The sequence below is a fragment of the Gopherus evgoodei genome, chromosome 3 (assembly GCF_007399415.2).
Source record: "Gopherus evgoodei ecotype Sinaloan lineage chromosome 3, rGopEvg1_v1.p, whole genome shotgun sequence".
NCBI classification, from domain to species: Eukaryota; Metazoa; Chordata; order Testudines; family Testudinidae; genus Gopherus; species Gopherus evgoodei.
The window spans coordinates 169,158,756-169,302,934 of NC_044324.1; the positions used below are offsets into that span (position 1 = coordinate 169,158,756).

The 144,179-nt window shown below is 44.1% G+C and overlaps 1 protein-coding gene across 1 annotated transcript; it reads right to left on the reverse strand.

The window, feature by feature from the left end:
• Nucleotides 1–10,634: 10,634 nt before the first annotated feature.
• Nucleotides 10,635–92,592, reverse strand: XDH (xanthine dehydrogenase). The gene is made up of 36 exons (XM_030557368.1): nt 92,516–92,592; nt 73,706–73,763; nt 70,118–70,214; nt 69,012–69,120; nt 66,748–66,874; nt 65,501–65,562; nt 64,326–64,451; nt 63,506–63,592; nt 62,581–62,722; nt 61,605–61,697; nt 59,532–59,683; nt 57,600–57,693; nt 55,409–55,518; nt 50,062–50,246; nt 48,922–49,096; nt 48,139–48,228; nt 47,193–47,362; nt 43,627–43,750; nt 43,010–43,129; nt 39,651–39,747; nt 37,475–37,599; nt 35,673–35,806; nt 33,999–34,086; nt 33,150–33,236; nt 29,935–30,126; nt 29,266–29,411; nt 25,542–25,623; nt 24,300–24,395; nt 22,327–22,455; nt 20,305–20,379; nt 19,097–19,149; nt 17,598–17,712; nt 16,820–16,885; nt 15,233–15,421; nt 14,028–14,195; nt 10,635–11,249 (listed from the first exon to the last, which is right to left on the reverse strand). The coding sequence occupies exons 1-36, from the start codon at nt 92,567–92,569 to the stop codon at nt 11,199–11,201; spliced, it is 4,068 nt and encodes a 1,355-aa protein (XP_030413228.1). The 5' UTR covers nt 92,570–92,592; the 3' UTR covers nt 10,635–11,198.
• Nucleotides 92,593–144,179: the final 51,587 nt, after the last annotated feature.

A 144,179-nucleotide genomic window follows, 5' to 3' on the forward strand; every position in this document is an offset into this window, starting at 1 on the left:
GTAGCCTACAGGATAGCACACTGGGCTGGGACTCAGGAGACCTGGGCTCTATTGCTGACTCTGACACTGACCTGCTGAGTGACCTTGGGCACATCACTTCACTACTCTGTGCCTCTGTTTCCCCATCTGTAAAATGGGGATAAATATAGTGACCTCCCTTGTAAAGCGCTTTGAGCTCTATGGAGGAAATGTGCTTGATATTATTATTTCCCCTTCATTTGATTCCAGGCATCATCCTCTCCAACAGCATTGAGAAAATAGTTTGTTTCTGTTACCTTCAGGACTGGATCACTCTCTTGGCACCGCCATACTGGCTGGACTGTACACTGAAGGTTTGATTCCTTATCATGGTTTTGCAACCAGATGCAAAGTTCCATGCCTGTCCTCCACTAGAAAGCGACCAAAGGAACCCATGCTGCTGCTGCTTGGGTAATCTAGTACCTTTGAGGTCCAAACCCAGGCGCTATTCAAACTGTGTTTCTGTGGGCAATGGTTATAAAATTAGCCCACTACTTCTCTGCATCCCCTGCTGAAAGTTCACCTGTGACTCTGACCTCTTTAGTGCTGTCCTCTGTTGAATTTGTCAGTGCACATGCCGGGGGGTATGCACAGTGGCAGTACTGTATGGGCAGGAATGCTCAGTCCTTGTCTTAGAAATGAGGCCCTGACACTGAGGGGTGCTCACTGCCTGGCTTCCTCTGTAACACCAGCATACTGTCACAAAAGAATGTTGCCAATGACATTTCTCAGCAACTGCCCAAGATTCCCATCTGAACCCCATGAGCTCATTGAGACCCAGCTGGCTCCTACACCCACAGCCATTACTACAAACTCATCTAACCTAAACATTTATTTATATTGCAGCAGGAAAGGGGCTGTGTTATAAATAACCACATTCTATTCTCTGTTCTCCAGCAGGCACTCAGAAGAATCTGCAATGATTTCTCATGTCTAAAGCCCCCTCTGGTGGAAATAGAGAGCTTAACTGCCTGTAGAAATTACAAGGAAACATACAAGATAGGGAAGGTTAGGTGCAGATTCTGTGCAGCTGGCATTAATGTTCACCATTCCTTCACAGGAGACCAGAGTAAGCAAAATGCCCTCTGGGTTTCAGCTTCATATTTCTACGAGGTTCTTGTGTAGCAAAACACTTTTACACACAAAAATATCCCTCCCATAGACTTGCTACCATGCTGCTAGTTCCATAACAGCCACACAACCCGGCATACCAATCACTACATTGGACATTTTGCTATCAGTCTCGAGTTCCCTCCCTCCCTTCCCTGGCTAATAGAAAGTAGCCCCTTTTTTCTGCCTTTAAGTACCATGGACTCATTGGGTACAGAGCCTAACTAAGCTAAACTGCAACCAATTCCTTCCCGTGGAAGAGTGCCTCCCTGAGCTGAAAACTTGTCAGCATGGCTGGGTCTCTCCCAGGAGGCAACATGGCTGCAGGGCTATATGCCATGGATGGAAGCCCCTGGCAAGGAGCACATCTCTGCATGAAGAGAAGGTTAAAAAATACTGATTTTTTACAGCCTTTGTTAACATAAAGATTCATCAGGTACCATCAAATTGGGCCGGAGCTAATCATAGGACTGGAAGGGACCTCGAAAGGACATCTAGTCCAGTACCCTGCACTCATAGCAGGACTACTAAGTATTATCTAGACCATCTCTGTCAGGTGTTTGTATAACCTCCCTAGGCAATTTCCAGTGACAGAGATTCCACAACCTCCCTAGGCAATTTATTCCAGTGCCTAATCACCCTGACAGTAGGAAGTTTTTCTTAATGTCTGACCTAAAGCTCACTTGCTGCAATTTAAGCCCATTGCTTCTTATCCTATCCTCAGAGGGTAAGGAGAACCCTGTGGACTCCTGGTTGAGCACTGCCACCCTAGATGCCACAGTAGGACAAATAATGATAACATCGCAAGGTGAAAAACAAAACAAAAGCTACTGAGCAGAGTGCCTCAGAATGATCCCATGGGGGGACCAGACAGGGCTACCCCCTGCCTGATTTCCCTTAGGAATTACGAGGTCATTTCCTTGGTTTGATGGCACTATATCTGCTTGTATACTATTATTTGTATTACCAGAGTGCTTAGGAGCCCTAGTCAGAGACCAGGCCCCCACTGTGCTAGGCGATGTACAAAAAGACAGTTCAGGGGGCAAAGAGTTTACAGTCTACATAGAAGACAAGAGACAGCAGCCGGCTAAAGATAGACACAGGTAGAAGACTCCACTGTGTAACCTTTCTGTGGGAATTGTTTTCCCCCAGAGGTTTCTCTGACACTGGGGACGGCTAACCGTGAGCTGCGCTGTTGGACAAACAGTACTTTAACCCTGCTCCTGAGTAAACACACAGAGAAATGTTCTCTTGCCTTTATGTCGGGCCCATGCCTGCTCTTGGCTGTCGTTGTCCGCTCCTGGTGGGGCGGCTCAGAAATGCCCAAGATGCGGTTCCTCCTCCGCCTGCTCACCTTGGCTCTGCTCTGCTGCCTTTCCCTCTTGTGGTGGGTGCATTTTCTCAGGAGTCTCCCTCCCCAGCGAAGAGGTAATGTTTGCCTGTTCACAGTGATGCAGGACAAGTCAGAAAAGCTTTGAACATTATTTTCTATTGTCCTTTAAACACCCCAATCTGCCCAGTTTGGAGATGACTGAAATTTGTTACCAGCCGGCAGCTCTTTTATGGCTTTTGTGAAATGAACTGGTGGTTTCCTGTCCAGTTCTTAGTGGACAAATGTCTGCATCATGAAAGACACCCCCCACAACTGGCATTATTGGCCCCTTGTCATCAGCAGAGATGCCTGGGACTGACTAGGCCACAAAGAATGAACTACCCCCTTCCAGCTCTGTACCTCAGGAGCCTGATTCTTTGCTGCACTCCTCCTTGTACAGTCATTTATATCAGTACATGGTGAGAGCAGTGTGGGGATTAAACACTAGCATTCCTTGTGATCACATTGAAAATCCACTTTGCACTGGGGTAGATGACTGCACACAGTGGAGGAGGATGGAGGATCAGGCTCCATAGTTTCCAGTTAGATGGAAGAATATTGGTGGGACAATGTGGGAGGGTGGGGAAAAGGTTGCACTCCTTCTGTACTTCATACCTCTTCAGTGGATGAAGAGATGAATTCTTTCTTCCAGATTTGTCAGTCCAGCACCAAATTCGGCAGACACCATCCGTTTGAAATGTAGTCAGTCAAAAGAAGTTACAAATAATTCCAGACACCAATTGTGTCCCTGAATCCCTTGCTCTCTATCTTTCCAATGGGTCTTTCCTAGTTTTAAAGTGTTTTCACTTCCCTGTTGCTGTATGAAAGATCCACCCAAACAACATTGGAATTAGCAAACTATCCAACTACCCAGGTGAAACTGACTATCCCCTAAGAGCTGCCATAAGTGTGCATATAGGAACAACTAATAAAATAGAGACTAAGTCTTTTTCTCTAGTCTCTTTTAGCTAGAATAGACATATGAGGAGGGCTACTGGTTTTGGGGGGCGGTTATTAGTGTCATTGTTCAGGCTTTATTTTTAGCAATTTTTGAGTTGTATGTAGGTGTCCAAAAATCAGGGGGGATTGAGGCTTTCTCTTTGTATATACTGTAATGAGTAATGTATATCGTAGACATTATGTGTAGTACATACTGTAATGAGTAATTTCTTTGTAATGTTCCCTAGCGTGCTTTAATATAGTATTGTTGCTGTTTCAAACAGCACTATGTCAAATTGGAGTCGGAAACCTTTAGTGCACAACAGCAGAGTCTACATGAGCCAAATAATACACAATGTGTTCATGTGCTGTAGAAATTACACCTCCGAGGTTCATATTATTGCTCTGTGTAGAGAAACCCTTAGATAAAAGTAACCATTTCTGCTGTTTTTCCAGTGTTTATTGGATAAACACCATTTTCTTCCTTCCTTTCTTTTTTTAAATTAGATGTGTTTTATCAATGCTTATCAGTTAAAACTGAAAATCAGAAGCCTGCCATATGAGTTACCTGTAACAATAGTAAGGAAAACATACCTAGCACTCCAGCATTAGTGTGAGTTTTAAGCTGATGGAGTCCCCTTCATTTTAGAAATCAAATTAGAAAAAGTAAGGAGTGAAATTAAATTTTGCCAAATTAACAGCAATCATCACTAAAAAGGACTGGGCAGTTGCTTTTTTAAAAAAAATGATTGCAATAATATTTTCAAAGGTGCCTAAGTGACTTAGGAGCTTAAGTCATTTGAGGGGGAATTTAGGAGCCTCTTTTTTTTTTTTTTAAATGACAAGCTCCTAAGCCACTTTTGGAAATGTTACCTCTAGTCTTTAATTAATATCTCATGATTTAACATACCTTTGATAGCTCCTGAGTCCATAATGTGTTCTGATATTAATAATCAACTCAAAAGAGTTTATCATGGGGTATGTTCTAACTCACAAATCAACTTACCATTCCTATGGTTTTTATAATGTGTCTTACTCTTTTTGCTAGTTATTAAACCCATCTCAACTAAAACCTGGAATCCTTACACAGGCAAAACTTCTTTAGGCCAAATCCAGATTGTTATTCATGTTGACACTTAAGATAAAATCTTTCTTAGCTTAAGGCTTGCCTCGGAGCAGGAGTCCCATGATGCTTTGCAGTTAAGCTAAAGATGTCTAATGAAGTATAGAATTTTCTTCTTCAAGCTTACGTCTACCCAACTCTGTAAGCGTCTACATTAAAATGTCTCTTCCGCCAATGTAAGTCGCCCACTACACCAACTTTATAACTCTACCTCCGTGAGCGGCGTGGCGCTTAAGTCAATGTGGTTAGGTCGATTCAGTGTCCACGGAGACATTGTGTTGCTTACATTGCCTGTCCCACACCATAGTGTAGAATCCTGCAGCACTGGTATGGGTGGAGAATGTTGCCCTAGGTTTCCTTATGTAGCTGTCTTGTGGGAATAATGCTCAGTATCCAAATGCTGTTTTGCAGGTGATCTGGAAGCAGACATGAAGGATGATTTACCTTTGACATTGGACACCCTCCTCCATGTTCAACAGCTCAGGAAAAAGACACTGAGGTCCTTCTGCAGCAAAACTGCTAAAGTCACCAAGCTTCCAGCCAGCCAGCAACAAGCAGCCAAGGTGCTTTCAAGGATTGCGGTGAGCACCAAGCTGGATTTCCTGTATTGCCAAGTGCCAGCAATTGGGCTGGAAATCTGGGAATGGCTTTTGGAGGTGCTAGAGGAGAAAGCAGATGTGACACTGGAGATGCCAGTTCGCCAGCCCCAGCAGCATGGTCTACAGAAGCGACTCAGTGAGTACAACTTGACAGCAATGGAGGCTATGCTGAGATCCTACACCAAAGTGCTGTTCGTCAGGGACCCTTTCCAGAGACTCATCTCGGCTTACATGCAGAGACAGGCAGATGGCCTAACTTTCAAAGAATTCATCCAGAGCATTTTAAACAGGGGACCCCAGAATGCCAGCCTGGAGTGGAAGCCACTGGTCAGCCTGTGCCGGCCATGCCTCATCCAGTATGACTACGTGATGATGTTTGGCTTCCTCAACAGGGAAGTGTGTCACCTAATGCGTCGCATGGGGCTGCCAATGGACTTCCACCTGCCCGAGTTCACAGACTCGCAGATCCGGAGCACTTATAGCTGGCTATCAGAGCAGTTACTCAGCGAGCTGTCACTCAAAGAAAGGCAGCAGCTGGTCCACTTCTATCGCCGGGACTTTGCTGCCTTCCAGTTTTCTAGCAGTTTGCTTTGGGACCTCCCCAGTACTGAAGGGAGCAAGTAATTAGGAGAACAATTACAGCGAGTAGCCATCCAATGACAGTCCTCAAATATGTTAAGGACTATTATAAAGAAGGTGATGATCAATTGTTCTCCCTGTCCACTGAAGGTAGGACAAGAAGTGATGGGCTTAGTCTGCAGGGAAGGAGATTTAAGTTAAATATTAGGAAAAACTTTCTAACAATAAAGGTAGTTAATGTCTGGAACAGGCTTCCAAAGGAGGGTGTGGAACCCCCAACATTGGAAGTTTTTAAAAACAGGTTGGACAAACACCTGTGAGGGATGGTCTAGGTTTACTTGGTCCTACCTTAGCGTAGGCAGCTGGACCTAATGACCTCTCGAGGTCCCTTCCAGTTCTATATTTCTATGATTCTGTTATTCTAAAAGCAAATGCTTCACAATTCAAGCTAATCACTAGCAGGAATCAGGAAAAACCCTCCCTCCATGATACATTGCAGTACAGTTGTCCAAGTGCACCACGCAGGGCCGCATCTTCCAAAGATGAGTCTAGTACAGACCACTGTCAAAGACAGGATACTGAACTAGACTGATCATTGCCCTGTTTTTAAATACTGCAGTGACAGAGGCTCTAGAAATGCATAGGACAGATTGTGATGGAGTAGGGGCTATCTGTGTGGGGGATGGGAGAGCCGGGGATTACTTTAGGTGAGGGACAAGTGCTCAGCCTGTAACCTGAGCCAGGGAGCAGGGAGGAGTGTCAACACCTTTGTCCGGGAAGGTGGACAAAAGAAGCAGCCGACTGGAGGGAGTGGAGTTCAGTTTTGGTTTTGGGCTGGGTGATTGGAATTCAGGGAATCCTGTGCTGGGATCCAAGCACCCTGAACCCCCAGATGGACTCGATTGAGGGGTCCTGGTTGTGCCTCCAAGCTCTGCTGTAACCTGCATTCCTGTTGTCCAATAAACTTCTGTTTTACTGGCTGGGTGAGAGTCAATGTGAGTCCCAGGAAGAGGTGTGCAGGACCGGACTCCCCCACACTCCGTGACACAGATAGATAGGTGTATTTTGATGTAGCACTTCCTATGATTCTTGAGGACTTTTTCCATGAGAAAGCCCATTGAGGACAAGACAACTTTAAGAAAAAACAGTATTTCACGGAGCAGGTTTGCTTAGAGACCACAACAAAGCACAGGCAGTCGCATCTCCATCAACATCATTCCTTCAGCAATCTTCTGTGCCCCAGCAGAGCCCTGAATACCCCCCCCCCCCCGCCCGTTTCATTTCCCAGATTCTACCCACCTTTGGGATTGGAAGCGTCTCCCTTTACAGCCTGTAATCATATCCCCACCATACACACATGCCCCAACAAGAAGGGAGTCTGCAAAATAAGCAAAACAACTTGTTCTAGAAAAAATAGAGGCAACATCTGAACTGTGAGGCCCTCTGTGGGGAAAATGCTGACCATGTTTCCATTCCTGACATGTCCTGAAGAAGGCCTTGCACTAACCATAGCTTTGCTCTATCTGTTCTACCATTACCAGTTTCCATTTTCATGGGCTCATATCCCTGCTGCTGCATTGGCCAACAGAGCAGACTGGCCCAGAGAGACATGCTCCTTCAGGTGGCACAGTGGTTGCTGTCCCTAGGAACTCTGGGAAGCATTGTGCGTCCTTTCATGGTTCTGGGCTTAATGGGCAAAAATCTCAGTGAGTAGGATCTGTAAGCGCTCACCATTTCACTTTGCTAGGTTACAGATATGTTGTACAGATGAACTACAGTTATTGATATATTACTGTATATTCTATCTTGTCTCAGCCAACTTGACATAACATGTTGAGATGAATAAAGCATCAGCGCTTACCTTAATAAATGCTTTTCATAACAACACAGCTAAGTGGCTACTATAAACCTCTCTCTGCATAATGTGCACTTCCTGATTGAACATGAAAAGCAAGGGCTCTTAGGGAGAGGCTTTAAAAGAGTGTGACCTCTCTCCAAGAGTACTGGAGTGCAGGCTACCATATTGTGCTAGAGCTACATGGATATTTATGCTCATTATTGGCTCTGAGACGAAGAACTCGTAACAAGTGTGTGGCTGCCCATATGAAAACATGATCAACTGCTAAACTGCAGCAATGCAGCGCGGGGAACTTTTTCTGCTTGTGAGGTACTGAGTGCCCTCAACTGCTTCTGAGGTCAATGGGACATTATGTAGTTTAATTAATAAACACATCAACCACTGAGCTTTTGAAATGGACAATGCTATTGAAGCACAAAACAGTGAGGCAATGTTGCCTAATGGATAGGGCACAGGCCTGGTACTCAGGAGACCTGATTGCTATTCCTAGCTCTGCCACTGACCTGCTGGATGATTGTGCTTCAGTTTCTCATCTGTGAAATGGGGATAATCATACTGACTCCTTTGTAGACTGCTTTGAGCTCTATTGTTGAAAAGTGCTATATATGAGCTTGGTATTACTAAAATGTCATTACAAATCTATTAAAATGTCCATTATTAATGCACTATCTTCTAGAATAACATTTATAAATACTTATTTTGCAATAATATCCAGTTAATGCAGAATTTCATACACATTCATGTGACAAAGGTACCGACAACAACAGTGCTAATTAAATGAATACATGCAGTGTTGTTGTGGCTGGGTATAAATGCAAATATTTGTAATAAAAAATGACATTGTAAAGTGAGCACTGCACACTTTGTATTTTGTGTTGTAACAGAAATCAATGTATTTGAAAAAGTAGAAAAACATCCAAAAATATTTAATACATTTCAATTGGAATACTGTTGTTTAACAGTGTGATTAATCACGCTTAATTTTTTCTAATTGTTATTAATTTTTTTGAGTTAATCATGAGATAATGGCAATTAATCAACAGCCCTAGTAAATTTCCTTTTTTTCAGACAGGCTATATGACAGTCTGTGACATACCAGGGTACAGTCCAGACTAATGTGTGGCTGTGTCACCCCTGCCTTGGAACTTTGGGTGCCTTACAATGCCTTGCTGACATAGCTCCCACTTGGGCCACTCGTAAACAGCCTTCCAGCATGAAAGCCACACCCTGAATATCTCTGTGCAACTACAGCCTGGCAGCCGCACTTGGATTACACTCTGGTTCTTGCCAGCCTGGGTTATATTGTGGGGTGACCCCAACACACCCTCAGTCTTAGATTTCCCCCCAGAAATGTATGTCTTGTACTGACCAGCCCTCTCCTGCAAGTTACATTAAGTCTGTTATTTCTTTAAAAGGAATAATATGTCACTCTTTATTTCAAACAGTTATTTAGACATTTCAATTTAAACACACTGGATCAGATAAAACAATGAAAGAAGTTTATTAACTATAAAGAAAGATATTTTAAGTGAATACAAAATTTTAAGTGCGACATAAAAGTCAGAAATGGTTACAAGAAAAATAAAGATAAAATGCAACTCATGCCTAACTTAACAAACTATATTAAATTCAAAGCAAAGTTTTCTCACCACATGCCTTCAACAGTCTTACTTGCCAAACCACTAAGGTCAGGACCCCTCTTCCCACAGTTCAACCAATGTTTCCTTTGTTGCTTTGGGTTCAGTGAATGTGATGGCCAAGAAGAGAGATTGGAGTTTTTATAGTTTTTATAGTTTCAGTCCTTCTCTGGAAAAACATTTCCAGCTGGGTACCAGAAGACAAAAAGTCTATGTGGAAGGATGTTCTTGCTGCTTTTTTCTCATCTATTTAAGCTTCCTTTGTTTCTCCTTCCTGCTTACTGTTTATTGATTAAATGCAAATTAAGTAGAGTACACATTCCTTTGTTTAAGACTGGCCTGTTTGCCAGTCTCAGTTTGGAACATGTGTTAATAATACTATACAGTGAAATCTTATAGCTTCACACACAATGTCGCCATACTTATTTTATCAGGATGATACTGATCAGCAAATTATGAGTTTTCAAATAATACTTTCAAGGCATATTTTGTACAAAAATTATTACAATTGGAAGTAGCATGTGAACATGGGGGCATATTCTGTCACTCAGCCATAACGTTTTGAGCTGAATTTTAGATATAAATATTTTTAAATGTCTAGCCTAGAAACTTGGTAAACTGCGTGCAAGCAAACAATACGTGTTTTGCTATACATAAATGTAAATGTATATACCTAAGAACAAAGAATGTAGGATATAGTTACAGAATGGGCAATTCTATTCTGGGAAGCAGTGACCCTGAAAAAGATTTGGGGGTCATGGTGGATAATCAGCTAAACACAGGCTCCCAACATGGCGTTGTGGCCAAAAAAGCTAATGGCATCCTGGGATTCATAAACAGGGAAATCTCGTGTAGGAGTAGAGAGGTTATTTTACCTCTCTATTTGGCACTGGTGTGACTGCTACTAGAATATGATGTCCAGTTCTGGCACCCACAGTTCAAAAAGATTGCTGATAAATTGGAAATGGTTCAGAGACGAGCCACAGGAATGATTAGAAAACATGCCTTATAGTGATAAGCTCAATGAACTCAATTTATTTAGCTTAACAAAGAGAAGTTAAGGGTGACTTGATTACAGTCTGTAAGTACCTACATTGGGAACAAACATTTAGTAATGGGCTCTGCGATCTAGCAGAGAAAGGTAAAATACAATCCAATGGCTGGAAATTAAAGCTAGACAAATTCACACTGGAAATAAGGCATAAATTCTTGACAGAAAGGATAATTAACCATTGGACCGAACAATTTACCAAGGATCATGGTGGATTTTCCATCACTGACAATTTTTAAATCAAGATGGGATGTTTTTCTAAAAGCTCTGCTCTAGAAATCATTTTGGGAAAGTTCTCTGGCCTGTGTTATACAGGAAGTCAGATTAGATGATCACAATGGTTTTTTCTGGCTTTGGAATCTATGAATCAATCAGTGCAGCCATTTAAATGTCATAAAACAGAGGCCAAATTCCAACCAGCTGTAAGTGGGCAACACTCCATTTAAGTCAAGGAAGTAATATCTGCTTACGCCAGCTCCGATCAGTGACTTCAAAGTGCAAATAGGAAAAAAGGCCATTTTGACTGGATTTAGCACATCCAAGTCCTCCCCAGTTTTACATATCTCAGAGTTTTATAATCATACTTAACAAAAATAAATGCTTTTACAAACAAGCTTGTCGTAATCATTTCTCTGATTCTTGCAACAAACTTAAATCCTTGTAAGGTTTTTCAATTACACAGACAGCAAAGCCATCAGTTTACTCTTCATTTACATTTCCATCCCAGCAATAACCTGCCATCAATACCCTTTCCTCATGAAATTGATGATTCAACAATTAGATTATAGAGCTTCATGAATCAATGGATGAGACGCATGAATATAGATTTGTTTTCTGCTACAGAGTTTTTCTTTTTGGTCCCCTGGGGTAAAACCATCTTCACGAACAGACCTTATTCCTTAAACTTCCCATTTATACCCTCACGGACCATGGCTTAAAGGTCTCGGATTTGGCAGATGGACACTGTAAAAAATGAATACAAAAAGTTAAATTGACTGATGGCAGCAACAAATTGGAGGCATACACTGAATTCTTAATGTAGGCAGACTGACCAAATTGTTACCATTTGTGGAAGGTGGGCTTCATACTGTTGAATATCTAAGCTTAGAATCCCCATCAGACAGAGTACAGCAGGGGTACCCAATGCGGGTGCCCATGGGTGCCATCTAAATGTGCCCACGTCCTGGTTGGCAGTCTAGCATCGGTAGCATTTTGGCAGCGACACCTCTGGATGATGCCGCTTGGCACTGACAAGAGGCATCGCCACCAAAATGCCGCCGAAATTCAGCGGCATTTCAGCAGATGCTCGATCGCTGCCACGGTCCTTCATCTGGTGCCCGCCAATGAAAAGGTTGGAGTCCACTGAAATACAGGATCTGTACCACATATAACTAGCAATGAGAGAACTGCAACAGTTCTGGTTCAGAGGCCGGATGACAAATATGCTGGGCATAATCCTGATATCCTGACACAGAGCTGGATGCTGCTCATCTCATCCACAAGACAAGTAGTAAGGCATGAACAAGGCAAGAAGGATCTGGCCCATAGTGTTTGCCCTTAACTACAATGGGGTTTATATTTGAGTAATGACCAATGCCCCAGTCTTGCAACTGACTGCACGTGGACAGATGCCTGCACAAAACCCCATTAAAGTCAATGGGACTCCACTGAGATGCAAGGGTCCACCTGCACACACTCCTACTGACTGTAATGGAGCATTGCAAGGAAGCAGGGTCAATGCAGGATCAGGGCCCGTATGAAGACTTCAAGATAGGCCCACAGATGATCAGAAGACTGGAGAGGTCATAATATTCAGTGATGGTGATCAAAGCAGAAAGCACAAAGGCAGGCCTTAGCGGTACTCCTCCATTCTAGTATGGAGACCAACAATGTTAACGATAGACTTGCTAGATGCACTAATGTTTGGGAGGCTCTCAGAAATAAGGGTGAGGAGTACCATGGAGATGCCAATGAATCATTTAATCTATGCCTTTGTATTACAGTAAGCTGGAGTCCCTAGGAGTTGCCCTATTCACATTGGTTAGTAGAGCCTGGGAGCAAGCTGAAGTTGAGACACTGTTGCAATTTGTTCTAGCCTGAGCCCCTGTTTTATTAATTAGATTGGAGAGAGAGCTGTGCAGAGAGCTGGCTTCTAAATTTGTTAGAATGCTGTTTTGAGCTCTGTTACTCTGAGAAAACTTTCTCTCTGTTTAATAAAAGCAGTGTAGTCTTCTGAGAAGGAAATCCAAATGGCTGCTTTAGGATTCTTCAGTACACAGTAAGAATTTCCTCTCAACCCTATAATGCAGATAAATAGAAGGAAGAGTTTATGGGAGCCTTTCCCCCACTCTCCAGGTTCAGCACATGCAATATGGTCTAATAACAAGATTATTCAGTTAGAGAGACCAGATGGGTGAGGTCATATCTTTTATTGGACCAGCTTCTGTTGGTGAGTGAGACAGGCTTGCGAGCCACACAGAGCTCTTCTTCAGGTCTGGGAAAGGTAATCCCAGCACCACAGCAAAATGAAAGATGGAAAAGATCATTCAGCATAAGTAGTTAGCACACATTGTAAAAGGGACCATTCAAAGCAGAGTGGCCCATTAACACCTCTGCAGTTATAGGACAAAAAGGGGTTAGTGGGTTACAGATCGTTGTAATAAACCATAAATCCAGTGTCTCTGTTCAGTTCATGATTAGAGTAGTTACTCACTAAGAGAAGTCGGTCCAATAAAAGAAATTACCTGACCCACATTGGCTCTCTAATATCCTGGGACCCACACGGCTACAACTACACTGCATACAAGATTCTTCAGTACCCACTGTATCTTGTGCTCAGTATTGAGCTGTTACTTAATAGGGAATCCAAACCCTCATATGAAAGATTGTATATATACATTATACACACACACACTCTTTAAAATTGTACCGATGCTGTTATCATTCCTTTAAATTAAAAACGAAAATATTTCTAAAAATCTGTTTTTCATTGTTTATGCTACATATTTTTCACACTTCACTCAGTATAGATGGTGTGCAGTGTAGTTGTAGCTGTGTTGGTCCCAGAAGATTGGAGAGCAAGGTAGATGAGGTAATATCTTTTATTAAACCAATTTATGTTGGTGAGAGAAACAAGCTTTCAAGCCACATAGGGCTGAGGAAGAGCTGTGTGTCTCTCAAAAGCTTGTCTCTCTCACCAACAGAAACTGGCCCAATAAAAGGTATTACCCCATCCACCTTGGCTTTCAGTATAGGCTGGTCAGTTTCATTTCCTGCTTAAATCCAGGGTCAATACTGAGTCCTGTGATGTAGGGGTTGGGTTTACAGCATAGCAGAAAAATGTATAAATTAAGGAGATAAAACCTGCATTCATTGACAAGGTTTCCATCCATACTAAATTTTGCAATGTCTGTTCCCTGCCATGAAATTTTATTCTGTGGGTGAGCGGTATCCTGAATTAGGCGGATAATGTCCATTTAACATACTGAAGTCACAATACCACATTGTATGGAGGTCCTTCTTGTAATGGAAGCTCTCCATAAGCAGCTGATGTTTGGATTTGCATCTCTCTTTCAATAGCATCAGACCATTGGACACAATAGAAAGCTACTATCGCTATTAAATGTCTGAATCTGATCACGTGATCTGCCCCACAGTGACTCATCTACAACCTGAGATGGGATAGTGTTGTTGAATCGGATCATGGAACATTATGAAACCGAGAAAGCCTAAATACTGTACCAATTTGGTGAACATGTCGACACAGGCATTGCGGATCCTCTCTGGGGTGGCAGGGCTGTCTAGTCTGAATGGTCCTGTCAGGCCAGATTCTGCCCTTGCAGCAAAGATGGCATCTTTAATGGCATAAAACACAGAGGCAGACAGGAACAGGGGAGGCTCACCAACAGCCTGGACAGATAGAACACATGAGAGAATCAGACTGACCCCAAACAGACTCATCGTAGTCTGGATTATGGGTCTATTGGAGGGAGAGGAGGAGCTAGCAGAGGTCATTAGCTGTTCAGCTTACTCTTGACTTCCTTCCTCCTTTCCTGCTAACAGCATGAGTACATGATCATGATTAACATTAATAGACAAAAAATAGCCTTACTGATTTGCAAGCACGTTTCCCTGGGGCCAGGGAGAAGGAGATGAGTGAGGAGACAGACAAGGTATTAACAAATATTTAGATAATGATGTTCTGGGGTCTCTTTGTGTGCCCCATTGAACTGACAGTAAACTGGACACTCGTTGAACCTGTGCTAGGGTCATATGTCAAGCTGCATACCGCTCAGTCCTAACAATATGACCAGCTAAAGAGAACAAAGATGATCTGCGATGGCAACAGCTGAAGAAAATTTACAATAAATTATTAACCCCTTATGGCGAGGGACCCTGCAACCCTGAAGGAAAAACAGCACTCTGCAACCAATGGGAAAAAAAGATAATGGAACTATAACAAATCTGTGGGAATGACACTTTTGTAAATCTGTAGCTTGACAGTGGTTTCTGTGCTGCGTACCACAATTGCTCAGAGCTTTCAGAACAACAGGAGGAATAGAACTCAGCACACCTGTGCCGAAAGCACAGGCTACTTGAGCTAAAGAAGAATCTTTATTAGTGTTAGCAGTATAGGGTCTAGGACACAGGTGAGCAGTTCAGATTCTCTCCAGTATAGGGCAGTGGTGATAATGTATTAGCCATTTCATCATTATATCTTTTAATATGGGTATTATCATTCATATTAACAATTACTGGTAGAAGGAATGCAAACAAATTGATTATAAGATGAACAGCTAATCAAAACGCTGTGATCTCTTCAAAGCCGAATACACCATTAACCTCCTCATTACTGTAAATGTGGTCTCTTTGCACAACACTGTTATCAAGTACAGCTTCCACGGAAATAAGGATTAGTAGAGGGCGTGTGGATGCCAGGAGGATACCTTGGATGAATAAATTGCTTTGCTGTTTGGACAGTCCCGGAGAAGAGAGACATAGAACTCTGTTGGGATATCTCCAAATGCTGGGATCTTGTACATTCCAGGCCCTCGGGTATACAAATCTCCTTCAGGGGAATAGCGCAACTCCTCCAGGGTAAAGAGCCCAAGGCCTTGGATAAATGCTCCCTCTACCTACAAAAGAAAGGAAGACTAGGTCACATTCTTCTTTGGGCTCTTTCGCACAAAAAAGCAATGATCAGTCCAAATGGGACTGTCCTGGCAAAATTCCCATATGGATAATTACATTCTGTGTCCTAACATTTCACTTGCATTTGCAAAATGAGGAGGTGCTAGGCAGCTGCAGGGGCCTGGCTGAGAGCTCTGGGAGCCCTCACCACCCATGGGGGCTTGATGCTCCAGGGTTCCCCCCTCGCCCCCAGTTCTGAGCTGAGAGGTACCCCCACCACCAGATGCTGGGAGCTGCGGGGTTCCCCTCACCCGCAGCTGCATGGAGCCTCCAGCACCCATGGCAGCAACGAGCTATGGGGGTCTCTTGCCTCCTGCGACAGCCAGGAGCTGCATGGTGCCCCCTGCTACCTGTGGAGGCCAGAAACTCCAGGATCTCCCACCACCTGGGATCTCTGGGGGTTCCCTGCTGGCAGCTGGGGGCTGCAGGGTATGCCATTGCCCATGGCAGCTGGGAGCTGCAGGATACCCACGCCACCTCAGAGCTTGGGAACCCCGCTGCCTTGGGTGGTGGGGATACCTTGCAGCTCCTGGCTGCCCCAGGCAGTGATGGGACTCTGAAGCTCTGAAGTCATAGTGGCCTTCAGAAGTCATGGATTCCTTGGCTTCCATGATCTCCATGATAAAATTGTAGCCTTACTCAGTACTGCTAGTTACTGAAAAGTGTTACTGTGGGCTTGTTACTGTACAGAAGACAGAGGAAAACTCAGTCCCTGCTCAGGGAGCTCACAAGCTAAACTATTAATTCAGGTTTTAATACAGCTCCCAACACCTCTTGGGTATCTGAGCATGTTGGGCACTGATCCTGCAATCCTTACTGATGTAAGTACTCTTTACTCACACAAAACACTCCCATTGATTTTAACTAGACTACACACTGGGGTAAAAACTGCAGGATTGGGGCTTAAATTAGCCATCATACATTGCAGACACAAAACATGCCAGATGAGGATCCAATCTTCATGCAGTGCAAATCTTCTCTTCCCCCCAAACCCAATATGTTCGCTTTCTCTAAATTCATTCCTCACTTGGGCTGAGGTGTAGAAAAAAACATCAGTGTGGTGATAACTGAAGGCCACATAGGAGTCTTAATAAACAATACCAAACAAGAGGATATTTCCCCCCTCCCCCAACAACCCTGTGTCTATTCCTGCTCCAATTTTGGTGGTCAGTTATTTCTCATCAGCCAGCCCAATATGCTTCTCTGTTTATACCTGCAGGGCTATGTTTGCAAAGTTATGGCCCGTAGAGAGAAGAACAGGAGAGGTGATCTAGAAATGGCCCAGAGCAGCATAATTTCCTGACCAAACAAAATGAGGTTGAATCGGTGACAGTAACACTTACCTGTCCTATATCTATGGCTGGGTTCAGGCTGGTGCCAACATCCATTACTATGTCCGTGCGAAGGTTCTGAAAGTTACCGGAAGTAAAGAATAAATAAGCACAGAGAATAACTGATCCTTGAGCCACTGTGACTTTACACTTTTTAGTTAAGATATCCAACACTATCCACATTTTGGCCAGCATTTCTGTTTTCACACATATATGTGTATGGTATATAAAGACTTCTCACTCCCCATGGGTCATACGTTAAACAAAGCTGATTGTTGTCTTTAAACTTAATATTGAGCCTGAAACCAAATTCAGCCCTGGGGTAACTCAGATGAAGGCAATCAATTTTTCTCAGAGATTTGTTTGACCCATTATCCAGGATGCCAGTGATCAGTGCTTTGTATCTGAACACAACAAATGAAATCGATGTCATGTTCAGCCAAGCATTTTTTAATAAAAATTTCCCAGTCCTACTTTTCATGAGTAACTCAATTCTCTAATCTTTTACTGCTGCTTTGGGCTTACATTGTGCTGGCACCTTTGATTTAACAACCTCAAATGGCTCTGCAAGGCTTGTAATACACTTGTGAGGTAGATAATTCTTACTACATTATACCAGCTTTACATACGGTTACACTGAGGAACAGAAAAGTTAAGAAATTTGCTCTGGGCCACAGTGAGTCAATGGCATAGCTGGAAATAGCCTAACTCCCAGTCTTTGATCTAACCACTAGGCCATGTTTTCGTCACTTTAACTACAGAGGGTTTTTTAATCATCTACCCCACTCACCTTATGGTCACCTGTCAGGCAGTCTATCTCAACCTCGGAGCAAGCAACCCCATAAGAGAAGTAATTGAAAGGATTTCCTTCATTTTTCTCATAGTCATACCAAATGTCAGGAGTTCTTAACAGAAAGAAAACAAAACATTTCTGATTGCATGAACAGCCAAAATAAATAAGTTATCACCAAACCATTTTGGTCTTCATAAAATTGTATTTTCTTATACTTCATCCATTGTCCCTCTGTGTAGACTAGATATGCAGAAAGTAAAAAAAACAAGGAAATCCGAGGCTATCCTGCACTTCATAAACATAGTAAGACTCCGTGAAGGATTTTTATCAATCAGTTGTTTCTCTGGAACAAACATTTATAATGCTCACATACAGTTTCAATCCCAAGAGTCCAATATTAAATACTTTATGCAAGGCATAAATCTGTGCATGTCCCAGAACCAGTTAAATTCTGTGCTGACGTGAAATGGAGCCAAAGAATAAGACTGAGTTGTGGAGCGATTCATTTTTCTGAAGTAGTTCACAGCAAATCCTGTGTTATGCAGCTGTGACTGTTTATGTAAATACTAGTGTTTTGTCAAACACCAAGGAAGCCACTTGGCTCAGAGACAAATGCATTTCAAAGATGAAATAGAAACTGGCTCACATCATACATTTCAGTCCCATGTATCTATTGTCAATATCAAGTTTAATGTTTTGTGATGAGTCCTATGCCTTTTATAATGATGGGGTTGGGTTTGCCTCTGACATTAAGGCTGATTGATGGGAGAAATGTTTCATTTTAGAGCTACATAAGAACCAGCATAAAAAAGAAAAACCGTGTTTTTAAAATATGAGAATGAAATTGAAAACAATGGAAACAGCTCATGCACTGAAGGCCAGGATGTGGCTTTATTTAATTGACTTCCTCATCTAGTACCATTCTGAAAGCAACAATGATCCTTTTGGAGGTTTTCCTAAGGGGCAGATTGTGACCCCTTCTCAACTGGGCATGGAAAATCTAAAAGGCAATGAAAATCAGTATTCTTCTAATCTTAAGGGAAGGCACAAAGCTGTGAGCTAATTGCCTTGCAGACCCCTGGGTCAGATTCACTTATATCTCTTTAAATCTGAACTAACTCCACTGAAGTCAACAGAGTTACTTCAGGTTTATAATAATGAAAATGAGATCTGAACGTGGCCCCACACTTGTCTCAGAGCTATGCTCCACCAATGACTTATCTTCCCTAGCTCAGGAGCATGCTTGAGAGTAGAGGTGTGGCTGATGGATGGGCTGCTACAAGCATCCCTCAGCTGACTCTCACCATGTAGGCCAGGAGGACGTGCAACTGCTGAGAAGCCGACTGCAGCCTTCACCGGCCGTAATAGCTGCAGAACAGCTTCATGGCCTGAGAGGAGAGTAATTATCCACACAGTGATCATAATGGAATGCTCCTGCACATAGACTATGTGACTAGGCAAAAGTATTACTGCACTACCCCAGCTTTAATACTCACCTATAAAATCCTGTGGCTGACAGGCTAACACAGTTAACATAGGCTGCTCCCACCTGACAAAGAAAGCAGGTTTTTTAAAAGTTAGTATTATTAAACTAATTCTTGTACAATAACCTTCTGAGAATGCATTCTGAGGAAGCCTGTGGCCCACATACTCAATAGGGCAGTGTTTCCCAAACTTGGGACACCGTTTGTGTGGGGAAAGCCCCTGGCGGGCCGAGCCGGTTTGTTTACCTGCCGCATTCACAGGTTTGGCCGATCGCGGCTCCCACTGGCTGTGGTTCGCCGCTCCAGGCCAGTGAGAGCTGCTGGAAGCAGCGGGCAGTACATCCCTCAGCCCACGCCACTTCCACAGCTCCCGTTGGCCTGAAGCAGTGAACCGCGGCCACTGGAAGCCACGATCAGCCAAACCTGCGAACGCGGCAGGTAAAGAAACCAGCCCAGCTTGGTAGGGGCTTTGCCTACACAAGCAGCGTCCCAAGTTTGGGAAACACTTTAATAGGGGATGACAGTCACAGTAGAGCAGAGTGAAGAATTGATTTTTTGGGAGCCAAACATCCTCCAATTTCTTGATTTTTTTCATCTTTCTTGAAAGGTCTGCACAATGGTAAAAATATCCCTAAGCACAGGAGACTTGGAACTTGGAATCTGGCTGGGCGATTAACACATGGAGGTATTTCAACTTCAGTAATCCTTGACAATACAACACAAGATGTGCCCATTCTTTAGATGTTGGAGAAAGGAAACTATTGTCCCCTCTGAGGATGGCTGAAAAGTGTCCTGGAAGTTTCTTACAGAGAAGTCTTATTTTTTTCACAGAATCACTTTGCTGTGAGCAGAGATTTCATTCTCATCAGGACTGCAATATGACCATTGAGATACAATGGAACCATTTTGGATTTTTCTCTTAACTTCATTAGAGATCAGACTTCAGTACGCCCAAATTAGCAATAAGCAGGTTCCTGTGTGAAAAATCTTCCTTGTAAAACCACAAGTGGAAGCTAGATGTCACACTTTTGGAGTTTACCCCTCTCAAGCATCCTTTTCCTCACAAGCTAAGTTGCTGCTACACTATCTATCCTAGAGCCTCCTGGAACCTTTCCTACAGGATGAGCAGGGATGGCAGATGTGTCTACATGCTTGATTTACCAACAAAATAATTCTCCGAACAGCCCACATCTAATTGATACCAGGTATAAACAACTTACCCAGTCCTTCCAGGAGCCTTTGGGGTTTGAATGTTTGAATGGCTCTAGCCTTTCTAAAATAGTCTGACACGCTTTCTAAAAAAGAAAACAAAATAAAGAACAACACTTTTTAAAGTAGTGTAGTGAGGCTGTGTGGCTTCCTGCCACCCCAGAGTGGGACGAGCCCATCTGGAGACCGGAGTGGGCGGAGCTAGGGAGCTTGGACCCCACCCCTCAGAGGGTCAGACTGAGACCCAGACGTATAAAGGCTCGCCCTCAGAGCTCACTAGGGAGCCAGCCACTGGGCAGACCAGACATCTCCAGCCTAGCCCACGACTGGGAAACCCCCGCGGCCCAAGGTTCATGCCAGGACTGGCCTGACTTGCCCAGCGCTCGCTACCTAAAGGAGTTGCTGGACCTGCCCTGCACCCGTTAGCTGGAGAAGTTGCTGGGCCGGCTGCTCGCCCACTACCCCAAGGAACCCATGGTGCTGGACCCCTCGGAGGACAACACCCTGACCCAGATACTACCCCAGGGGGAGTCTGGAAGTAGCCTGGGGGCAGCTGACTGTAGTCTGGCTGCAGCACTGCCGGAGCCCACGTCAGTGTGTTGTGGCCAGGATTCCACTGACTCAGCAGTGGGTCTTCTGCTGCTGCTAGGACCCCGGGCTGGGACGCAGTGGAGTGGGTGGGCCTGCGTCCCCCCTGCCACCCACCTCGCGGGTGGAGTCTCCCCCTCTCCCTAGCTTTGGAGGCTTGGGCCTACTGTTATTGCTCAGCCCTGCCTGAGGGCCTGAGCTCCTGACTCCGTATTGCCCCACCCTGACCTAGGGCCTGGGCTTGATACTATTTGTACTGTTACTGCTCAGCCCTGCCTGAGGGCCTGAGCCACTGACTCACTGTTGCACCGCCCTGACCCAGGGCCTGGGCTTACAGTGCTTATTCCAGGTACCGCAAGGGCCACCAGGAAAGACTCCCGCGGCCAGACTAATTCCCCAAACCTCAGCAGTGTGCAGTGAGCCGGGGTGGCTCCCCTCCACCCAGAGAGGGTCAAGCCCCGGCCAGCACCTCTACAAGTAGGCCTTGAAAATGTGAGCTTATTACACAATTGTTCGCAGTTACCCTCTGCCTAAATCAATGTTGTCCTTAGGACACTGAGGTATCATTAAATGGACAAGGTTCAGTAACTGGGAGAGCTGATCATAAAGGCATAGTTTGACTGGGAAATAAAAAGATTCTAAAGCTGATTGGTTATGTTTATGATAAAGGGAGATCCCAGTGATGGCACGTGGCCTGGCCAATTCTAAGGGTGGGGAAGCAGGGCGACTGTCCGGGGCACCAGCTTGCAGTGGGCACTGTACTGCAGTGGCCTGCCATTTTGGCTCAGCTCTGATTGGCTGGCCATGGTGATTTTGTTTTGTTTTTTGGCTCAGCCACTGTGGGCAGGGTGCCAAAAATGTTTTCCATCCTGGCAGGCGAAATGGCTAAGGCCACTCCTGGTATAGGGTCTTGTGAGTCATGACACACACTATTGGATGGATTCTAGTTTATAAAGAAAACTTTGCCTATTTTAATCCCATCTGGCCACTTGAAAATATCTAGCAAAGTGAGTTTGTAGCAACATGGAAATAATTCACCATGCGTTCGTGCAATTCCCTATCCCATGCAACATTCCTGAGGATTTGATGCCAACTGTAGTCCCCAACCCACCTGCATGTTAACAGTGTACTATGCTTGCAGTTGACACCACAGACATTACTAGGAAGCTATTTATTTAAATGGATGCCTTTCTTCAATTTACTAATTGGCAATGGACTGAACATGAGAGTTTCATAAAAACCTTGAAATAAATATGGTCATTCATTATCTGCTGCATCCTAATAATTGTGGCCATCACAAGGAATTATGAGGTATTGCGTGTTTAATATTTCCTTTTCAAGGACATTGGGCATCCCTTTTCTTTTTAAAGAAACATGTAGACAGCATATTTTTCTGTTCTGGAGCCCTCGCCTAGAGAGAGGTTTGAGTTACTCAGTTGCCTTACAAGGACAGCCATCCCATTGATGTCTGCGCTGACAGAAGCAGCTGTTGCAGAGGTATTTGGAACGGTGTTAGTGCTGGTCTCACTGATGTGAATGCTGGTGGTCGGGATTCTCAGAGTTTTGCTGGCAACCTGCAGAGCAACAAAAAATGACTGTCTCGTGTACATATTTGTGAGGCATGCCATTCCCTATCCACAATATCTATGCTGCAACCTTCTCTTCTCTCTCATCCCAAATTTCACCTATTTTGGTTGTTTCGTTGCTGGAGTTAGCTCCAGGGTTGTCACGGTCAAGCCTGAGAATTTGTGTGTTTGTCAAATGTCCTTACAACCATTTCATTATTCAGACATGTTTTCTCTCCAGCCCAAGATTCAACAACTGTAGAAGATAGAGAGGAAAAAGTCCCAGTACATCACCCAGTCCATCTTCTTGCCAATGCAAGAAGTTTCATCGCATCTAGCTTTAAGTGCCCCCAAACAATGAGGGGCATATGCTACCTGTACATATAAAATATGGAGCAATATATGCAGAAAGTGCCCTTTAATTGCTATAGCATTTATTGCAGTTACTGTTTCTGTAACTTTCCAGAATTTAAGTCCACCCTGGGTATGGGCACTCCTGAGCTTTTACTGCAATTTTCCATTGGTACTGCAAATTTCAAACTCAAAAACATTACAATCTACTTGGCACTCTGTTTAAATGAGCCATTGTGCAAAAGCTTCTGGTTAGCAGAAGATGATGCTTGCTGCAATACTGTCCTGCATGAATAGGTCACGATGACTTCCAGATAACTGGCTTTATATATGTCATGTAGTGTCACAGACCAGGTTATGGGAAATCATAGTGAGAAGGAGCGATGGAAGAGCCCAGAAGTTTGGGGTAAAAGATTTCTAAACATCTCTTTCTTAGACGTGAAATAAAACCTTAACATGCTCTACGAGTCTTAGGGTGAAATCTTGGTTCCTCAGAAGTCCGTGAGAGTTTTGCCATTGACTTCAATGGAGAGAGGATTTCACCCACAGAATTCTAGAACCCATTAAGTTCTAAAATGTTCTGAATTATGGGTTTCAGATTCCCCCATCTCTAGCAAAGCCTTTTAAAGATAATTAAGTCAGATCCTAATTTTGCATATCCCAATGTAAATCTAGAGCAGGGATCAGCAACCTTTGGCATGCGGCCCATCAGGGAAAGCTGCTGGTGGGCTGAGACAGTTTGTTCACCTCCGGTGTCCACAGGTTCAGCTGGTCACAGCTCCCACTGGCGGTGAGTTGCCATTCCAGGCCAATGGGGGCTGTGGGAAGCAGTTGCCAGCAAATCCCTGGACGCACACCACTTTCCACAGTCCCCATTGGCCAGGAACAGTAACCCGTGGCCAGTAGGAGCTGCGATCGGCTGAACCTGCGGATGCTGCAGGTAAACAAACCATACCGGTCTGCCTGTGGCTTTGCCTGACAGGCCGCGTGCCAAAGGTTACCAATCCCTGATCTAGAGTAACTCCATCAACATCAGTGGAATTCCTCCAAATTCACACTGCCGTAAAATCAACATCTCTCTTCATTAAAAGTTTAGCAAGATATGTCAGAATACAAAAGACAAAAAGAAATATTAGTTTAAATATCATGTGAAAATTACAGTTTTATAGGATCAAAAGGAAAAGATGTAGCTTCTGGCAATAAAGAGTACAGCTTTATTCATACTGCATAGTCTGCACAGCTACATTAAACTGAACATATTAGTGTAAACCAATGTGTATAGATAATGCAGATTATAATCTTCACTTCCCATTACAACACCATTTTAGAAATCTAGCACTGGTGCTGATGCAATGAGGGTGATTATTAGAGTTTAGGTCCCTATGTAAACCTACAAGCCATTACAGCAGCTCCCTTCTGCCTGTTGAAAGAATATTAGGGAAGTGAGATTGGAATTTGTTTTAAAAGAGGTCTCATGGTAATGTGTCTAAACTCATCATTACCTGGATCATCTTGGTGTGAAGTCCTTGACCCATCTCAGTCCCACCATGTGTAAGCAGTACTGAACCATCTGTATACACATGTACCAGAGCCCCAGCCTGTAACAGGAATTATTAAAAAGATAAAGAGTCACCATAAATGAGCTAGTAAATTACCTGGCAGATTTCAGTTCCAGGGCACACAAATAAAAGCAGACTTTGGGACTAGACTAAAGAGGCAAATCTGGTGTAAAAGCTATCAGAGTCAAACTCAGGGGGATCATGCTCCTCTTTGGTATAATCCTCTGAGGCCAACGGTGTTCAGACTCACAATGAATTTGGCCCACAATCATCAGTATAACTAGGTTCAAATTACAGAATCAAAAAATCAGCCGCAGTTTTCAGCTATGGGAGCTGGATGAGCCAAAATGAACCTGCTGTTAGTTACTTGTGAAACAGAGGAGCACCCTCTCATCCAAACCTGACAGCATCACCCAAAACCCAGCTAGCCCAAGATGTGTATGGACAATAACGATTACTGAATTTCAACAAAGCCAGCATGCTTAACACTGCTATTATTTTTTAAGAGATTGGGGTGGGGGGTGAGCATGAAACAGGCTGTGCCGTAGGGTCTTCTGGACATTTTTAAACCAGTAACTGTGGCATATAATGTCTGCATTGGTTTTGAAAGAGTCATGTCATTTATCCAGTGGGGACTTTCAGAGAAGGATACAGGAGAACCTGGACTGGTGAGCATAACATCTAGTTAATCTCCTGCAAATTAATGAGACTTGCGGACCTGATTCAAAAAGGAAAGAGTGAAGCTGATCCCAAACTTCGTAGGAATAATGGCTATTCCCCTCTTCTTCCAGCTATGGGAGCTGGATGAGCCAAAATGAACCTGCTGTTAGTTACTTGTGAAACAGAGGAGCACCCTCTCATCCAAACCTGACAGCATCACCCAAAACCCAGCTAGCCCAAGATGTGTATGGACAATAACGATTACTGAATTTCAACAAAGCCAGCATGCTTAACACTGCTATTATTTTTTAAGAGATTGGGGTGGGGGGTGAGCATGAAACAGGCTGTGCCGTAGGGTCTTCTGGACGTATTTAAACCAGTAACTGTGGCATATAATGTCTGCATTGGTTTTGAAAGAGTCATGTCATTTATCCAGTGGGGACTTTCAGAGAAGGATACAGGAGAACCTGGACTGGTGAGCATAACATCTAGTTAATCTCCTGCAAATTAATGAGACTTGCGGACCTGATTCAAAAAGGAAAGAGTGAAGCTGATCCCAAACTTCGTAGGAATAATGGCTATTCCCCTCTTCTTCCAGCGATTTTGTCTGAAAGAACAAAGCACCATTAGTACCCTTCAGCTCTCTTCTGTCAGGCTTTCATCCTAAATAGGACATTGTGCTTTCCTCTAATTCAGTAAAGACAAATACAATCTACTACAGTTAGGAAGGAAAAAAATCAAATGCACAACTACAAAATGGGAAATAATTAGTAAGGCAACAGTACTGCTGAAAAAACTCTGGGGGTTATAGTGGGTCAAAAATTTAATATGAGTCACCAACGTGATGCAACTGGGAAAAAGGCTGATATTCTGGGCTATATTAACAGGATGGTTGTACGATGGGTTGCCAGGCATCTGGTTTTGGACTAGAACACTCGGTAAAAAGGGATTCTGGCAGCTCAAGTCAGCACCACTGACCGGCCCATTAAAAGTCTGGTCAGCAATGCAGAAGGGCTAAGGCAGGCTTCCTGACTGCCCTGGTTCTGCGCAGCTGCTGGAAGTGGCCTGCATGTCCCTGCGGCCCCTAGACGGAGGGGTAATCAGGGAAGCTCTGCACGCTGCCTCCACTCCCAGCGCTGGCTCCGCAGCTCCCACTGGCCGGGAACCATGGCCAATGGGAGCTGCAGGGGTGGCACTTGTGGGTGCAGGCAGCGTGCAGAGCCTCCTGGCCCCTCAGCCTAGGGGCTGCAGGGACATGCCGGCCGCTTCTGGGAGCCGCATGGAGCCAAAGCAGGCAGGGAGCCTGCCTTAGCCCTGCTGTGCAGCCGACTGGGAGCTGCCTGAGGTAAGAACTGCCTGGCAGGAGCCTGTGCCCTGAACGCCCTCCCACACCCCAACCCCTTGCCCCAGCCCTGCATCCTCTCCTGCACCCTATCTTCCTCCCAGAGCCCGCACCCTTGCCCCAGCCCTGAGCCCTGTCCTGCACCCCAAACCCCTCATCCACAGCCCCACCACAGAGCCTGCACCCCCAGACAGAGACCTCACCCCCTCCTGCACCCCAACATCCTGCTCCAGCCCAGGGCCCCCTCCTGCACCCTGAACCCCTCATTTCTGGCCCCACCCCAGAGACCACACCCCCAGCAGGAGCCCTCACCCCCTCCCACACCCCAACCCCCTGCCCCAGCCCAGTGAAAATGAGTGAGGGTGGGGGAGAGCAAGTGACAGCGGGAGGGAGGATGGACTGAATGGGGGTGTGGCCTCTGAGAAGGGGCAGGGCAGGGCCTCGAGAAGGGACAGGATAGGGTGTTTTGTTTTGTGTGATTAGAAAGTTGGCAACCCTAGTCGTATGCAAGTCACAGGAGCTTATTGTCCCATTCTAGGCAACACTGGTAAGGCCTCATCCTCGAGTATTATGTCCAGTTTGGAGACTGCCCTTTAAGAAAGATGTGGGCAAATTGGAGAGAGTTCAGGAGAGCTACAAAAATAATAAGAGATTTCAAAAATGTGACCTGTGAGGAAAGGCTGAAAGAATTGGGCATGTTTAGCTTAAAGATGAGAAGGCTGAGGGGGGATCTCATAACAGTCTTCAAATATGTAAAAGGCTGGTGATAAAGAGAACAGTGACCAGTTGCTCTCCATGTTCACCAAGGGTGGGACAAAAAACAATCTGCTTAATTTGCAGTGAGGGAGACTTAGTTTAGATCAACAGATCTCAAACTATGGGGCAGGCCTCCTAAGGGAGGCACAGGAATGTGTCAAGGGAGGTACGAGCTGTGTGCTTTTTTTTTTCAAAAAGAGCTCTGGCTGTCAGCCCCGGGTGGCTGGGGCTCATGCAGAAGGGCCATGCACACCCGGTAGGTGGGGATAAAGGGGACAGCCAGAGCGCCACCCCCTGGATTGGAGCTCTCCTTCCCACCCCTCAATCCATCACCAGGAGGAAGTCCAGGCTTGGGATCAGGCTCTCTTCCCCCTCACCAGGAGGCAGCAGGTCTCCAGCTGTCAGCCCCAGGGTGGCAGCGGCAGTGCAGAAGTAAGGATGGCAATGGGGCGCTAAGTCTGCTGTGAAAAGTGGTGATAAATATCACTTTTCACACTGCTTCCTTTGCTTCTGCGCGGCTGCACCCTTACCTTTAAGTCTGCTGTGAGAGTGATATTGACAAATCCATATTGCCACCCTTACTTATGTACCACTGCTGGCATGCCACAGCCTTCGGAGCTGAGCACCCAGCCAGCAGCCGCTGCTCACTACTTTGCCTTTAGAGCTGGGTTGCTGTATATGTCCTTGGCGGGGGCAGGGCACATAAACGACTACAGACACAAAGAAGGGAGGCCTGATCAACTAAGATTGAGAACCATTGGTTTAGATATTAGGAAAAGCTTTCTAAGTCTAAGGCTAGTTAAGTACTGGAATAGGTTACCCAGGGAGGTTGTGAAATCCTCGTCATGGGAGGTTTTTAAGAACAGGTTAGACAAACATCTGTCAGAGATACCCTACATATATTGAATCCAGCCTCAGTGCAGGGTGATGGGCTAGATGACCTCTCAAGGTCTGCTGTGACAATTGGTCTATAACTTTAGCTTGCTTATACATTTACCATGGAAAGCAGGTCAAGTTATTTTCAAGAAGGAATGTTACAAACAGAGGCAAAAGAACCAGACAGAGACTAAATTAGTCCAAACAAAAAGCCACATTGATATAATCCAAGGGCTGTTGAAATTATGCTTGTTAAAACACAAATGATGTGGAGCCATAAGTTAATGAACCGAAATTAGTGTGTCAAATATTAGGCCTAATGGGTGGACAAAATAATAAGGGGGATGGACTATTCCACCCATTACACCCTTTATGGGTCCTTAAAGGACAGGACTTTGGGAGGAAAAGAAAATACAAAAAGAACAGACGAAGAGGAAGATCTATTGGAAGCTACTGAGGTGAATTTCACCATCCTATCTGCCACCCCCACTATCTCCTTTGCCATCCTAATCCTGAGGGATGTCCTGACCAGATCAGGCCAGAGAGAGAGAGCCAAATAACATTGGCACCTCTACCGGCACCATCTGAATCCCAACCACCAACTGGGATGAAATAGGATCGGGCTTTAACAGCAGCATCAACAACCACCACTTCAGCTCATCTCATCTACCTTCTCTTTTCCCCAAAAGGATCATTACCGTCTCTGATACCATCTAAGAGACTGTCAGACAATCCTAACCACTCCCTCCAGCTAAAAGGAAAGGGGACAAGGGATGTTGTTAAAATCAATGCCTTATTTAATACTTTACATTTTACATGTCTTAACTGCTTCTCCTTCTTTTCTGTATCTTTAATACAGGGTTAGTACAAGATTTTTAATGGTGTGCTCTCCATGGTACTAAGCAGCCTCATGTCTTTATATTCCAAACCCCTAACTTTGTTTAACACTGTTTAATGTTGGACACTGGCATGGTTACATTAACGCCTGTGGCCCATTCATTTAATCTAACTGAATATAACAGGTTCATTGCAGCCCTACCTTTCTAGGATACTAATGTAAAGCATTAGGCCAAATTAATCCCTGGTGCAAGTCAATAGGATGACCTTGACCCACTATAGTACTAAGGGTCCTTCTCACAATGGGACTGAAGAGACTTCAAGAAAAGAAAAGGGGGGGAAAAGTCACACCTTTACCACATGACTTTGATTCTAAATTACCCAGGTTACTGATTGGACTTTAGTGCCTGTTATCTCGGCAGAGAGTAAAACACCTACCTATTGAATTCATCAATGATTTTTCTTCTGTGGTAATACTCTGAGTTCACTAGACACTCTTCCCAACATCTCCGCAAAGTGAACTCTTCAAGTTTTTGGTTAAAATGGGTCAGGTCTCCTTCATTGTAAAGATTCAGCTTTCGCACCTTCCCAAAGAAAGAAACATTGATAGGGCTCATTATGAATAATGAAATCAGTGCTTTAGTCCAAGTCTTTTTATTGAATAATATCAAGAACAAATTGGACTTTAATTGTTCCTCCTCCTTTTCTGGCTCCACTGAAAAATATGTTGAAAGTCCATGATTCGTTCATGAGAAAACCTGGTGACAAGAATTTAGAGTGGGATTTTCAAGGAAGCCTAAGTGATATAGGAACTCAAATTCCTTTTGGTGGGATTTGGGTTCCTAATTGCCTTAGGTCCCTTTGAAAATCTGAGCCTTAAAGCTGGAGTTACAGAATGAGACACAACTGAAATGACAAAGGAAATTCAGTGAGGCAGAAGATAATGATCCAGATTGCAATTTGGCCTATTGACTTCAATGGGCACATAACTGGCACCCATAACAAAAACAAATAGAGATTTCCTGTGCTTAATATCTAGTTGTAGTTGTGTGTCAAATTCCCAAGACTTAGCTAAAATGCTGCACTACAGTTTCAATTGATTTGTACCTGCTCTGCTGGCACACCACACGTCAGGATAACGTCACTCATCCAGCACTCAGTGACCATCATTCCCTGGGGACCTCCAAAGCCACGAAATGCTGTGTTGGAGGGCAAGTTAGTCTTGCAAACTGTACCCACACCTTTGACGTTGGGAATGTTGTAAGAGTTATCCAGGTGAAACAAAGCTCTGTCCATAACCTAATGAAAAACAAATACAAAACGGGGGGTGGCGGTGAGAGAGAATCACTTAACGTAAATCCCATGTCAGATTTTACACGTCTTGCTAAAGCAGTGATATGATTCAATAAGGCAGCAAGGGCTAATTTACAAAAGGAGGACTGCTTTCTGTGTGAGCCCTGGGATGCAAATCACCCCAAAGGAAGGCAGTGCAGGAAGCAAGGCCAGGCTCCAACCTGGACTGCACGGGCACATGGAGTTGCCACACCTCAGAAGGAGGAGCTTGCTGCAGCTTCCCAAAGGATAGCGCAGTGTGTACACAAACACTGTGCTCTATGGAGCTCTAGGAGGTATTGTGACTCCTGGAGCAAAGTCCTTCTGAAAACTCCTCCTGGGATGGTGCTGCCCCACATTGGCCCCTAATCTGGACTGCAGCTAAATGCCACAATCCAGCCCTTAAAGAGGCACTATTTGTGAGCCTGACTTTGCTACCCTTACGCAGGTTGAGTAGTATGTTACTGAGCAAGTAGCCCTGCTGGCTTCAGTGTGAATAAGGGAAGCAGAATCTGGGCCCATGAGGATGAGGACAACTGCATGAGTAAGGATGGTCATGTAGTGTTTGCAGGATCAGGTCCCTTCCCTTCCTTTCTGTCTTGTACAGCACCAAGCACACTGCCAGCACTAGGGTGAGGTTTTCAAAAGCACTCAACATAGGTGCAACTCAGCTCCCACTCAAGTCCGAGGGAGTTTTACCATTGACTTCAACAGGGATTGGTCCTGCTTTTGGGGATTGGTCCTGCTTTGAGCAGGAGGTTGGACTAGATGACCTCCTGAGGTCCCTTCCAACCCTGATATTCTATGAACAGAGTGAGGCCAATGCTGAGCACTTTTAAAAATCCCATCCTATTTTAATAATGTGAAAGCTGGCTGACCCGCCTTAATAGATTACAAGCGGCCGGGAGAGAGGGGGGTGAGTACTGGTCATGGACACAGTAGCCTGAATTTTTGCACTATCTCTTTTCCTCTGCCTCAAAGCAGGAAAATCCTGCGCCAAACCAGTCAGTACTACCCAGATAATGGGAGCATGAGATTTTACACTTACCAATCAAGTATTAACACGCAAGGGTCTTTATCTGAATGTGTATAAAAGGTTTGTGAAATTTGTGTAAGACAGAGTCTTTTGTACCAATGTACAGGCTCTCCTTTTTCTGCAGAATAAAGCATTTTTCCTTATCCCTGTCAGGCTGTTAATTGGCTCTGAGCTAGGCAGACCCGATATTTCGGTAACAATCACAAAAGACCCTTAATGGGCTATGAGCTAATCTCTGCGTGAAGGGTCAAAATCCATGTGCTGTTATGTAAAAACCTAATACAGGCTGTGTCAGCTCTTTTTACAGGCCCAAAGTCCACAGTTTGGTCAAGAGGCCAGAGGCCCAGTAAACAGTGAACAATATTAGCTAAGAAAAGCAGAGCAAACAAAAGACAACCTTGCTTTTTATTAACATAAACTTGGTCTGCAAATGCCAGATGGGGAGCAATAATTGGTACTTTTATCTGAAGCTGCAAACAGGCCAAAGGAATGAAAGGAGCCCAATATGTTTGTGTCCACTCCTCTGGCAAGAGGAGGTGGTTACTCTCCCCACACATCAACCTTGAGTTTACGTTGGAAGAGGTTCAAACATGTCAGTATGAGATATGATATCCTCCCTCCTGCTTCCCACAGATAGCAGTGCCTGCCTTTAGAAGCTCAAATGAGCAACATGGAATAACAGTTTCTATTGCCATATACTTTTTAAATATCTTTTTGTTTTAACCCCTAGGCATGTACCTGTCGGACAATCAGAAGAACTACCTCATTCCTATGGAACTCAAATCAGAATTCAACATATATATTTTATATTAAAGAAAAACACCTGCGTACTAATTGTATGTTACTTGTTAACCTGAAACCATGGGCGGAGACATTATGTAATCTTTGACTATTGGCTACTGTACTTACCTTGTCTTGCTGCTAGACCTATCCAGGGGCTCGGGACAACCCACCCCCTTACTTCCCTCTGCCCATGGAAAATCCATATAATCCTTTATAATCAATTGTTTGGTAGTGTCTCTGAGCCTAATAAGCAAACTGACACTCCGCCAGCGCTGTGTGTAATAAACCCACGTGCTTGATTCTACACAGTGTCCATTTTGTTCTTTCACTGTGCTCCCATACAGCATGCCCACCCAGCTCACGATGAGTGCAATGGGAGCGACACTGATGTAATCCAGGGCAAAATGGGTCCCACATACAAAATGCAGGTCACTCGAAGAACCTGACTCCAAAATTGTGTTTAAAATTGTCGAAAAGCTACTGTAGCCCTAAAATTCCATTATTGTACATTTTTACATTTCGTATCATCTAATGCGTTTAAACTACGTGTATAGAACAAGTGAATCGGTTCTTTTGCAATATGTTGTTTTACTATTTGTAATAATTGAACAGATAAAATCATGTCCAAATGTTATTCCATGGTTGCAGAGTGCTCTGAAAATATAAAGCACCATATAAACACTAAGTAGTACTATCAATATCAAATAAAGACATGCATGGTCATTTATTTCATTATATAGTAACTATGACTTTAGGAACTACATTGTTATACTGATAATACAGTATCCATATTGCACTGTGCAACAAATCTACTGCCCCCACCATTTGAGTTCATCTGTCTTATAAAGTAAACTTTCCTGAAGTCTCTTGCACAGTTGAATTCTTACAGCCATAGTGAGGATTGTGTACCATGTGTTATGACAGTCTCTGCTGGAGCTGGCTCAGACAGCAGTTATTGGTACTGCAGAATGGGCACATTCTGTCTTCAGTTACAATGGAGAACAAAATGAGTGAGTGTTGCTGGGGACAGCTGAAAATGAATGCAACTCTGAAACAAAATGTGGCAGGACTCAGTCTCTAACATGTAGAAACACCGAGACAAGCTTCTTTCCCAACATTTCTGTCAGGTCAGTTTCTCTAGTTAACAGCCAGGACATTTTTTCCTACTTACCGCCAAAGAAAGATCTTCAGAGTTGCCCCCATTGCTGTAGTATGACACCTCCAAACTATTGATCTTACCATTCTTCATGAAGCCGACCTGTGTAAAAACAGTCCCTTCAGATTTATCCTCACTAGTTGCTTCAGACCGTACAACCCTTCCTACTGACATCTTGACAAGAAGATCTCACTCCTCAGGTAAAGAAGACAAAATGTCATAGCAACAACTTTGTTCCAAAAGAAAAACCAAACCCTGAATGGCCCTCATGTTGATAAAAGGTGGCAGCTTGTCAGGCCTGGTGGGTGATGTCTTCTGCTTGGTCACAGAACAACTACATCATAGACAGTACCAGTGGAGGCTTCTCTCACAAGGGGTCCCATCAATGAGCCTCAACCTTCCCCCAGAAGAAACACCTCTTGAGTGAGTGTCATTCATTCATGGTGGCCAAACACTCTTTTTTTCTCCCAAAAGAAAAAAGTCATATATAAAGAGAAGCTCGGTGGGGTTTTGAGAAGACATGAGGTAACAGAACTTTACATCAGTGAACACTAACAAATTCATGGCCAGCTAAAGAGTGTTACATTTGTCGATATGCCACATGTTGTGGTTGCAGTGGAGATAGAACTTAGATACTTCTGCTCCAAAAAGCTCAGATGCTTCCTTCTTGAGCTAAAGGAGAATCTCAGTTAGGTGTCAGCAGCGTAGGGAATACGACCCAGGTGAGCCTCTCTGACTCTATCCAGTACATGTCAGTGACATACACACTAGCTAGTTCATTACAATACCTCCCTACTTAATTACTCTCATTAATGTGACATTATCTAGATAGCAGACGTATATTTCTTCACAATATCTGTGTACCTTATAGTGTCCCAAAAAGGAGTGTCTCCCACCAGTAATCAGCATATCCTCATCTCGATCCAGCATGCATCGTACGGGGTGACCAGTCCTGTTAAAGGATACATTGATCATGCTGAGATCATGTTGAGTCTGAAACTTGCTACCTTCTTGGCACAAGGAATGACTTCTCTCTTTTTGTAAGATTTTTCATTACAACTAAGCTGCAGATTGGCAGTGGCTGCATGAGCTAGGAAACAAATCACCTGGATTATTATCTTTCCTCTCAAGCAATTAGCAGTATTGATGGGCAGGAGAGGCTAAGATCTTTCTTCTTATAAAGTGGGATTTGGTGTTTTATATTCTTGCAATAGTGCCTAGATACCAGAGGGAATTAGAAACATGGGTACTAATCATTAAGTAATTCATCATTAATTAACATCCTCTAGCCATCTTAATTATGTAATGGTGCTAAGAGCAACTAGCCTTCTGTTTGACAGCCTGGCTTTAGCCTAGCTTTAGTTGTTTAGTTATTTAAGCGAGTTTACATTTCATCCCTTAGGAGGAAGAGTTGTTCTTCCTTTCTAATGAGCCTTCTGCCTTTCCTCTGCTTTTTCTGAGGTTTCAGAGCAGAAATGTCCAGGGATATGGAATACTTTATGTGGCTTACAGAGGAAGAACAAATAAATTGTTTTACTGATTCCTCAGAAAAGGCAAGAGATGTTTCTCTACCACAGCAACTAACCCCAGTGGACTCCATCAAAGTCACTGCCGCAGCACAGTCTCCAAGCAGTATCCTCGGCAGAATGCATCCCAGCTTTATGACGGGTTGCACACGCATCTCTCACTTCAAGGTACATATTCAGTTACAAAAATGGAAACTGGACAATGAGAGATGGGCCCCCATCAAAGCCCCAGAAACAAAAACCTTAAATTTTGAGTTTGTTTGAAATCCTGATCCAAATTTTACAAATGACCATGCTCTTTATGATGGTCTGAACCAAAACCCCAGATCCAAACACCCCTGAATTTGGGGGCAATTGACATTCAGGTTCAGTATTCTGTAGATTGGGCCCTTCTCTAGGTACAATCAAAAGGTCAGAGGGTACACAGAAAGAGCAGGCAGAGAGACACCAGTGGTGGTGTGGGGATACTAATAACAGCAAGAATTAGGATGGGGAACTGGTTGCCATATCCCTGTCGGTACACATTGTAGCTGAGGTGAGGTTTGTGCTGGGTTCTGAAAGCGGCTGGGAAATCAGTGAAGTGAAAGAAAGGGACCAAGCATTTCAGATATAGTAGCTATATGGAAACACAGAAGGATCAACAATGTGGCTTTATTTCCTTCAGGTTCCCTCAGTTGATATTAGAGATGGCTGTCATCCTGCTACTCTGCCCATCCTAGTCACATGTATTAACAAATCATTCAAGGGCTGCATCTGCTTGAAAGCCATTTAAACTCCCCTTTCCAGCTGAGGATCCCATCAGTGACCAACCCTAGGGATTCTCAACCCTGTTAAAAGCCTTTGGGAGTAAGAAGCTGAGAAAGATTCTGTCCAGGAAGCAAGTGTTTCAGTACCAGTCCTGAATCAAAAGCACTCTGACCTTCCTCATCTTGTTAAAAAGGACAATGGTATGCGACTCCTGGGTCTATGCAGTAGGTGATAAAGGAGCCCACCTCTCAACAGCAAAACTTACTTGAATGCAGCCACAGCTACTGCTGTTGACAAAAGAGTACTTCTGGACTCCTTGCCTCCAAAACCTCCTCCCATTCTCTTCACTCGAACTAAAATTCGATTCGCCGGGACCCCTAATGCACTGGCAACACACTCCTAAAGGGAAAAGGAAAGAGGTTAGTCATGCAGGCAGCAGTGAGGGCACTGGGAGCTAGAAATGAAAACAGCGTCTGTCTTAACTTTCTCTCTCTCCTATGTCTATAGCATCAGCACAGACACTGTGGTCATGGGGGGAGGATCATACGAGGAGACTGATGGATAGATAGATAAGACAAAGCCTCCAGACAAGTTTGTGCATTATCTTCACCTGCAGCAAAGGCTACCTGACCCTGGCTCTGTGTTTTTCAGGCAGGAAGCTTGTAATAAAGGAGCTGGAATCTAAAGTCATCTGCTCGCTAGGTTCCTTACCTATCAATACAGTCTTTTATCAACTTAAGAAGGAACAGAAGATTTGCCATGCTGGATCAGACCAGCAAGTCCACCTAGCCCAGTATCCTGTCTCCAACAGTGGCCAGAACCAAAAGCTTCTGAGGAAAGGGTAAGACCCCTGCAGAAGGCAGATGTGGGATAATCTACCCCGCACATAGACACCTGGATGAGACCTAATAGTTTGAGATAGGCCCAAGATCTGAAGCATGAGGTTTAATATCCATTCCAAAAGTTTTACCGTAATTAATAACAAGTATGGATATTCCCAATAGCCATGTAAAAGTCCAGTCTCTTTTTGGAGTGATTGTAGAGCTCACTGGAGGTACATTATTTGCCATCCGTTTTCAAGGCTTTAATTTATCCACAAGCATACAAAAGCACAGGCAGAGCTCCCCCACATTTCCCTGCTTGGTGTGAAGTAGGGTGACCAGATGTCCCAATTTTATAGGGACAGTCCCGATATTTGGGACTTTGTCTTATATAGGTGCCTATTACTCCTCATCTCCAGTCTCGATTTTTCACACCTGCTGTCTGGTCATCCTATTCTGAAGGGATTACCCCTACAGAGGAAAGGGTCATTCCAGTTAATTGGGTTTTATACTACCCCTGTCTCTGTAGTGCAATTCAGCCTCTGTGCCCATTCAACCCTCAGCCTCTCTGCTGAGATAGCCAACAACTAATGCAGGGATGGGCAAACTTTTTGGCCTGAGCTCCACGTCGGGGTATGGTGAGCCATGAATGCTCACGAAATTGGGGGTAGGGATGTGGGAGGGGGCAGAGGCTCCAGCTGGGAGTGCGGGGCAGGGCTGGAGATGAGGAGTTTGGGGATACAGGAGGGGGCTCCAGGCTGGGACCAACAGTTTCAGAGGGCGGGAGGAGGATCAGGGATGGGGCAGGGCGTGCAGGGAGGGCTCAGGGGTGCAGGCTCCGGGCAGCACTTACCGCAAGCAGCTCCCGGAAGTATGTCTCCCCTCCGGCTCCAAAACACAGCAAACCCATGACCGTGCTCCCCATCGGGAGCTGAGAGCCAGATCAAAAGGTCTGATGGGCCAGTTGTGGCCCACGGGCCATAGTTTGCCCATCCCTGGATGAGTGCAAGCTAAAATGGAAGGGTTTTTTGCAACATGAACACTTGCCACCAGGAACTGGATTGCAATTGATGACCTAAATGTAAAAGACTTTATAGCCTAGTCCCATCTCTCTGAGTCAGCTTTCTATTTTCACACAAGAGAAATCTAGCATCTGTTGCAGATGAATAGTTTATCCCAGTCTAATAGGAGTGATCTCCACCGCACCAAATTCACCATGGACAGCTGGGTGAATAAAAGAAGTTACCTGTGTCGTGGTAGGATTCTGGGTGGACACAAACAGTTCCATCTCTCCATCTTCACCTTTAGGCACGGCAATGGCGCAGTTAGTCTCCAGATAAAAGTGTTCCTGCCCACCAATGTACATTTCCCCTACAGAACCAAGGAAAAGGTGTGAAGAAACATGTAGGTCTGTGATGCTACAGGGCTGTTTGCAGCTCTGTCCTCTTTCTGGTCTCTCTGAGTGGACCCCCTCAGGTGATAGGCCTCATGTCTTTATCTGTTTTGGGGTGAAATGTCACAAGTCTCACACTATTGGACCAGGACCTGGGTACAACAACCCATCTATGACAGCTTATTACCCTGCAGATTCAACCGGATACCTGTGTTTCTTTCCTTCGGGAGCCAGTGACCAGTGATATATAGTGACCAAACAGCCTTCTTAAAACCAAATTTTTTATTTAGCAGTAGGAACAAAGCATTAGAGAAATGGAATTTTAAGAAAACAATCAAGTCTACACACCTGGCTATCTTATCTAAGGTCCTACTATCCTATAATGGTTACCCCAGGCAGACACCGCACAGCGGGTTCCTGTGTCTGATTCTCCCTTCACCTTTGGGAGAATGTCCTTTTCAATCCCTGCCAGAGTTCTTTGTTCTCCTGTGTTTGGCAAGCCATGGCTATTCCAGGTCAAGCTAGTTCCAGTGGCTGGCTGGAGGCTGAGGCAGGCGTTTCAGCTAACACTTCTGGCACTGTCCCTGAACAGCTCTTAAGTGTTTGCTGATAAGTGGCTATTCTTCTCCTTCCTGCCTATATTCCAAAGAGGCCCCTTTTGAGTTAAATCAAGATATTCATACAGACCCCAATAACTAGGTGTGATGGGGTGTCCACCCCACACATGACTTGAGGGAGTTAAGGTGGCCAGATGGGTCAATTAACCCCTCTGGCTGCACCTGGAGGAGGAGTCAGGGAGCAGGGATTGATTAAATGAGGCTCAGTTGGACAGGAACAGTAGGGGTCTGTATAAAGCCCAGGAGCTGAGAGAAGAATGGTGCTGCAGGGAAGTAGTCTGCAGTCACTCCCTGGGAGAAGGCAGGTGTGCATAGGGCCAGAGATAGGTAGCCTACAGTTCCTCCCTGGGAGCAAGGAGTTTGGGCTGCCAAACCCAGAGAAGGAGGAGAGCCAGAAAGATAGGAGAGGCTTAGGGGAAAGGCAGCAAGGTATAGGATATCAGCAGCCAAGCTCTGCCCTGAGAGGGCCCCAGAGCTGGAACCTGGAGTAGAAGACAGGCCCGGTTCCCCTGTCAGTCACTGAGGAAGTGGCACACACCAGGTGGTGGAGAGTGGACTGCCTGGGCCAGTTTGCCTTGAAAGACTTTGATACACCAGAAGGGGAGGATCAAAGTGACCTGACCGGAAGGCCAAGTCATTTACGGGAAGCTGCAGCTCCTGGAATTAGAGGGGCCACAAGATGAGAGAAGAAGATGGGTGAAAAGACCGCCAGAGGAGGGTGCAGCACCTGGATGGAGCTAATCCCCAGAGCAGCCAGGAGGAGGTGCCCTAGTGGTGAGTGCACCCTGCAACACTAGGTCATATATAATATTAATAATTTACTACAGGACAGCTCTGTATTTGTCACAAGACCTAAAGCCAAAAGTCATTGGGGAAAACTTTCAAAAGGGACTATGCCCCCATTTTCAAAAGGGATTTAGGCACTTAGAAGCCTAAACCCATTGATTTTTAAGGAGACACAAGCTTCTGAGGCCTTATCTACATGGAGAAACAGAATGAAATAAACTGTTCCGGTACAGCTCTTTGTTTGAGCACTCTGTTTCTGAATAAAAGTTGCTAAGTGGAGTCATTAATTAGCCTATAGTTAAGTGACTTTTATTCCAGAATAGTGTTCACACAGGGATCTATTCCAGTCAATTTCTCCATGTGGATGAAGCCAATGTGTCTAAGTCACTTTAGAAAATTTGATATAGAAGCTTTTGAAAGTTTTACCCATTGTCTATTTACACAGTTAATGAAACCCAGTTTTACCCATTGTCTATTTAATGTGCCCAGTCCAACAAACTTTATTTACATGATAAATCTTACTCATTCAATTGCTTCTCTTGATTTCAATGGGATTTCTCACGTGAAGGTTGCAGGATAAGGATCTGTATCTGTTCGAAAAATAGAGTGGATATCTTTGTGCTCACCTTCCACAACACAATCGGATTCTTCAAATCCTTTCTGGACATTTCCTTTCTCAATCTTCTTTGGAGACTGATAAAAGGATTGTTTCTCAATAGCTTCCTGAGAAAACATAGTTACAAATTAAGGTTTCCTGGAAAGATAGTAGCTCAACATATTTCAACCAGAGTGGCATCAGTACTTTTCTCTGATTCACGAGAAAGTATGTGGGACAAAGCCAAGAAAACCTGCTTGAGACTAATTACGTTTTTAATTGTAAAGGCCTGTTGATATCTGAGTTAGGGCTAGTCGAAAATTTTCCATCTAAATTGTCTTTGAAAGAAAATTGGGGTTTCAACAAAATATTGTGAAGTGTCTGCTTTCTGTGAAAAATTTTTTTTTTTTAGTGTTTTGGCCAAAAATAGGAGTTGTCATTTGCTCATCATGTTCCCATTATTCTCTGTGGGCTGAGATCCCCGGCTGGACTACATTTCGTATAATGCACCACAGACAGGGAACCTGTGATGCATATCTTCCCCTCAGCAAGAGAGGGAGACAGTGATGTATTATGATATAGTCCCATGAGGGATCCCAACTCCTGAAAAGAATAGGGCCACAAGAAGCAAACTCCCATTTTCAGCCTAAATATTGTTTGTTTTTATCCCAGTGGAAAATTTTCACCAACATGAAAATGCTTTCATTTTTGACAAAAATTTCCATTAGGAACAAAAATTTGTTTAGACCAGCTGTAATCTGGGCCCTTCCATGATCTAACATTTTTATACTAAAGGTCACATCAATTATTTGATAGCCTCCAAAAATGAACAGTTTTCAAATACAGTTTGTGAATTCATAAAACTTCCTCATAAAATACTCCAAAAACATGAAGAGCTCCATTCAAGCTCTGTCAATGAAAGATATGTATATATCTATCCACTTTATACCTGTACAGTCAGATAAACTCATTTCATGTTACAAGTCACATGAACATGCAGCACTGACCATTACAAAATTCACTAGAATCCCATGGTAACTTTAAATCCTTAGAATACTTATAAGTCTAATAAATATTGTTTCTCTTATCCAGGAGTGATTTATGATTCAATATTGCCATTTGCTTGTATCATCAGAAACACATGCAATGGTCACGAATTGTATATACACAGAGTTCTGCTTTGGAAATTAGATGACTGATTGTATTTTCATGGGTTTGTTCTCAATGTGTTAATGGATATGTATAAAGTAAGTTTCAGGGAGCATTTCCCTAAGTTCATTAGTCTTAGAAAAGAGGCAAAATGTTCTGCAAAGTCTCACTTAGAGTTAATACAGTAATGTTGTTAGAGGGCTCAATTTTCCTCTCACACCACTGCAAATTAGGAGTAACCCCAGTGAAGTCTCACCAGGTGAGCCATCTGAACCAGGCCCAGAACATTGAAAATGAGCCAAATTCTGTGCTGATATACACCTGGTGCACACCCATTGACTTCACACTGACTGCACTATTTCACAGAACTCGAACCATTGCCTTCACAACATGGTATGTATTGGAGCATTCCTAGAATTCTCCAGGAGCTGGCTGAGGAGATATCTGAGCCATTAGCGATTATCTTGGAAAGCTCATGGAAGACAGGAGAGACTCCAGAGGACTAGAAAAGGGCAAATATAGTGCCCATCTATAAAAAGGGGAATAAGGGAAACCTGGGGAATTACAGACCAGTCAGCTTAATTTCTGTACCCGGAAAGATAATGGAGAAGATAATTAAGCAATCAATTTGCAAACACCTAGAAGAGAATAAGGTGATAAATAGCAGTCAGCGTGGATTTGTCAAGAGCAGGGTAACAAGCCTTGTGGATGTGGGGGGAGCAGTAGATGTGGTAGGTCTTGACTTTACTAAGGCTTTTGATACTGTCTCACATGATGGCCTCATAAACAAACTAGGGAAATACAAAATGGGTGATAACTGGCTGGAAGACCATTTCCAGAGAGAAGTTATCAGTAGCTGATAGTCAAGGGGGGAAGATAGCTCAATGGTTTGAGCATTGGCCTGCTAAACCCTGGGTTGTGAGTTCAGTCCTTGAAGGGACAATTTAGGGATCTAGGGAGAAAAAAAAGTTGGGGATTGGTCCTACTTTGAGCAGGAGGTTAGACTAGATGACCTCCTGAGGTCCCTTCCAACCCTGATATTCTATGATCCTAAGCTGGAAGGACACAACAAGTAGGGTCCTGCAGGGCTCAGGTCTGGTTCTGTTCAATATCTTCATCAATGATTTAGATAATGGCATAGAGAGCACACTTATAAAGTTTGTGGATGATCCCAAGCTGGGAGGAGTTGCAAGTGCTTTTGATGATACGATTAAAATTCAAAATGATCTGGACAAACTGGAGAAATGGTCTGAAGTAAAAAGGATTAAATTCAACAAAGACAAATGCAAAGTACTCCACTTAGGAAGGAACAATCAGTTGCACACACATACAAAATAGGAAATGACTGACTAGGAAGGAGTACTATGGAAAGGGATCTGCGGGTCATAGTGGATCACAAGCTACACGTGAGTCAATAGTGCAACTCTCCTGCAAAAGAAAGCAAACCATCATTCTGGGATGTATTAGCAGGAGTGTTGTAAGCAAGACACAAGTAGTAATTCTTCCACTTTACCCTGTGCTCATAAGGCCTTAACTGTCCAGTTCTGGGTGCCACATTTCAGGAAAGATGTAGACAAAATAGAGAAAGTCCAGAGAAGAGCAACAAAATTATTAAAGGCCTGGAAAACATGACCTATGAGGAAAGATTGAAAAAAACCTGGGTTTGTTTAGTCTGGAGAAGAGACAACTGAGAGAGACATAACAGTTTTCAAGTACATAAAAGGCTGCTACAAGGAAAAGGTAGGAAAATTGTTCTTGTTAATCTTTGAGGATAGGACAAGAAGCAATGTGTTTAAATTGCAGCAAGAGAGGTTTAAGCTGGACATTAGGAAAAACTTCCTAACGGTCAGGGTAGTTAAGCACGGGAATAAATTGCCTAGGAAGGTTGTGGAATCTCCATCATTGGAGATTTTTAAGAGCAGGTTAGACAAACAGCTGTCAGGAATGCTCTAGATAATACTTAGTTCTGCCATGAGTGCAGGGAGATGGACTAGATGACCTCTTGAGGCCCCTTCCAGTCCTATGATTCCATTCCCAAACAATATAATATCAGAGATTTATTTTGTTTTATTTAGGCTCTTCTACCACACCCATCAGGATAGAGCTATGTCACAAATGCTAAAAACATGAGTGACTTCATATACAACAACCCAATTAGCCAAATTCAGGAAAACAGGACTGAAGCAGGTATTACAGGGTCTTAGACTGACTAACCCTATGATCAAATCTGTGCCATCCTACCTGAATGGTGACAATAGGTGTGAGGGCTTCATATTCGATCTTTACAGCTTTAGCAGCTCTTCGGGAATGTTCATGTGTGTCTGCAACCACTCCACCAATGATATGGCCAATACAAGTGACCTATGCATAAAAAGAGATTCCAATACTCACCATAATAAATCACTGAAAGGCTCACATTGATTTCTTTTTGTGCAACATATTTTTTGAGCAAATAATTAAAACCAGCTTCAAGTATAGTGAGAAATATTCTGATTTTATCTACCCTGGTGTAAATCCAGCTTCATGATTTGTTGCCACCAACCTGGGGCTTAAGAGTCACCCAGACAAGAGGAAGTCGGTAAATACTCATATCCCACTGCATGAAAACATGGCACCTTCTATCATTGGTAACAGGATTGGGTGAGTTTGTTGCAGCTGTCTGCAGTTTAAAGAACATTCAGGGGCAGAAACCCTGGCCCCACCAAAGTTAACAGCAAAACTGCCATTGACATCAACAGAGTCAAGATTTCACTCCACATATTGCAGAGAACTTCCCCAGATGTAGTTAACCCCACTATCTCCTAGCCTTTTATATTCCATACAGACAACTTTTTTTAAAAGGATAAGAAACTACATACTGTGTTATCTGCAAAAACAGGTTCATCACGAGCAATCCCAGTGACATTACTCCCAGGAATATCTGTAGCAGAGACGAAACACATAAAACCGGGGACACTCTGGGCTTCAGTTGTATCTATAGAACTGAAGAAGTGAGGAACACAAACAGCAGAGAATTACTATTTTTCTTGTACATGGCACTATAAATTTGCATGGCAAAGATTCTACAGGGCCTGATTTTCTGCCCTGACTCGTTTGCCCTCTGTTCAGTCATTCACAGGTGTGCAGGGCAGGTGTAGAGTGATGCCAGATCAGAATGGTAACACTTTGTACTGCTTTAGCACAGGTGTAAATGGCTACAAAAGGGGCAGGGCAGTGAAGAATCATGCCAATGAAATCCAGGAGTCGGGATGGTCGAACACTCTGGAAGGCTAACTGTCTGGTTGTCGTCAACATTAAGAAATTAGTAGTTCATAAAGGAATATATTTAGATCCTTCTACAATATGCTACTCTGAGAGATAAGCATCTCACTCACATGAATTGTTAACCAATAAGAGAATGCATAAACAAAATATCTTAGTTAATTAGATAAATAGATATACAGAGAGAGAGCTCTTTGTATTGGGTTGCTTGGGGCCATTTTTCAGCTCGCTTGTAAACCATTTACACTTGCCTGTAAGTGTGATTACAATTTAAAATCATGTAAACAGTCTGAAAAAATGGTTGTTTCAGCAACCACTGACAATGACATTTAGCTAAAACTTTTTTTCTGTAGAATTCTGTTTTCAGCTACTGCCAATCAAAGGTGCTTCAGTCATCAATGAACTCTTAGTACACCAACATTTTCCAGACAAATGCATGCTAAGGAGGATGAAAATATCTATTATTATGGTTAATACAGGAAATAACTATTAAATACTCATGTGGTGGTTTTAATATACTGATTTCAAAGTGCTTTCTAAAAGGTATGTACGCACTATTATCTCTGTTTACGGAGGGGAACTGAAGCACAGAGATGTGGAGTGACTTGCCTAAGTTTACACAAGGAACAGAATCCAGGTTGCTTGACTTCCAGTCTGACTCCCAACCACTGCATTAATCTACTTTTCCAGACAATACTGTAATACACATCTTTCAGATAAAACATAACACTGTTTCAGCCTTCTGATCATTGTGGTTCTTAAAAATCTCATGGATCTTTTTGCAAGAGATGGTTTGTGGTTTGATGTGATGGCCTACTAGCCAGTTATATTTTGCCTAACTAAATTCCCCTCCCAGCTGCTATGTCACACTCCAGGTCTGACTAATAGTGCCAGGACTGATCTCTGTATATAGTTTATGAAACCTGGGATTCCTCTGGGACAAAAGGTGCAACATAAACACAATAAACAGGTCTATTTATCAACACTGGGATGCACCCCTCTCTGAGGAGAAACAGGGCCGGTTGTCTGGACGATGCTTGGGTCCTAAGTGTTCATTTATGATTGATGTGCATTTGAATGGATATGAAAGAAAAGGAAAATCCAAAGACAAAAGATTTCATTAAATGTCTTCATTGGTCACCAATAAGGTATTTAGCCAAACATTTGTCTTCAGAAGCTGTATACAGACGTACCATTAAATGTTTGGAAGTGATGGATGGAACAATGACCAAAAAACTCATTGAACAGTTGATTTTTATATAAAGCTTTTCATAAAAACATATTACAAGAGACATTAGAGCTCACTCTGCAGCATTTTGTGATGTCAACGTGTAATTGCCTGGATTATCAATGGAACCATTTGACATAGAAAGGGCTGTGGTTTGTTTGCCCTGACTGAATGATGTATTGTCTTCGGCAAAATAGCTGCAGTATTATCACAGTCTGTTGGTTTAGGTTTTTAAAACTCTCACGCAAATTGAGCCCTAAAGTGGTAGTTTGTGAAAAGCAGTAGCTCATCAGGATGCATAAAAAGAACATCTTACATTGTAAACTGGAGAGTCTGAACAATCACACATGAACTCTCACACAATCAGGAGCTGAAGGCCATTCCATATTTCACTGACCAGTTCATTTTCCTCTATTCAAATATGACCCACAAATGATCTCCAAGCCAGTAATATACAGGCACACACGCACACTTTTGCTAAATGATTATTGCTTGAGACACAGTGGGTTAAATCCTATCCCTGTTGAAGTAAATGGGAGTTCACCCAGTGAATCTATAGGCTGATATGCTTTCCTCCAGATCTGAGTAACTATTCTCCCGGCTCCTCTACAACTTGGAATGACTTTACTGTTTGCAACACATATACAATATGCACAAATAGAGTAGGCAAGGCATCCACCAGAAAATACTGTACACTGTAGGGAAGGATCCAGATTTCTTCAAGGAGGATAAATAAGATGGTCTTCTCCATCTCTAAAGGCCACATCTACGCAATAAGTACAACTGTGTTTTGTAATCAGTTCACAAAATTCTTTGCCCAAGTTACAACATCAGTGATTGAGTTATCACCACACAGGAACTTATTTCCCAACCAGTGGGTCAACCAAGTTTGTGCAGCCATGATTACCACACTGCCTGACATGTATTAGTGCATTCTGGGGAAAATCTGGGGAGCTATCCCATAGTGCCTGAGGAAGGGAAAGAATGCCAAAAGGAAATTCACACAGCAGCAAGTGGGGCAATGCACTCCATGGTGTCCTAGCCCATAGAGAATTAGGAGAAAGAAGAACCAACTAACTCAGTTACACAAAGAGTTAGGGGGTCCAGTCAACACTGCAAAACAAATGTTCTGTCATCATGTGCCAGGCTAAGACACAGGCAGCTGATCATGTGTCAGTGTTGCCATAGTTACAACCCATGCATTAGCCATGCTGTGTCTGGACAAAACATGTCTAGAGCCAACTGTCTTTCTAATTAGTAAGGATGTGTATAATTTGTATAGTGTACAAAGAGCTTTATTCCTATCATTAGAAACTCATTCATCCATTCAATTATCATTCCACTGAGGCATGAGCCTGTCCAGATCAGGTGTGCAGCGTTATGTATTTAAGGTAAAAGATTGAAGAACAGGACAGGGGCACAAAGGAATGCAATCCAGCATTACCAAATGAGTGCTGATGTGCAGCAACCAGTTGCTCCTGCCTAAAAGGTCAGCATGTAGCTAAGCAGGTCCCAACTGAGCATGGAGAATGGTATTTAAATCCATGTACCCTCAGACACACCCATTCAGTGCCCGTCCCTCTCCCCATTTTTACCCTGCACTCTTGAGAATAAAAAAGTGCAAGCGCAAAGGACATGAGACTTCCTTCTGCTTAGTGCAGAGGGCTTTGCCTAGAACTAAACTCACATCCATGCTGGAGCACGGCACTAATTTCACACTCACTGCTGGACACAATGCGTGCATGACCAGGAATGTTTTTTTTCTTTTTTTTAATATTTTCTTCAGGGCACAAACAGCTGCAACTTCCAATGCTAGACAGTTCAACTGCAGCTAATGATACTCAGTTAGCTAGAACTTCCTCGGAGAACATCCTCCAGCCCAACAGGAATGCTGGGTACACAATACAAACACCAGTGCACAAAAAGGGCACTCACATAATTTTGGCATGGGCTTTTGTGCTGGTGACCAGTGTTAAGTAGCGTTCGTTTTCATAGCAAGGTATGTCATCACAATAGACAGCCTCTCCACATGCCTGTTTGGCTGCTGAAAGGTGCACCATGGGCCGTCCCACCATATCTTCCACAGACTGTCCTGCTGGCACTTCCTGTAACAAAACACACACTAGGTATCCTTGCTCCTACCATAGGATACCCAGATGTTGAGGTTGGGGGCAGGCATCTCCTATGACAGTGATGGGGGAAGTAGGAAGTAGTTGGAGTGGGGAAGGGGAAAGTAAATATGGGTGAGTGAGTATGAGAGTGAAAGAGGTCGATGTTGTGGTTGAGAAAGAGATGGGGCAGGGAAATTTGGCTTAAAGACAACTCTAAGCTAAGGAGAAGAGAAGGGTTTGAAGTGTTCTTTGACATGACCCAACAGCTTGAAGGGAGGGCTAGCATGGGACAGTGCAAATTTAAAAGCATCTTCCCCTCTCTTCTGAGCAGAACTGGCCATGAGTGGAGGGTTAATGTTAGCAGGCAGGGGGTGTTTATGGATTATGAAGACAGAGGTAGAAGGGAGCCAGCCCAAGAGGTTTGGGCTGGCACAGTTTTGGGCTGGCACAGTTTTGAATTGAATTTGGAACTGGATGGGTAGCCAGTGAATTTGACAAGGACGGGGGGAACGATGGAGCTGAATGGAAAGAGCTCTCTAGCTGCAGCCTACTGGGAGTCATACACTTAGACAATCAGGTGTCTGGGAAACTAAGGGAGAGAACATCATAGTACTCCAGTAAGGAAGTGCTTAAAGCCTCAATAAAGATCTCAGCTGTGACAGAATCCAGGCAAGGACAAATTCTGGCCATGTTCAGGAGGTGAAATAGAATAGGGGGAGTCTGGAATCACAGAGGAGGCAAGCCTGGACCGTGTGCATATAGCTACTTACTTGGAAGAGTTGGACATTGGCAACAGGATCTTTATGAAACACCTCAGTGGCACTCATGTATTTGGAGGGGACCAACTCATCAAGGTTATTCTGCCAAAGACATGTTAAAAAATGACCATCCCTTTTATCTGTTTTCTGTTTCCCTTTTCTCATGTCTCCCAGGTAGTCTCTGGTCTCTTCCTCTTTTTCATCTAACTTTCATCCCAGACGGTGCAATTTCACATCTAACATGGGATGTAAACCCATCAGTTCAGTGGTGTAATGTGTCCCCTTTACAGGATGGTCCACATTAAGAAGTTAGACAACAGCTACTTTAGCTTAGGCAGTAGAGGCTCATGCTCTTAGCAGAGAAGGTCCAGGGTTCAATCCCCAGTAGGCTCATCCATCTTTGTACAATGCAAGAGGCAATGTTGTCACAGGCCCCTACTGATAGCAACAACCCTGATAACAGTGTGGAGAGAGCAGAAACCTAGGAGCCCACTTGCCTGCTACAGAGCACAGCCCACTGTAGGAGAAGTGAGGGTGGTTGAGCTAGTGGATCTGCTAGGCAGATGCTCTGATCTTTACCGTACACAGAAGAAGCAGCTGCTATTACAACACAGAGCGGCTTGACAGAATGGATTCCTTCTGCACCCTCTCCCCAGCACAGGGGCTGTGCATTGAAAACAGCACTTCTCACTATGTGCTGAGAATCTGCCCACTCTGTCTGGGTTCAGTTCCACCATGCAGTCTTTTATTTAACCCTTTCTATTCCAGCCCCAGCAAGGGGAGAGCAGCACTCACATTCCCATTGGGTGGCTTGTTTAATTTCTGAAGCACTATCAGATAAAATTTAAAGAAGAAACTGAGCGTAAGCGTGCGTCGGAACTCCACCATCCCACCGGGAGCTGAAGGAGACAGGTTCATCTCATCTGCCAACAGGCGGCAGGCTTCCTGCAGCAGATTTTCATTCCACTCTCTGCACAGGAACAAATAAATAAATAACAATAATATAGAGCACTTCCCTAGCACTCTACATTGTCAAAACATTTGCCGGACATTCACTAACTAATCCTTCCAACACCTCAGCATGAAATCTCACAATGACAAATCTCTGTCTCATTTCTCATGCCTTACCCTAGCAGAACTCCCACTGATTTAATTAAAATTAAGAGATGATGCAACTATGCACTGCTCTGCAACTGCATAATTGAGACCATTTCTCCATAGTACCTGCTCTGCTTCTGCTCTCTAAAACACTTCCCTGGTAGCCACCATAGCAATGGTACAATCAACAACATTCCAACAGATTGTTTTTCCATCAGAAGATGCTGATTTGATGAAATTGAAAAGTTCCTCCCGGGGAATGTAATGATTTCATCAGTATTTAGGAATTACAAAATGTTTCATTTCAACTTTGTTTTGATTATATATGATATAAAAGTCCAAATAATAAATTGAAAAGGGAATTTTTGGAATATTTTGTTTCTCTAAAAATTCTGAAATTTCTGCTTTTCATCATGATTCAGGACTAAATAAAATTTGAAAATCTCAGAATTTCTCACAGGACAAGAATTCTACTTTTTGACCAGCTCAGTCAGTGTATTCAAACAAACAGTGGCAGATCTAAAACATGGCTATGGCTTAATGAAATAGCATAAGTGACAGATTCCACAGTTCTTTGAGGGTGCCTTAGTCCTTGCAAGGAGTACTGGAAATCACATGAGATCATGAAGAGGCCTGGGTAAGGTCAGACAAACCCCCAGATCTATGCAGGGTTTTATCCAAACTTCTCACCCTTCTGTCCCTTGTTTTTCACTACCTCTTACACATACCGTTAAGTGAGGTTTCAGAAAATTTGGTCTCCTACTATAAAAAGAACCCTTTAAAATGAACACTGTTGCACTAAGAGGTGCTAAAAAGATCAGATTAGGATTCTCCTACCTGCTGATAAGATCCCGGCAAGTTTTTTCTGCCAGTACGGTTGTGGGAGCCATTCCTCCATAGGTCAGCTTAATCTCCTGGACTCGGTTGCTACCTTCTTGAAACAAGACTCTCATTCCACAGGTCACTATAGCAATGTCATCCTCCCGACGGGAAGCCTGCTTGAAGGCTGAGAAATACTCATCCTAGAGGAAGAGAAAGAATTTGTTTTCAACTTGGGTCACAAGCAGGCCAGCAGAATGTGGACAGCCTAGTAATCTATCCCTGTGACCAGAATACCCAAGAGAATCCCAGATGGAGAGCTGACTTTGCATTCTGAATGAGGAATTATGCTTCAGACAAGACCATTTTTCACATGATTCAAAGCTGGGTGCTGGCCAGCTAAGAAAGATCCGGTCCATCAGCTGTTATAAAGTCACTCACTTTGCCTGGGAAGGTTTGAAAACTGTTAGGGAATATTCTTTTGATACTTATCCTCTCTCTCCTCTAGCCTTGGAAAAAAAATTAATGACTATGGATTTTCACACGCCAGCTATATGAGTAACTGATTTTTTTGGTTCACTGGCCAAATCAAAACATTATTTTTAAAAAAATGTTTTAATTTTTTGGCAAACCAATAAGTTGAAAAAATTGTGTGTGTCTGGAAAAAATGTTTCATGCAAAATTAAACATTTCATTTTGTTTTTGAGAATTTTTACCTTTTAAAAACATGAAATAAAAGTAAAGTGGATTTCTAAATGAAAAGCCATTTCTATCCAAAACAATCAAACCACTTCAACAGCAAACGTCAAAATGAAATGCTTTGATTTTTTTGTGAAATTTTTCATTTTTTTTTTGAGCGAAACAATTTGGCAAATTCAATATGAATTCATTAAATGTTTGGGTCACCACCTCTGCCTTTTTTTTTTTTTGGAGAAAAAAGCTTCAGAGGAAAAATTTCACCCAGCTCTATTTCCCTCTCTCAACAATTCCATCTTTTTCTCATGTTAATTAAATACAGGCCTGATTTAAAAAAAATTAGATCCAAATAACCTCAGACCTAGGGAGTCCTTGAAATTTTAACTCAAATACAGAACTAAATTTCACAGCTGGCTCCCAGCTCTAAAGTGGGTCAGACTAAGAGCATGGATCCAAACACCTCTTAACTTGTTTGTTCAGTTTGTTCTCTGCCAGGGCTTTATCCAGTCTCCAGCAATGGGGCTTCCATCATTCCTTTTACTATTTAAAAAAATCTCAGGCAGTTCTCTTCAGCAGATCCTAGTATCTGGCATGGACTCCCTGTACTGCTCCAACTTATTGCCTCTTCGCCTCATTCCAAAATATTCCTCTTCTTTTCTCCCTTGCTTTCATCTCTTAATTTCTGCCTACTCCTTATACCTAACTGCTCAAAGTTTTTCACCCTGAAAGCCAAATTTTGAGCCAGGCTCCATTTATTAATTAATTCATTAATTAACAAGAACTGCAGGTGGATCAAAGTGTGCACTCAAAAGCCAACATGCATGTGTGTAAAACAGGCAATTACCGAATTGCTGAGCTAAACACAGATTAAGGGAAATCAGCTAAACATCTGGGGCCAGAATCTAAGGCTATGTCTACACTACCACTTATGTTGGCAAATGTTATATCGCTCAGGGGTGTGAATATTCCACACTCGAGTGACATACATTACATTGGCATATAGGCTAGTGTGCACAGCACCATGTAGCGGGAAAGCGTCTACCGCTGCTTGTTGCGGGTGGATTAATTATGCCGAGGGGAGAGCCACTCCAGGAGAGATCTTACAGAGGCACAGCTGCATCAGTACAGCTGTGCCACTGTAAGCTCTCTAGTGTATACATACCTTAGTGTAAATCAGTATAGCTCCAGGGGCACAAGGGAACCCAATCCTGCTTGACTGGGACTGCTGATGTGTGGCTACAACTTACTCCTATCTAAAAGGTCAGCATGCAGCTAAACTTGTCCAAACTGCACACAGAGGTGGCATTTGATGGAATAAGGGAGTTGGTGGGCAAGGGGCTTGCAACTTTGTTCTGCCCAGTGCAGAGGACTTTGCCGAGTACTTGACTCACACCTATGCTGGAGCATAACAGCTGCCTCACATTTGTGCTGTGTACCAGGAGTGCACTAGCAGGAACCTTTTCTTTTTCAGAATATTTTCTTTAGAGCACAAATAGCTGCAACATACAAAGCACACCAGTTCACCTGCAACTAATGATGCTCAATGTGCACAAATAATGCCAGCTTCAACTAGCTGATAGGGAAGGTCTTAGTTCATATTGGACCTAGTCTTTCCCTGCCATGCAGGGTATGAGAAAGTCCCACTGAAATTACTGGTATCCTGTGGTAAGCAAAGAATCAGTCCCTTTATGTCACTCTTTTCAGTGGTTTGCTGTAAAGAGTGTTCAGTGACGGTATGTATGCAAGACACTGAGCAGCAGAAAGTTCTGGTCAGTTAATTATTCCCTGGCAGCAGCAGCCAGAAGTGATCCCTCTATTGTTCGTAATGAGTGCACTCTCTCAAGGGCCTGGTTTTGTGCATTGCGAACTCATTACTTGAAGTGCACAGCTGAAGCTTTCATTTCACATCCTGCATGCATCTTTCCACACATGGCCCTAATTAGTGGGCAGCCAGCAGCTAATATGAGAGCAGCATGTATTGGTGCCCTCCTTGCCAGCACATCTCAGCGCACTTGGCTTGTTACACTACTTAACTATCAGAAAAGAGGTAATGCAGCCTCTGCCCTCACTTTACATTTCAATGAGCTTTCCAGTAATGAAATGACAGTGAGAGGTTGACACTCAGCAAATCTCCTGCAGACTCCATATCTGAGGCTATGTCTTCACTGCCCAAAAGGTGCGATTTTTACAGTGAGATAACTAACACAAGCTAAACAAGGCACCTGCAGCTTGCCCCACCGTGTACCTACGCAAGGTCAACACTATGTTCCCCCAACACACTGCTGACCTTGGCTAGCTATACTATGGTAAAACTACCATGCCTTGTCTCCACTAGGATTTTACAGTGGGTTAGCTAACTTGCATTCGTTATTTGGCAGTAAAAACCCACATCTTTTTGACTCCAAGCAGTGAAGACAAAGAGAGAAGAGGTTTTCCCAGTAGCAGCAGGAGTTACAGATGTAAATCAAATGACCCTTTTCTTTCCCCTCCCCCACGTGTCAGATTGCAGCATCCCCATCTTACATCACATTAACAATGCCAGGTCAATGGACAAAGTGTAATAGCCAATGTTCACATTTTCAGAGACATCAGTGCCACGTCAGCTTCTTTCCCCATCCCACCCACCCCCTCTCCCTCCCATCAATCATCACAAAAGAGGGAGGTCAGTGGAGATGTCCAATAATAACATTACAATTAGAGGACGCTAATTTGAGAAATGAAGGAGGGGCTGGTTGTCACCCTTTGAATTTTCTCCTGCTGGGAAACCAATTTACATCATGAAGCTGAAGATATAGAGCAAAAATCAAGATGAAAAGATCCCAAAATGCAGGTATACAAACTAGAGGGATCAGCATTCACCAATGAAATGCCATCTCCATAGGATAAAACAACAGTATAACAAAACTACAGCAACACTGAACAACAGTGAAGATTGCTGAACACGGGGCTTGAAATCTCTATTTTGTTACACCAACTTTACACGGGTGTGACACCAGTGAAATCAACAGAATTACACCAGTATAAAACTGGTGTAGCATGATGGAAAATTAGATTGTGTTAGCACTGTGTTAAAATTTAGGTTCTGAGGAGGCCAATTGTATGATTCAGTATTGATAATGCTATATAGAGCCTTTTACTTCTGTGTGACTTGTTAAAATTCAAAACAAGCCAGTAGTGAACAGATCTGATCATTGTTCAGTCTAAAGTGAGTTTCATGGCCTCAGTCCAGGTCCCAGCAGAACAAAGTCCACATCGCAAAAACCACCATCCTGACCAGCCCCTCTGTTTACAGTCTCAGCAAATAGCCCAAGGACTGTATGGATAACAGAGATTGCACAACCTTCTTATCCTGAAAGACTAACTTTTCAGCACAGAGTCAAGAAACATCGGTCCATAGATTCCATGGCCAGAAAGGACCATGGTGATCATCTAGTCTGACCTCCTGTATAGCATAGGCCATAGAACTTCCCCAAAACAATTCCTACAGCTTTTAGAAAAGCATTCAATCTTGATTTTAAAATTGTCAGTGATGGAGAATCCACGACAATCCTTGGTAAACTGTTCCAATGGTTAATTACTTTAGAACTGCATGAGGAAGTTTGCAGTTCCACCAGCTTCACTGTGATCCATAGGGAACTTGAATCTGCAGGAATGTTAAACTAGCACCTTCGGACAGATCTAAACTCACCTGGGGGGAAAAAGAGCCCCAAAACACTCAGGTGAAATGTTCTACCGATCTGATTACTTCCTGTGCTAGTTAAAGGCCTGCATTTGGTAGGCTCCTCTCTCTGTTTTCACTTATGTATAGCTGTGCATTTCTCCACAATGCCTGCTTCCCATGTCAGCCCTACTCTTGTGAGGAATGGCTCACAACTTCATTGGTCAACCGATCGATGCTCTGGTACTTTACCTCTCGAGCTGTCATCCTGCTCCTTATGGAGATGGAACTGAACCACAACACCCCATCACAGTGCAAGCAGAATTGTTTTTGACAATTAACTAGCAGTGAAGAGTCCAAAAAACAGCTGTAATGGGGAATGGCTGAGGATAACAAGGCCAGTTTGGGACTTTCTTGGGGAAATATCTTGTTAGACTAGCCAAAACACTGGTAGAAAAGCCTTTCAGCTTCTCCCACTCACAGCTTTACCCACCTCCTATAAAATCACCCAGAAGGATGTTGAGATGTTCATAACACTTAAAATGTATTTTTTTAAATTATATTGTCAGATAGCTTCAGAGAAAAATATTATCAACTATTGCAGTTAAAAATATTCCATTAATTTCCATTGGCTTGTTTTTATCTTCTGTGGAACCACCCACATTTCTTGATAGCCTAAAAGGTTAAGTACATGGAGAAGGTCTGTATGTGTCTGGTGGACAGACACTAGAAGAGACCTAAATAACGTCTGGAGTTCCTCATCTGGTGGCGTATTACCATAGTCAAAATGAATACAAAACACTTGTGATCCAGAGAGGAGCAGCCATTCTAAAAATGACCTTCCTTCTAGCTGACCCTATAGGGGGCTAATTAAGCACATCTCTGCTGGAAGTCCATCTTCAAGGAAAGGTTAGTTTAGATTAGAAGCATTAGACATTTTGGGTCCTCTATAGGGGAACACCAGATCAGCTTTATACAGCCATTAGACTATTGTTAATTCCAGCATCTCACCTTCCTAGAGTAAGGCATCTCAATGGAAAGCAATATCTCCTTAGGCTTTAGTACTGTCTTTCTGTAACCAGTGAAGAACTTTTCATCCATTCTTATAGTCCTTCTGCCCTCTGTAGAACAAGGAAAGGAAAAATAAACATGATTGGGCAAGTGTATCAGGCAAAAATCTCCCATTTCATCGAGGCAAAGAATTATTGTCAGGCATGTAGAGAGGACCTTGCAGTTATATAAACTAAATTTGATCTGATCTCTGTTATTTTTCCTCTTAATTTCTAACTCTTTTTAGCCAAATCCTAAACTATTTCCTCAAGTTCAGCTCAGTCCTTACACAGGCACAACTCCCACTGACTTCCATGGGAGTTTTGCCTGCATAAGGACCAAGTTAAACAGGAAATAAAGATTTGAGGACGTGTCCCTTTGATCATAATTCATTCCAAACACCCAAGTGAATCAGTTTCCAACATCCCAATTAGGGATGTGTGAATAAATAATTTTTCAGTTTGCTGGCAATTCCAAAACATTGGAAAAAAAATCATCTTCCAGAACACAATTTTTTTCAAAATCTTCAGCAAGTCAAAAAGTAAATAATACTAATTAATCATTTTGTTTCAAGTGCAAGCATTTTTTGACTTTTAAATTTTTCAAAAAATTAAAATGGAAGAAAATTTTGACTTTTTTGGAATTTTTTTTTAAGAAGGGAGATTTTGGCTAAAACAATTTGACAAAACTAACACAAATTCCTAATGTTGTTGTAGCTGTGTTGGTCCCAGGATATCAGACCTGAAGAAGAGCTCTGTCTCTTTCACCAACAGAAGTTAGTACAATAAAAGATATTACCTTACCCATCTTGTCACACAAGTTCCCAACACATTACAATGTTAGTGAATCTTTATTCTTTTCCCCAAAACAGTTTTGTTTGAAAAATTTCAGCCAGCACTTATCCCAATGTGCCTTTTTCACCATTCACAAGGGAACATTACAAATCAGCACTTTTTCTTAATTCCCAAAAGGATCCTATTTAATCTAACCCCTTCAATGTCTTCTGAATAGCAAATACCATATATGATCTTTAACATATTTAGTACGATAGTATGAGTCAACAGTGTAGCACTGTTGCAAAAAAATAAAACATCATTCTGGGATGTATTTGCAAGAGTGTTGTAAGCAAGACCCGAGAAGTAATTCTTCCACTCTACTCTGCGCTGATTAGGCCTCAACTGGAGTATTGTGTCCAGTTCTGGGAACAACATTTCAGAAAGAAGTGGACAAATTGAAGAAAGTCCAGAGAAGAGCAACAAAAGTGATTAAATGTCTAGAAAACATGACCTGTGAGGGAAGATTGAAAAAATTGGGTTTGTTTAATCTGGAAAAGAGAACACTGAGAGGGGACATGATAACAGTTTTCAAGTACATAAAAGGTTGTTACAAGGAGAAGGGAGAAAAATTGTTCTTGTTAATCTCTGAGGATACGACAAGAAGCAATGGTCTTAAATTGCAGCAAGCGCAGATTAGGCTGGACATTCAGGAAAACTTCCTGTCAGGGTGGTTAAGCACTGGAATAAATTGTCCAAGGAGGTTGTGGAATCTCCATCACTGGAGATTTTTAAGGGGAGGTTAGCCAAACACCTGTCAGGGATGGTCTAAATAATACTTAGTCCTGCCATGAGTGCACGGGACTGGACTAGATGAACTCTTGAGGTCCTTTCCAGTCCTATGATTCTATGAAAAGTCAGGCAACAACTCTGATCTCAAAGACCCACAGGGATCATAGAGTCATAGAATCGCAGGACTGGAAGGGACCTTGAGAGGTCATCTAATCCAGTCCCCTGCCCAGTCCATGGAACTATGAGAAACATGGACTTCACTCCCACAGTCAACATAATCCCTTTACTTCTTCCTCAGGAATGGACGTTTTCAGTTAATTTTCTGTGTGTGGCAGGGGAGGAGGAAGGGGTGTTAGTCAGATTCCTTTGAACATCTGCCATAACAAAGGCAAAAGGGATTCTTTATTGAGACTGTTGAACTTGTGCTTCTCCCTGGCTCTTTAACACCCAGAAAAACTAAAACAGATCCCTAATGTAACATGCAGGGTTTTTTATCCTATGTTCTGGCCTGAACTAAGCAGTCATAGGAAAGGACTACTGATTACTCTGCATCCCAGACTGTCATTTAAAACTTTGAATAAACTTACCATTTGACACCAAAGTCAATTTGCTGCCACATGCCATAAAGACTGGATTGAGATCGGAAATTGGACTAGCAGTCATTATATTTCCCCCAAGAGCCTGAAATAAAGTAAACCGAACACATGGATTAGAAGACAGCTGGGAAGGTATGTTTAGTGCTACTTCACTATCACTGATTCACATGTAACCCTAGAGCTTGTCTAGATTCAGATTTTATTTGCTACCGTGACAATTTTAGGGCTTTAATTTGGTTCCACTGATGAACACACAAAAGCCACAGAGCCAGGATCAATCCTAAGGCATTTGACTGAAATGGTTTTCAAGGATGGTCCTTACCTGTACATAAAAAATGCCTCATGCTCTAATCATTCATGATAATGGTTCCAAAATGTAAACATTGGAGCCATGATGAAGGGCCTGATCCTGCAAGGTGCAGAGCACCTCCTGAGAAATGCTCAATGGCTTAGTTCTCATTGGCTGTACTGGGAATTGAGGACACTTATAACCTTGCAGCATAAGGCCTCATGTCAGGTTTTTCAGCCCGCTTTAAAAGTGATTTTCTTATTTAACCGGTCTCTGAGCCTCAAAAAACATAGCCCTAGATAACTTGCAAAGCACAGAGGAGATATCTAGTAGGATCATTAGATGCTCTCATTCTCGGTTAGCCCTAAAAGCAGGGCTTGAACTGGGCTTTGCAGAGTTCAGGGAAGATGCACCGTCTAAGCGTCAAGGCAGTATCAGCTTCCACACTCATCACTGAGCAGGATGACCATGTTAGAGCCTCACTGAGGTATGATAGGCCTTTCCAACCCACCTCTGCCCATCTCTCATCTTCCTTACAGAGTCAAAACACTGTGGGCATCGGTAGACTCAAACCAGGAAAAAGCCACGTCAGGTCTGCTTTTCAGCCCCCAAAGAGCACCTGCACCCAGGTACGGCCAGTGTCATTCAAACAGCCCTGTCGTAACACCATTCCAGATAAGCCCCTATTGAGGGCTGTCTTCTGAAGCTGTAACAGAGACTGTAGAAGACGGAGTCTCTTTTGCTTACAGAAGAATTATGAGGTCAATGCTCTGAGGCTTCCTGGTCAGGCTTTTGTTTTAATGACCCTTTGCAGTTTTGAATCCACCCTAAATGTTTCTTTGTTAAATGTCTCCTCATTTCCAGGCTGCTCTAGAGTTTTCCCATTTGTCTGGTAATAGTAATGAATGCAGCAGATTCCTTCTGCTTTTCCTTGGTGAGCTGCCCATGTCATATAGCAGTGGCGCTCAACCTTTCCAGACTACTCTACCCCTTTCAGGTGTCTGATTTGTCTTGCGTACCCCCAAGTTTCACCTCACTTCAAAAGTACTTGCTTACAAAATCAGACAAAAAATATGAAAGAGTCACAGCGCACTATTACTGAAACATTGCTAACGTTTTGATATTACCATATAATTATCAAATAAATCGATTGGAATGTAAATACTGTACTTATGTTTCAGTGTATTTTATAAAGAGCAGTATAAATAAATCATTGTGTGTATGAAATTTTAGTCTGTACTGACTCCACTAGAGCTTTTTATGCAGCCTGTTATAAAACTAGGCAAATATCTATATGAGTTGATGTACCCCATGGAAGACTTTTGAGTACCCCAGGGGTACGTGTACCCCTTGTTGAGAACCACTGTCATATAGCAAACTAAGACAACACAAGGCAAAATAGTCTATAGCCTACACAGGCTTACAGTAGAATTTTATTGGAAAAGAATCCACAAGCAAGGGACATCATGTCTTTCAAATAGGGGCACAATATCTTTCAGATGTCCTAGCATAATAAGAGAAGCACTAGGCATGTGATACCGTCAGGGTCAATTATTCAATCTGAATAATTTCCTCATTTAAGTTTCCTGCCCCTCCCTCCAGCATTAGCTCACTAGCTTTCCTGAGTCACTTACTGCAACGTTTTTGATCTGTGGGCCTGCAAACCACCGCAGCTGTTCTAGTACAGCCTGGAACAATTCCGTTTTGTAGGAAGGAAGCTCAGCCACAGCTTTTTTCAGCACCACTTCTACACAGCTCAGGGTGCAGGCAGCACCAAAGGTAATACCTACAAGAGAGAACAACAGAATTTTTACCAACAGCCAAGGTGTATGTTTCCCAGGAAGATAGTTACACCGGGGCACTTGCAGAGGATGGTGCATGAGGCAATGCATTTTTCCCATAAAAATTTTTTTTCATTCATTCACTAATACCATTTTCCGGTTGAAATTTTTCAACCACTTCTGACCGAACATGCACTAAACCACACAGTTCACCAACAACAGGCACACGCACAAACTGCACCCACCAGTTAGGAACCACCCACAACTATACCAACCACCACTCTTATGCCAGCACTTACTAGGAGACTAAACACATGTGGGAATTGCTCATGAGCTACAGAACCTTTCACTCATAGTTTGTCAGTGTGACATACAAGTTGTTCCTATCTAACGGGAGCTCCTATCTGAGATGAGTCTGATGCTTTTAAATTCCAACTCTCACATAATAAACTAAACACTAAGCCTTATATGAGTTGCTAGGCTCAACAAAGAGGTGAAGAACTGCACTGGACCATGGATACTGAATTACTTCTAGGGTATGTCTACACTGCAACCTAAGCCCATGCCTGAGCCTGGACTCAAGCCTAATCCCCTTGTGACTACACTGCAAAAGTACTAACTCAGGGCTTGGACCCAGGTCTCAGGACCCTGCAGGGCTGGAGGATCCATGCTCAAGTTATGTCGGGACCCAGGGTCCAAACCCTATTGCCCCGCTTGACTAGGATCCTGGAAGTCAGCCAGGAGTATCCCACAATTCCATGGGACAACTTCCTTACTCTTCTTTATCCCAAAAATCTGCCATCCACTCTATTGGAAATGGAAGCCACCCCGCCTTTGCAAGTGGCCGCCGCTAAGGTCAGCATTAACCTATTCTGTTCTGATCACCAATCTGCAAGCACATGATCAGAGAGCCTCCTGGGTTTGCAAAGGAGCACAGATTGATCATGCCTTTTGCAAAGCGAGCTGCTTCCTGCTAATGTGCAGGGTGGGCAATAAAGTTTTCCCACAGTGCACCAAGGTCATAGAGCTAGAGCAGCCATATTTGGGAGTTAGGGGAAGGAGAGGGTGTGGTAGGGACTCTGGGGTATGGTTATTTTGACTTGGGTCTGCACCCTGCAGGGCGGATGCCAGAGCCCTAGATTTGAGCTTGGGTTAGAAAAGTCTTAAGATAGGGTTAATATACAACATAGATGCTCCAGTCCAAGGTTCCCTAACATGGGTCATCTGATTCAAGTCCCACTAACCCTGTGCTTAAATTTCAGCATAGACATATCCCTAGAGGTTGAGTCATACCGGCAGGGCAAAGTGTATAGGAAGTTTGCCCTGCTTCTGCCAGCCAGATAAGCTCAGGACTTCATTCATATGGGCTACCAAACCACTGCCTTATAAGCACAATTTTTTAAAACGAAAGATTATGGTCATTTGCAAATTATTTGCTAATATGCAAATTACCCCATTAATTTGCATAAACCATCTCACATGGAACTGCTATGAAATTTCTAATATTTTTTTCCAGTAATGACCATTTCTGGCCCTTACTACTATGTGTTTCCAGATCTTTACAACATCTGGGCACTGTGAAACCTTCGTATTGAAATTTAACTCAGATCTGACTTCCCCCTCATCTACTCCCAGTAAAGGGGAAACCATTCAATTAGTTAATCTCAGAATAATGATGAGCAGCCAATGCGTGCTTCCCTTACTCATGTAACTTGTCCTATTGATTTCAGTGGGACTCCTAGCATGAATAAGCTGAACTGATCTGGCCTCAGAAAAGGTGATGGGAATAAAAGAAAGGGGCCCTTCATCCTAATCAAAGCAGTTCTACTAGTTTCTCTGTTTTTGGGGTGGTGTCCCCAGCCCCTCCCTTGTACCTTTCCCAAAGACCACATTGACTGTGTAGCCTTATGAATACTCATTACCTACCCTCCTTTGTGTGCTGAACAAAGGTCATTTCAGGGATCCAAGCTGGTGCTATTATCACTGGATACAGCATGTTCTTTAACCTCATCTCAATACCTCAAAGAAAAACAAGACTCCCTGAGTTAGACACTTCTCAGGGAAAAGGCAGCATTATTGTGTAACAAAGATCAGTGAACTCCAGTAACCACATCCTATTCCGGTTATGTAACGGCTTAAAGAGTTCCCGAAGAAGGGCCACATTTATCACTGGCCAATGGTGGCATTTGTGTAATGACATTTCAGGGCTAGAACCCATGAGATGTCTCTTCAATCTGCAATATCCACCAACCTCTTCCCCTGTGAAGGAGCACCCGCACTGCATGTGGACATTACTGACTCATTGCTACCATCGTGTTAGGCTGAACAGCACTTAACCGGGAAAATCGGATTAGATAGCAGGAGGGGAATTGTTCATGAAATCAGACTGGCTTTGCAAATCTCTCTCTCCCTCTCCACCCGCTGCCAAAAAAAAAAAAAAGGTTGAGAGCACTGCAAACCCTCACTCCTAAGAGGTTTGCCAAGTCCCTGGACAACTTCAGACAAACAGGCAGAAAGTTTCAGGACTGGATTCACCCAAGTACATTTTCAGTGTCTCTCTTCCCTTCCTGCAAAAATCAGAGCAATCTGTTGTGTATCTGTGTGCCTCTTCTTGTCAACAACCCATTAATAACTGGCACCAAGTTAGAACGAAAGGCCCACCAATCTGAATTAGCACTTATTTAGCTTGCTCCCACAAACAGAACACAAGGATGTTCATGAGACTGATCCATGTGGGAAGAAGTAAAATCCTCCCCGACATGCCCTCCAGAAACCACTCCCACAGGGGTTTAACTCGGGCTGCTTTAAGGAAGTCCAAACTGGTTTTGCATTGTGCTTGGGAAAACCCTTCTGTAGATAACTTTAGCAACTGCTCAAACTGAGCCTCAGCTCTTCCTCTTACCAACTTCTGTGTTCCCTACAACAAGCTTAGCATCAGGGTACTGGGCCTTGAGTGCCAGCAGCTCCTTGAGTGTCGTGGGCCGTATCCACATCACACGCTCGCCTTTGAAGCACAGCTTTTCCTGGGGTTTGTCTTTCTGTGTCTGAGAAAATAAAATGGGACAGACTCAGATCGTGAAATGCTTTCATCAAGAATCCCTGCCCCGGCTTTGTTTTTGCCAATTCTCCTTATCGCGTGACTGCTGCTTATTAGGAAGAGGAAACTAGATAGGAGTCAGCCCAAATTGCTGCCCTCCAGTAACACGGGAACTTCTTACAAATGAAACAGAGGGAGCTGATGTTGGCATAAACAAACTCATGAAGGGAGCACCAGCGTACTGGCTAATGTTAGGTTGGGTCAGGGGGAGCTGCCAGCAGCCGTAGAACTAACAATTGAGTTTTAAGGGTGATTTGTTAAATGTATAGGAGGTGGAGAACACACCCACCTGGTGGACCCAACCCTGGGCTATGATGGTGCAATCAGTGTGCAGGGCATCTGCTGGTAGAAAGTCTGCCCAGCGTGGGATTGCAGGGACACAAGCCTTCATAATTGTTCCTTCATAGGGAGGTTGGGGATGATCAGAGAGGAAGCCAGAGCAGCTCTGAAAGTGAGTAGTGCCGACTGGAAATGGCCTGGCCTGGGCAGCTGGGGGATGCACTGATTCAGCTTATCCTGTGTATCCCATGGAAAGCCTCTGCTGGCAGGGCTCTTATGTGAAAGACTGGAATGCTAATGCCTGCTCTGGGTCAGCAAATGTGTCTTATTTTATTGGTGCCTGTCGTTTACACCGTAAGCTCCTTGGGGCAAGAGCCACATGGGTCACTCAACCCCCGTGTGAGAGAAACAGACCAATGAGCTGCATTCACTGCTGCATGAATGCACCTACCAGCAACTCTGGAGGGAAGATAGGCTCCTGGGTGGGATCCAAAGGCTGGAACTCAGCTGGGTTGAACAAGATGGAGGACACCATTGCCTGTTAAACAAAGCAAAGTGCTGTTAGAGAAATTTTTTTTCTCAAAACAAGAGGACTTAACTACGTCTACTTGTAACTGTGGTTCATATTTCCTTTCTGATACAATGCTTTTCATTATTTTATTAAATGATGAACAGTATAACTAATAGAGTGGAATTACACAGATGAATTAAACAATGGCCCAGAACTTGAACTCCCCACTTATATTTATTTGTCTTTAGCAGGAGTTTGCCTGGCTAAACACACAGGGTTTTATTCCAGTCTCACTTATAGCAAAGTTAGACTGGGGTAATTGAATGGACTCAGTGGTAGATTTGCCTGAGCACGGATCAAATAAAAGCAAAGTGAGGCCTTGTTGGTTTAAAGAAATCTGTCAGGGTGTGAAAAATCCACAATCTGAGCAGTGTTGTTAAGATGACCTGAGTCCCTGTGTAGACAGTGCTAGGTCAACAGAAAAATTCTCTTCAAAAATCAAATTCAACTTAGCTACCATCTCTCAGGGAGGTGGATTACATATGCTGAAGGGAGAGCCCTCCCGTTGGCATAGGTAGTGTCTACACTGAAGTGTCACAGCAGTGCTGCTATAGCATTTTACCGGTGCTTTGCCTCAATAAGCTCAGAGTAAAGATTCAGGCTTTGGCACGTACAAAATAAAAGTTGAATTACAAAACTCTAACAAAGGATAGTGAAAAGAAAGAAGAGGAGAAAAAATAAAGGCGTGGCAAGGCCTTACTGCATTGTCTTTTTTCTCGTTCATGCAGCAACCCGAGTCCTTGACTCTTCTACCACAACAGCCTCCATCCTTTCCAGTCATACAGCAGCCTGGGCCATTGATTCCTTTCCCACAGGAACTCCAGTCCTAGATGGGCAAAAAATTGCTTAGAGAAAAACCTGTAGATTTCAAGCAAGCTAAATAGGTTTCATCTACTTGCAAAAGCAATTGTTCATCCATTTATAATTTCTATCACAGAAACAGAGAAATTGGAAATGGAAGATGCCAAATAATTAGGTTTCTCCCTTACAGCGGGTTTGAATGGCCCCTTACAGCATATTCTCTGCCATTTAGTTTTCAACAACCGAAGTAGTGGAGCTTCCACCATCTCCTTTCGGAGATTGCTCCAGTGTCTAAGGGGTTTCACAATTACCTATATTTTCCTCTCTTTAATTTCATCCATTACACAGAATAAAATACACGTGCACCATGCTAAATTGTTGCTTTATATCTTGGTGTTCGCTACCCATCTGAGGTACATCCATAATACCAATCAGTGTAGTATCTAGATGCTCCATTTCTCCATACAACCCCCGGAGGAGACTTTTTTAAAAATAAGATTAAAAAGTGTATGACTGTGCTTAATGCTCCACCCCAGGTGGGTAGTGGGTGCAGGGAGGGGTATACTCAGCGCTGACATTTCAGCTTAACACCATTGTCATTTTAGTTTTGCAGTTCAACTCTCATAAAAGTAATTGCCCAACTGGGCTCTACAGTCATGCACCCTAATCAGGCACCGTAGTTAGGCACCTTTCTATACCTGCACATACCCGGGTGATCTGGGAGCTGCTCTGTTTTGTGGGATGCTGTATTTTTAAGAGCCTTAGCAAAAGCACTGTAAAAAGAGGCCTGCTTACAGGCGACCTGACCCACCTCACTGAACGCTCTAGTTATTGAAGGGAGCTAACCTGAGCAACTGCTGTTAATGAGTAGGCCTTGTCATGTTATCAATATGTAACACATGTACTGACAGGAGTCAGGGCTGTGTTTAGGATTTGGTTGGGGAGTTAGGGGGCGTTGGTTGGCAAATGTATTTCCTTTTTCTCCCAGCCCAACAGTGTATTTTATCAACAGATGAGCAAGTCAGCCTGTTGAATGCCTTCCAGAAATTGGCAATGTTATCTGAGGCCACTTACTTTAGCAAATGTCCTGTACCCCTGCAGAATGGGTCTGTATCCTGTACAGCGACACAAGTTTCCTGCATGGCCAGTGCAAAAGGGAGAAAGGTTATGAGTCATTCAGTCAAGAATTTCTGTGCACACATTGGAGGCTGATTCTGTGGGGGTTTCCCCAGCTCAGCATTAGACAGAGCTGATCAAAAAATGGGAGGAAATGAAATTTTGGGACTATTTCTGCACAAAATCCACCACTTTATTTTTTATGTAGAAATTCAAAATCGCAATGAAAATTTTCTCTGACATTTCAAAAATTTCAACTATCCCTATTTAGCATTCAGCTGCCTTGACTGCACGTGTTTAATCTCAACATGGCAGTTACCTAATGTCTGGAGCAAGAGAAAGCTCATTTCTCTCCTACTGCTGACCTCTCTTCAGCAGGCGTGGCCACTGTAGTGCCGGTCCCAACTCCATGACTCAGCATGAGCCCAATCCCAGCCCCCGCATTAAAGCAGAAAAGAGATTTCTGTAACCTATACAAGAGGAGAATTGGGATAATGGAGTTTTGCTCCTCCTCCCAACCCAGGGTACACCCCTATATGTGGGGGTGGTGGTTGGTGCAGAAGCTATCTCTGCCATCTCCATTGGCTCTACGTCAGCAAGGAGTTTCCCCCACCCACCATAAGGTGATTTATTTAGTTTGTAAGCTCCTTAGGGCAGAGACCACCCTTTTGTTCTGTGTTTGCACAGCACCTAGCACATGGGCTCTGGCATATGACTGGGGCTCCTATGCACTGTGGTAATGCAGATAATTCACAACAACAATGGGAATTCTCCTCTATTTCCAGCCAGAATCTGTTCACTTCACACTTCTGAGCAATGTAATGTGAACAGCCAGGGCCGGCTCCAGGGGTTTTGACACCCCAAGCAGCCAAAAAAAAAAAGCCACGATCGCGATCTGCAGCAATTCAGTGGGAGGTCCTTTGCTCCGAGCGGGAGTGAGCGACCCTCTGCCGAATTGCCACCGAATACCTGAAAGTGCCGCCCCACTCAGGAGTGGCCACCCCAAGCACCTGCTTGATAAGCTGGTGCCTAGAGCCGGCCCTGTGAAAAGCTCATTCTGGACAATCTGGGTCTTACTTTGATAGTAACTGGCCAGTTTTAAAGCAATCAGATTAGGTGCACTCTGTCCCACTTGGGGAGGGAAATGTAGCCCCCCAAAAAGCACAAGATGCATGCCTGAAAGTCTGTTCTGGAATAGGCATTACCTTGAAAATTCTCTTCAATCTCCTCCATGTTTGGTTGCGGTCTGTTGCGAAGTAATGCATACATGGACATGACAATGCCAGGAGTGCAAAAGCCACACTGGGATCCATGGCTTTTTGCTATTCTCTCCTAAGAGGAAAAAGTGACCAAAACACAAACAGCTCTTGTTAGCAGCACTACACTGATTTCCTGACCTCATTAGCCAGCACTTCCTCACGTCTCTGGGCTGATCCTCCCAAAGGAGTTAGGGTTTGTCTACACTTACTGGGGGGTTGACGCACAGCAATCGATGTATCAGCAGTCGATTTAGCGCTAAATTGACCACAGATCCCTCTCCCATTGATTCCTGTGCTTCCCTGGATCAAGAAGAGTAAGGGCAGTCTATAGTGTGGACTGTGTGGTAAGCAGATATAAGCTACATCAACTTGAGTTACGCTATTTACGTTAACTCAAATTGCGTCGCTTAGATCGACTTTTCCCTGAAGTGTAGACAAGACCTTAGTCCATTCAGATGGGTTGCAAACAGACTCACGAGATGAATTCATACTGCAAAATTGGGGTCTGAATTTCAGACACCCTCCTAAATCCTGGCTTACTGAAATTGATGGGAGTTTTGCCATTGAATTCTTTGGGGCCCAGGATTTTACCCCAGATGTATTTGAGTCCCTGGGTTTTCATTTGATCCATCATAAAGATAGGGGCTATTGGTCAGAAACAGATGGGTTGGATTTCAAACCCTTTTCCCTCAAAGCTTATGTGTTTGGATCCTGGTGGGAGGGTAGGTGAGAGGGAAAAGAAAAAGCTCTATCCAAGTGGAGCCACTCAATCTCCATCCATCTCACTTTAGGTCTAAGTGTTCTCTTTGTGGTTTACCATCATGGAAAGAATCTGTACAAACTGCTAGCTATGTGCAGAGGAAAACTTAATTTCCATCTCAAGGGCAGCATCTCTGTCAAAGATAAAAAAAACTAGTGCCTCCAAAAACTGTACTGTAGTATCACCATATAATAGTAACACATTCTCTCACAACTTCCAGAACCCTTTGGAAACATTACTGAATTAATCCTCAGCAATGCCCCTGTGAGGGAGGTAAATAGTAATATCCCAATGTTATAGGTAGAGAAAGTGAGGCACGCTGAGTTCCTGACCGAGGTCATCCAGGAAGTCCAAGGCAAAGCTAAGAATAGAACTTAGATTTCCTGACTCCCAGTCAAGATCACACAGAGATTTAGAGGGACCCAGGAAGGACAAAATCTGAAACTGTGGCCTCCAGCCCTTCCAAAATATTACCATGGAGATGAAAGAGGTTAAAGAAGAGGGGAAGGGATGGCAGGTAAGAGAGGGCCCCAGGCCTGTAGGGTTGTTGCCCACCCCCATGAGGATGTGGGGGTTCTGCCTCCATGCAGCCAAGGGGCTGCTTCCAGTCCTGCCTCTCCCTGAGCTCTGGCCCCGCTGCCAGCTGGAGCGGTATTCCCAACCCCTGACCCTACTCCGACCTTTGGGCTCTCAGCATGGTGAGTTACCTCAGGTCCGATTCAATGATGCCAATGCCAGCAACAGTGGGACATGGGCCCAGCTGGGGCAGGCTTGTGGCTCTTCGCACTATTGATGGCGGGCACTGCAACTCCATGTGCCAGGTCACAATGCCTCTCACTCAAATTTGCCGCAGCCACATATCCATCATTTTGGGGGCCCTTGGGCAAACTGCAATTTTTGTTCTACCTAGGCCCTGTGCAGCCATGCTCCCAGTCCTGTGCTTTACCCACAAGATCACTCCTGGTGTAGGACTTAGATCAATACAACGTTGCAAGGCCAAAGCAAAAACACTAGCAGTGTAGCTGGAATAACACCTAATATCATGCTTGCTTAAAACAGAGAGTTACAATATAGACATGTGAGGAGGTGCCATTCCCACTACCAGTAAAGTCTGTGCACATGGTCTAAGGTGAAACCCACACCCTCCAGCCTTTGGGTTTATTAACATGGAAAGTAAGAACAACCCAAGTATTCCTCCCAGGGTAGGCTGTTCCAAGAGTTCCTCCAGTAGAAGCTGACTGTCCCAGGCCCATGGTCCCACTGCCCAAGGAGCTGGTCCCACCTCCCTTCTATCCAGGGCAGAGCTAACAAGCCATGCATGCCCCTAAGGGGTCAGCAGAAAGCAGCAACTTATCAGGTCTTAGAACCCTCCTCTAACAGGAGGAGTCTGCAAAAGAGGCCTGCGACAGGTTACATTGTCTTAAGACTTAACAGCAGAGAGACAGCTCACCTGGACAGGATGCAGCCTTGTCTTTGTGCTCCCTATGCCTTCAACAGTAGTCACTGCTACGTGATGCAATGCACAGATGGGGAACAGACAAGCATTTACAGAGTAGTGGCTAGAACCACAAGTTAAGGTCACTTCATTTGTAAAATCATTTGCCCACAGTGCCCAACAAAGGAAACAGGGAATCATGACGCTTGCCTGCTTTGCAGTCTCTGATATATACAGTTGCAATTCCAGGCAGCCTGGTTATGATGAGCAAATGGGCTACAGAAAGGCAATGTTGTCTGTGACAGAAGAATGGACTCATGACAATTCCACTCAGGCAAAATAGAGTCCTTGTGAACTTTCCTCATACTTAGCTCTCCTGATCCCTGCAACCTGTGTAGCCTTAAAAATAAATTAAATAAATAAGTATTCTGGCTGCTACAGGACAGAATGATTGAAGGGATTTATTAATGAGATACCATATTTTTTCTTTTCTTGGTCACCCTCTGACCTCATTAGAGATGTTCATCAACTCATGGTAAAATACCTACGGCATTTTCACTATTTGAAGTTTCTGCCTTTCTCCACAAACGATCAAATACCGAGAAGGACATAATCTCATGTGCCAAACAGAAAGAATTGTTTTGCAGATTAAATGGATAGCTGCAGATACAGTGGATATTGACAGACACACAGAAGCCAGGTGATTCCAAAAATGTAATAGTAATAAAAATCCTAGCAAGGGTAATTGTTATTTTATTCTTGCCAGGGCAAAAGCAGGGCTGCATTGCAACAGGAGAATGCTACATTAGGGTTATAAAGGTTACCACCATATCAGGAAAGACCATCTAAGCTGACATCTGGTCTGTCACAAGAACCTGTGCTCATCCTTCAAGGCAAGATCTAAAATCTTCATAAGCATTGTACAATACTGTTGGAGGAAATAACTTCTTGTACCTGCTGAGTTTATGTCCTGAATTGTGGACTGAGGCTTTGGCAGAAACATAACATTATGTAACTACATTTCTTTAATCATAAACATGCTGCATCCTAAAGGGAAAAACCTGGATTCATGACTATTTTCATTTCCATCTCAGTTTATGGGTTCAGCTTGCAAAGGATACACGATTTTCTTCTGGGAGTTGTCAAACTTGGATATCATAACAGTGCAAGCACCACATCCACCTTCTCCACAGCCTAGCTTGCTTCCAGGTAGCCCCACTGAGAGAACAAGGGTTAAGGAAAATACAGAAGCATAACAATAGCCCTGGCAAATGTACAGCCCACAATCCGTCTACAGTCAAAGTTTTCCAAAGGTTCTGGCTGAAAACTGGGTTCCTAATTTTCTTTACATTTTCCCTTATCAACAACTTAGTTTTTACAGAAAAAAAACCTCAAATACTGATGTGAAGACTACAGTATTGACACATGAAGATCTGATAATAAGGCAATTAACTACCTAATATGCTTATGCTGGTTACAATTTTTTGAATCTTGATATTTTTCAATAATTTTTCACATTTTGACCAAAAAAGGGGGGGGATATTGCTGAAAGCTGGTTTTTTGTTTCGTTGGTTGGTTTTTTTGCAGTGTTGTTGTATGCATATTGGTCCTGGGATATGAGAGAGACAAGGAAGGTGAAGTAATATAGTTTACTGGACCAACATCTGTGGGTGGAAGGTACAAAGTTTAGAGCTACACAAAGTTCTTCTTGAGGTCTGGAGAACGAAATCAGAGTGTCTGAGCTAGACACAAGTTGGGGCTGACTGTTAAGTATAAGGAGTACACGTTGTAGGCAGCCCCTTGAAATGGAATGGGCAATAAGAATTAGATTGTTATTCAAAAGGGGTTTGAAGTGAACTATTGCAGATTGGCAGGCAGGTGTGTTACAAATTGTTGTAATGAGCCATGAAACCAGGCTCACCTTTTGAAGGTGTTGTGCAGGTTTCCTTTGAGGACAAGTTCTGAAAGATCAGGTATGGAGTGATTGCTTTGTCAAAAATGTTTACCCAAGGGTGATTGTAGTGGTTTTGTCTTTTATCATGTTTCTGTGTGGGTTCATTCAAGAGTGTAGTGACTGGCTGATTTCACCCACAGATTTGTTATAGGGCATTTAGTGCACTGGATGAGACACACCACATGTTGCAATAAGTATGTATATGACCCATGGATCTTGAAAGGTGTGCTGTGGGGTGTATTGATCATCGTAGCAGTGGATATCCGTCTGCAGGTTTTGCATCTATTGTTCTGGCAGGGTCTGATGCTGCTTTGAGTTGGTGAGTCCTGGTCTGCGGGGAGCCTGGTTCTGATGATGAACTTGACAAGGTTGGGGGAGTTGTTTGAAGGCCCAAAGAGGGGGTTCAGGAAAGATTTGTTTCAGGGTGTGGTCCCCATCAAATATGAGATGTAATTGTTTGATGATACCCCATATGGGTTCCACTGTGAGGCAACAGATGAAAACTAGGGATGTTGAAGTCAGTGTGTGGGGAGAAGGGGTGGTTCTGTACTGAAGCAGGTTCTATGTGGGTATATGTTTGTGTACCTGCATCTGAGATTTTGACACCAATACAAACATGTGGAACAAGTAAGTGAGCAAAAAGGTAGGTGCTGGTACATACAAAAAAGTATAACTTGAGAAAACTAAATCAGCAAAAACATAGGTAGCCAATTTTAGTCAGACAGATTTAGAGTCCAGTTTTTCAAAATTTGTTTCTGATGGTCAAATTCAGGAGTCTGTAGAAACAATGCAACTAAAAAGAGTTGAGGAAAACAGAAATTCTCTCCTATAAGCGCAATAGCTATGGAGATTCATGGATAACAGGAATTAAAGTAAGGCCTTGATTCAGCAAGATACTTGAGCATTGAGGTCGTCTACTCCGTAAATCCATCACCCATATGTCAGAAAGATGAATATATATGAGCAAATACGTCACACATGCAAAAAAAGTACATGACTGCATGCACAAAAACAAATGAGTTCTTATTTCCTGGGCCTGTGTTACCTTTTCCATGGGGACTTCTCCTGCAAAGGGTTCTGGGGCAGCCACAGCCAAGGGAAGTTCTAATGGAGCCCAAAGAAGGAGGTGCTGGGAGCCAGAGCCAGTAGAGAGGCACAGGAGGATCCACCAGGTGCATGGGCTGGCCCCATTACCTCATCCACAGAGATGGAGAGCATCTCCTATACCACACAACAAGATGATATGGGAAGAATCTACAAGACTATTCTAGTGGTGATTTTCTCTCTCCAATCAGTTCTTGCTCAGGTTGAATTTCACCCTGAGTATATTGGATCCTCCGATCAGTCTTAACTCAAGGCGCAGTCCCATAAGCCCTTTGTACACTGAAATCCCATTGATCTCAACAGGAGTTTCTTACACACAGAGAAGATGCAGCATCAAACCCAGGAAAAATGCCCACTGAAGCCCAGAAACTTATCAGGGCTTTTCATATCATCCACAAATCATCTGGGTTTACATGAAGAATGTCAGAAGACAAACTTTTGCAAGCCTTTAGGATGAGAGGTCCTGTGTCAAAATCATATATTATTTATAATTATTTATCATTGTTTATAGCGAACTGGATCGGGCACTGCAGAGCAAGACAGAACTGATTTTCAAGGAGAAACCACCTTTGGTTGCAGTAAATATATGGCCACGCTGAGATAATCAATTTAGGCTTGCTTCTCCACCGTTGAAGTCCATTGCAAATTGATTCAATGAGAGCAGGATTGGGCCATTTCATACTAATATCATTGAGGTCCCCACTGGAATTGACCTGAAACTTATCTCTGCACTACTGTGTCTACTATAGCAGAACACAGATTGTTCATGGAAATCCATCAAGGCATAATCTAAAGATTTTCTCCACCAATGTCATGTCAGTTTTATTAGGATGTGAGTGAAAAGCTCCCCAAGGAAGCCAGAATTCACCATGTAGACTTTCCATAAACTCTGGATTTTTAAGAAAACAGAATCAGGAGCTTTCCCCACAGAATACCATCATCCCAAACATTCAATTATTTGAATTAGACATTAACAAGCTCAAACACGTAGGACCAAATAGTGACTCTTCATGAACAGGAGTGCCTGGAGATGGCTGCTGTGTCCTCTCTCTTTCTTCCCCCCTCCCTTTCGCACCCATGCTACATCCAGACAGAACGCTGCTGTTAGCTCTCCCTGAGCTCAAGCGGGCTGGTGCCCCACACGCAAAAACCACACATGGCTAATGTCCTCCTTCCTCCTCCAAACCCTGTGCACCTGCCAGAATGTGGTAGCAAGCCTGAAGTAAGTGCGAACTACACCTTGTAAAAGGACACAGAGACAAAATTGGGAATCTCTTTGCACCGATGGCTTTGATGTATTGAAACAGAAATGGAAACAGCCTTAATCTGTCAGTGAGGAAATTGCTACGCAGTTTATATGTGATTAAAAATGAACCATTCTCTCAATTTTATGGGCCTCTTTTTTGTACAATTCTCTCTCCCTGTCATATCTTGAAACACTAGCAACTATTGGAGGCTTCCCTTCCAAGTACTAGCTAGATTTGATGCTGCTTAACTTACATGAGCTGATGAACTCACAGTCCAAAATAATACCAATCAGCATACAGCTCTCACCCCAAAACATGCTGTCTGTTTAGGGTTTGATAGCAACAGTTAACAACAAAATGCCATAACCATTTGAAACCATACAGTTCTTCCTGACATTGGATACATTTTCTCCGTAGGTAGGTCAGTAAAGTTGTTTCTGGGTCCACATTTTTTTCCACCACCTGAAAGAAGAGAAAAGTATTGTAAAACATATAATCAAGATTTATATACCTAAAGAGACAGACATACAGACTCTGAAGATGAACTTTAGTCCTAGTGCAACTCCATTAACATCAGCGACATTACACCAGTGATCTTTGTCCCTTCTTCCACTGCCTGTCACTTTTAAGATCTGCTTATATAGCACAAGAGAGGTCAGGAAAGTGGAATATCCCAGAAATAGGTTTAGCAGCAGATTAAGGCCTTGTCTAGATTACACAGTTTTGTCAACAAAAGGCAGCTTTTGTCAACAAAACAGTGGAGGTGTACTCACTCTTTTAACTCTCCTGCTCAGCTGACAAAATAAAACCACCTCAATGAGAGGTGTAGAGCTTTTTGCTACATAGTTAGAGTGACGCCGTGTCAGTGTAGGCGCTGCAGTCCTTACATTGCCATAACTGGGTTCCAGGAAATATCCCACAATGCCCAACATGACTTCTCGGCTCACTGTTTTGAACTCCACAGCCCTGCTGCCAGCTACACAGACATGCACCCCTCCCCTTTCAAAGCCCCAGGAAGTTTTGAAATTGCTCAACACAGAGAGCTACTGCCCAGCTGAGCATGCCAGCTCCCTAGCAGCAAACTGCACTCCTGCTGGACTACAGGGGTGGGGGTGGATCTCCTGGGTCTGTGGGTAGAGGAAGCTGTGGGAGAACTTGGAGGGAATCACAGATTCAAAACATTAACGTGGAATCCTGCTCTCCCCAGCAGTAGGACCACAAAAGCAAGTAGACAGGGTGGGCTGATGCTGGTGGTGGGAGGAGAGACTGCTGTGCTATGCAGAGCCAAGGAGGGAGGCAGGGCCTGGTGTCAGGATGTCCCCCTCCCCCCTGCCAGTGTACTGGTCTCCACTGAGCTGCGGTGAGAGTTCAGGGAGGTGCCTGTCTGTGCACCAGTTTCTGCCTCACTTGCCCAACACACACACTGTCTCTCTCACACACACTTACTCCCTCAACACAAACACACACACACATTCCCTCTCACACACACACACACTTCTGTGGGCTTCTTGTGTTAGCGTTCAGCAATGTCAGTTTGGTCATATTACCGGGTGCTACTTTAAGAAGTGATTTAAAATGCATTACTTTTCAGGCACACGCAGCAATCATTACAAGGTTCATGGCACACTGCAAATAAACAATGCCAGGCTCAGCACACTATGGCAACACACATTACTGTGGTTTTGTGTTAATAGACTCCTTCAAGGTATCCCTCAGCCGAATAACCCCCTTCACTGAGCTCCTTCTATAGACTTGTGTTCATAACGCACAGCACAATACTGAACAGCAATGCAGGAGCCATGCGTTCTGACAGAGACGGTGGGGTTGCAGGTTACCAGAGCAGTTGAAAAGCGGCTGGCAATCTAGTAGGATGCCCATGGAACAATGGGATTGAGAAACCATCATGTGACTCTGCATCCGCCCCGTGAGGCAGTGACATCCCTTCCCAAAACACCTTATGCCTAGTTGCACAGTGGGATAGCTACCCATGGTGCACTGTTCTCTGTGTCAACACAAGAGCTGCTGCTGTGGATGTGCTCTGCTGATACAACAAGCATATTGTGGCCATACAGCAGCAGTTTAATTACAGCAGTAGCTGTATGTCGACATAATTTAAGTAGACTTAACTTCGTAATGTAGACATAGACTAAGGAGGGACAAAGCACTTGGCATCTTGGAGTTTATCCCATTGTCTCTCCTGCAGAAGCCCTGGTCCAAACACGATGTTCTAATAAATTTGGACGTATGTAAACAAATTCTGTTAGTGATGTGAGACCCTCAAGAAGTTTAGAGGTTTGATTCAGATGAGCAAAGAAATGTTAAGTGATCCAAAGTTCTGGATTGCCTGGATCAGGATTTGGTTTATGTCCATCTCTAATACTGAGTTAACTAATAGTCACTTATACCCAAATGCTGACCTTAGAAAGTTATTTATTAAGATAAGATGTTTAATACTTGCTAGATGTCATTTATTAAGGTAAAAAGCTATTTAATTCTTGTTGGATCTGGGGATACGACCTAAGATTCAGCACTGATTCTGACTTGACATGGAGTTTATCTGACTTCATTTTTTAATGTTATATTAAAAGTTGTTATATTAATGTAACCCTTCTGCCCCTCTGAGTTGGCAGCAACAAGGGCCGGGTTCAGTATCCAGGGGTTCCGTTTCAGTAACACAATGCATAACCGGCTCGAGCCCCCACCCAGTGACCTGGGACACTCACATACCACACCCCCCTGGGCGCCTCTAGGAAGCAATACTTCCCCTCTCGCAAGCACGGAGTCTGAGTGTAGCAAAATCTTTTTAATAAAGGAAGGAATCAATGCGGCATCCCATTGGAGAAACACCACAAACATGGTTATAACACATAAACATAAACAAAAACCCACCTCCAAGTACGTTTGGCACTGTCCTTTTCCCCTTAGGGTTTTAAGTCCAATCACCCCAAAGTCCAACAACCCAAAAGTCTCTGGTCAATGCCACCCCAGAGTTCGAGAGTTTATCTGTAGAGGTCCCTCCCCCCAGCCTGGGTAGAAAGGTGCACCTTACGTGGTCCGGGGCCAACTGCCCTGCCTCTCCGTGGGTTATGCTTCTCCACGAACTGCTCCGCTTTACCAGCTGCTCCACTCTGCTCCTCCAGCCGTCCTCAGAAACTGCTCCGCTCCACCCGCTGCTCTGCTCCTTGAGCTGCTCCAGTTCTCCCTGCAAACTGCTCGGCTCCGCTCGCTCTGTGGGTCACTCCACTCGTCCCACAGCTACTCCGCTCTGCCAGCCGCTCCGCTGCCACCAGCTGTCCCGTGATCCGCTCCAGCCGTCCCCGCAACTGCTCCACTCCACCAGCTGCTCTGTTCCACAGTATATCTTCAGGCTCCCCCACTAGTTAGCACAGTACTCAGTGCTCTCAGCTCAGTAATTTCAGCTCTTTAGTGATTTCAACTCTTAGTGATTTTCAGTTCTTAGTAGGGGAGCCTCAGTGCTAGTGCACCATTAGCCCAAAGTGAGTTCAGCTCAGTAACCTGTATTTAGATTCTTGAGTGAATAAAAAAAATCAACTCTGACATTCCACAGTGGAGAGAGGAGGGGGTGGAATTGGTGCTTCTGGCTCCACAAGGAGACTGCACCACCAGGCACAGATACCTGTCACCAGCCTCTCTCAATTCACTGGGTTTTGGAACCCATGTCCCTTGTCTAGCAAGTACCACCCAACTGAGGGTGAGTCATTTGTCACCAAGCAGTCCCACAGCTCGGCAGTCTGGGATAGGGTAGGCGTGCTTATGCAAATACACTCTCTGACATTCTTTCCACCAGATGTCAGGGTAGAGCTTATCCTGACTCTGCTTACATTCTCCCCCCAGCCAAGAATTTGTCGTCCCGACAAATCACATTCCCTACTATACCAACTTATTGGTCCCCTCCAAAAGGCATTAGATAGCCTACTTTAGCTTTCACAAATCTGTGTGCTAAATGTATAGGCTCCTCACTAATCACCCCAGGTGCATCGTAAGTTAACCGTTTCACTGGTCTTATTACCCTGTCTCGCCTATTGAGAATCTCTGTTGCTATGGTAGGGGGGACATCCTCTTGAGTGCCGGATGGGGAGGTTTCCTGTGAGTTCCCTTCAGATACTGGCATAGGCTCCTGCATTTCTAGTTCTAACAGTGGAGGGTCGCAGGTGCTCTGGACATCCTCCATCTGTATGTCACCACTGTCCAATAGCCTGTGTAAGTCATTACACGGGGGTCCCACCAGTGGCTCAGGGATGTCAGGAATGGGCCTAAATACTTCTGCCATAGGGTTTAGGGCGGAAGAGGATGTGCTCTCTTCTGATTCAGTGGCTCGAGACTGAAATCTTGTCTTCATCCCAGGATACACCATGGTTGTGTCTTCCTCCTCAGACTCACTGTCAGATGTGCTGAGTAGGGGTAGGTTAGCTGCAGGAGGCCGGCTGTCCATGTTGGAAGGCGGCTTTGGTACAGCACCTTCGTTCTGCCCAGTTGCCCTGTTGTGGCCCATCTCATAAGGGCTGCCTACCAATTCTCCCACAGGGAGCAAAAGGTTTCTATGCACGGTTTTGGTCTGCCCTGTACCCTCTTCAGGTTTGATCTTGTAGACCGGCAGGTCTCCTAGCTTTTCCATCACTAAGTAAGGTATTGCCTTCCATCTGTCAGCTATCTTGTGTTTGCCAGCAATACCCAAATTTCGCAGCAGGACTCTGTCCCCTGGCTGGAGCTCTTGCAGATGCACCCTAGCATCATATCGCTGTTTGTTGCGGTCTGCGTTCTTCCGAGCTGCAGACATAGCTAAGTGATAAGCATCCCGTAGCTTTTCTTGTAGTCGGGATACATATTGCTGATGGGTTTCATAGCTATCGCCATCCTCTGATACACCAAAGCACAAATCTATGGGTAGTCTTGGTTCTCGCCCAAACATCAAGAGATACGGGGTGACCCCCGAAGCATCGTTCTTTGTGGCATTGTAGGCGTGCACCAGAAATGCAACATGTTGGCTCCAGGTTGCCTTCTGCTCTGGCCGCAAAGTCCCTAACATATCCATTAGGGTTCGGTTGAACCTCTCTGGCTGAGGGTCACCTTGTGGGTGGTAAGGTGTTGTCCTCGACTTTTTAATACCTGCTATCCTCAGCATCTCCTTCAGAAGGTGACTCTCAAAATCTCATCCTTGATCCGAGTGTATCCGGGCTGGGAATCCATAAACTGAGAAATATTTTTCCCACAGTACTCGAGCGACAGTGGTGGCCCTCTGATCACGTGTGGGATATGCCTGCGCATATCGCGTGTAATGGTCGGTCACTACTAGGATGTTCCCAATGTTCCTCTTGTCCACTTCTAAAGACAAGAAATCAATGCAAACCAGCTCCAGAGGTTTGTTGCTGGTGATGTTCTTCAGATATGCAGCCCTCGTGGGCAGAGTTTTCCTTTGAACACATCGCGCGCAGGTCTCACATTTCCTGCGAACATCTTCAGCCATCCATGGCCAATAGAATCTACTGCGGATAAGTTCCAGGGTCCTCTCCATCCCTAAATGTCCAAAGTCATCATGCAGGGCCCTCATGGCCAGGGCTCTGTAATCTTTTGGCAGCACTAGTTGATTCCGTTGCTTTTGTAGAGGGTCTGTGGTCGTGCGGTGTAGCACTCCCAGAATCAGTTTTAGTTTGGTCCATTCTCTCAATAGTAGTTTGCCCTCTGGGGTAGGTGGGACAACCTCAGCTGGGCCTCGCCCCTCTCTTTTGGCAAGTAGTGTATCACGAATGTCAATATCTTGCAGCTGGGCCTCTTGCCAGTCAGCCGTATTGAGCATGGGCAAGGGAAATTGGTCCAAAGCAATATAGTTTACTGAAGCAGAAGGCACGCATTCAGGGAGTAGGCCCAAAGTTTCAGCAACACATCCATGAAGGCTCTCACGGGCCTCCGGCTCTCGGCGACTTACACTGCAAATAGCTCTCACTCCATCCGTGGGTATCACAGCAAGTCGTGGTGCCTGTGGACGCCTGGACAATGCATCTGCATCTACATTGCTTCTCCCTGATCGGTATTGAATGCTGAAGTCATAGCTAGCCAAAGCGGCCACCCATCTTTGCCCTGTAGCATCCAGTTTAGCACTTGTTAACACATAAGTCAGTGGGTTGTTGTCTGTCCACACCTGGAACTGAGCCCCATACAAGTAGTCTCAAAATTTCTCAGTGATGGCCCATTTCAAGGCCAAGAACTCCAGCTTGTGGGTGGGATAGCGGGTTTCACTATCAGACAGTCCTCGGCTGGCAAAGGCTACAGGTTTACGCTTGCCTTCCACCTCCTGGTACAGTACTGCCCCCAGACCCTCCAAACTGGCATCAGTATGCAGGATAAATGGCTTGCTTGGGTCAGCAAATACTAGGACTGGGGCATGAGTTAGGCAAGTAATGATTGCTCGAAAAGCCCTTTCACATCTCTCATCCCACCGTGGCCCAAAGGGTTCGAAGGGGCCATAGTGTCTCTGCACGGAAGGCCTTTTATTCTTGGTCTTAGATTTGTCCTTGCTGGACTGATATCCCCTGGTAAGATCATTGAGGGGTTTTACAATTGTAGCATAGTTTTTCACAAATCTGCTGTAATAACCACTAAACCCAAGGAAGGTGTTGAGTTCTCTGTAGTTGCTTGGACGTGGCCATGTAGTGAGTGCTTCTATTTTATCAGGATCAGTACTCACACCCTCTTGGGACACGATGTGCCCCACATACTTCACTGAGGTCCTGCAGAACTGGCATTTGTCAATTGAAAGCTTCAAACCATAATTCTCCAGCCTATCAAGCACTTTAAGAAGTCTTTCTTCATGCTCCTCCAAAGTTCTTCCAAACACAATCAGGTCATCCAAATAAACTAACACTTGCAGTAAATTCATGTCTCCCACAACTTTCTCCATAAGACGTTGAAATGTGGCAGGTGCTCCAGAAATCCCTTGGGGCATGCGTTCGAACTGATAAAACCCTAATGGGCAGATGAAGGCTGTCTTCTCCTTATCTTCTTCACCCAGAGGGATCTGGTAGTATCCACTCCGAAGATCCAACACAGAGAACCACTGGCTTCCCAGCAAACAGTCTAAGGCATCTTGAACTCGAGGCATTGTGTACTGGTCAACCACAGTACGGCGGTTTAGGGTGCGGTAGTCAATACACATCCAGATTTTCCCATTCTTTTTACGGACCACCACAATGGGCAAGGCGTATGAGCTGCGGGACTCTGTAATGATGCCATTTGCAGCCAGCTCTTGAAGATGTTGTCGCACATCTTCCATCTTGGAGAGAGCAAGCCTCCTAGATCTCTCTCTGAAAGGTCGAGAGTCATGTAGTCTGATGTTGTGCTCTACTCCTTTTGCACATCCCACATCCCACTCATGCAATGAGAACACCTTGGATCTTTCACAAAGTTTCCTTCTTAGGCGATCTTTCCACTCCTCGGACAATGGTGAATCTCCAGAGTCAAACTTTGCTGGGTCTATTGTTGGCACTTGAGTCTCACACTGGGGTTTTACAATTGATTCAGGCTCAAAGAGGTCTGCTATCTTTTGTCCTTGCCTCACAACAACATCTCTACTTGTTTCATTAGTAATCAGTATAGTCACCTTTTCCTGGGCTTCAGCAGGTAGGGTTATGACTCCACTGGGGACCAGCACTCCTTCCGGGAGCTCTCCTTCAGCCAGCTGCTCTATCATTGCTAATGCCCCTTTACTGCCTTTCAGCCTGGTACTCATGACAAGAACTTCTTGCTCCGTCCTTGCAGGCACTACTAAGGGGGTTGTACCCATGTACTTCAGTGCCCCAATCGGTAGCTCAGATGTCTCCTTTTTAGCGCTCTCAATTTTCCTATAGGCTTCAGCACAAAGCGTATGGATCATCAGGGTACTCAGGTACTGGTCCCCAGCCCGTTGTCTGCAGTAATCCGCGAGCACCTTGAAGAGGCTGGAGTTGGTCCCTATCAGCACAGACACATCAGAGGTCCCTTTCGGGTCAGGGCATATTAAGGCAGCGATGTCCACCTCTTGCTTTACCCCAGCAACCTCCTCTGGGAATTCCAGGTGCACTATGACATACCCTTGATAGGGGTATTCATCCATGCTGAGGCCACACAGACCAATGCCAGTCAGTGGCTGTATGGGCAGGTGCCTAAGCATCTGTTGGTAGAATGACTGAAATATAATAGTCACTTGAGATCCAGTGTCAAGCACGGCTTTACACTCCGCCCCTTCAATCCTCACCATGACCTCTGCTCGAGGGCCTATCAGTCCTGCAGGGATCCCAGCTGGATGGTCTCTTCTGGGGGAATCTTCAAATCCTCTAGGCCTAGGTGGCCTCCGTCCTCAGACCTTCTGGCAGCTACTGGATCTCTTCCAATTAATCCTCAGCTTTTCATACACTAAGGAGGGGTTCTCTTCCTTATGGCAGTTAGCAGCACTGTGCCCATCCTGACCACACCGGTAGCAAAAGAATTGTCCTTTCCCCATTCGGCGAGGTGAGACGGTGACTCTAGATACTGACTTCTCTATCATCACAGTCTGAGGCTCCTTATTCCTGGAAATCTTAGCTCGGTCAATGAAGCTTTGCAGCTCAGCTATCCGTTCTGTCAGGACCTGCATTTGTTGGGCAAGTTCCTCTGTGGTGCTCACCATCAGTACACTGGCCATTGGCGGTGGCATCGTGCTGGCTGGTTCCAATGTTTGGGCTTCCCAACACTCGCTGGCTGCCTGCCTTTCTTCTTCTTCCCTGACCTCCTTTATCAGCTGGGAGTAACTTGGGGGATGTTCCTGCCGTTCTCTTAGTCGGAGATGAAGTAGGATCGGGTTCCGATACTGAGTCCCTCTTACAACCTGAGCCAGTCTGGTCTGATCCATCTGCTCAGCAGTCACTGCTCCCCTCATAACAGCTCTCTGAAGTAGTCTCTCCAGCCTCTGTATATAGGCTGAAATTTTCTCACCCCTTTGCTGTCGGGAATTAATGAATTTACAGTAACTGTCCTCAGGGCCCTCTGCGCTCCCAAAGGTATTATCAAGGGCCTCTAGGCAGTCCTTCACACTGACCTCAGGGTCAGTGAGCTTCAGGGTGCGAATTACATCTAATGCTGGGCCACTAAGGCTCTCTATTAGACATCGTCGCTTTTCTACATCGGGTACGGCCCACTCCCGCAGCATTTCAGTAGTATGCTCCGACAAGAGTTCAAACTCCTCTTCCTCATCAAATAACCTTAACTTACGACAAGAGTTCGACGTAGCATAGGCCAACACAATCTTTTCCAATATATGCCCCTGTGCTTTTGCCCAATCATAGGCTGAGTCTGCCGCCCCTGAGCTAGAGGCTGCAGGACTGGGGCCCAACAAACCCGACATATTAGCCATTATACAAACAGTAGTTTCCTCAAAATATAAACACAATTTTTCCCAATACAGTGGAACACTCAACAGGTGCTTGCGAGGGGTACTGACCCAGGGATCCCGGACGAGCCCCCAAAAATGTAACCCTTCTGCCCCTCTGAGTTGGCAGCAACAAGGGCCGGGTTCAGTATCCAGGGGTTCCGTTTCAGTAACACAATGCATAACTGGCTCGAGCCCCCACCCAGTGACCTGGGACACTCACATACCAAACCCCCCTGGGCGCCTCTAGGAAGCAATATTTCCCCTCTCACAAGCATGGAGTCTGAGTGTAGCAAAATCTTTTTAATAAAGGAAGGAATCAATGCGGCATCCCATTGGAGAAACACCACAAACATGGTTATAACACAAACCATAAACAAAAACCCACCTCCAAGTATGTTTGGCACTGTCCTTTTTCCCCTTAGGGTTTTAAGTCCAATCACCCCAAAGTCCAACAACCCAAAAGTCTCTGGTCAATGCCACCCCAGAGTTCGAGAGTTTATCTGTAGAGGTCCCTCCCCCCAGCCTGGGTAGAAAGGTGCACCTTACGTGGTCCGGGGCCAACTGCCCTGCCTCTCCGTGGGTTATGCTTCTGCCTTCTCCACGAACTGCTCCGCTTTACCAGCTGCTCCACTCTGCTCCTCCAGCCGTCCTCAGAAACTGCTCCGCTCCACCTGCTGCTCTGCTCCATGAGCTGCTCCAGTTCTCTCTGCAAACTGCTCGGCTCCGCTCGCTCTGTGGGCCACTCCACTCGTCCCACAGCTACTCCGCTCTGCCAGCCGCTACGCTGCCACCAGCTGTCCCGTGATCCGCTCCAGCCGTCCCCGCAACTGCTCCACTCCACCAGCTGCTCTGTTCCACAGTATATCTTCAGGCTCCCCCACTAGTTAGCACAGTACTCAGTGCTCTCAGCTCAGTAATTTCAGCTCTTTAGTGATTTCAACTCTTAGTGATTTTCAGCTCTTAGTAGGGGAGCCTCAGTGCTAGTGCACCATTAGCCCAAAGTGAGTTCAGCTCAGTAACCTGTATTTAGATTCTTGAGGGAATAAAAAAAATCAACTCTGACATTCCACAGTGGAGAGAGGAGAGGGTGGAACTGGTGCTTCTGGCTCCACAAGGAGACTGCACCACCAGGCACAGATACCTGTCACCAGCCTCTCTCAATTCACTGGGTTTTGGAACCCATGTCCCTTGTCTAGCAAGTACCACCCAACTGAGGGTGAGTCATTTGTCACCAAGCAGTCCCACAGCTCGGCAGTCTGGGATAGGGTAGGCGTGCCTATGCAAATACACTCTCTGATATTCTTTCCACCAGATGTCAGGGTAGAGCTTATCCTGACTCTGCTTACATTAATAATCATCTTGAACCTGGAAATGGCAGATTTTGGTGTGGAATCTTGATCTGCACAATTTCAGTCAACTCAGTCTTGATTGTTAATGATGTTGTTTACTGTTACCTAATTTATTAGATTTAAAACTAGGTTCTACTTGACCCTTCTCCCTGTGGTCAGAAATCAAAGCTCTTCATTTGTTTTCTTCTGGCCTGCAGGGCTTGTTTTGCTCCATCACTATTAATAGAGTATCAAGGCACATTTCCAATAAAATTACATATAGGGTGTGATAATGTATTCTTGACTCTTATAATGTCAGAGTCCTAAGTATAATCGTTACAGTTTATTTAAGATAATCTCTCTCAGTTTTGAAAGTCTGATTCAAGCAAGGGGCACTTTTAGAACCTTGTGTTCCCCCCTTCAAGATAAGATAATTAACCACCTTCTGTACTTCGAGTTTTTGTTCCCATAAGACCCACATTTTTATAATTAGCTCCTGAAAAATGTAGTTGGGCAGCAGTTACATATACAGCTCCTATATTTGTGACCATAAAACAGATAATTTGCTTGGCAAATGGACTCTGGCACTCATCACTATTGAAATCTTTACAAATATAATCTTTTCAAGTGACTGGCATCACAGATGTATTTGCAGCATTCCCCTGAAAGTATATTAAGTATGGGGATTACCATCAAAGGTGATAGTAAGATGGTACAATCTGGTATGGCACACAAGTAAGAAAGTGGCCCCAGCGACTGTACCAGCAGAGCCGCTGATGGGCGGGGAGGAGCAGCTGGCCCGGGGCTCCCATCAGCAGCCAGAGCACCTGGCCCTTTAAATTGCCACTGGAGTCCTAAGCAGTGTGGGACAGGCAGTGCTAAAGGGCTGGCTGGGGGAGTCTGGCCCCAGCCCTGCCCCTTCTGCCAGAGGCCCTGCCCCTTGCCCAGAAGCCCAGCCAGCCTGCATACTGGTAAGTCCGTTAAGTTAATTTCACCCCGATTACCATACATATCTCAGTAATGTTGGCTCCTTTCAAGGACAAAGTTGCAAAGATTGTAATGGCATCAGTGTGAAGGTGCATATCAACCTGTTTTCTGCACGTGATCTGGGAAAGTAGAGTAACATACTTGCAAAGTCAGGTTTTTGTTAACATGCTGCTGAGCCTTTCAGGTTACACTGGGACCAAATTTAAACAGTACGATGCACAAAGTTGGTTCATATTGTAACATACTCATTTTATAATTTTTAAAAGCGTACGGTAGTCATAATTACATTATAATAACACAAAAGTCCTGAATTTCAGAGTTCATATTCCCACAGCAAATCAGGCCCCTTGGGCCTAGTTTTTCACACAACACTAGTTATAATAGCTGGATATATACGCCAACACACTGAGTTTCCTGAATTTGTGGAATTCTAATTCTAAAGTCTTCACTGCAACAATCTGAAAGAAGGGGCTCGCATCTCACAACCTCGATTTGTTTTTTTAAATAAGCATTCAATCAAAAAGGCACCTACATTCCAGAGAGCTCCGTCCCACACTGCCACTAAGCAATTGCTGAAACTGACGGGTGAAATTCACCCCCCTCCCCTGCCACACACACACAAAGCCCAAGTAAACAGGCTGCAACCCTGCAAGTCTTTGTGTGAGAATTGCTCTGGTGAGTAGGGGCATAGAATCCCCTCTCCCAACCTGGGGCCAGTATTCATGGCTGCCATTCTGGCCTTCAGTGGCTAGTGGCCTCCATTCCACCTGCAGTAAATGGTACCTCATTATGTGTTTATTTCAGTAATGAGAAGCAGTTTCCTATTACAGATCATTCTGAGAATTACTATTTTTGGATCACACTATTGTCAAGCACTGTAAAATCCACTTCCCTTTCTGTGGTCTATGCACGTGCCCGGCCTGGCCCTTGCAAGCAAAGCTCTTTTTGAGTTATCCAGGCATAAAAAATAAGCCACTGGACAATTTTCTTAATGCTTCAATAAACCCAAAATGGCCAAATAGGTTTTCATGAGACTATCCTAAAAATATGCAATTGTGGACCAAGAATAAACACAATTAGTCTCATCACCAAATGGCCATTATTTGGGAAGTTGTAAATGGCTGAAAATATGGGCTTAGGCCCTGATTCAGCAAAGCCTTTAGACACCAGTTATTCAACAAAGCACTTAAGCATGTGCGTAAGTTTCACGAAAGTTAAATCTTTGCCAAGATGGGGCCTTGGAATGGAAGTGGCTCCTCATCATTGGAGCAAATACATAACACGCTGGGCACCCTCACCGCACCTCCTTTTCAAGTCAATAGACCAGATTCGCCTCTTACTCCTATCCTTGTAAAGCAGCATGAACACCATTGTAGTAAATGGCATTTCCTAAACGTAAAACTTGTGTAAGCAGGAGGAATAGCAGGCCTAATGGGAGTTATGGTGCTCAACACCACTCGGGATCAAACCTAGGGCTTGAATCAGACCACACACCTGTGTAAGTCAGGAGTGACTTCACTGCATTCCATAGAGTCCCCCGGGGTAAAACTACCGTGAGATCAGAACAAGGCCCCTCTTGTTGGCCCTGCCTTATGACACTGCTGTGAACACTGTTAATCTATGTAACTGCATGAATTTATTACCGTTACTTTGTCCTCCCTCGGGTCTTCCCTCCAACTGTTTGTTAGGCTCATTTGTATCATCTCTAATTGGCTTTTAAACTCTTTGGGTGGAAATAATGCTTACTTATGTGTTGCACAGTGTGTAGCATTATAGGACCGCAATATTCATTCTGTCTGTCTGCTTGGGTACTTGATCCTTCAAATAGGATCTGAGTACCTCACACCCATACTCCTGCACAGTGCAAAATGAAATAATCCCCATTGATTTCAGGAGCAACTCCTTACAATTACAGTTCCAATAGGCAATGAAAGAGGACTGCCACCAACCAAGTTCTCTGCTGACTCGGTCCTTCTGTTGTGTTATGTCTTGACACACTTGCATAGGGGCTGATCATGAGGCTGCTTATTTCCAACCAGAGAACTAAAGAATGGCATCTGCCAGAACACTCTACACCAAACCTCGGCTCTCCTCAGACGTTGGGTAGGCTCAGATCCAGATGTCATGGCTCAGTGCACTCTTTGTAATAGGTACACACCAGAGCTCATGACTTCAAACATCCTCAAAAGCTTAGGGAAGTTTGGATCCAATTCCAGATTGGGAATCAAACTCACAGCTCAGCCCCATCTCTAGCTGGGATAGGGTCATATCCTGCCCTCATGCACACCACAGCCAAGCTGATTAACTGCACAGCGCACAGCCTTGTTAGGTGAAAACTGGGATGGTAGAAATCCTGCCCCCAGAATGCAGAACAGCAGCACAGTCACTACTGCAGCCTCTGAACCTAGAAACCATACAGCACGTTCGCTCCATGGAAAAGAAAGGCCAGTGAATCAGTGTACTGATTCTCTGGCCCAGCCCCAACTCCTGCTCTACTCCTGAGCAGTGTGCAAGCAATCTCCATAGATCTGTGCTCCACAGTGCACAGGGGGTGCACACCTCGACATGGCTTCCCAGCATGCTAGTCTCCGGGCAGTAGCACTGCACTGGTCTCATTGTATCAATGGCCATAAAAAGAGAGGCAGGGTTTGCCCCACATTGAACATGGACATAGGTAAATTCTATTGAGAGTGCAGTGGAGTGGCAGTCCTGACTTGTTTCAGTGCATGCAGGATGCAGACCACAATCCTGGTTAGCGTTAAACCTCTGCAGAGTGAGGGAATGGTGTGAAAAATGGAATTCACTGTTCAAAGGCTTCCACTGTGTGCAGGAATCACACCACCCACCTCTGAAAGGCAGCCACCTCTTGGGTGATCATTGGTATCTGATCGGTGCACTGTATGTGTTTTTATTAGTGCAAAACCAGTTTGATTGTAAACTGTGTTCCAGATGTTTAAATGCAGATGGGATGAATGTTTGACTGGAATTCAATTTCTTATTGCCTACCTTGAAGCACAGTCATCTTGAATATATTATATATACAAATACACACATCAGATCTGCTTTGGCTATTGAAACAGTTTCAGGTAATTACATAAAATTAGTGCATATCTTTACTTTTATGGTAAAGTAACTTTCTAAGAAATGCTATTGAAGTGCAGCGATGTCTTCCCACAATGACCAGTGCTTCAGAGGGAATGAACAGAATGGGTAATTATCAAAGCAGCAAAGAATCCTGTGGCATCTTATAGACTAACAGACGTTTTGGAGCATGAGCTTTCGTGGGTGAATACCCACTTCCTCAGATGCATGTAATGGAAATATCCAGGGGCAGGTATATATATGTGTGCTAGCAAGCAAGCTAGAGATAACGAGGTCAGTTCAATCAGGGAGGATGAGGCCCTGTTCTAGCAGTTGAGGTGTGAAAACCAAGAGAGGAGAAACTGCTAGAACAGGGCCTCATCCTCCCTGATTGAACTGACCTCGTTATCTCTAGCTTGCTTGCTAGCACACATATATATACCTGCCCCTGGATATTTCCATTACATGCATCTGAGGAAGTGGGTATTCACCCACGAAAGCTCATGCTCCAAAACGTCTGTTAGTCTATAAGGTGCCACAGGATTCTTTGCTGCTTTTACAGATCCAGACTAACACGGCTACCCTCTGATACTTGGTAATTATCAAGTGATCCATCTCCTGTTGCCTAGTCCCAGCTTCTGGCAGCCAGAGATTTAGGGACATCCAGAGCATAGGTTTGTGTCCCTCAACATCTTGTCTAATAGCCATTGATAGGCCTATCCTCCAATCTAATTCTCTTTTGAACTCAGTTATACTTTTGACTTTCACAACATCCCCTCACAGCAAGTTTCTCAGGTTGACTGCATTATGTAAAGAAGTGCTTCCTTATGTTTGTTTTAAAACTGCTGCATATTAATTTCATCAGCTGACCCTAAGTTCTTGTATTATGTAAAGGGGTAAATAACACTTCCCTACTCACTTCCTCCACATCATTATGATTTGATAGACCTCTCAAATAGCCCCCTTTAATAATCTCTTTTCTAAGATGGACAGTCCCAGTATTCCTAATCTCTCCTCATATGGAAACTGTTCCATAGTCCTAATCATTTTTGTTGCCCTTTTCTGTATCTCTTCCAATTCTAATATATCTTTACTGAGATGGGGCAACCAGAACTGCACACAGTATTCAAAATGTGGGCATACCTCTACCCAGATATAACACAACCCGATATAAGGCGGGTTTGAATACAAGGCAGTAAAGCTCTGACACACTGCTCTGAGCAGCATTAACAGTGCTGGGCCAGGCCAGGGCCAAGGGGGTCAATAAGGGGCAGAGGGTCTCAGGGGCATTCAGGGGCTCCCGCCTCCTGGGGTCTGGGGGGCAGGAGCTGTAGGAGGGCACTTTTGGGGGCCCTGCAGTCCCAGAGTGGCCTGGGGGATTAGCGGGGGGCCAGGAGCAGCCCACTCTGCTTCCCTCACCCCTGCCCCAGCCGTGTCGCTCAGGGGAGGGTGCTTGGGGGAAGGGATTGCCCCCCTCCCCCCGCACTCACCAGCAGTGGTGGAAGCAGAGCAGCTCGGCCCCAGCCTGCTTCACTCCGCCAGCTCCCAGCCGCAGTGCTCCACTTCTCACCACAGGTGAGTACGGGGTGGGGGGGGAACGTCCCTTCCCCAACCTCCCCGCACTCACCTGCGATGGGAAGCAGAGCGCTGTGGCTGAGAGGTGGCAGAGTGGAGCGGGCTGGGGCCGCATTGCTCCGCTTCCCACCACCGGTGACTGCGGAGGGAGTCCTTTCCCCAACCTCCCAGCGGAGCAGCCCAGCTCCACTCTGCCAGCTCCCAGCCGTGGCACTCTGCTTCCCACCGCAGGTGAGTGCAGGACCTTTCACCAGCTGCCCCCCAGTGACACAGCTGGAGCCGGGGCAAGGAAAGCAGAGCAGGCTGGGGCCACGTCGCTCCACTTCCCACTGTAGGTGAGTGGGGGGGGGCATCCTTTTCCCAACCTCTCCACACTCACCGACACCAGGAAGCGGAGCGCCGTGGCTGGGAGCTGGCAGGGTGGAGTGGACTGGGGCCAGGCTGCTCCGCTTCCCGCCGCTGCTGGTGAGTGCCTGTCAGGGGGCGGAGGATAGGGGTCAGAGCAGTCAGGGGACAGGGGTGTTGGGTAGAGGGTGGGGTCCTAGGGGTGATTAGGGATGGGGGCAGTCTGGGAACAAGGAACGGGGGCAGGGGGCCAAAGCAAGTTTGATATAACGTGGTCTCACCTATAACGCGGTAAGATTTTTTGTCTCCCAAGGACGGTGTTATATCGGGGTAAAGGTGTAGTGGCATTATGATATTGTCTGTCTTATTATCTATCCCATTCCTACGGGTTCCTAACATTCTGTTAGCTTTTTTGATCGCTTCTGCCCACTGAGTGGATGTTTTCAGAGAACTATCCACAATGACTCCAAAATCTCTTTCTTGAGTGACAGAAGCAATTTAGATCCCATCATTTCATATATATAGTTAGGATTATTTTTTCTAATGTGCATTAGTTTGCACTTATATAATTGAATTTCATCTACCATTCTGTAACCCAGTCACCTAGTTTTGTGAGATCCCTTTGTAACTCTTTATAGTCTTCTTTGGACTTAACTATCTTGAGTAATTTTGTATCATCTGTAAACTTTGCCACCTCACTGTTTACCCCATTTTCCCAGATCATTTATGAATATGTTGAACAGCACTGGTCCCAGTACAGATCCTTGAGGGACCCTACTATTTTCCTCTTTCCATTGTGAAAACTTACCATTTACTCCTACCCTGTGTTTCCTGTCTTTTAAGCAGTTACTGATCCATGAGAGGACCTTCCCTGTTTTCCTATGACTGCTTACTTTGCTTAAGAGCCTTTGATTTGGGACCTTGTCAAAGCTTTTCTGAAAGTCCAAGAACACTATATCTACTGAATCACCCTTGTCTACATGCTTGTTGACGCCTCAGTGAATTCTAATAGATTGGTGAAGCATGATTTCCCTTTATAAAAAACATATTGACTCTTCCCCAGAAAATCTTGTTCATCTATGTGTCTGATAAGTCTGTTCTTTATTATAGTTTCAAGCATTTTGCCTGGTACTGACATTAGGCTTACTGACCTGCAATTGCCAGGATCACCTTTGGAGTCTTTTTAAAAAATCTGCAGTACATTAGCAATCCTCCAGTTATCTGTACAGAGGCTGATTTAGCCGATAGGTTACATACCACCATTAGTAGTTCTGAAATTTCATATTGGGGTCCTTCAGATGTCTTGGATAAATACCATCCTGGTTCTGGTGACTTACTACTATTTAAATTTATCAATTTGTTCCAAAACTTCCTCTCCACTGCACCTCAATCCAGGACTGTTCCTAAGATTTGTCACCTAAAAAGAACGGCTCAAGTGTGGGAATGTCTCTCATATCCTCTGCAGTGAAGACCGATGGAAATAATTCATTTAGTTTCTCCGCAACAGCCTTGTATTCCTTGAGTGCTGCTTTTAGCACTTTGACCATCCACTGGCCCTACTGATTGTTTGGGAGGCTTCCTGCTTCTGATGTACTTGAAAGATTTTTTGCTATTAGTTTTTGTGTATTTTGGTAGTTGCTTTACAAATAGGTTTGTTTGTTTGTTTATTGCCAACCTAATTATATGTTTACACTTGACTTGCCAGAGTTTATGCTTCTTTCTATTTTCCTCAGTAGGATTTGACTTCCAATTTTTAAAGGATGTATTTTTACCTCTAACTATCTCTTTTACTTTGCTGTTTAGCCATTGTGGCATTTTATTTGTTCTCTTACTGTTTTTTTATACAATTAGTTTGAGTCTCTATTAATTTGTTCTTGTTAAATTTCCATTTAATAGTGTCTTCATTTTTGTGTAGTTTCCTTTTTTGAAGTTAAATGTCACTGTGGTGGGTGGGTTTCATTGGCATCTGTCCCCCCACCCCAAGGATGTTAAATTTAATGATACGGTTGTTATTACCAAGCAGTTCAGCTATAGTTACCTCTTGGACCAGATCCTGCGCTCCAGTTAGTAATAAATCAAGAATTGTCTCTCCCCTTGTGGTTTCCAGGACCAGCTGCTCCAAGAAGCAGTCATTAATGGTGAATAGAAATTTTATCTCTGCACCCTGTCCTACGGTGACATTACCCAGTCAAAACGGAGGTAGTTGAAACCCCCATTATTATTAGGTTTTCTGTTTTTGTAGCCTCTCTAATCTCCTTGAGCATTTCACAATCACAGTCACCATCCTGGTCAGGTGGTCAGTAGTAGACTCCTGCTGCTATACTTTTATTATTCAAGCATGGAATTTCTATCCATAGAACTATTATGATACAGCCCAAACTTTAAAGGTTGTTGTTGCTGCTCTGTTAGAAAACTTCAGTGGAAGAGAATATGATAAAATGATTAACACAGCCAGGATCCAAGAGCAAAGAGAATTAAAAAGTTGGAATCTCCCTTACCTTTTTGCCGTTCACAAAGAAAACCAGTTGATCGGTTGTCCTTTCTGAAGCCATCCTGTGCACTTGCCCAAATTCACTCTAGAGATCACAGAGCAGGCCTACACACTATAAGAAAGTAAGCACTACTGGCATCAAGACATGCAATGTGTGTCGACGTAGGAATGTTTGACATATTTCCACCCCAAGTTGCATAAGAATCTATCTGGAGGCATGCCAGCTGCAAGTGGCTAGTGCTTCTGCAGCAGTAATGATAGAACAGGAGAAACTGAAAGAATAAAGTGGCCTGCCCCCGATATAGCAATAGATTAATTTGAAAAACTATTTAATTTCATTTCCATTCAGAAAGACACTGCCATGCTTGATGCACCCAAAATCTGGCTCTATTAGAGCTTACAGAATTAACAGCATTTTGTGTTGAGTTCCACATAGTTTTTCCAACCATTATCACTGCACTGAACCAAGAACACTTGTGATTTTTTTATACTTGCCCTTTCCAACAACAACCAACCTCAGCATCAATTTTCCCCCCTCTTAATTTTTACTTCATATACAGAGATCAGTTAGCAGAGTCACTGTGAGATTATTTCATCATTTTTTCGCATACAGTTTGTAACGCTCCAGTGCTTTTCATATGAAAGGAATTTTAAAAAATAAAATAAAATAAAAACACACTCTCTGCATGCTTATAAAGGACTACTGATAACTAGGTCCTTATGCCCCAATCCAGCTGTGCATTTAAGCACCTGTGACCTTAAGCATGTAAGTAGCCATACAGAGGGCAATGCGGCAACTCACACGCTTAAATCACAAGTGTTTTAAATGTTTTGAGGATCAAGGGCTAGGCATAATGTTCTCATTTTGGCTCCGAGGGCTTGGCCCTACTAGTTTGTTGTATCCTTACCTTATGTGGGTCTGGCATGTGGCATGACAGAAAAGGAAACAGTCAATTCCCTGGGTACGAATTTGTGTTCACCTTCCTTGTTTTTGTTTTTTCCCCAGTTTCTCTGTTAAACGACTGTCATTTCTCCTTGGTTTTAAACCTGGCTTCTCATTGGCTGTTCCAGGGCATTCCACAAAGCCCTCCACCAAGGCATGGCAAGCTTGTGCTGCTGTGCATTTCTTTACCTAGGAATCATCATCATCATCTTAATTTCTAGCTCCATGTGAATTACCCTGTAGGTTCCAACACAGTTCCAAAAATCGAAGAAGAGAAAAATGGTCACTGTGTAATGACGAATCTTCTTTGCTCTACGCTGCTTTCTGTAACTTTTCCTTTGTTCATTTCCTTTCTTTATAGGCAGTCACTTCCAAGCACTTTGTTTTACTAGTATTAACTGCCTTTAGCATCCTCAGAATACCTGGGAAAGAGTCACTTCCAGCTGTTTTCCACAACTGCTCTGATCAGCTCAAGCAAGTTTAAAAGTGAAACTAAGAAACTGAAAACAACCACCGCATCCAGAAGCAGGGTCATCTTGAGTACTCTGGCAGACTGTCAGAGCAGCCACCACTGGTGCATGCATTATTTTACTAGCACTTGTTTGTTTTCTGCACTCTACTTCATGGGCTCTCAGTAGGAGTGCTGAGGACAATACCTGTCAGCAGTGGGTTCGGCATTGACTCAGCAGCACATTGTGTAAATGCCAGCATAGCCCAGGGCAGACAGCGTTCAGCCCCCATTTCAGAGAACTTGGAAGACTTGCTCAAGCAGGTTCGTGAAATGGGGCTGAACACAGTTTGGCCTGGATTACATTTGCAGTTAATGCATGTGCATCATCAGAGCCAAACTCCAGGGTTTTCGCTGCCCCAAGCGGCAGGGGAAAAAAATAAAAAAAAAAAAGTCACGATCGGCGGCAGTTCCACCATGCCGCTTTCTTCTTCAGTGGCAATTCGGCGGCAGGTCCTTCCCTCAGAGAGGGACCAAGGGACCTTTCCATGGGCCGCCCCAAGCACCTGCTTGCTGAGCTGGTGCCTGGAGGCAGCCCTGTGCATCATTCTGAAGGGGTGCTGAAAGTGCTGTTGAGACCAGTTTCCTTGCATCCCTTATTCTGCTGTATGCAGTGCCAGCTCCAGCTTTTTTGCCGCTCCAAGCAGCGGGGGAAAAAAAAACTATTGAGCTGCCGCCAAAGAGCCGCCGAAGAGGAAGACAATGAGTGAAGGACCCACTGCCGAATTGCCGCCCATCCAGAGAAGGCTGATTGAGCTGCCACTAAAGTGCCGCCACCGCCGGTCTGGACGTGCCACCCTGACAACGGACAGACATGCCACCCCTTTCTATTGGCCACCCCAGGCACCTGCTTCCTTCGCTGTTGCCTGGAGTGGCACTGGCTGCATGGTAGTGTTAGATGGGTCACAATTTTTTTTTCCCCTTGAGGCAATTCTTTTTCAGGAAATCTGTTACATCGGTCGATATATCTGTGTGTCACATACATATACAATATCCTAATGTAATAAAGATTCAACCTCGAATTCAACGTAACATTTTAAAATTGGTTTGTAATATTGCAAGTGACAAGTCAAAACCATGTGTATTGCAAGTAACAAGTCAAAACCAAAATGTATCAAAGCCATCTTAAAACACTATAAACATGTAGAGTACTTATTTAAAGATCAAGTATATTTCAGTTTCCTAATCCTTTTTTTTCCCTAATGCAAGATGTTCTTTGTATGTTCAAAGAACACTGACAATTTAATGTGTAAATCACATGTTATTTAAGTAATGCCAGGCTCTGTACTGAATATTTTAGGGTCATGCCCATTGGTAAGGGTGCAACCAGCTCCAGCTTTTCATTATAAGGCTTATTTTAGCTCTGTCTACTTTATCCATGTACATAGCTCTGGACCTCATCACTATAGTATTTGTGCACCACACAAACATTAACGTACTTATTCTCAAGTCACCCCGTTGATGCAGGGCAGCGCTATTATCCCCATTTCACAGGTGGGGAACTCAGGCATAAAGGAAGACATTTTCAAAAGTCCCTAAATGATTTAGGAGCACATGGAACTTGTTCCCCTAGGTGTCTTAGATGTTTTTGAAAATCCCACCCAAGGATGCTGACTGTTATATGAATTTAGATGCAACAAATGGGCCCAAGAAATCAGCGCTGTTATCATGATCGAGTTGCTGTCCAACATTAAACAGTTTTAAATGAGGTTTGGGATAAAGACATAGAAAAGAAGGGAAAACAGTTAAAGCATTTGATATATGAAGTATTAAATGAGGTTTTCATTTAAACATCCCCTGTTCCCTTTCCCTTTAGCTGGAGAGAGTTTTTAAAAGGAATAAAAACCTGTTTGACAGTCTCTTAGACGGGATTAACTCGTTTTTTGAGAAAAGAGGAAAGTTAGTTGTCATGGTCTGGAACGGTCATAGTTCCTGTTAACAGCACCCCCTCCCCCATTTTCTAGAAGACAAATACACAAGGAGAAGAGAAAGAACAGCAAAGGTAGAATAAGCTTTGGTCTCTGGTGTTGACTCTCACTTGCAACCTCAGTGCAGTAAAAACAGACAAAGCATACAATTTTATCAGCTAATATGAGATCTGGTGAATTTGTATGAACATCAGGTTGTTTAGGGCATTGCTTTTAGCTGCCTTTTTCAGATCACAGGCTTATAGTAATGTTGCAAAATATGTGGTCTTGGCCAGCTAAACTAGGCTCTTATTAAACAGAAAGGAAAATGGCAGAGAAAGGGAAGAGATGAGATAAAGTAGAGAGGGGAAAGGACACATTTGGGGGGTGGGGGAAGACAGAAAGTTTCACATCCAAGGTGGTGTTCGGGATTCAGCCAGAGCTGATGGAGGTGGTGATGCTACCTCTCTGGCCTGGTCTGGTCAGGATGTCCATCAGGATCAAGATGATGAAGGCCTGGAATCCCAGGAGACTGTGGCCATGATGATGAAGCTCACTCCAGCAGCCAGTTTTTTCCTAACACCCCTTTCTTTGAGGATCCCAAAAGGGAGTGAAAGGCAGAATAGCCCATCCCTTCATTATTTTGTCCACCAATTACTCAATCTCTTACACCCCAGTTTTGGTTCATTGCTTTCTGGTCCTCTACTCCTTTTGTTTACCAGTCATAGTCTTAACATAGTGCTTGAGTTATATCCGTAGGTCTTTTTGTCTGTACCATTCAGTCTGTCTCACTTTTGTAATTTTTTCCGTCAACATTTGTTGTGATAGGCTATTGTGACATCCACGAACTTTCATTCACTTCTTACAGCTGAGCTCACAATTAGGATAAATTTGTAGACCCAATTAACACAGCAGGCCCAGACCCTCAAAGGTGTTTAGGCATTTAACTCCCACTGACTGCAGCTGACTTGCAGTTAGTGGAAGTTATGTGCCTAAATACCTTTGAGGACCTGGGCTCAAATGACTTGCCAAAGGCCACACATGGATCCTGTGTCAAGACAAGGAACTGAACCAAGAATTCCTAAGTCCAATATCAGTGGTTTAACCACACGACCATCCCCCTCTAACTTTAACAACAAAAGGCATCCCTTTGGTATAAATACCCTCATGTTTAACCTCAGGCTATAAGAGAAGTTTGAGTGTCAGAACACTGATTAGTGGCCACACTATTTTTGGAGGGCACTGAAAGTGTAACCAGTTTCTGATGGGTAAAAAGTGTCCTTTTGTCTACTCATAACTCAGAAGTGGGTTGATTTTACAAGTTCACATTTCCCACACACTCACAACTCCTTACATCACTAGTGCAGAGGGGAGTTTGAAATAAACTGAGTCTAAAACCTAAAAAATTATGGAAGTTTTTTTGCAGTCTGACTGGTTAATCCTGTGGATCTAGCAAGTGCAGTGAATTAATCATCCAATTCGTTAGGTGATTACTATTACTGATTATATGTATAGGGTGCACTCACCAGCAGAAGGCCCTCCTTGTGTCAGGATGCAGAGTTTCAGGGACTCTTCCTTTCCAACATCCCCTGGGTCCTGGTTCTGCAATGATCTGCTGCCTCTGTGGCTTAGCCCTCCAGCCAGATCAGCTTTCAGTCCAGACCCCTTCTGAGGTAAGCGAAAACAAAGTAAATCTCAACTCAAAATAGCCACTAACCATTGAATTCCATAATATAAACACTAATCCTTCATACAGACCCAAAACCAGGAAAGGGTTACTTGGGTTAAGGCAGGGAGATCCTGTCTTTCCAGTCCTGGCTTCATCCAGATCTGGCCTTTATCAAAGCAGCCAGACCTTTTTTCCTAGCCGGCTGGGCTCTGATTGATCTCTGCCTGCTCCTGGCCTTTCTAGATGCTAGAGGATCAACTCTAGCTGATTCTGCCTGCAGCTGAGCTTGGGAAGCCTCTCTAGGCATCCCCTGGAGGCCTGACCTGGCTGCTCTTCCCTTTGTTGCATTTTATTTTTACTTAAAGTAAATTTAGTTGTTGTATGACAACATTCATGGGTTCAGCTCTGGTGGCTACAGTCTCAAATTCAACAGAGTTACCTGTGCTTGTTTTAGATTTAGAGCTCACAGGAACACATGAAGCCATGGGCAAGTAACACAAACAATTACAAGAACAAGGTCCACTATCTTTTATCCATTTTATTAAAGTTACCAACAAAGTTATGAATGTCAGAACATATACAACTCCTAGATATATCCATGCACCAATTATAACTACAGACATACTCACATCCTAATGTTAGGGACTGATGGGTTTCTCATGTATTGATCATCAGCAGAGAGATGGTGCCTGCTGGAGTTTTCCTGCAGGAAGCTCAATTTTCCCACTCTGGGCACCAAATGCTTGGTAGACCCTATTACAAGTGCCATAAAAGTATAAGGAGACACAGTTCCCGCCCTAAGGCATTTACCACCTACACTGGGCAAACACATGAAAAGATAACAACAGTTAACAAACGGATGGAAAAGGAAACAGAGGGAAAGAGTTACAACAAATAAAGGTGATGAAGATTGGGGGGTTTATGGTGTCTTTGCAGCTTATTCCGATTTTTCTGTCAATGGAAATAGGGGAAGTATGTTTGGATAGCACTGGAGGGCAGATTAGTGATGGAAGATTCAGTTAAAGAAGTGGCTTCTGAGTGGAGATTTGAAGGAAAGTGATGTAGATTGGTGCCCTAGAAGGAAGCTGTGGAAAAAAAAGGCATGAAGGCACTAATGAGAGGAAGAGGAGAAGAGAAAAAGAGCATTTCCTAGAAGCAGTCAGACTTTGGAATAGTCGAATATCTTTGGGAAATTGATTCCACAACTGGACACCCTTGATGGAGAATGCCTTCTTTTCAGGTCTCAGTGCTTCCATATTAACCTAAGATACATCTAGAATGGTGACTGAGCACAGGTCCAAGCATGTGGTTGTACCAGAATCCCCTTACCTTCAACATCTCAGCTTCAGAAACATGGGTTTCAGGGCATGTACGAGACAAGAATGCTAGCACGTCTGAGCGGTGAACACACCTCTGGCTGTGGCAGAGCCCCATACTCACACCAGTGTGTAGTGTGGAAGGGGCATGTACAGTGTCCTGAGTTCAGTAGTCCTCCAGCTCCATTCCTACGCTGTACTGGACTTTCTTCTTCCTGATCCTTTTGTGATCTGCAAAGGTCCCTGTCCCCCCATTCTCACCGTAGTAGTGACCTGCACTGACCACATCAGAACAATTTTCCACTGCACTCTTTTCACCAGTACATGTGATCATATAAAATGCTCCAACAGCAGCCACCTAGTCCGCTGAGCACACCTGGGTGCTCATCAATGTGTGGTCAGCGGACACCGTCCTCCACGACTTTTCCTGCAGCACCAGGAACTTACACCTGTATTAAGAAGTTTTGGAGGAATGCAGTGAGCATTGTACTCGGGCCCAGTGCAAGGCTCTGGTACTGGGGGCAAAAGACTCCAGCTGTCACTCCTGGAGGGGTCCTCCAACATACTCACTCTTCAAGGAACTGAGCCATGTGCTCTCCAGGGCTCCCAGTACTGAGCCTGAAGTGACACACAACCCCCTCCTCAGTCCTGCTGGCCTCACTATCCAACACAATGCCCATGAAGGCCAGAAGATGGAGGCAGAGGGGACCACATAGGAAGAGGTGCACATTATCCCACACTTCTACTCAAAGGAGCTAATTCAGCAAGCCCCTCCTGACAAGCCAGAGGAGGACTCCGAGACTCAGCAGGAAGTGGACCCCAAAGCTGATAAGTTCAAATCCCACACTCCTCACCAACATCCCCTCCCTCTTTGTCTGGGACTGCATGAAGGACTGGAAGGTCAATGGTCCCCAACCAAGACATAACTGTAGATACAACATTTTGTTGAATTACCACAAATAACTATAAATTTTGTCAGAAGCCAAAAAAAAATAAAGGGAAAGCAGCATTTTTCTTCGCGTAGTAAAGTTTCAAACCTATATTAAGGCAATGTTCAGATGTAAAATTTTGAAAGAACAATCATAATTTGTTCAGAGTTATGAACAACCTCCATTTCCGAGGTGTTCATAACTCTGAGGTTCTATTGTATCAGCAAACTATCATATTGCCCCTGATCTGTGCATTTGTCTGCCAATAGGCTGACAGTGAAGGAGGAAGTGGAAAAGTCCAGTTTGGTTCTCCAAAGTTGCATCTGTTTTCTGCTTCTTTCAAGATCATAGACATTCACAAAATAACCCTCCCCCCCTAAACACACACACATGGAGCCACATAGAAGGGTAGGTTCAGTTTAGTAGCAGGGCTGGTTATGTACAAGAAGAAGGGGAGTCTTTGCTCCTCCAAGAAATGTGACACAGTCACAGTACAAGTGTTTTCAAGCATCCACGTCCTGGTGTCCACAGCCTCCTGCTCGGAGCCATGCTGCACAATCCAGGAGAAAAGGGGTTAGGTGAAGAATCACTCCAGTGGCTGCAAAAAACACAATGCTGTGTCCCTTTGCGGCAGGGAGCTGAGTGGCTTGTGGTCTTGAAAGTTTAAGGAACAATATACAGTTGTGACGTGACTTTCTTTTCCCGTTCCTTTCTCCGCTTTTCGCTGGACGAAGGGCAGATTTACTGACACTGCAGGAGCTGTTGGAAATGGATGGGCATATGCAATGGTTAGCTTTTCCCACTCCACGCAGGCACTGTCTTCTCGCTTACAATATAGTCTATCTCCATTCAAATTGCCTGCCAGTCCCAAAAGCATATGTCAGCAATTTCTGGTGTAGAAGAAACTCCAGTTGGCTCTTAATGTCAACAGAAGCACAAGTATGCTCGTCCACTTCATAGCTCACTAAGTCCCTCCATTCAGTGATACATAGGGGGTGGCAAGCAGCGCAAACATCTCTTGGTACAGAATGTCAATCCACACTACAGGACTGGAAGTTTCTAATTGGTACTTTCAAAAACTGCTATGTTCTCTCACTGATGGCCGCCTTAAAAGAAGAAATAAGAACCATTAATGTTGCACCTGAATAAATGTGCACACAGCCCAATCATACACAATTTAGACAATGTTTAAAAAAAAATTATTCATGTACTACCATTTTCAGCAGTGCTCCTTTTGCAAAAGTGTCCGCGGACCAAGGATAATGAAACAATTTGTTCCTGAAATGCTGAGAAGAATCGATATTGTGGCCTTCAACAGCAAAGTTTTACTATGGCAAGGCGGATTTCTTTCCCACTTTCAAGGAAAAGATAAAATACAATGCTGCTCTTCTGACTTAACTGGCAGGAACAGAGCCAGGGACAATAGGGGCAGACAGAGGAGGACACTGGGGACTGTTCATTGGGATCAATGGAAGGAGTCAGGAACAGTATGAGGAAAAGGGAGCACGGGCTATTGAGTGGGAGGAACAGGGTGCACCAGGAGGAATGTTTTTTCTGGAGGCCGGAGGCATTAATGATCTGGCTCCTGGAGCAGGATGTGTGGTTCGGCAAACGGGAGCTTGCCAACAGGGAGATGCCTGTTGTAGTCCCTGATACAAATGATAGTGGGATGGATTTGGGTCCCACCTGCCGCAACAGCCATTGCCAGTATCTTCTGGCACCTCCTCCTCCGGCTATTGCTCCTCCGCATCTGCAGCCGATCTGCTCCTGAGGCTGCAAAACTACAGGCACACACCCTGCACTGGCACCCAAAACCCTCCAGTGGGAGCTCTGGACCATGCAGAAGGGGAACAATGAGCCCAAGACTGTGCCTGAAGGCCAGCATGTGTCTTGGCCCCAATCCCCACACAGGAGGTATCCTCCTTTTTACGGAAGTTTTCCACAGCTGTTCTGGGGAATAAAATCGCTTCCTCTCCATTAAATAAAATCCATATCGCTAACCGCACCCTGGTGTCATGAACTTTCCTGGTGCCTGGATTAATGTTCATAACATCCTTTGTGGTCACTAAGCTTGAAGATAGGTGGTAGTGGTAACTTTTCAATTACATACTGGGTCTTTGTGGTAGGCAAAGTATGGGGATGTGGGTGCCATCAATGGCTTCCACACAGTTCAGAAACCCATTTCTCTGGAACTCAGCTATCATTTCCAGAATTTTGATGATGGGAGCCGCTAAGGTTAGATAAGAGCGTTGATAGCTTCACAAACCTGCACCACCACAACCCTGACAGTGGATTTCCCCATGACCCCATCCTAAAGTGGTTTGCAACAGACTAGTAGCTGTCCAGAATTGCCAGCTTCCAGAAGGCAATATCTACCCACTTATGAGTGTTTTGCCATTTGAGGCTTGGGACCACCTCCTCACGGAGTTTCAGGAACATTGGCTTCCTCATTCTGAAGTTCTGCAACCACTGGTTATCTTCCCAGGTTTCCAAGAAAGTTTTCTTTCAGAAAACTAACAAGTAGCAGACAGTTTTTATCAAACTTGCAAAAAATTCAGAGATACTTTCTCTTTCTATTTGGTTTCTTAGATGAAAATTAAAAAAATTGGGTTAGGCGAATAATGTCCTTATATTTCAATTCACCAGATCGTGTAGAGAACATGAGTCATTATGCACTGCAAACAACCTTTTGTTTATCAGTGCCTTTTCTGTCATTTGCATAAAAATATTGCTCCAGTCTCTGAGTATATGTTGCGAAATCTTCCTCTTTTTCATTAAATTAGACACTGTCCATATGGCAAAGTGCAGAGAAGTTGGATAAAAACATAAAATAGTCTTTCTGGAAGGTTGCAATGTAACACTACTTTATTTCTTAGAATAGTACACCAAAACCAAACAAAAAGAGAGAGACAAGGCAGCTGCTCCTTAAGCCTTTCACAATGCAATCCTGGGTTTCCAAGCCACAGTCTTTTACTCTGTATAGGCAACGAGACAATTGTCCATTGCTCATTGCTTTGACCTGTTTCTTCTACCATCACCGAGATCATTTTGTCTCATTTCTAAAGTGAATGTTTAAAGAGGCTTCATTGTTATTATGATGATATTATCACAGAAAGCCCATGAGAAGGCACTAGTTTCTCTTGATTCCTGCTTTGTCCTGACACATTCTTTCTCTCCCAAAGAGAATGGTGGCCAAAGTGGTTTCCTTAGTACAAAGATTCTCAAACTATGGTCCGTGGAGCACCAGTGGTCCACAAGCTCCATTCAGGTGATCTGCGGATAGTTCCTTCTAAGGTGCATGCTTGGGCAGCCGCACACAAGAGAATGAAGGGACACAGGCCTAATTAGTGGAGCTGTGCAGGTGTGGCTCCACTAATTAGGTGCCTGGACCCTGGAGAAGATGCACATGTAAGGTGAGGTGGTGGCCTTGGGGGGATTAGGGGGTGGATGGGAGGGGCAGTGGACTGTGAAGAGGGGGTGGGGGAATTTGGGATGTGCAGGGCTGCGGCGGCCAGAGAAAGAGGTGACTTTCCCCAGCTCCCGGGCTGTGACTGCCTCAGCTCTGTGGCTGCTGTTGCAGGGGAGAGACCCTCCTCTCCTTCCCATCCCCAGCTCGGGGCTGCTACAGCAGAGGAGAGAGCGCAGATCTATTGCATTAGAAAGGTAAGACTACTGATATTAAAATATGAGATGTGTGCTTTTACTTGTAGAACAAAAAACCCTTAATTATTAAGTTTTTTTACATAGCACTTTTATCCAAAGCGCTTTACAATAGTTAGCAAATGGTACAAACAACATTTGGAAAGCTCATTAAGTGCTCCCCTAAGACCCTCAGCGATTTTCAAGCGGTCTGCAAAAAAAAAATTTGAGAAGCACTGCCTTAACACATGGCCAGTTGCTTTAAGTTTCCCCTCTCAAAAGGGAGGGCTTGTCGCAGAAAGATTTGTACTGTATTCCTTTCCCAGCTCTCCTCAATCTCCTCTCTCTCTCTGCCTTCCCTATCACTAGCCACCCTGTCACTCAGGCCTGTAACCTGCCTCTTCTCCCTCCATACTATTTCCAAGAACCAGCCTTTTCTGTCTATTCTATGTCAATTAAAGCATGATCCTTGAGGTAACATGAGGGAGGCTGACTCAGCAGTGACTTTACAAGAAATTGAAACTCAGTCAGTTGTTGGGGGAGGAGTAAGCTGGGAAAGGGTCCAGAAGATCAAAATGCCTATCAGTGTAGGAAAGAAACAAGGTACAAGAGCCTTTCATGGGTAGAGTTATTGCAAGAAAGGTCAAGGCACCAAACAGGTGGTGCCTGAGATGAAGAATCTTGGCAGGGGTACTTGTTTTTCCTTTTGGACGATGGGTCAGGCAAGCCAAGGATGTGCGCAACTGTGCACTCCTCTCTTCGGCCTTACAGCAATAGACAGGGCTCAGGATTAATAACTGGATAGCTGTGTAGCAGCACGTAGCCTCCTGTCTGGCTCATCATTTGCTAACTTGCATTCATTCTTACAACACTCCTCACCTGAACTATGCAGGATGAAGTTCACAGTCAGAAAATCATCTACTAAAACTGCAAAAAAAGGAGATGTAGAAAAGGTCTTGGAGAAGTCAGGCATGGTCTGATGGGACAGAGTGGGAAAAAATGATAAGCATATTTCTGGGAAAACATGGGGAGAATTGCCATGTATTTGTGCATTCTGTCTTGGTCAGTTTAGATTTATCTACATCTAACCACCTTGTGAAATTTGCATGTCAGATAGTCTGCCAACTTGTCTTGCTCTTGTACTGTAACTGGTTTCACTAGCTGTTCTGAGAAGTTATAAAAAATTAACTTGAAAATCTATATTGTGCAATCAACAGCCTACTAATATTGCACAAGCTGTTTGTGCAGCTGACAAATCTTACATAAGGATTTGTAAACATCTTTTGTGTCTGTGTGTGTGTCTGTGTGTGTGTTCATTCACTTATAGCCATTTTTATACATATTATTTACCACAGAGATATAGGACTTTAGCTTATGCTAAATTTTATTTAAATTTTTCCCTTTTCTCAACTCTGTATTTTCAAAATATACCCAGAGAAAGACTCTATTACCTACCTAAAAAAACAGCAGCTTCATTAACACTGAAATATTACAAACCTCAATAAAAAACAAGGAGCCTTTCCAAAGCCCTATTCATTGTATCATAAAAGCCAGTCAGGTTCTGAATTTCAACTGACTTTGACCATAAGTGATATCTACAGATTGTACACACATTAGCCACTGCCAGCTGGAGCTGAAAGAATAATTCATATCAAATAATTTACTCAAAAAAATCAGCTTTTTTCTGTTTGCAATCTGTCAAAAAGATTGCAATTATCTTGAATTACCTTGTTGTTTGAAATTACTCATCAGATCGTTTCACTCAATGACTCTTGGTCTGTAGATAATTTATAAGCAGATTGTTGCAAATGTTTGCTATTCATAGTTCAAACGGATTTTGGTAGTTGTGATTGGTCTCAAAGGTCATATGGTATTGTGTTCATAGAATCACAGAATATCAGGGTTGGAAGGGACCTCAGAAGGTCATCTAGTCCAACCCCCTGCTCAAAGCAGGACCAATTCCCAACTAAATCATCCCAGCCAGGGCTTTGTTCCTTGACTGGAGGTGTCTAGTCAGTGGAGGATTGAGCTAAAGGGGCCTGTGCCTGGGGGCCCCAGCCAATCGGGGGGCCCAGGAAAAATTGGTGCCTCGCACTCCCACCTGCTCCACCTGCCTGCCTGGCACTCCTGCTGGGGAGCAGGGTTGGATGCAAGGGTTTGCCCCGCTTTGCCCACCCAGAGCGCCATCCAGGGAGTGGGGGAAGCCCCCACACCCCAACCCCATTTCCCTGACAGGAGTGCAGAAGGGGCGGGGGGACTGCACGAGGAAGGGGGGGGGGGGTCCCCACTTGCTCTGGCCCAGGGCTTCACAAAAGTTTAATCTTGCCTCTCTGTCTAACCCTTATCATCAGTTCCCAGTGGTGACTTCTCTTCCTTCCTTGGCTCCCAGCTGAATGCCAGTTCAAATGCAAAATTTTCGCTGGCTTGGGCCCAGGCAATATCAGGGACTGTCTCTTTCCACAACCAGGAACTCATGACTTATGTATGCCACAGGGACAGTGAAACTGTCTATTTGGTTATTTAGGTGCTTATTCTACACCCACCATTTTATCTAAGCACCTTTCAGCTCCAGGAGTGAGACTTGAGAGAACAGAAATCAGAGCTTTCTTAGTTGCTTGGCTTTGGAATTCCCTTCCACAAGAGACTAATATGACTCCTCCTTTCGGAGAAAGAGAGTAGAGAATCAGTGATTAAAATGGATAAGATTGCATGGTGGACTCATGTCATTTTCTAAGTGGCTCAGATACCATGATGCAGACCCTTAATACAAATGCCTAAATATGTGGATTGCCATCACTGTGGTATCTTTTATTGTGACTTATCTGAAGATTCTTTTGAAAAGTACCGATCTGTTACTAGTTAAAAATACCTGTACAGCAAAAACAAACCCAGCAGCAACCCCCCACCCAGCCAGAAAACAAGAGCAAAACTCTACCCCTAACACCACCCAACAGAAAGAACTTTTCCAACCCAATCTCCATAAACAATCACCCCCATCAGGCCTTAACCTCTTCAGTCACCCTGACGGTCAACAGTCTTTATCTATTTTGGACCAAAAGTGGATGCTTGTTCCATAGCTGATGGTCCCCCACAAAGAATGTTATACAGCTGGCTCAGCCACTGTTAAATCAAGGGGGAGTCATTCATCCATGTTAGCCTGGAAATTCCCTTCTTTGATCTTTATTGCTCTTGACAGGTATAGCAAGACAGATAAAAACTAGTTACACACCAGCTATCACCTCCCTGGACTGCTGCTTTAGCAGTATCGTTCAGAGAGAGAGAGAGAGGCAGTCTTTCAAGCAGGCAGGTCCCAAGCCACTTAGAGCTTTACAGGGCCAAACCCACATGTAAAATGCTATCTGGAAACCCATAAGCAGCCAGTGTAAATCATGGAGAACAGGTGTCATCACCCCTGAAATAGCAGTAGGAAACAGGGTCACGTTGCTTTCATTAGCTACCAAGCATATGGAACAGTTTGCCCCTCTTCTCCAAATTTTCCCCATTCTTTCTGTTCAGAGGGTCTGCCAACATCATTTTCCTATCTCACTTGAAACATGGTTTTCCCTCAAAACAGACTGAAAGTAATGACTCCTATATACTAAACAGAGCTCCACTGAAACCTAGAGGCTAAATTCAGAGAGAAGCCTAAGTGAGTCTAAGATAATATAATTTATTACTTCTCAGACTTTTCAGGCACATCAGCTCCAGCAGCCTAGAGCCTCTCACGCCCACATAGAGCTTACACTTTCTTATGCATCGCCTCTGAAAATGGCCCTAGGTCTCCCTTTGATCTACAGTCTATAAAGGAAATGACTTTCCACTGCTTTCTCTCTCGAAAGATTCATGGCCTAATGCCTATTTTTCATATACTGTTTCAAATGCTCCTCCCCTAGAGAGCCATCAGTTTGACTGGGAGCAGAATTTGACCCACTGATGATGGATTGGGTGGGCTGAGCTATGAGATTTTTAGTCCAAGTCTTCAAGCATTTTATACATTTTCTTTTATAAAAGAATTAGCCTCATGTCCCTGGCTCAAAATGTCCTAATATATTAAGATTAAAATCCTTATTCTTTCCTCTGTAGGTCATGAGCAAAGGGGAACACTGTTCTTCCAGGTACTGCCTTCCATGTCTGAAATGGGATCTCTGTAAATATATGAAGATTATGTGCACGGCTTGGTCTAAATATTCTATACTACATGATAACTGTGGGAATGTAATGTATTTGTATGTTAACATTTTATCTTCACCTTCCTTTACAATCTCTGGAGCATTTTTCACTTATTGGGGTGCCCCCCTGCTTTGGAATCTCACTTCCCAACAGTAATGTATTACTTCTTCAGGGGGTGGGTTGTTTTTTTTCTTTTTGGGGGGGGGGGAATTAAAAGCATAACACTGCATGAAAACCTCTGTGAAAGTGACTCACTACAGAAACTGAATTCAGCTAACTTTGCGCATTCTCTCTCCCCACCCTCCGCCCCCAACACCTTTTTGTTATAATGTATTTAACATCAGACTCAATCCATCTTGGCAAATCTGGTAGTTCCCAGCTGTATTTAAAGGGTGTAAGTGTAACAAGTCCTGGGTGTTCTCCATGAGTTAAGCATTTAGATGTAAGTCTACTGGCAGTCTTACTGAAATGAACATGTATGGAAAACTCATGGCCAGGGGCGGCTCTATGTTTTTTGCTGCCCCAAGCATGGCAGGCAGGCGGCTTTTGGTGGCGCGCCTGCAGGGGTCTGCCGGTCACATGGATTTGGCAGCATGCCTGCGGGAGGTCTGCCTGAGCCGTGCCATCGTCGTCCCCGCTGCCGAATTGCCACCAAAGTCGCTAGACCGGCAGACCTCTCGCAGGCACGCCGCCGAAAGCCTCCTGCCTGCCGCCCTCACAGCGACTGGTAGGGTGCCCCCCACGGCTTGCCGCCCCAGGCACGGGCTTGCTGCGCTGTATCTGGAGCCGCCTCTGCTCATGACACGGAGTTTGTTAATGAACTGTAAACACCACACATGTAGAATGCTTAAATCCAATGAACAAATCCATGTAATCCCAGAAGCTGACCTTCATAATACTGCTCTCCTGAAAAACAGTCTCCTTAATGTTACCTTCCAGCTAAAGTAGCTGAACTGGAAAATGTGTGTCTATACAAGGGGGCAGAATGGTATGATTAGAAGCTCTGTCTCACCAAATACAGAACAAGATCTGTTACCCCTAAAAATTCCTTTTTTAAGCTAAATGACAAAATTGGCTGATTAATCATGAAAGTTCATAGAAGAGGTCTATTCTGTGGACAATACATTGTATCTTTATTGTATAGTGTTCTGTGGCGTGCACATCTGTAGAAAAGGATACGGTAGAGACCATTTAGAAGTTTATATTTTCCTGTAAAGTTTTCATTCCAAATCAAGTTAAAAAGATCAGAGTTAAGGGTGTAATTTCAATTTTTCAGTTTGATTTGCATATTAAAAAGCGCTGCAATTAGGAAATAAGGAATATAGAAAATTCTCTGAAATATTTGGTTTGACTGTAACTATGAAAAAAACTTAACTTTAAGCTAATTAGTATTTATACATCACTTTGGACTTTAGATTGTTGTAAAATGGCAAAATGTCATTATTATTTTTCATGTCATACCGTGCATGCCTATAGCTCTCAGGATCTGCAATCATTTCACAAACATTAATTAAGATTTACCCAACCCCCTAAGAGGTAGTTATCCCCATTTTACACATGAGAAAAAGTGAGGTACCTAAAGTGACTCTCTGATCATATAGTGAATCAGAGGCATCACTAGGAATAGACCCCAGAAATGGTGACTCCCCATCCTGTAACAACAGGTCTATGCTTGTTCCTGGTTCAGTCTGAGTGGATATAGTGTACTATCAAACACTCCAATCATTTCAGAATTTTTTAAACTAACCTCTGGATTTAGATTTGTTGGGATTGTCATTTAAATTCATCAGCCAAAACCAGTGCACTTTCACTTTAGACCAACCTCCCATCATGAGAAGAATCAGGGCTCCTTCTTGAAATACTGGAGATCAGCTGCTGCATAGTTCCAACAATGAATACAGTTCTAAGAAAGTTCCCAGGATTTCACCTGCTGATGCTAGTCACCGTTGTCTTTTGTGGCAAAGACACCAGCGGTAACTCTTGCACTCTCCTTTTGTCTGCAAGTAATCTTTTTCTCTTGCTGTTGACTTTGTCTTGCTTCTGCCCCAGGTGTTATTTTGGTTTTGCCAAACTCACTAGTTTGCAGCTGTAGCTTCCCACATCACAATCGCTATATAAAAATGAGCAACAACTTAGTGTCCTTTATGAGTAGCCAGCGAAGTTGAGCTTTTATTGGAGTTGGTAACAGTGCTGATTGTTGCAACCTTTGCTGAATCATAATATTTGTGATTTTACCTTGCCACTTGGTCTGCATAATAGCTTGAAGGTGCTGCTGATTAATTTTCTCCAGAAGTTTGCTGTACCAGTGGTAACATACCTGTGGTTCACAGCCCAGCCATAGAATAAAGTGAAAAATCAAAAATATTTGTTCAAATAGATTTGGAGCTTATGTGTGATATTGTTCTGGTTCATTCTGTCTATTCCTTTTTACTTGGGTAATTATTTCTTGGCCACTATTTGGAAAATTCCTTCCCAGTAAATAGATTAGATGACAATGAAGGCACCATTAATGCAATGCAAGATCCTGTATTTACTTCTCAAAATCTTTGCTTTCCTGTCTTTTGAAGTTTGCTCCTTGCAGATAGCAAAATGCATGGCTCAAAGACCTTGAGGTCTGGTGCATTGATAATTTATCACAGTTCTGAGACTGAGGAATGCATTGGTACAAATTCGTGGGAGAGCCAAAGATCGGTTGCACCAGGGAATTTATCTCTACTTGAAAATGGTAAACTCCATTGATGCAAATCTTAGCTTATAGTGAATTACTCTGTTTATGTTAGGGATTTGCACATGTCCAGATACACCTGTGGCTGGCTGCAACGCAAATCTTCTGTGCAGACAAGACCTAATTTAGGGACTGCAAGGGTTTGCTGAGAGACTTTCCATTTTTCTTCTAGGAATGCTGCTAGTTCATGGTGTAGCAGGGCGGTGACCCCACTCCGGCCAAGAAGGGGTTAAAAGCCAGCCCTTGGAGAGAGCTGGGGTGGAGAGAAAAACCTAGGCTGATTGGAGAAACAGCCACAGCTGGGGCCATGCCCCAATCAGGCCATAGCTGGCCCCATAAAAGGGCTGTGAGGCAGCTGCTGAGGCAGACTCTCTCTAGCTTCTGAGAGAGAAGGACTTGGCTGCCTGGGAGCTGAGCAGGGTACCTGGGGAAAGGCAAAGGAGTGCGGGAACTCCAGCCTGGCAATACCCCAGGCTGCAGGCCTTGCTAAAGCCCCAAAGCAGGTACTGGAGTTGCAGAGGTGCAGCCCAGGGTTAGGAAAGGCAGCAGGTCCAAACCCCTCTTGCCGATGATGAGTGGTTTATAGACTGCAGTCTGCCCAGTGAGCAGGGACTAGACAATGACTGGCAGTAGCCACTGAGGCAAGGTGGGGATAGAAGGTTGAGGGTTCCCTGGGGAAGGGAGACCCAGAGACTGTGGGGGTACTGCAGAGGGCAGACCCCTGAGGTAAGGAGCACTGGGGTCCAGAAGGGACACGGGGGCCTGAGGCAAGCAGGATATCGGCTAGCACAGGGCACTCTGGAGCTGGACAGCTAATTCCCAGGATGACCAGCAGGAGGCGCCGTGCCAGTGAGTCATCGCCGCACTACACATGGGTACTATAATCAAACCAGTCCTGGTTCCAAATCTGGCTCTCGTTTACATCCATATAACTCCAGTTATTGCTATGAATCCAGCAGTCTCCATTGCATTCTGAGACACACAATATTCATTAGTTTTTTCCTTTATTCTTTTTTGGTCATATTAATAGCTACCAAAGATGGCACTAATATGTGTCATTGGACTAACATCTGTTGGAGAAAGAGACAAGATTTTGAGCTTACACAGAGTTCTTCATTAGGTCTAGGAAGGGTACTCAAGCGGTACAAGTTGGAACAGATTGTTAAGCATAAGGAGTTAATGCATGTTGCAGCCATATTTAATGCAGTGCTGATGTTCTCAACAAAAGCTTTTTCTGTGTTGAAAGCCTAAGGTATTTAGATATTAATACACTTGGAAGAGCTACCTGAAGCTAGGTGCTGGTGTTTCTGGATAATTAAAGATAAGGTTGGTCATAGCAATAAGTCTAGCATTTTGCTCCAGATGTGGCTTTAGCAATTGCGGCCTCTGTGCCTGATGATATTATAATCAATAAGGGCTAGCATTTAATCCATAAGTGGTATCATGACATTTTGTGTGTTGAAGGGCAGTCTGCAGCTAGTACTTATTGTTGTCAAATTATGATCATGACAGTTATTGATTAGCAGAAACCATTGCTGATTATCTTACACATAACATTGTGTCCAGGCCTCTCTTGAATAGTCACTTCCAAGTCAGGTTTTAGAGTGGTAGTCGTGTTCATCTGTATCAGCAAAAAGAACGAGGAGTACTTGTGGCACCTTAGAGACTAACAAATTTATAATTTATAAATTTGTTAGTCTCTAAGGCCTGGTCTACACTACGAGTTTAGGTTGAATTTAGAAGCATTAAATCAAATTAACCCTGCACCCGTCCACACAACGAAGCCATTTTTGTCGAGATAAAGGGCTCTTAAAATCGATTTCTATACTCCTCCCCGACAAGGGGAGTAGCACTGAAATCGACATTGCTGGTTTGAATTAGGGTTAGTGTGAATGCAATTCGACGGTATTGGCCTCCGGGAGCTATCCCACAGTGCACCATTGTGACCACTCTGGACAGCAATCTGAACTCAGATGCACTGGCCAGGTAGACAGGAAAAGCCCCGTGAACTTTTGAATTTCATTTCCTGTTTGTCTGGCGTGGAAAGCTGACCAGCACAGGTCACCATGCAGAGCTCATCAGCACAGATGACCATCCAGTCCCAGAATCGAAAAAGAGCTCAAGCGTGGACCGTACGGGAGGTACTGGATCTGATTGCTGTATGGGGAGATGAATCTGTGCTATCAGAATTCCGTTCCAAAAGATGGAATGCCAGAACACTTGAAAAAATCTCCAAGGCCATGATGAACAAAGCCCAAAACGGAGACTCAACACAGTGTCGCATGAAACCTAAGGAGCTGAATCACACATACCAGAAAGCCAAAGAATCAAACGGATGCTCTGGGACAGAGGCACAGACATGCCGCTTCTACACTGAGCTGCAGGCAATTCTAGGGAGGGCCGCCACTAGGGTGACCAGACAGCAAGTGTGAAAAATCGGGACGGGGGTGGGGAGTAATAGGAGCCTATATAAGAAAAAGACCCAAAAATCTGGACTGTCCCTATAAAATCGGGACATCTGGTCACCCTAGCTGCCACCACTACCCACCCCTGTCCATGGACTCTGATGATGGGGTACTCTCAGTTGACGTGCCTGAGGATTTTGCAGATGGGGAAGATGAGGAGGAGGAGGAGAAGCAGGAGGATGAGGTTGAGGAGAGCACACAGCACACCGTTCTCTCCGACAGTCAGGATCTTTTTCTCAACCTCACTGAAATATTCTCCCAACCCTCCCAACGCAATATCCCGGACCATGAAGCCACAGAAGGGACCTCTGTTGAGTGTACCTTTGTAAATATAAAACATGGTTTAAAAGCAAGTGTTTTTTAATGATTAATTTGCCCTGAGGACCTGGGATGCATTCGGGCCAGTACAGCTACTGGAAAAGTCTGTTAACATGTCTGGGGATCAAGTGGAAATTCTCCAGGGACATCTCCATGAAGCTCTCCTGGAGGTACTTTAAAAGCCTTTGCAGAAGGTTTCTGGGGAGAGCAGCCTTATTCTGTCCTCCATGGTAGGACACTTGACCACATAGCAAGTAATCTGGTATCATTGCATGACAAAGCCTGGCAGTGTATGGTCCCGGTGTTTGCTGGCATTCAAGCAACATCTGTTCTTTATCTCGCTGTGTTCTTCTCAGGAGAGTGATATCGTTCATTGTAATCTGGTTGAAATACAGGAATTTAATTAAGGGGACATTCAGAAGTGGCCATTCCTACTGGGCTGTTTGCCTATGGCTGAAAATAAATCCTCCTCGCAGTTAGTCGAGCAGTGGGGGGTAGGAATTGGCACTGAGCTGTTTGCATTTGGCTAGCAGGGAACTTCCCTGATACCAGCCATGCAGTGCAGTGGGAGGAGGGTTAAAGCAGTCATCCCAGAGAAAAGGATGAGGTGTTAGTTTGGTTTCTACTGCTGCATGTTAACATGAAACCCACAGCCTTAAATGAACAACTCATCAGGCTTTGCTTGGTACGGGAAAGGAGGGCGCTGCTGTTATGAAGATTGCAGAAGCTGAAAGGTTATGGCTTACCATGGCCACCTGCAAGCCAAATTCTGTTGCCCAGCATGTTTGATCTCTAACACCAAAGCGGCAGGCACTCAATATAAGATGCCAAAAATGACCTTGTACCAAAATCACATGTACTATGTAATGTGAATAGTGTTGTTCACCATGAAAGAGTATACCTATTGTTCTGTAAAACGTATCTTTTAAAAGACTTCTCTCCCTTTTTTTCTCCCGCAGCTGCAAATGTTTCAAGCCTCCCTCCTCTGTCCCAAAGGCTATCTCAGATAAGACGGCGAAAAAAACGCACACGCGATGAAATATTCTCTGAGCTCATGCAGGCGTCCTGCACTGAAAGAGCTCAGCAGAAAGTGTAGCACAGGACAGGAAAGCGGCCAGTGAACGTGAGGAGAGGTGGCGGCAGGAAGATCAGAGGAGGCAGGATGCAACTCTGGGGCTACTGCGGGAACAAACGGACATGATCCAGCATCTGGTGGAGGTTCAGGAACGTCAGCTGGAGAGACTGCCACTGCAGGCAGTTTAACCATCCTCTCTCCTCCCCAAGTTCCATAGCTGCCTCCTCACCCAGATGCCCAAGAACATGGGAGGGGGGCTCCAGGCACCCAACCACTCCACCCCAGTGGACAGAAGGCTGTCATTCAACAAGTATTGAAGTGGCCTTTTCCTTCCCTCCTCCCACACCCCACACAGGCTACCTTGTGAGTTATTTCCCTATTTTTATAATCAATTAATAAAGAATATGTAGTTTTTAAATAATAGTGACTTTATTTCCAAGCTGTGATCGTAGTGGGGAGGGCGGTTGACTTACAGGGAATGACAGTCAACCAAGGGGGGCAGGTTTCCGTCAAGGAGAAACAAATAGAGCTGTCATACAGTACCCTGGCCAATCATGAAACTGGTTTTCAAAGTTTCTCTGATGTGCAGCACTTCCTGATGTGCTCTTCTAATTGCCCTGGTGTCTGGCTACATGTAATCAGCAGCCAGGCAATTTGCCTCAACCTCCCACCCCACCATAAACATCTTCTCCTTACTCTCACAGAGGTTGTGGAGCACCCAGCAAGCAGCAATAACAATGGGAATATTGGTTTCACTGAGGTCTGAGCGAGTCAGTAAACTGTGCCAGCGACCCTTCAAACATACACTCTACCACCATTCTGCACTTGCTCAGCCTATAGTTGAGCTGCTCCTTACTACTGTCCAGGGTGTCTGTGTACGGGTTCATGAGCCAGGGCATTAAGGGGTAGGCTGGGACCCCAAGGATAACTATAGGCATTTCAACATTCCCAACAGTTATCTTCTGGTCTGGGAAGTAAATCTCTTTCTGCAGCTGTTTATAGATTTATAGACTCTAGGACTGGAAGGGACCTTGAGAGGTCATCCAGTCCAGTCCCCTGCCATCATGGCAGGCATAGAATATTAGGATTAGAAGGGACCTCAGGAGGTCATCCAGTCCAACCCTCTGCTCAAAGCAGGACCAATCCCCAGAGTTTTACCTCAGTTCCCCAAAGGGCCCTCTCAAGGATTGAGCTCACAAGCCTGGGTTTAGCAGGCCAATGCTCAACCCCTGAGCTATCCCTCCCCCTCAGGGGTTTAAACAGACCAGAGTTCCTGAAGACATAAGCGTCATGAACCTTTCCCAGCCATCCCAAGTTGATGTTGGTGAAATGTCCCTTGTGATCCACCAGTGCTTGCATCGCAATTGAAAAGTACCCCTTGTGGTTTATGTACTGGCTGCCTTGGGGATCCAGTGCCAAGATAGGGATATGGGTTCCGTCTATCACCCCACCACAGTTAGGGAATCCCATTGCAGCAAAGCCATCTACTATGACCTGCACATTTCCCAGAGTCACTACCTTTGATAGCAGAAGCTCAGTGATTGCGCTGGCTACTTGCATGACAGCAGCCCCCACAATAGATTTGCCCACTCCAAATTGATTCCCGACTGACCGGTAGCTGTCTGGCATTGCTAGCTTCCAGAGGGCCATCGCCACTCACTTGTGAATGGTGAGGGCTGCTCTCATCTTGGTATTCTTGTGGTTCAGGGCAGGGGAAAGCAAGTCAAAGTTCCATGAAAGTGCCCTTAAGAATGCGAAAGTTTTGGAGCCACTGGGAATCATCCCAGACCTGCAACACTATGCGATCCCACCAGTCTGTGCTTGTTTCCCGGGCCCAGAATTGGCATTCCACGGCATGAACCTGCCCCATTAACACCATGATGTCCACATTGCCGGGGCCCACGCTTTGAGAGAAGTCTGTGTCTGTGTCCTCATCACTCTTGTCACCACGCTGCCATCGCCTCCTGGCCTGGTTTTTCAGCTTCTGGTTCTGCATAAACGATAATGTGCAAGGTGTTTACAATGCTCATAACTTCTGCAGTGAGCTGAATGGGCGTGAGATGATTGTTTGCCGTTGCTTTCACGGAGGGAGGGTTGAATGGCGACGTTTACCCATAACCACCGGCGACAAATTTTTGGCCCCATCAGGCATTGGGAGCTCAACCCAGAATTCCAATGGGCAGTGGGGACTGTGGGAACTGTGGGATAGCTACCATAGTGCACTGCTCAGAATGTTGACGCTTGCCACAGTACTATGGACACACACTGCCGAATTAATGTGCTTAGTGTGGGCGCATGCACTCTACTTTATACAGTCTGTTCCCAAAAATCAACTTCTGTAAAATCGGAGTAATTTCACAGTGTAGACATACCCCAATGTGCCACAAGCACTCCGCATTCTTTCTACTTCCACGTCAGGCACTGAAGTAACCTAGAATGACGTGTTTGCCAACATTTGAAGTGAGTCTAGTAGCTTTATTTAATGCACTCAGGCTGTTCCTTTGCCTTGTTGCCACTAGTTGTAGTAGTGAGTAACTGCAGTGACTAATCCTGATAGCGTGCCTTTTTCCTTGAACTCACAACATCTGGGCTCCAAGATGTTCACTTATTCCCTTTGGTAAGCTGTGACTCTCATGAAAGCCTGTCAGCTTACAAAGCCCCAAGTTAGAATAAATAATTATTAATAATCCTAGCACTTTAATAAGGATTTACTTGAGGAAATGTTTCTACACGTCTAGCTTCCTCTTGTTGTTTGCCACATCAGAGACAGGCGTATCCCACACCGACTCCAATGAAATGAGCCTCCACCACACGTCTAGTGTCACTATTAGACATATATTTAGAGTATGTGGTACCATGTTCTCTTTCTAGCAATCAGGTAAGAGGGAACTTTTAGGGTATGTCTACACTACGAAATTAGGTCATTTTATAGAAGTCTATTTTTAGAAATCAATTTGATACAGTCGATTGCGTATGTCCACACTAAGTGCATTAAGTCAGCGGAGTGCGTCCTCACTACCGTGGCTAGCATCGACTTACAGAGAGGTGCACTGTGGGTAGCTATCCCACAGTTTCCACAGTCTCCACCAGCTATTGGAATTCTAGGTTAAGCTCCCAATGCCTAATGGGGAAAAAACATTGTCATGGGTGGTTTTGGGTACATGTTGTTAGTCGCCCCTCCCTCTGTGAAAGCAACGGCTGACAATTGTTTTGTGCCAGACACCAGAGTGATTAAAAGAGCACAGCAAGGCGCGCTGCGCACCAGAGAGGCTTTGAAAACTAGTTTCATGGCTGGCCAGGCTATGGTGTGACAGTTGTGTGTGTTTCTCCTTGATGCAAACCCACCCCCTTCGTTGATTTAAATTCCCTGTAAGCCAACTACCCTCCCCCCCTTCGAAGTAAAGTAACTATTGTTTTGAAACCATGCATTCTTTATTAATTAATTTTTTTTAATGAGATAACGGACAAGGTAGCCCAGGTGGGGTGGGGGAGCAGGGAAGGACACAGCCGCATTGTTTTAGTATGACTACAATAAGCAAACTGTTTGAATGACAGCCTTCTGTTGCTTGGGCCATCTTCTGCAGTGGAGTGGCTGGGTCTCCCCCCCACTCCCTGCAGTGTTTTTGGGGGTCTGGGAGAGGAGGCTATGGAACATGGGAAGGAGAGGAGGCAGTTATACAATGGATGCAGCAGGGGTCTGTGCTCTTGTTGGCTTTCCTGCAGCTCCAACAGATGCTTCATCATGTCTGTTTGCTCCTCCATTAACCTCAGCACCGTGTCTTGCCTCCGCTCTTCATGCTCACTTAATTCTTTCCTGGCCTCTGCCACTGAATGCCTCCATACATTAAGCTGTGCTCTATCAGTGCAGGAGGACTGCATGAGCTCAGAAAACATGTCATCACGAGTGTGTTTTTTTCCCACCTTCTAATCTGTGATAACCTCAGGGATGGAGATGATAGGGGGAGCGTAGAAATATTCTATGCTCTACAATTCTAAGGGGATTGAAAGGTCTCCTGTGCTGTTGAGTTCACCATGCTGAACAAACAGGAAATGAAATTCAAAAGTTTCCGGGGCTATTCCTATGTACATCAGAGTTCAAAGGGATGTCCAGAGTGGTCACAAAGGAGCACTCTGGGATAGCTCCCAGAGGCCAATACCATCGATTTGCATCCACACTACCCCAAATTCGGCCCAGCAAAGTCGATTTTAGCGCTACTCCCCTCACCAGGGAGGAGTACAGAAGTTGATTTTAAGAGCCCTTTAGGTCAACAGAACTGGGTTGGTTGTGTGGAGGAATTCATTTTTAAATTGACCTAATGCGGCTAAATTCGACCTAACACTGTAGTGTAGTCCGGGTCTTACTGATCTGAAGTATCCTGGAGTTGCTTATCAGTTCCTTGATACTTATTTTTGTAGTCACTATCTAGATGACTTAGCAGTGAAATGCTAACCTGGTTAAAGGAAGCAGAATTTGTGACATCTTACCCAGCCTCTTCTCTACTTAAGTTGAGTGATACAAGCCTAAATAGAGCCACCAAATCTTCCAGGGTATACCAAACACTGTTGCTACTTCCAATTTGAACAGTAAGTGACTAATTTAAGATTTATCGGTGACTGGAAATTTCCATATCATGACTCCCCTTGGCTAATGGAATACAAAACTGCCAGGCTGTAACTGCCAAACTGGAGCCATCTGAAGGAGAATGATGTAGCTTAGAGACCTGGAAGAGAGAGGCTGTGTTTATTATTTAAAAAAAAATGAAAGCACTAGTGGGAGGAGGAGGAGCAGAGAAAAAGAGTATTTTATAAAATTGATCAGATTTTGCAATTGTCTAATATCCTTGGGAAATTGGGTTCAAAGCTGGACACCTTTGGCAGAGCATGCCTTCTTTCCAGGTCTCAGTGTGTCCACAAAAACCTCATATGGATCTTTGTCCCTTCTAGTGGCTGAACCAGGAATTACAAGTTTATGAAATGTCTATTGCTTCCATACTAGTGAATGTGAAACAGAATCTTACTCCTTTAGATCCAGAGATTCCCTGGTTTGGTTTGAGCAGATGACTCATATAAGGCATTGCATTAGCCCTCATTTTTAAAATGTAAGCTTCATGCCTTTCCCTTGGAAAGATTCCCCTTCAGAATGTAAGTTTGGGTGGTGGGCCTGAAAGTCTGTCATAGTTTAAATGTATCTTTGCTTCAAAGTAATGCTAGAAGTAGGAGGAAGTGCATGCACTCTGTTAACATATTGACAATGTTAATTTTTGTCATTAATTTTATAATGAGCAGGTTAATTATTCCCGGTACAAACCCAGCTTTGAAAGAAGTTCATGATTACAACTTATGATTGTGGATTCTCACTTAGGGTTATCAGTGAATATTACATCATTATTGAATGAATGACAGTGTTCTGAGCTGCAGTATTACAGTATGTTGTAATTATATGAATATTACAGTGTTTTGTGGATTATAAATCACTGAAAGTTATAATCTCCTCAACAGCAACTTGAAAATGGGTGGAGTTTAATTACAGGCTTTATTCTAGCATTACCAGGTGGCTTCCCCCAACAGGAATAAGGCAGGGATACAAACAAGGTTAGCACACCATGCCTTTTGATGAAAGGCCTGACTTGTTACCACCAGCCTCTAGAAGTTTCAGTAGCTGGCAGAATCTCAAGATCTCTGAATTCTTTCTTCTCCTTCCATAATCTAGCTCCAAATTATGATGAGGTGGCAATTTCAAATTTCTATCCTTCTGAAAAATTTCCTTTTCTAATCAGCCGGATACTTTAATTCTTCATCTTTGTCTATCTGCCTTTTCAACTGTTTCGGCACTTGTCTGTCTTCTTTACTGAGTACAGCCTCTAGGCTATATTAGGATGGCCCAACATGTATGCACCAGAAGGGGGCAAGGTACGATCTGTTTCCCCCAGCTTGCATCCCTGTGCAGAGGCCAGCCATGATCTTTGTCAGGAGTGGAGCTACTCTTCTAACTAGCTGTGCTAGCCCCCTGGAAAGAGAAGTTTCCAAGCAGAACGCTGAAACAAAATGGCAATTCAAAAAGACATTTCAAAACAAAAACAAAATGAAATGTTGGCACAGTTTGTTTTGAAATGTCAAAACTAATTTGACTTTTTCCAGAAAGTTTCCCTTCATTTTTAATTCAGCCAAATTCAAGCCACATTCACAAATAGTTTGGGTTAATCCAAAACTCCATTTTTCACCAAATTTACCTTTTGACTGAAAAATATTCACCCAGCTCTACTCAGAATTAATTAATTATGCAGATATAGTCCAAGAATAGTTTCAGCCAGTGAGAGCATTAAACAATTATTAGAGGGATAATTAAGGAACCATTAGTGAAATCACACATACACCTAGTTAACCACAGCAATATCACCATGGCATACATGTAATCTCAAGACACTTGACTAACGTAACTCTAACTAAGCAAATACAGTCCAAACTATCTCTCCAGCCTTGGTCCCTGGGCCCAGATGAAGAACACCTCCTTCTCTCTGCAAGAATGACACCTGGTTCAGGCTTACCTGTGGTCATACACCCAGGCTGCTCCTCAGTCTGCCTCTCAGCTCTGCCTGGGTTTGGGCCTACTGTATCCCTGCAGCCAACACCATATAGTCATCATGCAGCCCTGCCCTGCACGTCCTTTTCCAAAGCTATCTGAAACAGTTGATTGACCCAGAGCAGACCAGGTGGTGGCCCATAACCAATTACATGTCCCCACTTAGGAAGGGCTGTGTTCCTCATCGAGAGTGGCACTCTCACTGGCAGCAGAACTCAGGGGTAGGATTTTCCTGTCAGCCCCCAAATCAATCATGGCTCAGAGCAGTGGAGAGGCCAGATAACCAAAGTCAAACCGGTCTCTAGGGTAAGGGGCAACCCCTTCACAGCAAGCGTCAGACCCATGCAGCAGGTCTCCCATTGTGCAGACATGGGGCTCATTTCTGTACGGTTCTCATTCCTATTGCCTTCACTGAGAACACTCAGCACTTTGTGAGAACTCAGCAATCTGAAGGGTCTAGTCCCGTTTTAAAGTAACAAACTATATATTAATGTTTGCAAAGTGTCCAGATGGACTGCTGGGGTGGGTGACAGCAATGGAAGGGTGACCAAAAGATGAGTCTTGAGGAGGGATTTGAAGGAAAGCATGTGGTTGTCTAGTATTAGGGAAGGTATTCCAAGCATTGGCTGTGTTCTTGGAGCTGTTTGCAGGAGAAGGAAATGAAGGTTTTCCTTACACTGACCCCTCTGTTAAATCTGTTTTTCAGGCACTGCAATGCATAGACCGGTATGTTACCCAGATGGGTCAGTCGGTTCTATAGGTAGGGCTGGCTCAAGGCACCAGCGCAGCAAGCAGCTGCTTGGGGTTGCCAACAGTGAGGGGCGGCACGTCCGAGTATTCAGCAGCAATTCGATGGTGGGTCCCTAATTCCCTCTCAGAGCGAAGGACTTGCCGCCAAATTGCCGCCAAACACTGAAGCAGTGGCAGTAGAGCTGCATATCGCAATGGTGGCTTTTTTTTTCTTTTTTTACCCCCCATTTTTGCTGCTTGGGGCAGCAAAAACCCTGGAGCCGGCCCTGTCTATAGGTGAGGGACTGTTTCCTTTTTTTGCAGAAAATCCCAAAGATGCATCACGTCCTGACTTGAGGAATATTGAATGTAAAAGTATACATCACAACAATTCACTCTCTGCTGCTGGCTTATATCCCCAGGAATCCAAAGATCATGACAGGAAGCTGTTGCATTCTTACTGTCATTCCCCATTTCAATGCCAATTATTTTGGTGTTATGTTCTGTGTTTATATGCTCTCTACCTTGTTCTACGCATTCATTTTGCTGTCTTGTTTTCCTAAGTGTTAAGGCCTCCTCAAAACTCAGGACCTCATATCCTAGTGCTTAGTCTTGGGTGAGTGAAGGAAACCGGCCCCAAGCCATAGATGTTGTCTCAACTGCCAGGCATGGAGGTAAAGATCTCCCAGCAGAGCAGGAAAAGTTTGGGAACAGTCGGTGCCCAGGTACAATGCCCAATCTTATTTCCTTTTAAACCAATAGAAGTTTGGCCAATGACTTCAGTGAGAGCAGGTTCAAACTCATAAAAGGGAAAATGATCATGTCCTGTCTCTCTCTGTGGTTGTTTAGCTTCTATTCTGCGAAGAAAGGATTGATTGTTTTCCCCCAGAGGAGAGGGAATGCTTTTCTTTTACTGAAGAGAAGATGGACTTGTCCAATGAAATCCTGAGCTAGAAGGTCTTTAAACCTTAACCTGGCTACTGCTGCTCACACAACTGGCTAAATACCTGACGCATCCCACAACCAGTCACCAGCCTGTTTCAATGCTCTTTAAAGATCACTGATGTGGGCACTGACATTTTTATTTACAGAACTTCATTTCTGGGGTTTGAATCTAACTTATAAATGCCACCTTCCTGTTATAATTGGGTGCCGCAGAAAAATCAATATGGATTCATACTGACAGCTCCTCTTGGAGATCCAGCAAAAGAGAGAGGCTACTGCTTAGTATTAGGTGACTGGAAACAATTCTGCAAATTTCATCTCACGCCCAGGAGCCCTATAGTTATTTTGAGCTGCTAACAATGGTTTAATTACTTATGGATGCTTTCAAATTCTCAGAACATGGCAGCTTAATTCATGTGATTTTCATTAGCATTCATGGAACTCACATTTGCAAAGCTCCATACATTTATATGAGGGGCCTGATTCTCGTTTACACTAAGGCCTCTTTACGCTGCTTCGGCAGATATTGTATCCTTCGGGATTATTCTCAGCATTGCTCATTTCATGTCATTCCCATTGACATACATGGGAATCCAACATGCAGAGGCAAGGAACTTATTTGTTAGCAATTTGTAGGACACGCATCACTAAAGCAGGATGCCAGAAAATTCAATCTGCACTAGCAAAAGCTGCCTGGTGGCTATGTGCCTGGAAAAGTATGTTGCAACAGTCTGTGCTGACTATTACAAAGGTGAAGTTAATCAAAGTGAAGTCTTCATCAGGAGCTGGAGGGCAGCCTTACTGGCCAGATACAAAGGACCATTTTGATAATGGAAAGACACCATTGGCTGCTGCAGTCTAGATGCCACCTGCTCTTCAGCATACTTCCCTTACAATACTCCATATCACTTTAATCTAATCTAATACACACTTTTTAAGTGTATATAATATATAGATTTTAAAACTTTTTGGGCCTAAATATCCTCTCACATACATGGGTGTAAACCAAGAGTAACTCCACTGAGATCAATGGAGTTATATACTGAGATTAAAGCTGTGTAAAGACTTGACCCACCCATAGAATTTAAGTAGAAAGGCTCCAATTGACTTCACTGGGTTTTGGATCAGGTCCTAGTGAGAGGACAACCAGGCTGTTATCATGCATGGTCCTGAAGATTTATTTACCTTCAGGTCTAGAAAAGTTTGAACAAAATCAAGGTATCCTGGGTCCCACTAAGACAACACTGACTTTTTTCTTAAGTTTCTCACCATTGCTACCACTAGTGAAGTCCTACCATTAGTCTAGGCAGCCATTGGTATGTTAACCATTGTATCATTTACCTTGGCTCAGAGTAGGCCCGCATGACATAGTGGTTCAAATGCTGGTGGCTTCTGATATCTTGTTTACAGAGCAACATTATTATTAGGAACAGTGGGAAATTTTAATAAGAGAAGTCTAGTGAAGGAAAGCACATAGTAAGGAAAACTGGGATTATCACTCAGGAGTTATTGGCTTCTAGATCTGTGCTCAGTAACTTGTCCAAGGCCCCACACACAGGCATGGCTGAGCTGAGATTAGCATTCAGGAGTCCTTCCAGTCCTGTGCTAAGTCCATTGTTGCTGGTTTAAAGGGGGGCTGCAGCCCTGGGACTCTACTTTTCTGAGGTGCTCCAATGCTTGAAATATACATTATCAATAAGGGAGATTTGGATCATATTAGTGCTAACACTAAAAATAAAAGAACAAAAAAAAATCATTTATACCCCCCACTGACATTGATTTTTGTCCCAGTTTCTTACATTTCACAGTTTAAATTACATTTTTCTCAGACGTTCAGTTGTTGGCAGTGCTAATCTCCACTTGCCAGCTGCTAATGACTGCACTGCACAGTACTTTTTTAGTATTGTTTAAACCTTCCTCCAACAAGATGTCTCAGCAACAAATTTCTAATCGGAGTAGAGAAAAGGAAAACTAAGTTAGAAAGAAATAAAATTGTAAGTAAGTTACCCAAACTTACTAACTATTTCTCTGCTTGTACTGCTTCAGAATCATCTTCCAAAAATGCTGGACTGTCTTTCTCAGAAAACCATAATCAAAGTGAAAATATAGATATGAACTTGTTCCCAAAAGAGAGGGCAGAAGAAAAGGCAAACTTTCCTGAAATCCAGGACAAAAAAAGTGACGATGAAAAAGATGATCCACTTTTCCTACCACATGTCCACATAGGTGGAGAGAATAGTAGTGATAAAGAGGATAATGTTACTGTTAGCATCAAACAAGATCCTACTAAATGGCCATCTTTGATAATGGAGGAGTTTAGCACCCTGAGTATCAAGAAAGGTCTGCTCTATTTTCAGAATTTCAATGACAAGTTTATAACTTCTGAGCAGCAGTATAAATATCAGAAAAGCTCTCTTGTATCTCTTTTTTTCAAACAAAAACTGTCAGAGGCTTTGGCTGATGTATTCTAATTCCACAGGAGCAGTATTCAGTTTCATCTTCAAACTCTTTTCATTGCCTAAGAAACCTAGTACCTTTGTAACCCCAGGCTTTTCCAACTGGAAAAAAGCAGAGAAAATGTGTTCTCATGAAAACAGTGTGGAACATTTGAATGCCATGGTTACACGAATAGCACACATGCAAGACTAGAATCACCTCTACAGGGTGTTACAGCCACTGCTAACAAACTGTTTACTGGAAGGATGTTATAAAGTGCATTGGCAAGTTACTGGAGAAAGTACATGCCAGCTCAAGCCTGCCACTGCACAATGACCTTTTTAAGCCACCAGCTCCACTTTGCTGTCACGTCGCCCATTATGGTCTCATCCACCACGCCAGGATGTTAGGGCAGAAACGCTCTGGTGAGAGGTTTCAGAGTAGCAGCCGTGTTTAGTCTGTATCCGCAAAAAGAACAGGAGTACTTGTGGCACCTTAGAGACTAACAAGTTTATTTGAGCATAAGTTTTTGTGTGCTACAGTCCACTTCATCGGATGCATGGAGTGAAAAATACAGTAGGAATATATATATATATATATATACACACACAGAGAACATGAAACAATGGGTGTTACCATACACACTATAAGGACAGTGATCAGTTAAGGTGAGCTATTACCAGCAGGAGAGAAAAAAAAATGTTTTTTAGTGGTAATCAAAATGGTCCATTGGCAACAGTTGACAAGAAGTTGTGAGGAACGGTGGGGGTGGGGGTGATAAACATGGGGAAATAGTTTTACTTTGTGTAACGACCCATCCACTCCCAGTCTTTATTCAAGCCTAATTTAATGGTGTCCAGTTTGCAAATTAATTCCAATTCAGCAGTCTCTTGGAGTCTGTTTTTGAAGTTTTTTTGTTGTAATATTGCGACTTTTAGGTCTGTAATTGAGTGGCCAGGGAGATTGAAGTGTTCTCCAACTGGTTTTTGAATGTTATAATTCTTGACATCTGATTTGTTCCATTTATTCTTTTACGTAGAGACTGTCCGGTTTGGCTAATGTACATGGCAGAGGGGCATTGCTGGCACATGATGGCATATATCACATTGGTAGATGTGCAGGTGAACGAGTCCCTGATGGCGTGGCAGATGTGATTAGGTCCTATGATGGTATCTCCTGAATAGATATGTGGACAAAGTTGGCAACGGGTTTTGTTGCACGGATAGGTTCCTGGGTTCATGTTTTTGTTGTGTGGTCTGTGGTTGCTGGTGAGTATGTGCTTCAGGTTGGGGGGCTGTCTGTAAGCAAGGACTGGCCTGTCTCCCAAGAGACACGGGTATTTTTATTAAAAGTCATAGACAGGATGTGGGCAATGAACAATAAAAAATGGATTTATTGAAGCCCAAGTCCTAGCCTTACCATCCAGGGTGGAAGCTCTAGCCCTGTCGCCCAGGACTGAATTATTGGAATTTTCAAGAAGTTGCCAAGATCTCATAAAATCATGTAATCCGCAACACATTCCTAGCATTAGGGTCATAGGACATGGGTATGGATTTTGTTATTCCTCTTGATTTGCTGAATTCCATGCAAAAGTTTGTCACAAGTTTACAGTTTACAGTCTCAGTTTGACAATTTTGAAGTGTAAGCAAAAAAAAATTGCTGTAAAGCAAAAAATTTATTTTTGCTATGAGGAAAAAGGAAATTTGAGATTGAAAGCTTTTATGTTGTCCTCAACAAAATAAGGAACTAAAAAGTGAATGTTAGCTGAACTATCCACAAGGTTGGCATTCTTATGTTTCTTGATCAAGTACAAAGTGAAAAGGAAATGAAAATATGCCCTTAAACATTGCTTGACACTCATCTAAATGATCAAGAACCTGAGCTTTTTACCACTATATATCAGTTTTCAACATTTATAAGATATTGTAACATGGATAACAGTGCTACTGGAATCATCAAATTTATGCATGACAAAGAGCTGAGTAACATCTTCCCACATACTTTCATGGAGTTGAGACTGTATCCATTGCCAGTTGTGAAGCAGAGCAATTGTTCTCTAAGCTTGCCTTAATAAAAAAAAAGTCTTTGGTGAACTATGGTAGAAATGAAGCTTAAGGCTCTTGCTATCATGTCAATTGAACAGGATTTACTTCACACACTGTTGTTGAGGATACAATAACTGAATTCGCGGCATTGAAAGTTTGCAATATGTCGGTTTAATCACGCAGCATTTCATTTGACTCTTAATGTTTTCTGTTGACATCATATACAAAGGAGAGCAATAAAAATAGAGTTTTTACATATTCTGGTCCCTTTCTCCCAATAGCATCTAGGCAACTAATATATAATTGGCCAGACTATTCTCAGCTGCACTAGTATAAATCCAGAGTAGCTTCACTGTAGTCAGTGGATTTACCCCAGGTTTATACTGGTGTAAGAGAGCAGAATTTGGCTCACTATCTCTTTCTAACATTAATTGGCCAGTATGAATCATAGATAAAATCAAACTGCAGCAAGGAGAATTAGAATTTCAAGCATCAATAAAGCTGCAATTCTCCTAAAACCCACAAGATGGCAAGAGCTGCTCAAGAAATCATCTTAAATCAACTCTGAAGCCCTGAATGCTTTTGTAGTTCTCTTCTGGCAAATGATTGCTTCATAAGGAGTTAAATGAAGCCATATTTTTTAATAAGACAGAAGAGCTCTGGCAAAGGCATATCAGTAATTACTTGTGGATTTCTCTGAGGCAATGGGATGTTATGCCAGTGATTCAGCAGCAGTGACAAAAGATTTGGGGGAATGTTTCATGTGGGAACAATCTCCAGTATTTGCTGTCGGGTAAGGACAAAAAGCAGCCATAGGAAACAGTTATTGGCTCACGCAAAGATTTTATTTTTTAATATCCCAGCTTGCAGACACACTGCCTGGCGCATTCCTTACGTTGCTCTCAGCATGCAGACACAAGAAATCCAGGAGAATGTAGGCAGCTTGTCAAGGCAGAGAGATTTTATTTAGCCCCATTAGTTTCCAGCCTACTTATCCTGGTACCATCCATCTCTTTCCACAAGGGCCTGGCTTCAACAAGCTTGTCCATTAGATCCCATTACATACCAAGAATACTAGTTTTCAGCTGTGGATATTGCATTGTTGAATATTGATTGATTAATTGTCAGTTATTAATGTAGCTTAGTTGATGGTCCTGGTACTTCACAAAACAAAAATGAAGACAATGTTTGAAAATACTCTTGAAACAACACCTGAAGCAACAGTTCAGATGTGGGAGGCACTTCAGGCTAACCTTGATGTGGCCAGTTTAAGAAGGATTTGCATAAGGAGGAGAGGGAGGCTACTCTGTGAATTAGAGAGAGAAAAATTGCAAATGAATTTAGTGCTGGTGAATGGTGTGAGAACAGCTGCTTCAAAGACAGAACTTCTTTGTCGATCCATAGAATCCATCTAGCACAGGCAGTAGCAAGGCAAGCATTCCCAACTCTACCCGCCAGCATGTCTCAGCTGGGACCTGATAAGACCACTTGTATGAGGAGACATTTCAGGCTTCCTGGCCCATTCAGCTCTTGGCCTCTCTGTTGATAGAGCCATAGAGGTGCCTGTTAGTAACAGGAGATGGACAACAGTCCACTGGACCTCAGTTTTTCTTAGATGGGTGACCAAACAGCACTCAAAGGGCAATAACTGTTCACTGTCAAGTTTGCACATTATTAATCCTCTGAACCATCCGGTCTCTCTTTTCATGCCTTCTTTTACTTTTTTTTTTTAATAATAGAGCTAGAGCCTTTGGCAGACATTCTGCACTATTTCATATTTTACTTACTTAGATCTCAGGGTTGGATTTTTTTCCTTCTTAGCTATAAATGTTTAAAAATGTATTGGGTTGTTTTTCTATGCTGCCCTTGGAATGCACATGCTTTAAATTCATCAATCTTCCCTGTGCTGTGTGGTTTTATGTCTGACTGTTACTGACTGGTATTTGTGTTCTCGTCAGGTTTGCTGGAACTAACTCATAGCTGTTACATTAACTGTTCCTGATTCATATATAGTGGAGAGTTTTCTATTTGCCTAGTATTTTCCCCCCTAGTGGCCAGACACTAAATTGGATGTCTCCACTTAAGTTTCCTATTCAGTTGTGTGTGTGTACACGTGTGTGCGCTGCACATTGCCCCACCAAAAGTGTTAACTGGGACCCCCATGTTCCAGAAGTGACATTTCTCCCCAAAAGGAGAGTTTCCTTCCAGTGGCACCAGAACGAGTCTTGCTGATCTTCTCTCTCTCTCTCTTTATAACTGGTGAGGACCAGGGTTGACAATATGTCCTCGGTAAGCCCCCAGCCAGGTAGGATGCCCACCTTTTCTTCTCTCACTACTACCTGCCCTGAGCACTTCCCATACATATCAGCACACTGGAGCGCAGTTTTTGTGGCTGCCTCTATTACTGCCTGGCAAAGCAGAAGGGCAAAGGCATGTTTTCCCATCTCCCTGCAGTCCTTCCGTGCTACACAGATGAGATCTGTGTAGCAAGAAGGATTAGGGCACAGTCATATAGCAGGAGCCCTGTCCGGAGGTCTGAAAAAAAACATTCCAGCTTGAGTAAGAGAGCATCTTCTTATAAGTGTTTTGCTGGAGGGCAGCAGCCCTTGGATAAAGTCTTAGCAAAAGGATAACTAAAGCCTCAGATGTATCTGACTTTATTATAAAGGTGGTCTCAAGCCTCAACATTCAGATTGGATTTTGAATATCCCAAAATTCAAGCATGTTCATAACAGGACTATTTTATGCAAAAACTGAATCCAGGCTTGAATTTCTGGGTCAAACAACCCTTTATAAAGATAGAGACAACTTGAAAATATGTGGCTACAGATATGAGTTCAGATTTCCAACAAACCATCCAAATGTGGGGAGTGTTTGAATCCAGGGGTTTTGAGCAAGTGCATCTCTAACCATACCAGTAATCTTTTATTAACAATAGTAATGATAGCACTTATCATTCGTTATATGAGAGCTAAAAATAATCTATGCTCCTTGACCCTATGAGTTGAGATTCAACATCTGCAAATGCTTACACGCATGCTTGTTAACCACTTGGAAAAGTGATAAAAGGATAGAAGCCTTCATTTTTAACTTGGACAAAAAACAGAAGATGTGGTACCAGTTCAGGTCTGGAAAGTACTGGGGACATATTGAATGAAGAAATGATCAGCAGAAAGGTACACTGAAGATTTGAGCTTGAAGGAGGGACTACAGTGAGAGGAGAGGGTACTTGGGAGAAAAGAACTGTAAATCTATTCCAAGTTTAAGAGTCAGAATGAAATTGCACAGCTGAGAGCCAGGATTAGAAATGAAGGGTGCTGTGCAGGGAGAGGTTTGACAGGGGACTCTACAGCCTGGGGAAGAGGGAGTTCAGTTCTCAGTTTATAATGTGGGCTTGGTGTGGGTCACTTGACTAACTTTCCATTCTGTTTGTTTTCTTCCTCTGTGTTTTTTAATTATATAAACCAACAAAAGGACTGTTTTCAAAAGTAAATCCATCTCATGTTATGGAGGTTTCATACATGCAAAGGCTTCCTCCTTCCTGAAAGCTGCCCCTGGATATATTGACATTAATCTATTTCAGTGATAGTGTTTCATCAAGCACCAAGTATACTCTTGGCAGCTGGACTGTTTGTGCATCTGGTTATAATAAAGAGTTAGGCTCCAGCTGGTGCAATGGCTCAGTACACTGAACCACTAGGCGCTAGCTGGTTAGCTTTTTTTCCCTGCATCTTGAGTTCAAATCCCAGCAGCAAGTTGGAAGCTGAACACAGAACAATCTCTCAGTCAAGAGAGCCAGACCACAGACCGGGGGGGGCCTACCAGGAGTTGATTGGAGATTCATTCTTTTATAGGAGAGTCTCAAAGTAATTAAGTGACCACCTGAAGGAGGGGGAAACACCCACAGAATGGAGTAAGAGAGTGTCCCTTCAAGGGGTCAGGCAGGTAGGACAAGAGAAGAAAAACAATTCCCAAGCAGTGTGGGAGAAAAGAAAGAGGGACACTTGTGATAGGTTCAGTCACAGAGACCCCCTTGGGACTGTCACTTGATGTGCTGAAACTACCTCTGAGCCTGTTTTCTTTGCCAGCTTGGGACTTCAGAATCCTGTTTTGTTGAGTCAGACATACTAGCCTGCTGTAACACACACCCAGGGTCTGAATCATGCCCCCAAAGCTGCAAACTTAACTGAAAATAGCTCACCAAGTTCTCCTGTCACCAGCTCCGAGACACCCAGTTCCCAATGGGATCCAAACCCCAAATAAATCCATTTTAATCGGTATAAAGCCTATACAGGTAAACTCATAAATTATCCACCCTCTATAACACTGATATAGAGATATGCACAGCTGTTTGCTCCCCCAGGTATTAATCACTTACTCTGGGTTCATTAATAAACAAAAGTGAATTTATTAAGTATAAAAAGTAGGATTTAAGTGGTGTGACAAAGTTCTTCCTCTACCTTGGTGGGTCCTGCGCTTATTTGGCAGATTTTTTCACCTCAGTGATCTTCCCCAGTCTGGATCAACTTCTCCTGTGTCTGATCAGCAGTTGGGAGGTTTGGGGGAAACCCGGGCCTGGCCTCTACTCCGGGTTCCAGCCCAGGGACCTGTGGTTTGCAGCTGTCTATAGTGCCTCCTGTAACAGCTGCACAACAGCTAAAACTCCCTCAGCTACTTCCCCATGGCCTCCTTCAAATACCTTCTTTATCCTCACCACAGGACCTTCCTCCTGGTATCTGATAACGCTTTTACTCCTTAGTCTTCCAGCAGCACACCCTCTCACTCTCAGCTCCTTATGCCTCTTGCTCCCAGCTCTTCTCATGCACTTCCTCTCCTCTGGCTCCTCCCTGCCTGACTGGAGTGAGCTCCTTTTTAAACCTAGGTGCCCTGATTAGCCTGCCTTGATTGGCTGCAGGTGTTCTAATCAAAGTAGCTATCTCCACTGCCTTCTAGAAAGATCTTAATTGGCCCCAGGTTCCTTGATTAACCTAGAGCAACTGCCATTTGGTTACCAGGGTCCTAGGGATTTGTTTCGCCTGGGGCTAACATACCTGTTTCTCAGTACTTTACTGTAGCCACCTGGCCTTGCCCCATCACTGTGGTTTCAAGGGATAACAGATAGAATAAAGTTACCAAGCAAAATAAAACAAAACATGCAAATCTAAGCCTAATACATTAAAAAACTGAATACAGGTAAATCTCAACCTCAGAGATGTTCCAATAAGCTTCTTTCACAGACTAGTTTCCTTCCTAGTCTGGGCCCAATCCTTTCCCCAGTACAGTTCTTGTTAGTTACAGCTCAGGTGGTAACTAGGGGATTTATCATGACTGGTAGCCCCTTTGTTCTGTCCCACCCCCTTTTATAACTTTGGCACAAGGTAGGAATCTTTTGTCTCTCTGGTTCCCCACCCATCCTAAATGGAAAAGCACCAGGTTTAAAATGGATTCCAGTTCAGGTGACGTGATCACACGTCACTGTAAGACCTCCTTCTTCATTACCTAGTAGCTGGAAGACAGTACATAGAGGTATGGCTACACTTGACATTTCAAAGCGCTGCTGCGGCAGCTCTGCGGGAGCGCTGGCGTGGCAGCGCTGCGGGAGCGCTGCCGCGGCAGCGCTTTGAAGTGTGAGTGTAGTCGGAGTGCCAGCGCTGGGAGAGAGCTGCGCCAGCGCTGGGAGAGAGCTCTCCCAGCGCTGCACGTAAACCACATCCCTTACGGGTGTAGCTTGCAGGGCTGGGAGCCGCGCTTCCAGCGCTGTGGCACTGATTACACTGCAGCTTTACAGCACTGTATCTTGCAGCGCTCAGGGGTTTTTTTTCACACTCCTGAGCGCGAAAGTTGCAGCGCTGTAAAGCGCCAGTGTAGCCATGGCCTCAGAAGGCTTGCAGGTAAACAAAACCCATTCACAGTTCATTGATTCTGAAGCACCCTTAATGGCTTCAACTTAACATGTTTATATCTTATTCTCCTAACTCCAGACATAGAAATAATACATGCAAACAGATAGGATGAACACACCTTACATGAGACCTTTTGCATGGGGCATATTCTAGTTACATCATATTCACACTTATAAACATATTTTCATAAAACATATGGAGTGCAATGTCACAACCCTCATGAAAGTGAGAGGGACACCCACAGGAGCATGGGGGCAGGGGAATGAATGCACACAGCACTTCAAAAGTGGGAGCCTAGTTTGGATTATTTATTAAATATAAGGTGGAATTCACCCTGGGTAGAGGGCCAGTACAGGCCTCTTGACCACTTAAGTCTTTAACTTAAGATCCAGCTATGAAAAAGGGCCATAAACCTGCCTTCAGTGGACAGGTGAGGAATCCACCATCAGAGGCGGAAATTCCTGGCTGATGTAGAGCTGGTGTAGCACAAGCTACACCCCCATAGGAGGCATGTCAGAAGTGTGCTGGGGAGGTGGCAAGAATACATTGCACTCCAGCAGTCCCCAGCTGACAGAATGGCCCCTAGGGGACAGTATCAGGTGCTGGAAGTTAGAGCATCAGAAGGACTGCTCTAACTTCCCCTGGAGATCAAGGCAGTCCAGGGCAGCCCCAGGGATTGAGGAAGCACAGAGATGGCTTAGAGCCACTTTTTCCTTCTCCCTCAAACCCTGTACTAAACACAGCTTGTCCAGGCCCAAGTATTGTTCCATTGACCCATTGTCCACATTGGATTTGTACTGAAGTGAAGGCAGAAACTGGCTCTTAACACTCACAGAATCCAGCTCACTTTCCAATAAGCATATCTACTCTTCAGCACTCGCAGATGCAAAACATAGTGCAAATCTTCATTTAACCATTATTTGAGCAGATACGACTCTCAGGACACATGGAGGAAACGGATGCGTTGAGTAGGAAAATGCCATTTTTACATTTCTATTCTTCAGTGTTGAGCCAAGTAGATCAGATTGAGCCTAAACTCCTTAGTTACGTCATGTAATATTTACAACAGTTACAAGTCTGTGGACAAGTCTTCTTTATCAACCTCAGCACAAGGTGGCAGTGTATCAACACAAATAGGCTATTAAACCATTTTGCCTCATATCTCCCTGCTGATCCACACATACTCCATTTTAGAGTCACATTTGCCTTACTACAACTCCACAAGTCAAGGTTTAGTTCTCCTTTAATCCTTTAATCCTTTACATTGGGGTGCTAGATTAGCACACAGAGATTATAGTAAAGTTGTTTATTTTGCAGAAATGAAGCCCGTACTAATTTAAACCTCTTGGCACTATTCAACGTTTTCCTCTAAGACTCTGTCCCATATTTGGGCTTTGTCTAGCTGACAGGAATGCAGTCTTTATTTAAAGTGATAGTCAGTTAGTTTAATACCAAAATGGAGGATTTTAAGAACAAAGCCAAAAAAGTTGGCTAATATCCTCTATTCACTTCCTCATAACTTTCCAAAACATTCTTTTTTGGGCTGAAATTTTCCATGTTTGGAACATAGCTTTAGTCCTAAAAATAGGAAAGAAAGTCTATATTTTCTCACAGGTAACTCAGAACTATCTGAAGGTCGAAAGTTCTAGGTGTAAAACTGGCACCTTCTTCCCCCACATACTTGCTGCCTGTGTATACTCAGAGTTATGTCTGCTTATTAATAGACAAAAATCAGTTTATACTCTTTGTTATTCCTGTTAGCCCTGCACAGCCAACACAGCTATAGGAAAGTGAGCTGGCTTCTATTCTGCCTCAGACAAAAGTTATCAACTAAGGCTGGGATTTTCAAGAGCACTTAACAGAGATGAGCAGCTAACTTCCCCTGACTTGCAATGAACATGGAGTGGTTAACTCCATCAGGCACTTTTTAAAATCCCACCCTAAATTCCAGCTGCTGATTGTATTGCTGGTGATGCACAATCCAGAAAAACCCAGCTTAACTGTAAGGTTGCAGGTAGAGCTCCCAGCACAGATAGTTCATTAAAACTGAGCAGATTGGATCTGGAAATCATGTCAAGACCAATGAGGAATGCCAAGATACCATTCTGACAAATCACTTTTCAGAGCAAAGTCCTCACCTTACGCTGTGACTCTTTGAGAATGCAGTTTGGAGCACGAACAGAGCCACTATCAGAATCTGATGAGAGTTTTGCTGGTATAAGGACAAAACTAGCCTGTCTGCAAGTATGGATACACGAGAGGGAGACTGACAGCTACCTATGAAGGTCCATAGATGGAAGAGTGTGCAAGGGGTCAGATTCACAAAGGGACTTACACATTGTGACGCTCACCGTTGCAACATTTAATTGTTAGGCACCTAGAAACTCATTGGGATTCACAAAGCCTGAGCTAGGCACTCAGGCTTCCTATAGAATGAGTGTAGGGAGATAGGTGCCCAAGAATGGGATTCGTGACAGCCAGCATGCTAGGCAGCACCCTGCCTAAGCTAGTCAATGGGAGATGCCAAGGAGATGCATGCATGTTAAGCCCCTCAGGGAGTTTGGCACCTCTCTCTGCTTGGGATTCTCATCTGTGAACCCTCTTGGACTCAGGCACTGAAGGTCTTTCTTGCAAGAAGCCAGGGGAGAATGTGGGAAAGACAGCTCCCTGAAAACTTATAGCCCAGTGGTTCACATACTCACCTGGGATGCAAGAGACCCTCCCCCCACCATGACTAGAAGAGGTTTAAATAGGGATCTGAAACTTCTCAAGTGAGTACCCTGACTGCTAAGCTATGGGATATTCTGATGTGAAGCTCCCTCAACCTCTCCTGTTGAAACCATTCACTTTGGAAGTAGAGTGACTGGGCCAGCTAGAGATAGCCAGCAAGCATGAGAATGATGCTGTAACCCGGTTGTTCGAGCACTCAGCCAGAATGTGGCAGACCCAGGATCCAGTCACTGTACTCCAATAACTGTTTGTTTATCTAAGTGGAACAGCTTCAACAGGAGAGATTGAGGGAACCTCACCCCACCATAGATATGTCAGTGTTTGTGGCCCCTCAGTAAAGAGGTGGTGATCCTGTTCAAGTCTCTTCTCATCAGATAGAGGAAGGAGTTGAACCAGGGGTCTCCCACATCTCAGGTGAGTACCTTAACACCACTGGGCTAGAAGTTATCACACAGCTCCTGGCCCATTTTGTGAGGAGTTAGGCATGCTCAGGCAAACTAGGCAGAGGATCACCTCTTTTCCCTTGGTTTGTGAATGGCACTGGGGATTTGGTGTCCAGATACCTAGAGCAAGGCAGCAGCTCATGCGCCCACAGGCAGAAACATAGGCACCTAAGGAATCGTTACTGAAAAAATGGAAGTCCTGAGTGAGTTTAGGCACCTACAGGGTTAGCTGGCAGCCAAGCAGGGGTTTTGTGAATACCAGTGGTGCCTAACTCTGGGACTTATGCATCTAAAGTGGCAGGCCCCTAAGTCTCATTGTGTATCTAGCCCACAGAGCCTCCCTGCCCTTTGGAAAGCAAACACATGGAAGGACTCATTGCTGGTGCATCCTTCATCACTGGTGTGGGATGACATCTCTTTCCCCTCTACAGCCCACAACAACAGCTGTCGTGGCTCTGTGGTGGTTACTTTTCTGAACTGAGGCTTTCTAACCGATCCCATTTTAGTCTCATCCCTTCCAGGGTAACAGAAAACTAATATCCCTGCATCTGGTCCTCAGCCCCATGGTCCTTCCACCTTTCACTCAGGATTTTAAAATCATCCATCTCCCCTAATGTCAGGGGCTTCATGTCACCTTCCCAGTGGCTGGTAGAGGAACCCAGGGCCACCTTCAAGATTAGGTTCCAGTCCAGGGACCCAAAGACAAGCACCTGGAGTCTGCTCTGTCAGACACTTTGCCATTGTATCCATGGACTTCTTCCTACCATTTGCCTTTCTTCAGGCCTTTCCCCCTATCTCCTTCCTGGCATATTTGTAATGAGCAACAGCTCCTCGGGCTTCTCCCAGGAGGTCCGGTTCCTACCCTTGTGCCAGGGTCAGCCATAAGTAGCGTTGCCAGTTTTGGTTGGTTGCATTCCTGGAGATTTCATCATGACATAATATTTAATTAAATATTAATCTTTAATTCCTAGAGGTTTGGCAACCCTAGCCACAGGTGCTTGCTCCAATTCTGTGGATTCCAGGTATCTCCTCTCCTCCACCCCCGCAGGCTTCCTCTTCACCCTGCAGGAGCCTTCCTGTTCCCCACCAATTTCTCTAGTACCCAGAGAGCAACTGCATAGTCCTTCAGTCTCTCCTTGAAGCTCTTTTCTGCTCCAGACTGCATGGCTTCATAGCACCACCAGTCTTCCCTTGTTGGGCTTCATCTTAAATTAGACCTGGCCTGCCCTCCAGGTGTGACCGGGGTGGGGTAAGAGGCCAACTTACATATTAACCCTTTCACCACCTGGAGGGGTAGACACTCCATCACAGCCTGTCAAAATTGCAGTCCCCACACTTGGGGGAGCACAGAGTCTGCTTTCTTGTGGCTTTTAACACTTATTATAACATGAGAGGGAAAGGAATCCAGGAGAGCTGGCTGTATTTTAAAGAATCCTTATGGAGGTTGGAGGAACAAACCATCCCGATGTGTAAAAAGAATAATAAATATGGAAGGCGACCAGCTTGGCTTAACAGTGAAATCCTTGCTGATCTTAAACACGAAAAAGAAGCTTACAAGAAGTGGAAGATTGTACAAATGACCAGGGAGGAGTATAAAAATATTGCTCAGGCATGCAGGAATGAAATCAGGAAGGCCAAATCACACTTGGAGTTGCAGCTAGCAAGGGATGTTAAGAGTAACAAGAAGAGTTTCTACAAGTATGTTAGCAACAAGAAGAAGGTCAGGGAATTGAATGGAGGAGGCAACCTAGTGACAGAGGATGTGGAAAAAGCTGATGTATTCAATGCTTTTTTTGCCTCTGTCTTCACGAACAAGGTCAGCTCCCAGACTGCTGCACTGGGCAGCACAGTATGGGGAGGAGGTGGCCAGCCCTCTGTGGAGAAAGAAGTGGTTCAGGACTATTTAGAAAAGATGGACGAGTACAAGTCCATGGGGCTGGATGCACTGCATCCAAGGATGCTAAAGGAGTTGGCAGATGTGACTGTAGAGCCATTGACCATTATCTTTGAAAACTCATGGTGATCGGGGGAGGTCCCAGATGACTGAAAAAGGGCTAATGTAGTGCCTATTTTTAAAAAAGGGAAGGAGGAAGATCCGAGGAACTACAGGCCAGTCAGCCTCACCTCAGTCCCTGGAAAAATCATGCAAGTTAAAGAAGTATGGGTTGGATGAATGCACTATAAGGTGGATGGAAAGCTGGCTAGATCATCGGGCTCAATGGGTAGTGATCAATGGCTCCATGTCTAGTTGGCAGCCAGTATCAAGCGGAGTGCCCCAAGGGTCAGTTCTAGGGCCAGGTTTGTTCAATATCTTCATTAATGATCTGGAGGGTGGCATGGACTGCACCCTCAGCAAGTTTGCAGATGACACTAAACTTGGAGGAGTGGTAGATATCCTGGAGGGTAGGGATAGGATATAGAGGAAGCTAGACAAATTAGAGGATTGGGCCAAAAGAAATCTGATGAGGTTCAGCAAGGACAAGTGCAGAGTCCTGCACTTAGGATGGAAGAATCCCATGCTCTAGTACAGACTCAAGTTACAGTGGGGGCGGTTTAGGTTGGATATTAAGAAACACTATTTCACTAGGAGGGTGGTGAAGCACTGGAATGGGTTACCTAGGGAGGTGGTAGAATCTCCTTCCTTAGAGGTTTTTAAGGTCAGGCTTGACAAAGCCCTGGCTGGGATGATTTAGTTGGGAATTGGTCCTGCTTTGAGCAGGGGATGGAACTAGATGACCTCCTGAGGTCCCTTCCAACCCTGATATTCTATGATTCTATGATTAATGTAGATCCAGTAAGATTATTTCTGGACTATTCAATGTGAGTGAACATGAGAAACTTTGGATCTTGTGTGTAAATAAGTTTTATCAAAATCTAAGACCAACAGAAAGGTTTCCAAGAACTACTTTAAAAAAAAAAAAAAAGAATCCAGTGGAAACGTTTTTGTTTTTAACTAGTAAGCATTGCCCTGCAGTGTTTCCAACCCAAATGCTGCAGCATTCAACTAGGGCATGAAAGGGTAAATCGATTATAACTAAATGAAACCAATTAGTCTATTCTTGTCTGGCCTGAAAAAAAAAACCCAGCAAAAAGCAAATAAACATTGAGGCAAATCTTGAAGTCCTTAGATTTTACTTAGAGACTGATCCTGCTGAATACTACCTTACTCCATGATTTCATTAACATCACTTATGGAAACCAGGTGCTATTCAGCATGACCAAGCAATCAGAATCTGCCTCAGAGCCCATATTCAGGCTAAATTCTCACTAATTTTCAATAGGACTTTTCCTGAGAAAGGGCCGAATAAAAGCAAATTAAGGATAAGGATTTGGCCAAAGGAATGTGTGAAGAGCTTTTGGGGAGAATAACCCTGTATAGAGAAAGAATGAAGATTCAGAGAGAGGGAGGAAAGGACAAAAAGAATAAAGTAGAAAGAGAAGGGAAAGGGGACTCCATCCAATATAGGCAGAACTTGCATTGGCCCATTGTTCCATGTCACAAGCACTGGTGAGATGCCAATCAATGGAACTCTCGGCACAAATATATACATAACAATTTAGCCCATCACAGTGGAGTGTGTGTATGTATAAGAGTGAGTAATTTTGTCTGATGAGGAAGACACAAAACTGGAGATAATGACGATAACAGACCAGGATTATTGTACACAGTCTGGCCTTCTCTTATGCCTCAAACTTCATAAGTTCTCCTGTGAAAATTCTTGTAAAGTGTTTGACCATAAAAATTCCAGACTTTACTGTTGGCATAATTGATCTCAGAAATGTCACCACAGAAGGAGACAGAGGAGTATTCATGTGAGACATACTAATCTTGGAGGGAAGCCAAATGTAATATATAGTCTTTCCTTCTCAAAAAACTATGAATGGTGTTTTTGGAATGGGCTTAAGCTTTTAAAACCTGTTATCCAACATCCAAAACATTTAAGGTAAAAAGCTTTCAAGCACATAGTAAAATGCATTTGAATTTGTTTGAACTTTATCTGCCTGGTTTTCAAAAGTTAATTGGTTTATAATGCTGTCTTATTTACTGAAAGGGGGAAAACAAGGAAATTCTTTTTAAAAGTTAAACTCATCCAAGGATTCTGTCAGGCTGAAAATCATGGATCAAATTCCCAGCTGGCATAAGTGGAGCAGTGCCCACTTAAATGAGTTATTTGGCGCTTACAGAAGTATTTTGCCCTACTTGAGTTACTGCTAACACTTTAGATTATTACAACTGTAAGAATTTTTTTAATCAATTTACCTTTTACCATTTATGCTGTTAATTTTTTACATTTTACTCCTCTTGGACAGTGGGGACAAATCAGTTTCTAATCAACTTTCTCCATTATGGCCTCCTGGCATCCTTACTTACTTCCCCCTCAGTCCAAACTCTCATGCCAACTACATCATGTCCCCTGTTTTTTGAATTCCATCGCTAGCTCCCTTTCTTTTGCCACATGAAGTTCAAGTTCCTCATCCTTTCTTTGAAGGCCTTACTCCACTTCAATTATTGCTGTTATTATACTTTGTAGTTGAGAAGGCCCCAGAGGCCAGAACCAAGATGAGAGCCCCATTGTATTACACTGTAACACATCGGTGGGTAAGGCAATATCTTTGGACCAACTTTTGTCGGTGAAAGAGACAAGCTTTCACATGTACCTTTTCTCTCCAATAATCTGAAACCGACACTGCAAAGTGTAACATGCAGTAAGAGGTTAGAGTAAACAGTCAATACAAAGAAAAAGATGTTAAAAGGAAGCAATATCATTCCCATTTTACAGAAGGGAAAGCCAGCACAAATGCCTATTGAGATTGAGTGACTTGCCCAAAGGCACATGGTAGGACCAGAAACTGAACCCCCCAGTTTCTCCTATTCCCCTAACTCATTCCCTGTGCTTCTCTCACAACTCCCTTCATTACCTTTCACATTCGGTTTCACACCACATCTTTCACACAGCATCCTACTCTCTTTTCAACTATCCAGATATTTCTTTGTTCCTTCATGCTTGTTTTGTGAAACTTCACTATTTTGCAAAGAATGATCTCATCAACTAACTAGGTGTGTGCTCTTTCCCAATTGCTATTTGGTGTATCATTTGTCTAGTAAATCCAAAAAATTACATTAAAAGAATGTCAAGGTTGAAAAATCAAGCACTCGAAAATTAGGAAATGCAAGAATTAAGATGGCCCAGGCAAGCTTAATTTGGCTTCCTGGTGAATATCCATGACAAAAAAATTTAATTATGTAATCAGATACATTTTTTCCCCACAAGATCCCTGTCTCACTGAGTAAAAGGGTAGTTATTCAATATATACTTTTTTATCCTTATCATTTAATGAATGGTCCCATGTTATTTATTACATGCCATCCAAACCCTGCACTGAATACAGAATTATTAATTTCCTCCTAATTTCTATGAGCCAATCATCAAACTTTCTTAGTTCTTTACAAATACATTTCATTCCATAAAACCTCTGCAAGATGATGATGTGTTATTACTCCCTTTTTACACATTGGGAACTGAGGCACAGAAATTAAAGTCAGAATTGTCAGAAATGTCAAATAGTTTCGGGTGCCCAAGCTGAGATGCAGAGGGCCTGATTTTTCAGTATACTTAGTATTGTACAGCACTTCATACACTCAGACACAGCTCCATTGCGGCTGGGAATGCTCAGCACTTCTGCAAATCAGACCCCAAGTTTCTCAGACTGAATAGCCAGAAAACGAGGAACTCACAGTGGCCACCTATGGAAACTTTTATATATGTGATTTGTCCATCACCACATAGTGACCCACATTGTTTATACTGCATGAGCTAGACTAAACTGTTTGTGGCTTGAGCCTCATCTGTCATGTACTTGAAAATGTCTGTGTACCCTTACTTCTATACTTCATATACAGCAAGATGCTATTATGTGTGGATTGACAAAACCAAAGGAGAATGTTTAAAGTGATACTATTGAGATAAAAATTATATTTAAAAAAAACCAAAACTTATTTACTTATATTATACAAGCACCTTAGATTATTAACATAAAAACCCTAATCTGACTTTTACCGTAGCTGCTGTTTGCTTGCTTTTCATATTTTTCTCAGCTTGGGAAGTAATAAACTATGTAGTTAGCTTCTCTGTCCTGTCCATCCTCTTCTGTCATTTCATGCTCTAGTATCTGCTCTGCAAAATGGTACAGACCCAACAAAGACATATGGCCAGGCACTATGGGCCTGATCCCACTTAAGTCAATAGAAAGCTACCCATGGACTTCACTGGGTTTTGGATCAGGTCCTAACAGTTATCAATACAGATCTCCACCAGTGAATCAGAGAAAAGCTTGTCGAGGGAGAACAAACGAAAACTGTTCTCGGGAAATATTGCCTGCCTACACCCAGGCTTCTCACAAGGTTAAAAGTGGAATTGTTTGCCTAAATTGTGTGTGACATCTTACATGAGCATCTTTGAACTGTTAAATTCAGATGGGCTGCAGCTGGTGCCTGCCAATTGTTTGGTGGCCATGACTCACTGAGTGACAAGCAGCCTAGACATTATGCTTCATTGTCCTGTCTTCCTCTGCAGCTTCGCATCTGGGGTCTCAAGAGCAATGATTCTGGTGAAAGAAGTCCCTTGATTCCTGAGCAGTGCAAGACCAGGCTAATGAAGAGTTTGTAGGCAAAGTATTTAGGAAAGTGTCTGCGCTTCCCCCATAACCCTTGTTATCTTTACTGAGAGTTGAGAGTGCTCTGTACCTTTGCCAGAGATGTTCAGTACCTCACTGGATCCACTCTCTGATTTGGGGATATTAGGAAACCAACTGACTAAAGAACTAGTTCCTAGAAATGCTAGCAATGCATAGCTCATTGCCAAAGAGATGGTAGCAAACCGAGATCCTGAGTGTGAGGCTGAAAAGTGGATACAAACAGGAGTTGTTTAGGATGGTAGGACCATTAAAGCTCCTTTTAGAACAAATGCAATAGATACACATAGTCCCCAAACACAGTTGTGCAGAACTATGGAGTGGGCAATATAGTGTCAAGAACGGTATAAGATAGTGGTCTCCAAACTGTGGGGTGTGTCCTTCCCAGGGGGTGCAGAGGAACATTCGGGGGGGTAGGGGGCGGGGGTGGCAGAGCCCAGACCAGCAACCCTGGGCGGTGAAGAGAGAGTGCCACACTTCCAGCCCTGCTCCACCCCTAGCCTCACTCCTCCCCCAACTCCATTCAGCCCCATTCCTGCTCTGTCTCCAGACCTGGGCCAGCCCCATTGGGAGCAGGGAGGGAGAGCCACACTTCCAGTCCTGCTCCACCTCAAGATCAGCTCCACCCTCAGCCTCACTCTTCCCCCAGCTCTGTTCAGTCTCCAGTCCTGCTCTGTCTTCAGGCCTGGGCCAGCCCCCACTGGGGGTAGGGAGGGAGTACCATGATTCCAGCCCTGCTCTGCCTCCAGACCAGTTCTGCCCCAACCCTGTTCAGCCCCTAGTCCAGCTCCACTTTCAGGCCCAACTCTGCCTCTAGGCCTGCTTCACCCCAACCCCAGCCCTGCCCTCATTCCCTTTCTGCCCCAAGACCAGCTCCATCCAAGTCCCAGCTCTTAGCCCATCCCTAATTCCACCCCAGCTCTGCTGCTGAGACCCTTGTCTATACCGTAATGGAAGGAGGTTGTGGACAGATTCCATTAATAGTAAGGCGGGGGCCATGAGTGGGAAAGTTTACGCACCGCTGGTATTAAAGCTGAATTACTGTACTGTTATTTTGTTTTCTCTAGACTTCCATCCTGTCATTTGAGGTGCAGATTTGCCCCTGCTCCTGATGCATGGTGCATAATCCTGAGGGGATCTTTTAGGGAGCTGTCTGGGCTGATATATTGTAATTGCTGAGCCAAATGTAAATCTCAGGGACTCAATCAGTGGAGTTGTACAAGTATAACTGAAGTAGAGTTTGTGTGAGTGTCAGTGATTGTTATTAATAACTGTTTATTTCACAGTAGTGCCCAAGTTGTCCTAGCCAGGTCTATTGAGTGAGTATATGTGGAAAGCTCCCAGAGGAAGGAAGAAGCTGCTAAAACAAGCAAATGAGTGAACAGATGGAAAATAAACTGTAAAAAAGAGACATAAGGCATAGCGAGGAAAAAGGAAGAATGTTAACAGAGACAAAATCAATGTAGAGGAATTAAAACAGAAGGCAATAAAATGGCTGCCATG

Excerpts from the sequence above, each read along its gene's own strand:
- XDH (XM_030557368.1), bottom strand. The coding sequence starts at position 92,569 with ATGGCTTCAGAAAGGACAACCGATCAACTGGTTTTCTTTGTGAACGGC. Across the intron at positions 22,456-24,299 it reads TTCACACCAAGATGATCCAG|GTTGCCAGCAAAACTCTGAG; the intron begins GTAATGATGAGT and ends GTTGCTCTGCAG. Across the intron at positions 15,422-16,819 it reads CAGCCATAGATATAGGACAG|GTAGAGGGAGCATTTATCCA; the intron begins GTAAGTGTTACT and ends TTTCTTTTGTAG.